General features: G+C 34.2%; 10 protein-coding genes and 2 pseudogenes across 22 annotated transcripts in view; 4 read left to right on the top strand and 8 right to left on the bottom strand.

Moving 5' to 3' along the window:
- Positions 1-43,416: 43,416 nt before the first annotated feature.
- LOC107629958 (homeobox-leucine zipper protein HDG2) lies at positions 43,417-53,520 on the top strand. The gene is made up of 13 exons (XM_016332929.3): positions 43,417-43,773; positions 44,218-44,477; positions 44,983-45,338; positions 45,799-45,916; positions 45,991-46,179; positions 46,284-46,739; positions 47,872-47,973; positions 48,057-48,257; positions 48,359-48,533; positions 49,092-49,363; positions 49,987-50,082; positions 52,055-52,474; positions 53,079-53,520. Exons 3-12 carry the CDS (start codon positions 45,043-45,045, stop codon positions 52,457-52,459), a joined length of 2,310 nt encoding a protein of 769 aa, XP_016188415.1. The 5' UTR covers positions 43,417-43,773; positions 44,218-44,477; positions 44,983-45,042; the 3' UTR covers positions 52,460-52,474; positions 53,079-53,520.
- A 1,360-nt stretch (positions 53,521-54,880) lies between these two features.
- On the bottom strand, positions 54,881-57,838 carry LOC107632699 (APO protein 2, chloroplastic-like; annotated as a pseudogene). The gene is made up of 3 exons (XR_015907601.1): positions 57,620-57,838; positions 56,761-57,111; positions 54,881-55,830 (listed from the first exon to the last, which is right to left on the bottom strand). The product of XR_015907601.1 is annotated as an APO protein 2, chloroplastic-like (transcript).
- Positions 57,839-58,044: 206 nt separating this feature from the next.
- Positions 58,045-61,268, top strand: LOC148569946 (protein FAR1-RELATED SEQUENCE 5-like). 2 transcript variants are annotated; one of them, XM_088509683.1, is made up of 4 exons: positions 58,045-58,148; positions 58,528-59,971; positions 60,110-60,885; positions 60,985-61,268. In XM_088509683.1, exons 1-4 carry the CDS (start codon positions 58,077-58,079, stop codon positions 61,090-61,092), a joined length of 2,400 nt encoding a protein of 799 aa, XP_088365809.1. In that variant the 5' UTR covers positions 58,045-58,076; the 3' UTR covers positions 61,093-61,268. The 2 variants fall into 2 exon arrangements, with proteins under 2 accessions (XP_088365809.1, XP_088365808.1); XM_088509682.1 differs by having other exon boundaries at positions 58,528-60,885.
- Positions 61,269-61,864: 596 nt separating this feature from the next.
- LOC107632701 (uncharacterized) lies at positions 61,865-69,448 on the bottom strand. Of its 5 annotated transcripts, XM_088509736.1 has the most exons (15): positions 69,322-69,448; positions 68,570-68,928; positions 66,834-67,368; positions 65,057-66,718; positions 64,437-64,566; positions 63,856-64,317; positions 63,505-63,726; positions 63,315-63,415; positions 63,153-63,237; positions 62,978-63,055; positions 62,811-62,897; positions 62,568-62,705; positions 62,362-62,483; positions 62,194-62,266; positions 61,865-62,116 (listed from the first exon to the last, which is right to left on the bottom strand). In XM_088509736.1, coding segments are annotated over exons 4-15 (1,614 nt in total). In that variant the 5' UTR covers positions 65,059-66,718; positions 66,834-67,368; positions 68,570-68,928; positions 69,322-69,448; the 3' UTR covers positions 61,865-62,002. The 5 variants fall into 5 exon arrangements, with proteins under 5 accessions (XP_088365862.1, XP_088365865.1, XP_088365864.1 ...); XM_088509739.1 differs by lacking the exon at positions 69,322-69,448 and having other exon boundaries at positions 66,579-66,718; positions 68,570-68,992; XM_088509738.1 differs by lacking the exon at positions 69,322-69,448 and having other exon boundaries at positions 65,081-66,718; positions 68,570-68,991.
- Positions 69,362-71,153, top strand: LOC107629959 (small ribosomal subunit protein mL104 (rPPR9) pseudogene; annotated as a pseudogene).
- Positions 71,154-79,809: 8,656 nt separating this feature from the next.
- On the bottom strand, positions 79,810-82,531 carry LOC107629960 (riboflavin synthase). 2 transcript variants are annotated; one of them, XM_016332930.3, is made up of 3 exons: positions 81,718-82,531; positions 80,935-81,202; positions 79,810-80,136 (listed from the first exon to the last, which is right to left on the bottom strand). In XM_016332930.3, the coding sequence occupies exons 1-2, from the start codon at positions 82,324-82,326 to the stop codon at positions 80,951-80,953; spliced, it is 861 nt and encodes a 286-aa protein (XP_016188416.1). In that variant the 5' UTR covers positions 82,327-82,531; the 3' UTR covers positions 79,810-80,136; positions 80,935-80,950. The 2 variants fall into 2 exon arrangements, with proteins under 2 accessions (XP_016188416.1, XP_016188417.1); XM_016332931.3 differs by lacking the exon at positions 79,810-80,136 and adding an exon at positions 80,174-80,455 and having other exon boundaries at positions 81,718-82,492.
- Positions 82,532-83,610: 1,079 nt separating this feature from the next.
- On the bottom strand, positions 83,611-85,506 carry LOC107634279 (uncharacterized). The gene is made up of 2 exons (XM_016337823.3): positions 85,102-85,506; positions 83,611-84,004 (listed from the first exon to the last, which is right to left on the bottom strand). Exons 1-2 carry the CDS (start codon positions 85,423-85,425, stop codon positions 83,822-83,824), a joined length of 507 nt encoding a protein of 168 aa, XP_016193309.1. The 5' UTR covers positions 85,426-85,506; the 3' UTR covers positions 83,611-83,821.
- A 1,902-nt stretch (positions 85,507-87,408) lies between these two features.
- LOC107629961 (septum-promoting GTP-binding protein 1-like) lies at positions 87,409-91,235 on the bottom strand. Its single transcript, XM_016332932.3, has 6 exons — positions 90,715-91,235; positions 90,401-90,512; positions 90,210-90,306; positions 90,014-90,053; positions 89,809-89,892; positions 87,409-88,127 (listed from the first exon to the last, which is right to left on the bottom strand). The coding sequence occupies exons 1-6, from the start codon at positions 91,030-91,032 to the stop codon at positions 87,963-87,965; spliced, it is 816 nt and encodes a 271-aa protein (XP_016188418.1). The 5' UTR covers positions 91,033-91,235; the 3' UTR covers positions 87,409-87,962.
- An 11,979-nt stretch (positions 91,236-103,214) lies between these two features.
- LOC148569945 (uncharacterized) lies at positions 103,215-104,071 on the top strand. Its single transcript, XM_088506749.1, has 2 exons — positions 103,215-103,847; positions 103,964-104,071. Exons 1-2 carry the CDS (start codon positions 103,215-103,217, stop codon positions 104,069-104,071), a joined length of 741 nt encoding a protein of 246 aa, XP_088362875.1.
- Positions 104,072-112,575: 8,504 nt separating this feature from the next.
- LOC107629962 (glutamate receptor 3.4) lies at positions 112,576-117,533 on the bottom strand. 3 transcript variants are annotated; one of them, XM_088509130.1, is made up of 7 exons: positions 117,207-117,533; positions 116,348-116,758; positions 114,800-116,142; positions 114,374-114,651; positions 114,083-114,114; positions 113,578-113,987; positions 112,576-113,269 (listed from the first exon to the last, which is right to left on the bottom strand). In XM_088509130.1, exons 2-7 carry the CDS (start codon positions 116,655-116,657, stop codon positions 112,823-112,825), a joined length of 2,820 nt encoding a protein of 939 aa, XP_088365256.1. In that variant the 5' UTR covers positions 116,658-116,758; positions 117,207-117,533; the 3' UTR covers positions 112,576-112,822. The 3 variants fall into 3 exon arrangements, with proteins under 3 accessions (XP_088365256.1, XP_088365257.1, XP_088365258.1); XM_088509131.1 differs by having other exon boundaries at positions 116,348-116,815; positions 117,207-117,330; XM_088509132.1 differs by having other exon boundaries at positions 114,800-116,134; positions 117,207-117,309.
- A 923-nt stretch (positions 117,534-118,456) lies between these two features.
- LOC107632702 (uncharacterized) lies at positions 118,457-120,034 on the bottom strand. Its single transcript, XM_016336368.2, has 3 exons — positions 119,933-120,034; positions 118,806-119,802; positions 118,457-118,491 (listed from the first exon to the last, which is right to left on the bottom strand). The coding sequence occupies exons 1-3, from the start codon at positions 120,032-120,034 to the stop codon at positions 118,457-118,459; spliced, it is 1,134 nt and encodes a 377-aa protein (XP_016191854.2).
- A 10,666-nt stretch (positions 120,035-130,700) lies between these two features.
- LOC107632703 (protein DETOXIFICATION 40) overlaps positions 130,701-144,179 on the bottom strand; it is an 18,652-nt gene continuing 5,173 nt past the window's right edge. The window contains exons 1-8 of one of the 4 annotated variants that reach the window (XR_015907405.1): positions 137,020-137,483; positions 135,507-136,138; positions 133,971-134,027; positions 133,635-133,873; positions 132,882-133,000; positions 132,674-132,760; positions 132,176-132,326; positions 130,701-130,796 (exon numbers count right to left, since the gene is read on the bottom strand). Coding sequence is in view for 2 of the 4 variants with exons in the window: in XM_088508969.1 (XP_088365095.1) it covers positions 132,261-132,326; positions 132,674-132,760; positions 132,882-133,000; positions 133,635-133,873; positions 133,971-134,027; positions 135,507-136,138; positions 137,020-137,382 (1,563 nt within the window). In the remaining 2 variants the exon portion in view is untranslated. Of the gene's footprint in view, positions 130,797-132,069; positions 132,327-132,673; positions 132,761-132,881; positions 133,001-133,634; positions 133,874-133,970; positions 134,028-135,506; positions 136,139-137,019; positions 137,518-144,179 lie in introns of those variants that run through there. The other 3 variants (XR_015907406.1, XM_088508969.1, XM_088508970.1) reach the window with 3 other exon arrangements.

The raw sequence follows: 144,179 nt of genomic DNA, 5'->3' as shown, positions 1-144,179 counted from the left end.
CTTTACCGTGTCAGTCAGGCACAATTATCATCATGGGTGAACCCATGTCAGTTAGGATATCTTGACATCACGGTAAGAAACAAGCTATCAGTTAGGTGAACATTTCCGCATTAGCAACCTCAAGCTATCAGTTAGGCGGGCACTTTTGCATTAGCAATTTGGCACAAGACCCATTCAACATACATTATCCTATCAGTTAGGCGGAAATTTCCGCATTAGCAAGCTTAGGCTATCAGTCAGGCGGGCACTTCCACATTAGTGCTTTAGCACAAAGGCCCATTCAACAAACAGTTCTCATGAATCATTATTCATTCATGGTTTCTCATTTTCTTTCTTTTCATTATACCTCCACATCACCAATTACATACACACACCTCCGCATCACCACATTATTAAATGTATCTCCGCATCACTATTTGATTACACATACCTCCGCATCACTATTTAACATTAATTATTTTAGGGATAGTCTATACTTTTTCATTTAACTAAGTTCATGTATTCTTACAAAAAGAAAATTGGGCATAACCTTCCTTAACTAACGCCACCCTTACGAGTTTCTTTAATCTTAACACTTTCAGACCCTCCTTAACAATCTATCACGTAGACATCTTTAATTGGTCATTAGACTCTCTTTAATTCCCTTAGTTATTATAAAATCACTGGTTTAGAAAATAAAACTTGGTTATGGGACAATCCGACAATAATTGAAACTTGTACAAATCTTTCAAAATTCTGCTATTATTGCAGAAAAATAGCAGGGAGTATTAAACTTGATAAATTCATTAAAAATCTGATTTTTACCCATTGCCATTCAAAATTGGTGACATCAAATAAGACTCATTTAGATTTCAAAAAGAAGAAAAAAAACAAATTTTGGATCAATATCATGCTGTATAAAAAAGTTATTCAATCGAGAATGTTGCCCTGTTTTTTTTTTTTAAACGGTTTTCAGAATTCAGGGAGTTAGCCACCTTCCATGCATCATATCTAATTGGATAAATGTGGTATCGATCTGAAATTTAAACTGGAGATTATAGACATACAAAACTTCAAATTGCCACTAGTTTCAACTTAATTCCTTATCAGAATTAAAAGTTAAGTGGGTTGGAAATTAGTGCTTCTGTAGTAAGAGGACAGAATTTTCTGTAGTAACCATCAATCTTCAAAAATTCATTTCTCCTAATCCACTTATCAATTAATTCTGAAATTTTTATGAGACATTGAAAACACATTAAAGTTTCATATAAAAATAATTTCATACAAAATTTTAGTCTGGACTACTCCCAGAAATTCGTTCATTCTGCTGCCAATTATGCAGAAATTGCAGAAATTCTGCACAATGCAATTTCAACAACCTCACATGCCAAATTCCACACCCTATCTTATATCTCCCCTAAAATCACACTTTTAGATTTTCTTTGGTTATCTAAAATTGTTACCAATGTCAACGCAGTCCCATAAACTCAAATTCAGTCATTCACAATTCTTCAAGTACATATATACAATTGAACATATATTTTTCTGCATTATCTTAAACAGAGTTTTTCATAGAGACTCATCATCAAGCATACCCATCATAAACCAGCAAACATCATCGTTCAAACATACATTAATTCATTAAACATACAACAATTCATCAATCCATAACAGCAAGCTCAGTAACAAAAGAAGCATTATATCTATCCTATCCCTTACCTTGTTTGTTGATCAAACGCACAAAGCTTGCCTCTGCTATCTCTTTGCAACTGAACCCCTCTCTCGCTTGTGATGGTGGCTGTTTCAAAAATTAGGCAAGCTAGAGGAATGGAGAAAGGATTTGGTCAGAGGTTCGAATTAGATAAGTAAGGGAAGAAGGTGAAATCGCTGGTTCTCACTTTACAGAGAAGCTCGATGAATCAACTGAGTGAGTAGGATGAAACTCCTGCTTTAGCTTGGCCGTCCTCCTCCTGCTCTCTATTCTTTTCCCGTCGCTGGCCCTTCCTCTCTTTTCTTTTCTTGATGTGTTTTTCGGGGAAGAAGAGAAATTTGAAGCTACCTACCTACATTTATACAGAAGGAAGGATGAGCTGAGCTGTTAAGGGCTTCGTGTCTTCTCCTCCCTCCAACACTACAGCAACGCACTTCTGAGGAGGTGAAACTATGGTTTATGTTGAGTTCCAAGCGGTGTTGAGAGAAGAGATAACTAGGGTTGGGTTTATTTGGATGGGATGTGGTTTGGTTGAACCAAAGGAAAAGAAACCAATCCGGTTCAAGGTTTGAAACATTGAAATAGTTTGGTTCAATGATTCATTTATCAACTCTTTTCAAAAACAACTAAAGAGATGATTAAAATCTTATAAAAGTAATTATTCCATAGAATAATTGAATTGGAAGGGTAATTTCTGATATCACCGAATCTCGTTGCTAATTAAAACAGAGTAAAATAATATTGAAGCTTAGTACACGCATTTATCTCTCACGGTATATCTATTCTTTTCACTTATCAAGTCTAAATCTGCCTTATTATTTTATGACGAGGTAATTCTCAGATATTTATCGAATTTTTTCATCATAGAATTTCTGAGAATAACCCTGTGGAGAATCAGGGTGTTATACTCTGGACACAATATCTCTGTCCATGTCTCATCTACCAAACATGATATTGTGTCTTTGTGTCCCTATCTCAGTGTCCTGTCCTTGTAAACAAACGCATTCTTAGGTATTAATAAAAGAATATAACTCTTTCCTTCTTTTCAAAATAAGTGGTATTTCATATTTTAGCTTTATTAAAAAATTAATGTATTTAGACAAATAAATTATCTATTGTTCCAGACTCGGTCCCCAGGTTTCCTGTCGAAGCAATCATGACCCAGTTATCCGAGCTCAAACCGGTTTGCTAACCATAAATCCTTAACCATCAATCAAATTCAAACACTTCCTCTATCTTAGCCAACAAGATAAGATTAAATAACTACCCTAGACTATATAAAGGGGGCCAAAGGCTCTCTCAGATACGACACTCATTCTTAACCCTCACATATACCTCTCATATCCATTCTGACTTGAGTGTTAGAGTGTCTTTGCAGGTACCACCTTTGCCGCTCCGAAAATCCATTCCCATCATCGCCTTGACTGCTGAATCTTCGGTCCACCTTACAATGCGTACCAGCAACTTTGTGTACATTGGCACCGTCTGTGGGGATTTGCCAAGTCTTGGCAGCATGACGGAGAATTTCGAAGAGCACACCTCAAGCCAGCACCATGTGTCTGACCTAAATAACCTAATGCCCGAACCACGGAGCAATGTTCCCTTGACCCTCGGTAGGATAACCAACGCCGTACACCGCCAGCCAACCTCCGACAGGCAACGGCCAAAAGAAGACGACCACCACCTCAATAAGGCCTAAACCCCTAACGGACTAGGAGAGAAAGCAATCCAGATAATCCAAGAGCTCTACTAAAGAGTACAAACCCTTGAGTGCCGGGTCGCGACCAAAGAGTGATACCAGCCAGAACACGCAAGCCAAGCAACCTCTAAGAGCCGGTCAAAGCGAGAAACCAAGAACAAACGGTCACCCAAACGACAACATGGGAAATAACGAGACTGCAACGTCTCCCTAGACTCAAAGCACCGACGCGACGACGATGACAGAAGACACTGACGGGATTCCAAGCGGAAAAGAATCGAGCACGTGATAATGGGAGCCATCCCGTTCATCGAGAAAATCCTAAAGGCCAAGCTACCAAAGGGTTTCTACAAACCAATTGACATGAAATACGATGGGACGAAGGACCCATAGAAATACCTCATGACCTTCGAGGTCAGGATAAACCTAGAAGTGGTTGCCAATGCAGTTCGATACAAGGTCTTCCCGGTAACCCTAGCCGACTCCGCAATTAAGTGGTTCAATGCCCTCTCCAACGGCTCGATAGCCAATTTTGACACATCTTCAGAAATTTTATGGCACAGTTCACTACTAGAATCACAAAAGTAAATCACCTAATCAGTCTGCTCGGAGTCACGCAAAAGCAAGACGAACCCACAAGGAAATACCTCGACAGCTTCAACGACGAGTGCCTAACGGTCGACGACTCACAGACTCCGTAGCCAGCCTCTGTCTCACCAATAGGCTCATGAATGAAGATTTTCAAAAGCACTTCGCCATCAAACCAATCTGGACCATGCATGAAATTCAGAACGTTGCAAGGAAATACATAAATGACGAAGAGGTAAGTCAAGTCGTAGCAACCAATAAACGGCAGCACGGCAAGACAACACCTCGAAATAATCCACTGCCCAAAGACAACTCAAAGGAGCACTACAAATTCACTGCCCCCAACCGACCACCTAGGATAGAGAAATTCACGAACCACACTCCCTACCGGCTCCAATCACAGAGATCTACTACCAGATAGCGGAATGAGGCATCCTCCGCCCGACAATTGAGAGAACGGGCAGGCGGCAATAAAAGCCTGTACTGCGACTATAATAGAGGATACAGACACAAGACTCAGGACTGCTTTAACCTAAAAGACGCTATCGAATAAGCCATTCGAGACAGCAAACTCCCGGAATTTGCCAAAATCATTCGAGAACCAAAGAAAACTAAAAGAGAGAGATTGCAGGAACGGGAAGGATGCAACCCCAGGATGTTAAGGCAGGCTCAACAAGAAAGCCTGGAAACCGACCTGACGATCATAGTAAATATCATCACTGGGAAAGATGCACCGAAAAGTACAAGTCAGCACTAAAAAAGGACCTTCAGGTGCTGATAGTAACAGATGAACAAAGAACCCCTACCCTCCCAATGAGGATAACATTCTCCCTCGATAACTGCCAGAACAGCATGTCGGAGGAAGACGCCCTTTTTGTCATATCAGACAGAGTTGGAACTGGTCTGGTTAAGCGGATACTCGTGGACACCATAGCCGACTCTAACATCCTCTTCCGAGGAGCTTTCGACAAGCTAGGACTCCGAAGAAAAAACTTACAAAGCCACTGAAACGGGGTATCCGGGCTTAGGAATAATTTTCTCAAACTAGACGGTTTCATAGTACTACCAGTCACAGTTGGATCCGGTAACCAAAAAAGACCATACTCTCTGAATTCATGGTCCTAAAGGATTCCACAGCATATAACATCATCCTAGGAAGAAAAACCATCAACGACCTCTCTGCCGCCATATTACCAAGTTCCTCATCATGAAGTTCCAAGCCGACAACGGAACCATCAGAACAATTTACGGCCACTGAGAAATTGCAGTGAAATGCGATAACACCAGCCTGGCCATACGAAAATAATTCTGAGTTGTAGTAGGTATCTTTCTCGCAGACTTGGATGCACGGCAATACGATCAACCTAGAATGAAACCAGAGGGAGACATGGAAAAGCTACAAATAGGATAAACCAAAAACGAGTTCACTTTCATCAACAAAAATCTGCCCTTTGACCTAAAAACCGACCTCATAGAGCTCCTAAATCAAAATAGAGACTTATTCGCATTCATCCCAGCCGACATGCTGGGAATAGACCCATATCTGATGTTCTATCGGTTAGCTGCGGATCCCAAAGCCAGACCAGTGGCGCAAAAAAGAATAAAAATATCCACAGACCAAGCATCCGAGGTTAAGAGGCAGGACAAAAGCCTGCTTGAAGCCAGATTCATCTGAGAACTCCCTTACACGACATGGCTGTCCAACATCGTGTTGGTCAAGAAACCAAACGGGAAATGGAGAATGTGCGTCAACTACACGGACTTGAACAAAGTTTATCCAAAAGACTCCTTCCTTCTACCAAACATCGATAGTCTAGTAGACGCCGCCTCAGGGTGCCAGTACCTCAGCTTCATGGATGCATACTCCGGGTATAACCAGATACCCATGCACCGACATGAAGAGGAGAAGACCGCGTTCGTAACCCCTGAAGGCACGTACTGCTACATAGTCATGTCCTTCAGATTAAAGAATACCGGGGCCACCTACCAAAGGATCAACATTCCGGGTCCTGGTCCGTATAGGAAATGTAACACCCTACCATACAGAGTCTTATGCTTAAGTCATAATTCAGAGATGGCAAGGTATTACGACCTCTAAAAATTAAAATTTAGTACATATAGTAGTGTGAATAAAGATTATAACTAGGAGCCTTTGAAGAAAAAGGGGTAAAACAAATCGCAACTCGAAGGCGCAACACTCCGATCGAAAATGTGACTAACAAGGATAAACCAATGTGAGGTTATATATATACAAATGAGTATAAAAAACATGAATATCAAAACTCAAAATCCGGTTGCGAAGATAACCGGTCTGAGCATAGCAATATATACAAGTAGATAAAATAGCAAACCCCAAGGAAACCCAAAGGGACATAAATACAAGAAAACCTACTATCCAAAATCTCCTCTAAGATGAGTCATCACATTTTGTATTATTTAGTGGAGATAAAAATATCTAATCAAATATATAAACCAAAACAGAGTCCCAAGAACAAAGGATCTTCGATAATCCAGAAGTCTCCAGCTTGCCTCAGCGAGAAGCCTCACGTCCTGCATCTGAAAACCACAAAATCCGCATGGGTGAGAACCGGAGGTTCCCAGCATGGTAACAGTTTCCACATATTTAACATGTAATATCAGAGGAAAGCCGAAGGCAATCCTAGGACTTCCACCAGATCAATTCAAAGCTTATAAACAAGCTAAACCATAATTGGCAACTGACTAAAGATTCTTCAGTCTAACTAATACTTCCCTTTCCAAATTCTTCAAACCTCCCAACCACCAGCAGGAGTATAATATGGCAAACACAGTTAATCAGACAAGAGATATACAAATAGGAACAGATAAGGCATTTAGACAATTAGCAAGTAATATGCAGTCAATTAGACAATCTCAAACAAATCACATAGTATGCAATATGATGAATGCTTGTCCCTAATGGATGATGATATCATCTGTCAGTTATATAACCAACCCGACAAGTCCTGGTAGCTAACCATCGGACTGTTCCTCTGTCATGCATCCCCAACTCGAGTTATACTCAACATAATCGTGATCATAATCATGATCCATATCCAACACCCTCAATGGTGTATATTCACGGGGGCAAGCTCATCTGGGGCTTTCACAGTGCCCGGCCACCCTTATGACATAGAGTCAACAGAGTCTCGAATCAGCCACGCATATGCGTGGGTGCGTTTGTGCCCCCACGCACAAAACTCGCACAGTGCTCGCGCAACTCTCAGAAAATTTGGCTGGGCAACCATCATTTTAGCACATCGACGCGTACGCATAAGCCACGCGCACGTGTGGATGGCGTTTTTTGAAAAATGACGCACACGCGTCAAGCACTTCTACGCATGGAGGGGTATTCTGCTAAAAATTTTTCTAAGTTAAAAGCTGCAGAATTCACAGATTAAACCCCCAATTTTCCAACGGACATAACTTCATCGTTTTAAAATGTTTTTCGCTCGTTCTTCAAACGGCATAACCACCCCGGATCCAATTTCAGTTTTAAATAAATTTGGCACAAAACGGAGACCCGGATTTCAAGTTACGTCCCATCAAAGTATGCCCAAAAACCACATTTTCATTTAAAACCACAATGTGCAATTTTCAAAACAAGCCATTTGCAACCCTTTTCAAAATCAACCAAAACATGCCAATTTCATCCCTTTTTTAAATCAATCAAAATAAACTAAAATCAACATCAAGTCATCCTCAACTCACACATTAACACTTTACCAAGATTCCCAAAACCACCATCCAACCATTTTAACACTTCTCAACCAAATTGGCTAAAGGGCAAACACAGTAATATGTCATACATCCTTCCTCATCCCAATTTCCAATAATACCATTTCCAATCAACCATCATTATACATAACCAATGTCATGCTCACCATCATCATGGTTCCACCCACAAAATTCAACCTCAATCATTCATCAAGCATATATCACAACATGCATTTCCTCATATATCATACAATCAAGGCATCAATATTCATAATCACATATATGATCACATCATATATCTCAACCATTCAACAATATCAACAATTCAATGCCTATCTTAGAGCCTCTAGCCTAAGTATTTCCTACCACATTACATTTTAGATACGAGAAACCGAGACCATACCTTAGCCGATTTTCCAAGCTCAACCGGAGCACTTCCAAATCACTTGTCCACAAGCTCTCAAGGTCTCAACACCTCCAACACTTCCAAATACATGATCATCAACGTTTATGCCAGTTGTATCAGGTAGATATACTAATGGCACATAACACACACACACAGAGAATGCACAGAAGCATAGTCAGTCCATCCTTCAGGCTCTATAGGAACGAACTGCTCTGATACCATAATGTAACACCCTACCATACAGATTCTTATGCTTAAGTCATAATTCAGAGATGGCAAGGTATTACGACCTCTAAAAATTAAAATTTAGTACATATAGTAGTGTGAATAAAGATTATAACTATGAGCCTTTGAAGAAAAAGGGGTAAAACAAATCGCAACTCGAAAGCGCAACACTCCGATCGAAAACGTGACTAACAAGGATAAACCAACGCGAGGTTATATATATACAAATGAGTGTCAAAAACATGAATATCAAAACTCAAAATCCGGTTATCATAGCAATATATACAAGTAGATAAAATAGGAAACCCCAAGGAAACCCAAAGGGACATAAATACAAGAAAACCTACTCTCCAAAATCCCCTCTAAGAAGAGTCATCATAGTTTGTATTATTCAGTGGAGATAAAAGTATCTAATCAAATATATAAACCAAAATAGCATCCCAAGAACAAAGTTATATCAGAGGGTATAATACGGGAAACACAGTTATATCAGACAAGAGATATACAAATAGGAACAGATAAGGCATTTAGACAATTAGCAAGTAATATGCAGTCAATTGACAATCTCAAACAAATCACGTAGTATGCAATATGATGAATGCTTGTCCCTAATGGCTGATGATATCATCTGTCGGTTATATAACCAACCCGACAAGTCCTGGTAGCTAACCATCAGACTGTCCCTCTATCATGCATCCCCAACTTGAGTTATACTCAATATAATCGTGATCATAATCATGATCCATATCCAACACCCTCAATGGTGTATATTCACGGTGGCGAGATCATCTGGGGATTTCACAGTGCCCGGCCACCCTTATGACATAGGATCAACAGAGTCTCGAGTCTCCACCTGGAGCACGTGGTGGCTAGCCACTGCTTTCTTCCAGGAAAACTCGTATCTCAGATAGTGGAAGTGCAACATTCACATTTCATTCAATAGCATATATGCATTTATACACGGCCATAATCAATAATGGCACCGCCGTAACATGGCCATAATCCAGCCATCCGGCTCACCGTTAAATCCATAACCAGCTAATTCATAACAATTGCAGCCCTTAGGCTCATGGCACATACAGCACTTCCACCGCCATCATCCGCATCTCATATAGTTATCTTTGATCCTCATTGATCATTCATTTTTTCCTTACTTCACTCGCAAGTTACCACATCCCCTAGGTCCTTTTCTCATTGCTAGGCTTATCATAATGATTTAAGACATAAGTGGTGAGGTCGGAGGCTTAGAAGTATGAAATTTGGCTTTTAAAACTCAAAAATTATATTTAGGATGAAAACATGGCCACACACGCGTCCTCCACGCGCACGCGTGGATGGCCAAAATTTTCATCGACGCGTATGCGTTGCTTACGCGCACGCGTGGATGGGAAAACAGTTAAGGGACGCCTACGCGTCAGCCATGCATACGCGTAGGTGCGTTTGTGCCCCACGCACAAAACTCGTACAATGCTCACGGAACTCTCAGAAAATTTGGTTGGGCAACCATTTTAGCACATCGACTCGTACGCGTGAGTCACGCGCACGCGTGGAGGGTTATTCTGCTAAAAAATTTTCTAAGTTAAAAGCTGCAGAATTTACAAATTAAACCCCCAATTTTCCAACGGACATAACTTCATCGTTTTAAAACGTTTTTCGCCCGTTCTTCAAATGGCATAACCATCCCGGATCCAATTTCAATTTTAAATATATTTGGCACAAAATGGAGATCCGGATTTCAAGTTACGTCCCATCAAAGTATGCCCAAAAACCATATTTTCATTCAAAACCACAACGTGCCATTTTCAAAACAAGACATTTGCAACCCTTTTCAAAATCAACCAAAACATGCCAATTTCATCCCTTTTTTAAATCAATCAAAATAAACCAAAATCAACATCAAGCCATCCTCAACTCACACATTAACACTTTACCAAGATTCCCAAAACCACCATCCAACCATTTTAACACTTCTTAACCAAATGGCTAAAGGGCAAACACAGTAATATGTCATACATCCTTCCTCATCCCAATTTCCAATAATACCATTTTCAATCAACCATCATTATACATAACCAATATCATACTCACCGTCATCATGGTTCCACCCACAAAATTCAACCTCAATCATTCATCAAGCATATATCACAACATGCATTTCCTCATATATCACACAATCAAGGCATCAATATTCATAATCACATATATGATCACATCATATATCTCAACCATTCAACAATATCAACAATTCAATGCCTATCTTAGGGCCTCTAGCCTAAGTATTTCCTACCACATTACATTTTAGATACGAGAAACCGAGATCATACCTTAGCCGATTTTCCAAGCTCAACCGGAGCACTTCCAAATCACTTGTCCACAAGCTCTCAAGGTCTCAACACCCTCCAAGAACAGATTTTTATCACCAAAAATCCCTTTTTAAGCTTTTCAAAGCCTCAATCAAGCTCCAATACCCACATATACACAACCTAAGCCACAATCATCATATACACAATATCTCAATACCCAAACATCATAGAAAAATAAATTACACTAGGGTTGAGAGTCTTACCACACCCAAGGTCCAAGGAGACAAGATTAATCTTCTCCTTCAAGAGAGTTGGGTCCTATAACATCAAAGAGCCCAAAATCTTAACATTTTTGCTCATGAAACTCAAAATCAAAGCTGGAAATTCGAAGAGGAAACTGTAGCTTACCTCAAGATTGATTGTATGAATTTTGTAAAGCTCTCCGCGGTGAACGCGTGGCTACAAACGGTGCGATAATCGGAGCTCTAGATCAAAAGTTATGGTGGTTTGAAGATCAACCAAGGGTTAGAACTTGGATAGAGTGTTCTTCCCCATGGCCTCCATTTTCAGCGTGTTTGAGTGATAAATGAGGAAAGAGAGTGCTGAAATGAGGGTTTTAGGGTTTAGTTATGTTGGGCCAAGGGCCCACTTTGGATCCGGTTGGCCCGGTTTGGCCCGTTCGGTCCAATCTTGGTCTGATTTCTATAAAATTCGTACCGAAATTCTCGTCTCAATCTCCTCTATAATATTTAGCCATAAAAATAACATTTTTGGCGTTTTAGAATAAATTATCATTTATGGGTTAATTACCCGTTAATTAACTGGGTTTTACAAAGCCCCTAAACTGGCGCCCAAAACTAGCCTAGTCAACTATATACACCCTACTCTCTCAGTGAGTCTAATCAAAAGTGAGAGACTAATCACAAAATCTAGGCTAGCACAAAAACTCCCATAAGCCACATCCACAGCTCCCAAGCATCAACTATCGTCGTCAGAGAAAATCACAATTACATCTGAACACTCCTCAGGATCCTCGTCCTCATCATCAGAAATCTCAACAATCTCGGGAGGGACCTTAGCACTCATACTACTGGTCTGGCCAATACTCGTCGGTCCACTAATGGAGGTGGTGAGCGGCTCCTCAAATGAAGATACTGAGATCTGCTCTACAAGAATATCCTCCTAAGATATAGGCTCTGGTATATGCTCCTCTATGGGCTCAGGCTCAAGGTCCACTTGATCCTCAGGCTAATCGGGGTGCTGATGAGGTATAGGTCCGTCATGGAATGGGTAAAACGGAGCATCCGGGTGGAGCCAATGCAACGGAAACTTATAAGGCATATCGGGGTTAAAGTGCGGAGTGTTAATCGGATGACGGAAGGGGTGGTCACACAGAATGTACATACGGGTCCTAATCTCTACAGCTTCTACGTAAAACCTATGCTGTACAAGATCCTCATATATATAAGGAGGGTCCATCTGATAAAACATGACTCCGGTCTCCATCTGAAGGGGAGGAAGAAAAGGGGTAAGAACTGGGGGGTTCTTAGTAGGGTCGGGGGTAGTTAGTCAAGTCAGAATTATCATTATTCAATTAATTCACAACCAAATATACAAGTGTCACAGAGAAATATCTAGTCACACAATTCAAAATACCATTAAGGAATGCATAAACACAAGAAGACAATCACAAAGAATTTCACAGTATCAAGTAAAATGCAAATACGCAATAAGGATGATGCATGTCTAGTCCTATCGCAGGTAATGAGCTCATTTGTCGGTTTCGACCTGCTCCCGATGCAATCCAACTCGTAAGTCAAATAAGGCATTTCAGAGACATAACCTCTGCAAGTTTCTACTTCTTGCAGGCGCTGATTCTCCAACTGAAGTATGTCGAACATGACCTCTGCAAGTACTTGCAGTCGCTGATTCTCCAACTGAATCATGTGACCCTTGCTCCTGGAAGTCATTCCATATACACGGGTGTCCCCGCACAATCATTCACATGTAAAGCCAACGACTTAACATTTTCACATTGGCACCATAACTATTTACTTTCCGTTACCCTCTCGTGACCTTTTAATCATTTCATAATCACACGTGTCGTTTTATCTTTTCTCTTTTTTCAGTCTTTTACTTAATTATCCTTGATGGTTCAAACTATCTTCACACTGTTCTCTCATCATCCACTAAGTATTTTATGAAAAGAGAATCATAAGATTCTTTAATTAAGTCGGTGTTCTCTAAAGCTTTTAAGATCATTCTGTTTACTCTCCTATGACTTATAATAATATTAATAATAATATATTTATTAAATAATAATCTTAATAAAATAAGAATAATAATAATATAAATAAGATAATTTAAATGGTAAATAAATAATATTTATATCTCTTCTTAAAAGCTTAGCTTCGTAAAACTTTTATTTTTAAACTCTTATTATCTATGTTTTAAACTTCAAACTTTTAAATATTTAATTTTTAACCCAATATTTTTATAAAATTATATTTGAAATATCCCTTATCTCAATATTTATAAAAGCAACCTTGAACTTTTATAAAATACCCATTTTTACCCCTATACTTTATTTATTATCCAAAATACCAGAAAACTTACATAATTACAAATTTTACCTTGATTTTTATATACAAATACAATGTTACCCTTCAAAATAAATTTTTCCAAACTGATTTCTTGTCCTTCAAAGAAATCGAAACTTCCTCCGTTTTCTATCAAAATATTAACTTGAAATTTTTTTTCGAGCTTTTTCGGTTACCGATTCTTTGTAATTTTTAGTATAATCTCTTGACTATTAAATCTCACCAAATTTATCCAATTATGTACATAATAACAACTCCCAATATTATCATTAAAGACACGGTCTTGGCTACTTCTAGGCTGACCGAAACACAACCTCATCAAAATATCAATTTATCAACAAAATTCAACATGAAAAGCAATCAAATTTTGACAACACTCAATCCAAACATCAGTTCACTTATCAAACACAATTTAATCGATGAGAATTTATCAAAATCTTACCTTCATACGAAATCAAAATACTCGAAGCTCCGAAGAAGCTTTTTGACCGAAAAATTGAAGAAGAATACGTCAAAGATTGATTCCTCCGCCAAGAACACCAAAGGGCCGAACTTCAAGAGGGAGGAGAGCTACGTCACCGTTAACTTCTATCAAACAAAAATGATGTTAACACGTAGAAGAGGAGGATACGAACTCTTTTATCGGATTAGATTTTTTATTAGAGTTACGGAAGAAAGTTTAATGGGTCACGGTTCTTCAATGGAAACTTTTGGTCTCTTTTTCTTTCTTGACATGCAGTTCGGTTATGAATGATGAGAGATAGGAGAAGATGTTTTTATTTTAGTGGGATATGATTTGGCTATTAAAAGGGTTAAGTGTCGTTGCCTAGTATTACTTTGGTTTCATGTTACAAATCTCTCTCTTTTCTTTCTTATATATTCGGCTGATGATGTTACTAAGTGGTTAAGGAAGAGTTTGAATTAGTGGAAGGTAATTTAGCAAGGATAAGGGGTAGGTGTCAAGTTTTGGTGTAACTAAGTTGGCGGTTTAAGTTATAAATATCTTAAACAAATAATTATAAAAAATGAATATATTACTACTCAAGTAATAATATATATATATATTCCCATCAATATATATATGGATAATTATATACGAGTTATTAATATAAATGATATTAGTAATTTTGGAATTAAAAGATATTTGATGAAACATTAAAAATTCTAATCTCGTCAAGAAATACCGATAATTACTTATATCGACAAAAATCGGACTTGATAGTAATAATAATATTATTATCTAGTTTCCACTATAATTAGAGCAAGTAAAATAAATAAATAACATAATAATAAAATTATATTACCATTTATTTTACGTCGGAATTCGAAGTTGACTCGTCAAAATAAAACTAATCGCTTTAAAATATTATTTTAAGAAAAATTAGCGTTAGTGCAAAAATTAGAGTTATTACACAGCGCGGAGTAGAAACGAACTCGAAAAAGTGTAAGGCCATCCTCGAGATGAGTAGCCTCGTAAATCTCAAATATGTCCAAAAGCTAACCGGCCGACTCGCTATACTCTCACGTTTTCTCGGAGCTTCAGCCCAAAAGGCCATCCTTTTCTTCAGACTCGTGAAAAAAGGTATAACTTCAAATGGGAATTCGAGTGCAAAGACGCCTTTCAATACTTTAAAAAAGTGCTAGCAGAACTTGCTATACTCTCAAAGCTCTGAATGGGAGAGATGTTGTACCTCTACTTATCCATAACAGAAGAAGTGCTAGCAGTAGCACTAATCTGGGAAGACAAGCAAAAGACGCAGAGTCCGGTCTACTGCATAAGTAAGGTTCTCCAAAACGTGGAGACGCGCTACTCCAGACTCGAAAATTTCTCCTATGCACTACTGGCAGTGTCTCGATGTGTCCGACAATACTTCTAAAGTGACCTCATTACGGTCCGAACAGACCAGGCTGTCAGGCAAATACTGTAGAAGCCAGGCCTGGTAGGACAGATGCTTGGCTGGTCGGTCGAGCTGTCACAATATGGAATCAGATTCAAATCCAGGAATGCAATCAAGACCCAAGCCATGGCGGGCTTCATTGTTGAAATGACCCCAAGAAATGAGCCCACAGAGTTATGGAAACTCCACGTCGACGACTCATCAAACACCAGCTCCGGGGGAGTGGGCATCATACTGGAAAACGAGAACGGAATCGTTATCGAACAATCCATTTGATACGAGTTTTCGATCTCCAATAATCAAGCAGAATACGAAACCCTCTTAGCTGGACTAATGTTGGCCAAAGAGGTCGGCTCAAGAACACTAGAAGTTTACAGCGACTCCCAAATCGTCAGCTCCCAAATAAACGGGGACTACTAGACACAGGACTCTCTGTTACAACAGTACCTATCCAAAGTCAAAGAGCTAACCGCCAGATTCGACAAAGTGACGGTTACTGGGTCCCCTGTCGAAGCAATCATGACCTGGTTATTCTGGCCCAAACCGGCCCGTTAACCATAAACCCCTAACCATCAATCAAATTCAAACACTTTTCCTATTTTAACCAACAAGATAAGATAATTACCCTAAACTATATAAAAGGGGCCAATGGCTCCCTCAGGTACAACACTCATTTCTAACCCTCGTATATATTTCTCATATCCATTCTGACTTGAACATCAGAATATCTTTTCAGGTACCACTCACGTCGCTCCAAAAATCCAATCTTGTTATTGTCTTAACCGGCGAATCTCCAATCCACCTCACAACCCATACAAGCAACTTCGTATATACATCTATATATATTAACTTTCAATAATAAACCTAAAATTGAAAAGGCACTTATCTATATAATTAATCATGTTACATGTAAAAAAAAAAAGTCTCTCTCTCTCTCTATATATATATATATATATATATATATCCACTTCAACAATCTTACTTTTCTAGCAAGGAATATATTGAAATGATTAAAGAAGGGTTCATAAATTGGAAGATGCTACCACTAATGAGAGTCACAGGCGTTATCATGCTTTCCTTCAATGTTATATTCAATGCCTTTCAACTCTTTCTTTTTTCAATAAATGCAGTCTGTATGTGTATGCGTATTTTCGTATCTATATATATATATATGTTCAACACACTAATGTACATGGGGCTAAATATAATCGGAAAAATTTTCCCCCTCCTATTTATAATTTTGACAATGATATTATTATATCTTGACTGAATCGTAATTTAATACCTAAATCATTACTAAATCAATGCCGTTATTTCGTTCATTTATTCCACCAAATATTTCAATGACATATGTGCTAATTAAAAAATATTTAACTAAAAAACTATTTTTCCTAGTCAAAATATCCATCAATTTTTCTAAAAATAAAGTTTAAATTCTAAATTTTATCATAAATTTTAAATTTTAAATCATAATTTTAAATTTTAAATTCTAATTATAAACCCTAAATCTTCCAAAAAATAAAAGTTAAAATAATTTTACAATAAAAAAATTTGACTAATATTAAGTAATTATTACAAGGTGATTTCGTGTAGTTATTCTATAAAAAAAGTACTTCATGGTCTACAGTATATCTCACAAAATGCATACAATAATATAGAAAAAAGAATCTAATTTTCAACATTTTAATTGGATAAATTATTTTTTTTCATATTTTGCTAACAGTAACTTGCTAAGATTGTTTATTTGAAAACTTTAGATACTTATAATAATTTTCTTATAGAAAAGTATAGGTAAACAATGAAAATATTAAATAATGTAAATAATAGATATATTTGATGTTTATTTTATTAGTGTACAGATAGTTATTTTAATATTAAAATTTAGAAGATTAATTTAGAGGTGTAGTATATTTTTATTTGATTGGTGGTTGTTCATATTATTCAACAAAGTTATTATCCTCTAGTATTCCCCTTTTCTTATACAATAAATATCTTTTAAACTAGAATTTCTGATGTTTTATTTAAATTCTTCTATATTTAATACCCTAAACCCAAAGTCGCTGCTTTTAACAAATGTTTTGAAAATAGTCGTTAGAAAAACCCTTGAAAGAGTAGATACAACAATTTAACATATGGGTTGGCCCACAGTAAGTCACTATCAATGAGTTGCTGCCACCCAGCAAAATTTAAGTAGCTAGTTAGCAATTAAAAATACTGCTTTTTCAATGCTTTGTTTTCATGTTTTGCTCCTTCTTTCTTGGTTCTATTCCCATGATTTGGCAATCCGAATCCTCAAAAATCAACATTGTAATGCACTTTTATTTATGCTTTGTTTGGTTGAGAAAAGAGAATGTATGAAAAGAAAGAAAAAGAAAAGAGAAAATAAGGAAATAAAAACAAGGAACAAAAGTGTATTTTTTTTACGTACTTGGATTAAAAGAAAAGAGAAGAGAAATTGAGAAGAGTGAAAGTGAAAAATAATAAAATGACATATATGACTTTATTATATGATAAAATATAAATATTATATTTATTTACATTTAATTCAATTTCAAAAATTATATAAAATAATTTTATAATAAATACTAATTTTATTATTATTGTTGTTGTTGTATTTAGTTGTCTAATTATTATTTATTTTATTGTTACAACTTATAGTTGTGATGAAAATTATTCTAGAATTATAATTTACAAATTGAAGGATATAAATGGTATTTCAATTACTTTTAGTTTTACAATGTTTTTTTTTTTTTTTGAGGAATGCTAAGGGCTCAACAACTTTTGTGATTTGTAGTCATCAAATAGTCATCAATGATGGTTTTAATGGTGTGAAATTGGTGTGAGATTTCATCCAATGACTCATTTTTCTTTGCTGGTTACATGCTGGCCAAAATTTAACAAAGTTGCTAGCCCTAGACTTTTTTTTTTTTCCGCAAGAGCTAAAAATATTTAGGATGGGTCCTATATGTGCCTTTTTTTTTTTTTCCCTTCACGTTTTCTTTGCATAACCAAATAGCGAAAAAAATTTTCTTTAATTTTTTCTCTATTTTTTTTTATTGAATCCAACATACACTTAAGGAAAAATAATAGGTAAAAAATTGTCACAATAGACAAAAGTCCTTTCAAAGATTTATTAAAATTGTCCTCATGCACCCAAAAGATGAAATCTTTGGTTGCATGTTCATTCGTCAAGTGGCGTTCATTACCAATTTACCATTAAGAGATATATAAGAGAAATATACATATCTCGCTTTATATAGCATTTGAAATATATATCCATTGTATGGCATTTCAAGTTCAACAAAGTAGTTACTCATAAGAACTTGCCATTTTTGTAAGGTTAAAGTAGTATCTTATTAGTCTCTAAAATTTGAATTAAATTATAATTTTTTTTAATATTTGACGTTGTATATGTTTTATTAAATATTTTTATTTTCTAATTTAAAATCATTTTTGTCTTGCAAAATTTTCCTCCTTTTTCTTCTTCTCTTCTTCAATCATCCCACTACCATTTATTATCACAACCACCTCCATGCCACGGCTGCAACGAATTCCTTCTTCTCTTTTTCTCAAAATACTAATTAACACTTCTAGAACAATAGTCATAACAAAATTAATAAATTATTAAAAAGTAATCTATTAGCACCAACATCAACAATTGCAATATAATAGAAACACAACAACTTATACAAAACAATGACAACCAGCAACAACACACCTCTAGCAATAACAGGTTGGCAAGGATAAAATAGGAGAGGCTGAAAGCTGCTTAAAGAGCTCGTACAATATGGCAAGGTGGAGATAAACTATTAGCAAACAAAGCAACATACAATGAGACTTACAATAACTTGGTGAGAATGTAAGTGAGTAATGGTGGAGGAGAAATTAGAAATTGGAGAAGTTAAAGATGCAACAGTACAGTGATTGATAAAGAGGAAATGGATCCTCTCAATTTTTTTTAACAATTGAGGGAGTAAAATGTGATCTCACACCATTAATTTTATTAGTGGGACCAAACATAAATATGAGAGAGAACAATAAAAGGTTAGAAATCACACTTTACACCCTCAATTTTTTTTAACAATTGAGAGGATCCATTCCCTGATAAAGATAGAGAAAGCAAGGGCGAGGAAAGCTTGAGATGGTAGAGAACGTGGAGACGAAAAAGAACAGGTATTACGGAAAAAACAGCACCATAAAAAAATAAGCCTTTTGCCACGTTTTTAAAGCGTGCCAAAAAGTATAAAAAGCGTACCGATAGCTTTTTGTCTCGCTTTTTGAGCTATCGGCACATTTTTGAAAGGGCCACATCCGCAAGTGTGCCGATTGCTCTATCACTACGCTTTTGTCGATCTATCGACACGCTTTCATCTATTGCCACGCTTTAAAAGTGTGGCCATATGTATAATCCTATAGCTATGCTTTAAAAGCATACCGAAAAGTGAAAGATATGACTAAACAGTAAAAGATATGGCTTCGCTTTTGAAGCGTGCCAATAGTCGAAGATACATGGACCTATTGCCATGCTTTTAAAACGTGGCTATGTCTGTATCAAATTAAAAAAAAAATCCGGCATGTGCTTTTACACGTACTCTAATGCATTCCAAAAATAATAAAAAACATTGACAAAAATCTGTGAATATCATTTAAAAAAATTAATTAATGAAATTAGTATTATATTAATAAAATTCAAACCAAATTAGCTATATCAATCTCATATAACTAAAATAGTTATAAAATACATTGGGATAAAAAATATCAATCTCTCCCTTTTCATTGTAGCTTCATGTTGCTTCTTCTCATAACTTAACTGTTTTTGCGGGCCTTTACTCTTGCCTGAACTCAAACCATAGCCAAGGCAGTAAAGGCACGTAACACGCTTCCATTTTTTTCCCTCATAAGTCTATTAAAACTAGCCACGCTTTTAAAGGGTACCTGTTTTTCTATATGGTTATGCTTTTGAAGCGTGGCAAAAAAAAAAGCATGGCTAAATCACAAATCAGTGGCCACCCTCATAAAAGCGTGCCGATTTTTTTTATGGCCACACTTTTTAAGCGTGACAAAAAAAGGCGTGGCCAAATCATAAATCAGTGGTCACCCTCATAAAAGCGTGGCCATTGACCACTTTTGATCACACTTTAAAAGTGTGGTAAGAAAAAAGTGTGCCGACAGGCCTTTTTTCTTGTAGTGCAGAGACGAAGCACCATGAACGGGATAAAAAGGAAGATAGCTCCAACATAGAAAAATGATGGTGACTACGACGACTAGCTACCCATTGCCCACAATGACATTGTGTTGTGAGCTTGGATTTTGGGGAGAAATTTAGAGGATGATATTTTGGGGTGTTAATGCATATTGTGATATTGTTGTTGTTGTTGGAGGTTGATGGTGATGATGAAGAATGGAAGAAGAGAAAGAAGAAGAGAAAGATACGAACAAGTTTAAGATGTTGGTATTTTTTTATGTTAAAAAAATAATAATATACGTGAATTGTGCCATTTAGGCATCATTGGTCTTGTGAAAATGGTCCAAGACATGAAGAGCTAAATACTACTAAGCCAGCAGACTTAAAAGGAAAGTAACTAATGCAATAGAGATTTTTTACAAAGTGTGTAAGAACAATTTTGAATTATGATTCTACCTTACATTGAATGTTGAATGCCAACTTATATATCAATCTATATACATGTTAGTTGGCCTCACTTATACATATCTTGTCTCTACAACCCCTTAAACTAAGGGTCGTATATAGGAACACCCTGAGTTTGGATCAAAACTTGACAATAGATGGTGTTGCCAGAGACTTAGTTAGAATATTAGCTAGTTGTGAGTGGAAATGAATGTGAACAACATGCAGCTGATATTTGAATATCATCATCAAAATGTTTGCTTCAACTAATTATGTAGCACTAGGTTGACAGCTAAAAGAACAACACTCAAATTATCACAAAAGATTGTTGGAGCTATAGGTGAGGTATACTGATTTTACTTAGGAACTTTTGAATCCAAAGTATGTCTCCCTCTGTAAACGTTTCTAATAGAAGAGAGAACTCTACAAAACTAGAGAATAAGGAATATGAAAGTAATGCTTGTATTTTATTATCTTATCACTAACTCATTCTTATATTAGTACATGGATATATATAGGAGCTCTTGTGTACCTGAGTCAATTCCATAACAAATTTGGTAACTAACTTTCCTAACGACTAATAGTATATCGTATACTTACTCTCTATAGCCCCCCACAAACTCATGGTGGCTTCAATGCCAGCTTGAGTTTGTTCAGAAATTTATTGAATGTAGCAACTGATAAAGGCTTCATCAATACATCTGTGACTTGCTCAGTTCTAGGGATATGAGTAACAGCCACTAAGCCTCACGTGACTCTATCTAAACAAAGTAGAGATTGAGTCTGAAGCGTTTGGTCTGATTGTGAAGAATAGGATTATAAACTAACATTATAGCTGACATGTTGTCATAATAAACCATAGGACAAACTGTACAAGGTTGTTTGATCTCTTTAAGCAGTGTCTGAATCCATATAAACTCAGTGAGGACAACAACTACAATGTGAAATTTTGCCTCCGTGGAGCTCTTACTCATAGCATTCTGATTGCTACACTTCCATGATACAAAATTTGTGCCAAAATAGACGCAAAAGCCAGTAGTTGATTTACGATCATCTAAGTTGGATGCCCAGTTCGAATATGCAAATGTAGTCAAATGCAAATCAGTAGATCTATAGAATTGCAAGGTTAAGTTAGATGTACCTGCAAGATTTTGTAGTATCCTTTTAAGAGCTCTCCAGTTTTCTTAAGTAGGTGATGCCATATACTGACTTAATTTATTGACAGAATAGGAGATATCATGCCTAGTAGTGATTACATATTGTAGACCACCTATCGGTGATCTAAACAAGGTTGGGTCTTCAAATTGGGAGCTCTTAAAGGCTGCCAATCTTATGGAGTTGACCATTGGAGTAATCATTGGTCTAGAATATTACATGCCGGATTTGGTGAGTAACTCATGTATGTATTTAGTTTGATTCAAGCACACATGGGACTTTGAATGGTGATTAACTTTGATGCCAAGAAAAAAATTAATGTCACCAAGGTCCTTTAATAAGAAAATAAAGTGCAATTGAATAATACTTTAAGTAATCTCATATTGAGAGCTGCCTGTGAGAAGCATATCAACCAAATATATGAGAATATATGTTACATTGATACCTGAAAACTTAATAAAGAGTAAGGGATTTGAGCAAGTGCAAGAAAAACCAAATTTAGAGAGAGTATCTCGAAGAGTGAGGTATCAAGCCCGAGGGGCTTGCCTTAAGCCATATAATGCCTTAATAAGTTTGCAAACGAGATGTATATTGGTTTGTGTTCATACCCTGGGTCGCGCTACCCGACCTGGGATTATTGGCGACAAAGCGACCGACCTCTTCAGGTCAGGCTATCCGACCTCTTCTCAAAGAGGTCGGCCAAATCGACAAGAAAGCCCAACAAAGGGCCCAAATAGAGGAACACGACCCACATCCAAAGGCAATCCAAGCCTATAAAGATAAAGGCGGTTCCCTTGAAGATAAGCTGACTTCACCCCAAATAAAATAAGATAAGATAAGATAACTAACTTATCTTATCAGAAAGGTCAGCCCACACTACTATAAATACACTGGAGCACCCAGGTATAACTCATACTCTGATTCTACAATAAACCTGCTTAATACCCGTGCTAACTTAAGCATCGGAGTCTCTTGCAGGTACCCCCCACCCTCCGGTGGCCAAGGATCAGCAGTGCAGCAAGTCCAACAAGTCGGACACAATAGCTCCGGCCATCACCAGCCAGCCGGACACGCCATCTCCGACCGGTACAGAAGATCTCATCCGAGATCGACCTCCAGTTTCAGGTAACCCACGAAACATTGGCGCCGTTGCCGGGGACCCTGGAAGTCATCCCAACACCATGGAGGACGGCCATGACAACGACCATGACTCAGATCTAGAAAACAGAACACCGCACAAGAACGCGGACACTGCATTGAAGGATGCTCCAGAATCCAACGGAGACAAAAACTCACCAAATCCGAGAGCAATAGAAGCGTTTCAAGATCGCTTAAAGCAACTTGAGAAAGAAAACCAATAACAACAACGGGAGATCGGAAAGGATCTGCAAAGAGAGGTACGGTGACGTCGAGAATTGGAAGAAAAACTACAGCAATTAGAAGCCGATCTCAAATCAAAAGCTCCTCGGACCACTCCTGAGGAAAATTCACGCAAAGAACAAGATCCATTCACCAGGGAAATCATGAAAACCAAAATTCTAAAAGACTTCAAGCTCCCGGATATGATTTTGTATGATGGCACCACAGATCCCAACCATCATCTCAGCAATTTCAGAAGCAGAATGTACCTTACCGATGCCTCCGATGCCGTTCGCTGCAAAGCTTTTCCAACAACTCTCACGAAGACAGCAATCAGATGGTTCGACAACTTACCTCAAAAGTCCATCTCAAACTTTGACGACCTAGCCAAAAAGTTCCTGGCCAGATTCTCCATCCAGAAAGATAAGGCCAAGCACGCCCCCAGTTTACTAGGGATCAAGCAAGGAGAACGGGAAAGCCTCCACAACTACATGGAGAGATTCAACAAAACATGCATGGACATTCAAAGCTTACCAACAGAGGCCACCATCATGGGACTCATCAACGGCCTACGGAAGGGACCTTTTAGCCAATCTATATCAAAGAAGTACCCTACCTCCTTAGACGAAGTACAGGAGCGAGCAGAAAAATACATCAACATGGAAGAAAACACTCGGTTGGGAGAAACCTCCAAATCCGGGGTCCCCTACCGAGATAAAGACAAGGAATCCAAAAGGAAAGAAGATCGGCAAGGGGAGAAAATCAAAAAATACCACAATTACACTTCTCTCAAGGTATTCCTAGTTGATGTATACAAAGAAGTTTGCCACACGGAGAAAATACCCCCAGCTCGGCCACTCAAAGGCAAAAGAGGGGGAGGAAATCGGAATGAGTATTGTGAATACCATCGAGTGCGAGGTCACTCCACCAATGAGTGCTTCGATTTAAATAACATCATAGAAAAGTTGGTGAGGGAAGGAAAACTAGATCGGTTTCTAGCAACCCGAGATGATGATCAAAGAAAAAGACGAAGGGACGAAGATATCGGACGAACCGCGCGATCACCTTGTACACCAGAAAGACACGTCCACATGATACATGGCGGATTCGCAGGGGGAGGAATCTCCAAATCATCTCGTAAAAGATATCTCAAAGAAGTATATCATGTCGAAGGAAAGGAGGAAGCACCCGACATCCCTGCAATCACGTTCACTAAAGAGGACGCATCTGGAATCATCTCGGGACACGACGACCCCATGGTCATTACCATCATACTGGCAAATGCCAATCTCCATCGCACACTAATAGATCAAGGAAGCTCCGCCGACATCTTATTCAAAACAGCTTTCGACAAACTCGGTTTAGAAGACAAGGAGCTTAAGGCATACCCGAACAGTCTGTTCGGGTTGGGAGATACCCCGGTACAACCATTAGGATACATATCACTACATACAACCTTCGAAAAAGGGAACCAATTCAGGACCCTCAAAATAGACTACATTGTGGTCGACGTAAGTTCAGCCTACAATGCTCTATTAGGTCGGACAACACTCAATCAACTCGGCGCAATAGTCTCGACCCCACATCTATGCATGAAATTCCCAACTACATAAGGGATAGCTACAATAAAAGCAGATCAAAAGATGGCGCGCCGCTGTTATAACGAAAGTCTAAACCTCAGAGGCAGAGGAGAAGAGTTTCATACAATTGAGCTTGACAGAGTGCAGCGACGAGAGGAACTCCGTCCGCAGCCAGAAGGCGAGATAGAGAAGGTTCAGATCGGAGACACCTCGGACAAAACAACTAATACCGGAACAATCCTAAGAGGAGATTCAAAAGAATTACTGATACAATTCTTACGCGATAATATCGATCTATTCGCATGGAAAACCGCAGACATGCCAGGTATAGATCCCAAGCTAATGTGCCACAAGTTAGCGGTCTATCCAGGATCTCGGCTGGTGCAGCAAAGACGAAGAAAACTTGGGCCAGAGCGATCCCAAGCTGTGGAAGAGCAGGTACAGGCACTACTGGAGGCAGGATTCATAAGAGAAGTCAAGTATTCACTATGGTTAGCCAACGTCGTCTTGGTGAAAAAATCAAATGGGAAGTGGCGAATGTGTACTGATTACACCGATCTCAACAAAGCCTGCCCAAAAGATCCTTACCCACTCCCAAGTATTGACGCTCTGGTAGATGCTTCCTCCGGATATAGATACCTCTCGTTTATGGACGCATACTCGGGATACAACCAAATCCCCATGTATCCACCAGATCAAGAAAAGACCTCGTTTTTAACACCAAAAGCAAATTACTGCTATATCGTGATGCCCTTCGGCCTCAAGAACGCATGTGCTACTTATCAAAGGCTGATGAACAAAGTCTTCTCAGACCACATCGGAAAAGTCATGGAAGTCTATGTGGACGACATGTTGATAAAGACACAAAGCAAAGACATATTACTGTCCGACCTGACTCAAGTGTTCGACACTATAAGGAGGCACGACATGCGACTCAATCCTGCAAAATGCACCTTTGCGGTAGAAGCAAGCAAATTCCTAGGTTTCATGCTCACACAAAGAGGAATTGAAGCAAACCCGGATAAATTCCAAGCCATACTCAACATGAAGAGCCCCACCTGTGTCAAAGAAGTGCAACAACTCAACGGGAGATTGGCCGCCCTATCCAGATTCTTAGCAGGGGCAGCGATAAGATCTCTCCCCTTCTATGCTACGTTAAGAAGGGGAAAGTAGTTCGAATGGACGACAGAATGTGAACAAGCCTTCCAAGACTTCAAAGAGTTCTTAGGACGACCGCCAATCTTATCTCAACCACGAGAAGGAGAACCGCTCATATTATATCTCGCAGTAGGAAGCCGGGCAATAGCCTCAGTACTAGTCAGAGAAGACGAAAGTGGGCAACAACCCGTCTACTTCATTAGCAAAGCGCTACAGGGATCCGAGCTGAACTACCAGAAGATAGAAAAGTTTGCCTATGCTCTCATCCTAACATCTCGACGACTTTGCCCGTACTTCCAGGCTCACACTATTAAGGTTCGAACCAATCAGCCCATAAAAGGAATACTGCAAAAAACGGATTTAGCAGGCAGAATTTTACAATGGGCAGTCGAGTTATCAGAATTCGACCTCCAATATAAAGCTCGGACGGCCATTAAATCACAGCATCTGGCCGATTTTATCGCAGAATTCACAGACGCCTTGGAAACCCCTACAGAATGGAATCTCTACGTGGACGGTTCTTCAAATAAGACTGGAAGTGGCGCAGGCGTGATAATAGAAAGCAACCAAGGAACCCAAGTTGAGCTTTTCCCAAGTTCGGGTTCCCGGCCTCAAACAACCAGGCGGAATATGAAGCATTATTAGCCGGTTTAAAGCTGGCTACAGAGGTTGGAGCTAAAAAACTCAACATTTACAGCGATTCACAAGTAGTCACCTCGCAGATAATAGGGAGCTATCAAGCCAAAGATCCCACCATGAAAAAGTATTTGGATAAAACCAAGGAACAGCTCGGACAACTCGGGAAATATAAGATCTGCCACATACCCCGCGAACAAAATGCCCGAGCTGACGCACTCTCAAAACTAGCCAGCACCAAACCAGGGGGCGACAATAAAAGCCTCATCCAGGAAATGCTACAGAACCCATCAATTTTGGAAGAGAAAATCCTAGCCATAACAAGTCAGGACCAATGATGGATGACCCCCATAAGTAACTACCTCAAAGCAGAGACGCTCCCCACGGAGGAAAAAGAGGCGAAAAGATTAAAAAGGGAGGCACAGTACTACACTATTATAAACAACATCCTGTACAAAAGAGGGATCTCAATACCGCTACTAAAATGTGTGCCGACCAACAACACAAAGGAAGTGCTAGAAGAAGTACACAGCGGCGTGTGCGGCAACCATCTCGGAGCACGAGCTCTCGCCAAAAAAGTACTCCAAGTGGGATTTTATTGGCCAACCCTATAGAAAGAAGTTATAGAATTTGTAAAGACATGTCCACCATGTCAGAAACATGCCAACTTCCACATCGCCCCGCCAGAAGAGCTCATCAGTGTAACCTCGCCCTGGCCATTTGCAAAATGGGGACTTGATCTTCTCGGACCCTTTCCCCAGGGATCAGGACAAGTAAAATTCCTCATAGTCGGAGTAGACTATTTTACAAAATGGATTGAGGCAGAGCCCCTAGCCAACGCCACCGCTCAAAGAAGCCGGAAATTTCTATACAGGAATATTGTCACGAGGTTCGGGGTTCCATACTCCATCACCACAGACAATGGCACTCAATTCACAAACGCAGGCTTCAGGAGACTAGTAGCCGACTTGAATATAAAGCACCAGTTCACCTCCGTCGAACACCCTCAAGCCAATAGACAGGCCGAAGCTGCCAACAAAGTCATATTGGCTGGGTTAAAACAGAGACTACAAGATGCAAAGGGAGCTTGGGCCGAAGAACTTCCGCAAGTCCTATGGGAATATCGAACAACGCCACACTCCAAGACAAATGAATCACCCTTTCGACTAGCATACGGAGTGGAGGCAATGATCCCAGTAGAGATCGAGGAAGGGTCACCCAGAGTAGTCCACTACAATGAAGAGGCCAACTCTCAACTTTAGAAGGAAGAACTTGACCTACTACCTGAAATCCAGGAAAGAGCTCGGATCAGGGAAGAAGCACTAAAACGTCGAATGGCTTCCAGATATAATCAAAAGGTAGTGCCAAGAAGTTTCATGGAGAATGATCTCATCCTAATCCGAAATGATATTGGAACAACTCGACCAGGAGAAGGAAAGTTGGCAGCAAACTGGAAAGGACCCTACCGAGTTATAAAAGTACTTGGGAAGGGCTACTACAGACTGTCCGAACTCGATGGATGAGAGCTTCCCAGATCATGGCACGCCTGCAACCTAAGAAGGTACTACAGCTAGAAAAGTAAAAGATCTCACTATTGGATGCACTCTTTTTCCTGAAAAGGTTTTTTAATGAGGCACCAAGTTGAGACTCAAACACTATTCGACATAAAGGGATGAAAAATTCCCACATGTATATATTTGCACTTTCCTTTGAATAAAATATATATTTTAGATATTCTACAAGATTTCAAGACGCATTAATCTGAAGCATTCATCGTCCGATTATAAAGTAACAGATCGGCAGAAAGTGAAAAACAATTTCACTGCATGATCACGATAAAGATAACCGTCCGATAAAGGTGAAAACGCGATTCACCCAAAAGACGATCTAGAGATGACAACCACTTTCTACAAATCGGCAAAGATGAACACAGAATAATGTAAGAAGTTATCGAAAGTGATCTAAAAAAGAACCTGACGAGGTCTTACGGATTGCTAAAATAATAACTTAAAGACTGGCCGACGTTAAGAAGTTGGACCAAGTCAACCCAAGTTATAAGTAAACCCTGGAAAGAGGTCTGGCCAACCCTATTAAAGAGGATTACTTTAACTTAGAAGGGCCCGACATAACAAAGTTAGCCCAAAATGAAAAAGTTATACAAGTAGTCCCTGAAAGAGACCTAACAAAGGTCCAAAAACGAGGACTACAAAAATAACTTAAAGGAGACTGACATAACGAAGTCGGACTCCTACTACTAAGAAGTTATAAAAGTAATCCCTGACAAAGGTCCAAAAAAGAGGACTACATAAATAACTTAAAGGAGACCGACATAACGAAGTCGGACTCCTACTACTAAGAAGTTATAAAAGTAATCCCTGACAAAGGTCCAAAAAAGAGGACTACATAAATAACTTAAAGGAGACCGACATAACGAAGTCGGACTCCTACCACTAAGAAGTTATAAAAGTAATCCCTGAAAGAGATTTGACAAAGATCCAAGAAAGAGGATTACAAAAATAACTTAAAGGAGACCGACATAACGAAGTCGGACTCCTACTACTAAAAAGTTATAAAAGCAATCCCTGAAAGAGATCTGACAAAGATCCAAGAAAGAGGATTACAAAAATAACTTAGAAAAGGACGACGTAAAGAAGTCGCCCTACTACAAAGCAAGTTACAAAGGTAACCCCTGAGAAAGACGGGACAAAGGACTACCAAAACAACTTGGAGGACCAACTTGAAGAAATCGGTTATAAATCGTCAGAAATATAAGCAAGAGCGAGAAAACCGAAAAACAAGTCGGACCCACATAGCCATAACCTCAAAAGATCCAAGTTACAAACAATAAAGCAAATCCGAAGAGGACGAGCGGCAGGGTTCCAACATCCTCAGAAAACAAAAAGATACCAAGTTAAGTGCAAAAGCATGATATATTCTACAAAGTTATAAAGCTTCAGAGGGCACCAAAATCTACCTCAAAAGCTAAAAAGTTACTTTTGTTTGTCAAAACAAAAAGTTGCTAGGCAAGCAACGAGAAAGTACCAGCAGTTAACAAAACATAAAGAGTTTAAAAAGCCCACAAGATGGGCTAACTACGTAAATATCCAGAATAAATGGGCTAAGGGTCAGAAGACTTTTTAGCAGCATCAGTCCGAAGAGACGGAGGGCGAGTCTGGAGAGGAACAGCATCTACAGTACCATCATCCCGGTTTAAGATCTGACAGTCAGGATCAGAAGCGGGAGGGCCGACCTCGGCAGGAACAGCAGGAGTTGACACCTTGGCAGAGGACACAGGGGGAGGTTCAACATCATCATCATCCTCGTCATCAGGGACAATCTTGCCATCCCTGACAACGTTATCTAGGCTAAAGAGGGTCAGGTCGGCCTCGGGAGCAATAACCCGAACTTGTTCCTTCAGGTTCTCATAGGCAGCAGTTACACTACCAACAAGATGACCTTGGAGTTCGGAGTAATTAGCTCGGGCATTCTCCAACTCCTCCCTCAGGCGCAACACCTCCCGGTAAGATGTCATATAACTATCCTTATGTCTCATAGTCGTGTCCTCGGCCAGCCTCACAGAAGCCGCCAGAGAGATGGAACTCGCCTTCTCATTCTCCAAATCTTTTTCCAACTTGGCCACCTTCACTTCAAGCTCCTCCTTCAAGTCTTTCATCCGATCAAACTCCTGTTTGGCCTCCTCCATAAAAGCTTTAGTGGCATGGAGAGGAAGACTTTGAGCAGTTCGATATAAGGCCGCTCCCATGTGTGCCATCTTGATACTACTCCGAGTTATATAATCAAAATGATGAAGAAGCGACACGTCGTCCATAGGGAGGACACCATAAGGGCCGATTTGTTGATCTACAAACTCGACTGCATCAAAGTTAGGAGCATCAAGGTTGAAAGGCTCAATTGTTTTTTGCTTCTTACTAGGAGGGGCACAAGAAGCTGCAGCAGAAGATTGTGGAGGATCGACCAGACGAACCCGAGGAATAGGAATTGCTCTCCTCGGTCCGGGAGAACTCGGCACAGGAGGCATCACTGGAACCTGAGAAAATCCCTCTCCGGCCGCCTTGGCCGAGATGTTTAGAGCAGCAGTTGCCTTCTTCGCCTTCTTGTAGGCCTTCATAGAATCATTATTTTTCGACATCTCTGAAAATACATAATCAACCACAAAAGACAAGTTACAACATAGGAGAAGAAAAGCTCAGAAGCAAGTATAAAAATAAGTCAGACAGTACCCAAAGCAGTTCGAACCAAAGATAGATCACTCAAGAATCTCTTCGTATCCAGATGGGGAGGTTTCCCCCACAAATCTTCAAGAACAACTACAAAGGCCCGCTCAACCTCATTAAGCATCTCCCATGTATAACGTGGCACTTTCACATTCTTTTGCCACTCTAGAGAAAAAGCGGGCTCATCATTTTCATCAAGAAAAAAGGGGCAGACCCCCTCAACAGCACGAACTCGGAAAAAATAGTTCTTAAAATCTTTAAACGACTCATCATACATGGCAAAAACTTTATGCCCCTGGGCCGATCTGAAAGAGACCCAGGAAGCTTTCTTTTTGGAGGAACCTCCGGGCTTGGCCGAGACGAAAAGATAAAGGAAAAGAGTTTCAGAAGGTGTTATGCCTAACTCTTGGCAAAGCAGTTGAAATATTTTGATAAAACCCCAGGAATTCGGGTGAAGCTGGGACGGAGCAATGTTACATGACCACAATAGGTCAGTTTCAAAAGCAGTAAAAGGAAAAGTAACATTTAATTGGCTGAAGAAGTATTCATAAGCATAGAAGAAGGGACGCTCCCCCTCGATGGAAGTCGGAAAACAAACTCTCTCATCAGAATCAGGGGCAACAAGCTCATAATCCCCCTCACGGGCACTGTTACCACAAATTCTATGGCGCTTCCTCAGCTCTGTGCAAAATTCAACATCCACAACAGAAACACACAACAAGACAAGGGAGTCCAGCCAATCAGACATCCCCTCGGAAACTCTGGAAGACATCTCTACAATGTTATTGCGAGAAGACATGAGGCCAGCTAATCCTACAAATAAGAAAAGAAGATGGGATTACTAAAAACATCTCGGACAAGGGAGAAAACAACTCAATACGATACAGGCAAACACATAGAAAAGGAAGACCCCAAGACTCAAACCAAAGTCCTGGGGCATCCTTTGGAGGCAATAATAAAGCAAGGTTCCTAGTAAAAATCTGCTTCTCACACCCCAGCACCTCTCAAAACAAGAAAAGAAGGCTTCAAACAGCAAGCATTTTCCATCAGATTAAAACACAAAAGTCTTCAAAAACGTTACCTTTCAGTCTAAGCCAGCAAAAACCATCCCCAAACATCAAGTACGCCAAACAGAAACCATTAAAGATACAACATTTTTCAGAATCAGACAAAAGCAACCGTCAAATAAAGCAAGGAACAGATACGGATAGCGGTACCAGAACAGAAACAACAAGGAACATGCAAAGCCTTAAAAGCATCAAGCAAAAACAAAAAGGATCATGCAGAAGGTGGAGAAATCCCCAGAACGCACATTTCAACAACAATAAGGCACGATGGAAATAGAAAGATCCAAACTTTCTCTAAAGGAAAATCAAAATCAAAACCTCATCACAAAAACAAAGAGAAAGCACGAAATGGGACTAACTTGGAGACGAAAGAAGCTTCGAGAAAGAAAAATGGAGGCGCAGAAATAAAAGCTGCCCAGAAAATCGCCAAACAAACGCCACAACACAAGAAAGCAGAAAGTGCAAACGAAAAACAGAGAGCGAAGAGAGCGGAAAAAAGTAGTTACGAAAAGGGCGAAGGAGAGAAATCGTTTCTGGGTTTTCAAAATCAAAATAAAGAGCCAAAGGGAAACGAGGCAATTAATGTTAAAATTAATGAAAACATTAAACCCTCGCACATTCCCGAAGCGCCGATATAAAAGCGCACGCATTTAGAGGAAAAACGTTCTACATTCAAAAGCTTCTACAAAGAAAGCGACAAAATGCTTGAGTTCGGCTTCAAAGGACCAAAGTCAAAGACTCGACCTCGACAAAAGACCAAGTTCAAGTAGGGGCACTGTTCATACCCTGGGTCGCGCTACCCGACCTGGGATGATTGGCGACAAAGCGACCGACCTCTTCAGGTCAGGCTATCCGACCTCTTTTCAAAGAGGTCGGCCAAATCGACAAGAAAGCCCAACAAAGCGCCCAAATAGAGGAACACGACCCACATCCAAAGGCAATCCAAGCCTATAAAGATAAAGGCGGTTCCCTTGAAGATAAGCTGACTTCACCCCAAATAAGATAAGATAAGATAAGATAACTAACTTATCTTATCAGAAAGGTCAGCCCACACTACTATAAATACACTAGAGCACCCAGGTATAACTCATACTCTGATTCTACAATAAACCTGCTTAATACCCGTGCTAACTTAAGCATCAGAGTCTCTTGCAGGTACCCCCCACCCTCCGGTGGCCAAGGATCAGCAGTGCAGCAAGTCCAACAAGTCAGACACAACAACTCCGGCTGTCACCAGCCAGCCGGACACGCCATCTCCGACCAATACAGAAGATCTCATCCGAGATCGACCTCCAGTTTCAAGTAACCCACGGAACAGTTTGTTAAAAACCAGGAGGTTGAGACATGTATATAGTTTCATTCAATTTACCAATTAAAAATGCATTATAAAAATCATATTGTTTAATAAACCAATTCTTTGACAAAGCTAGAGTTAGGATGAGTCGAATTGTTACCGCTTTGATTACTGGTGAATACACTTGGTCAAAATCAATGCAATCAAGTTTATTAAACCCTATTTCAACTAAACAAGCCTTATGGTGAATGACTTCACCTTTAAAGTTTTTTTTCACTGTAAAGACCCATTTACACTCAATAATGTTGACATTTGGTGGTGGTTCAATAAGAGTTCAAGTTTTGTGATAAATGAGAGCAATATATTCCAAAAGCGTTGCTTCTTTCCATTGTTTTTATTGTAAAGATGCCTTGACAGATTTGGGTATGAGAGATGTAGTGTCAAAATTTGAATTAGCATGAGTAGTGTGAAAAGTTTTAGGTTTTAAGGAATTGGTTTTGGATCGAGTAAGCATGGGATGATTGTTTGTAGTGTCTGTATTTTTTTAAGTGTTAGGCAAAGTAATTTCCATAGAGGATATAAGAACGGTATTAGGATGGGATTTGTAGTTGGGACAAAATTGGATGGAGGAACCTTAGTAGGTCGTGGAGAAGGGTTAGATTGTGTTTGTTGGGGATAATGTCTCATTAGTGTCATGATGATGAAGAAAATGAGTTGGGTAAGAAGAGGTGGGTAGGGTAGTGTCCTTGAGAGTAGGAGGTGAAAAATCAAGAGAGGGTGGATGGATAGTAGGAAAAATGCATATTCAAGAAAAATGCAAGGATAAGATCTTACTTCAGTTTTTGTGAGTTATATGGTCTTAATAAAGAAAAACAAAGGCAACAAAAAATTTTAAGAAAAGAATAGTTGGGAATCTGATTAATTAAATAGAATTTCATGAGGTAATATATGATGAGTATTGCAAGAAGATATGTGGTTAATGAGATAAACAACAGTGGAAAAAGCTTCATCCTAATAAGTTAAAGCGGTAAATATGTTGTGGCAAGTATAGCCAAACTTATTTCGGCAATGTGTCGATATTTTCGTTTAGCCAATTTATTTTGTTGTGGTGTATGAGGGCAAGAGAGTCTATGAGCAACCCATTCATCCTTGAGAAATTGTTGAAAGGCTTTGGAGAGATATTCACCTCTATTATTCGTTTGTAAAGCTTAGATTGAAAAACCAATTTGCCTTTCCATGAAGGCTTTATATTGCTTGAAAATAGAAAAAACTTGAGCTTTATTTGTAAGAAGATAAACACTAGTATATCTAGAATGAACGTCAGCGAAGGACGCATAATATCTATATCCATCTTTGGAAGAATTGGGGCAGGATCCCACACATCTGATACAATTAAAGCAAGAGGATAACCATAAGAAGTAATAGACTTATGATAAGGTAAGTGATAAGATTTGGCCATACAACAAAATGTGCAAACTGAGTTATCATCGTGAATTTTATCAATCTACAAATTAAGTATGCTAATAATAGATTTTACAATAGAAAGACTAGGATGACCAGATCGTTTGTGATATCAAATGGAACACAAGAAGAAATCAAAGCAATGGCACAAAAGGGTGTAGATACAAATTTTGGGACAACAATTTTATCAAAACTATATAATCCTTTGTTAGCCTTGACTCTGAGAAGAACCTCCTTGGTAGCTTGCAATTTTTCACCAAGAAAAAGTTAGGCCAAAAAGAAAAATAAGCATTGTTGTCCTTAGCAAATCAGAACACACTAATTAGATTTTTGAGTTATCGAAGGAACATAGAGTAAATCATATGATTTGTATCTTTTCTTTGTTACAATATTGTGAATGAAAGAATTACCAACACTATGCATGGGCATCATAGCACCATTACTTATGAAGACATGTTCTTGACCTTGATAATCAAGAGATTGTGTGATATTAGATGGATCATCATGTGTGCAATGATGAGTGGCCCCCGAATCAACATACCAATATGGGTCACTCACAGATGAAGGAGTTACTAGCATAGCCCTTGAGTTGTGGAAAGATGGTGGGAGAGGTAAGGAATGATTCTAAGAACCTTGTTGTTATGGAAAAGATTGGTTGTAGGATTGATCAAAACGAATGTAGCATGTAGGTGCAACATGTCTGATTCACCCACAAATTTGACATTGTGGGCGATTCATAGAGTTCCAAGATGATCTGCCTCCACGAAAGTCTCTACCTCCATGCCCACAACGATCTTGATTTCCTCTACCAAGTCCAAGATTGTTACCTCTGCCAAAATTATTGAAATAAGAAGTTGCAGAGGAATAAGACTCTTAAGAAGGAGCTTGAGCAAGAAGAACCTAAACCAATGATTATTTAGGTTTGTGAAACCGCTCAACAATGTCCTCTTAGGCCATAAGTAGAGCTTCCAAATCTAGGATTGTGTAAGGGGGTTATTTGGTAGTCATATAAGTGATGAAGACATGATAGTCTTCATTCAAGCCATCTAGGATAACATTGGTATATTTAGAATCCGACAATGGAACACCTACAACAGCAAGTGAATCAATAATCTTTTTAATTTTCAAGAGATAATCAGCTATAGATCCATCTTTCTTTACAGTTTTGAGTTGAAGTTGTAGTTGTCTGACTCTGGCTTTAGTTTGTGACACAAAATAAGTGTGTATTCTTGACAAGATTTCACGTGCGAAGATGCACTCAACGACAGAGTGTTTGAAGGCTGTGTCCAAGGAGGCAAACAAACAGCTAGTGAGGTTGTAATCATCAATGCACCATTCTTTGTAGGTTTTAGAATCTGTGTTGTTGGATTCCGGAATTCTCTGAGAATCAAGATGATCTTGTAATTCTTGGCCATGAATTATAAGAGTTGCAAGATAGAACCAAGTTAGAAAGTTATCGTTGTTAAGTTTTTTTGCTAATGAAATCGAAAAGGGCTTAGTGGTGGCAGAAACAATTGTAGCAGCAACATTGTTGGTGATTACTGGTGGCATATTTTTAACTTGTTTCTTTGAGCACTTTGGTATTGATCTGAGCAATGAGACCCAAGAGAATATAATTTCATATCTTGAAGGCGGAGGTACAGTCAAATAGACAAAGAAAAAAGGATCTAAGGTTGCCAAAGATAAGGTTATAGAAGAAGAAGATGATGAAAGTATCCCTCCTCCATCTGTTGTTGGTACATCAACTTCCAACAAGTACTTGGTAAATGGTATTGTTAAAGATGTGTTGCAAGAATTTGTAAACTTTACCAAGCAAATGATCAATTCTAGCCAACAAGCTAGGAGACTTGTAATTCAAAATGAAAATTCATTGAGAAAATCATAAAGCAGAGTTGAAGTACTTCTAAAGTACTTTGAATCATTGGAAGATGATCAAATGATGTCTAAGCATGAAGAAGAGGACATTCTAGGATCCGAGGATGAGGGATCTGATGTCTAGCTCCATGTTGATGCTGCTGCACATGAAAAACTGTCTCTAGTATTTTACTTATGTTACATTGATACTTTTCATTTCATTTAGATGACTGTAATAAAGTAGATCATTAACTCTGAACTGATTGCACTACTGATTTGCATTTGGATACTTAACATATTTTGTGCAGGGTTCACTAACTCTCCTTGATAACAAAAATGGGAGAAAGAAAAATGAATTGTTAAGTTGTTTAATTAATTCATGAACTGATGTGCTACTGTTTTAGTATGGCTTATTTGTGAATCATTGACACTGATTATTTAAGACTTCTATTTTATATTGAAAGAAATTCTTGCAGCTTTGATTGATTGCAACTCTGATTGATATTTTTTTATTACTAATTGAGGTTGAATGATAATTTTGTTTGGATTAATAGCTTTGTACATATTTGCTAGTGATCAGGATGGCTCACTTAGTGTATAAAGCTATTTAAAATAGTTTTTGTATATTTTTGCATTGTTTCTATGTAAATTATGTTGATCACAGGTTGAAAAATGCAAATATTTAAAGGGAACCAAGTGAATAAAGAAAGGGGGAGTTCACATCAAAGATTGTACTATCAAAGATAAGTTTCTTAAAACCCTTCTCATTTCTTTTTATAATTTATTTTATAATATTTGCCATCAAGGAGGAGATTATTGAGTTTGAAGAACTAATAACAAATTAATTGATGATGAACAAACATTATTATAGGGTTAAAAGCCCAATTATATATGTGATTAAGTTTGTTTAATATGCAGAAACTAGTGGCAATCAAAACTGGCTCAATAACAATCGTATGACCCATAAGCTCTCCTCTCATGGATCAACGAAATGGTTGCTAATCACAAATCATACAAACACTTCTCATCAGAATAAAAAACAAGCTTAAGGCCAAGTGATGATACAAGCCCAAGTTCACATCATTTGTTTATGGCCCATGGAATTATTAGCTAACTAAGATTAGTTGCTTCACTTCCATTTGAACTAAACTCAAATCAACCAAACCACTCTTCTCTCTTCCCTCTCATGTGATTACTTCCAAGAGTAAGCAAGAAAAAATAGCTCTGATTAAGACTCATATTAAGAAGGAAAAGTGGTTACCAAAATAAAAAAAAAACAAAGGAAAAGAAGAAAAAAGTCAGAAGCTAAGATACCAAAAAGCAACGATCAAATCTAAAGTTATTCAGAAGATTATTTTCATCTTTGTGCTTCCTAAATTGCTTGTTAAAAATTCTTTCCTCCGTCAAGCACCGAACTGAATAGTTGAAGAAAGTGGAGGTTATGAAGTTCTGCTGTGTATCAAGGGTCAAGAATCAAACTTTGAGCCAAAATTTTGATATACGGCTTAGATCCTTGAAGAAGATTAAAAAATGATGAAAGATAAGAAGCAAGGTTTGTTTGCATGTTTGCTTTAATCAATACTGCTATTTTCTGCGCCGCTGCTGCTGTTGATATTGGGGAAGAAGAAGTCAAAGGTGCTGAAGCCAAGTATCAAGCTTTGGAAGCTTTACTCCTCTATTAAAGGGGTAAACAACCAGAGATTGAGGCAAGAAGTGAGAGCACAAAGTTTGGATTTTCATAGCTTACAAAGCTATACCTTCTTCTCCTTCATGGTTCTCTATTAAATATTCTGCTTTCTAAGTTTTATCTTTCTTTGTTTCAATGGAAAAAGGCATTAAAGTGAGGAATTAAGAAAAAGCCATTGAGAGAAAACGCAAAGAGAGTTAGACATAGAGAAAAGTTAAATGTTTATTTTAGAAATGCTTTGTACATGTTTCTGTTTTGTTTTCAAGAGACAAAATAAAAGTGTCTCCTGCGTTTTTAACAAAAGTAGACTTAACAGATTCTCTAAGTTCCATCCAGTTTGAAGTAAAATCCAACAAAAAAAAGAGGCCTAGATTCAACCTCCTTCTCTAAGCCACTGATAACCATCACAAAGAAAGTTAGACAAACCTCTTTTGTTACTTAAATCTTATTTTTAAAAGCAAAACAAGGAATTTATGTTTTTACTAGCTAGTTTTCCAAATTTAACAAAACACTTACTGATAAGAACCTGTGTTGATACACCTGAATTCAGTGAATTGCCATATTTAAAGTTATAACAATCCAGTGATCCACTTGTTTGATCATGGCTTCTTTGAGTATGCCTTCTGTTTCAGAACATAACAAATATAATAACAACAAGAACAATAGCATAAGCAACAATTTGTTGTTGTCCTTGTTTATCTTTGATACTTTATTATCTTTGATACCTTGGTACAAATCATATTATTTTTGATACTTTGTTTTTAAATTATGACTTTTGATTTTCGATGACAATGTATAAATTAAAAATCATGTTATAATGTTTGGTTTATGCTATGATTTTTGGTTATTACAATATTTTAAAGTTTGAGTTTTGAAAATGCCACTTCAAACGAAAAAATTATTTTAACGGACAAAATGGCAGTTTCAGTGGCCATTTTAAGAGAGTAAAAAACTGACATTTTAAGCAGTAAAAAAGGTAGTTTCAATCCCATTTTAAAAATCATAAAATTATCACCATAATTAAAAAAAATAGCGATTAAATCTGTTATTTTTATTCAAAAAAATGGCAATTTTTTAAACAGAGAAAGCGCATCATATTTGTGTAAAGGCAGCAGTTAGAAATCGCCATTTTAAACAGAAAATGGCTGTTATTCAGCTTAAAAACAGCGGTTTAAAAGTGCCATTTTGTCAAAAAATGCCATTATATTCTAATATAAATGGCAGTTACAACCGTCGTTTTTAAACAATAAAAAAATATTATTTTAACTGTCGCAAAAACTATCGTATTAACCTTACGTAATTGTGGCAGTTTTTTAAAAACCGCCATAATAATCAGAATGGCGTCCAGGATAATGGCATTTTTTGGAGGCACCATTTTTGGTAATAATAGTGGTTAAAACTGCCGTATTTACAAAAAAAAATCGTCATTTTAACCATTTTTTATAATGTTGAGAACGATTGGATAAATTAACATGAATGATTACTCTGTTTAATATAATATTTGTTTATATTTTGACTATTTTCCTTCCTACGAAGACATCTTTTATGAGTAGCCACTATAAATAATGTGTAGTTTGTAATTATTTTAATTTCAAATAACATTTATATAAAATAATAAAATAAAAAAAATAAAATTATAATATTATATTTATTAATCTGATGAAATAATATATTTAACAGGTAAAATAGATATTTTTTAAAAAAGAGTTTTGCTAAAGGGATTTGTCAAAATGATCAATGTAAAATATTTTTATTGAAAAAAATCATTATTAATATTTTTTACCATATATTTAGAATTTGATTTTGATACACTTAATGTTCTTCATAATTTTCGAAGTCTCAAAGGATTCTCTTTGTTCTTGTTGTTACCTTCTCATATTTGCGAGCATTTCGGCCTATACCCATGGTTTCACTATTTCTCGATGCTAATCATTGGTGCTGGGGCATTTTGGATGAACTTTCTGGGACTGCTGCTTTTCTTGCAGCCTCTTTCATCCTGGGCTTTTGATTTTTGTTGAGAGCTCCTGGCCTATTAAGAGTAGTCTGCTTCTTTTTTTAAATTTGCGATTTTTGCCCGCTCCAGGCCCTACGAATTTTTGGGCCACCTGGGGTTTTAGCCCACTTTCCTTTGGAGAATTAAAAATCACTAGTCCACATTGCATGGCCTCTTGATTGTCTTCAACGTAGTGTATAGTATTATCTTGCCCATCAATTTCACCATCTTCATACATGACATTATATCGCGATCCTGTCTCACTTAATTGCACCATCTTAGGATTCCAATTTCCCTAATCGTAAGCGATTATTTACCATTGGCAGTATATTTCTTTCCCATAATTAATCTTTCTGGTTTTTTTTTTCTTATTTGGTGCCTCACCATCATCCATGGTGCAAAATCTGGTAGCTTTTGATTATGTTGTGATTCTTGCATCGTAGCCGGACTTTTCATATTGATTTCTTCCATCATCATTAATGTATTTTTCTCGCCTAAATTATCCCCTTCATCGGAATATTCTTCCGCACGATGGCTATTATCATCAGAGATGTTCTCACTACAATCTTCCGATCTGTGGCCATAGAGGCCACATATGAAACAGATAAGATGAAGGCCTTCATATTCAATATTCAAGGTACTACCCAGCACAGAGATACGAGGAATCAATTTCTTCGTAAGATCGATTTCTACGCAAATTCTCGCGAATCTTCCACGGGAGTGGATGGAAGTTGCTCGATTAATCTTCAGCATCGTTCCTAATGTTAATCCAACTCTCCACAGAAATCGAGGGTTATAAAGTTCAATAGGTAAATTCGGGATCTGAATTCACGCCGCAATCTTCTTTACTGCTCTTTCTGATTTCAGAAAGAAGGGTATCCACCTTTGCACAATCAAATAATGCCCAGCTATCATCTACGGTCCTCATGTGAGCACAAAGGAATAGTCCTTATCCTCTGAAAAGTGAACCAAGAAATAGTCACGATACATATCAATAACATTAATGTTACCTTTCTTTACCTAATCCCTTCCAAGGCATTGCTCCATTAAACCGATATTCACTCGCTTTCCTAGTACTTTGACAATGAGTGAAGCATGTCAGGGCTTGCACCAATAATCGAATTCTTCCTTCGTCACCTTGATCTCAGGACAGGGATCAAAAAGTTTTTCTTCCTTTTGGAGGTTTTCCTTGTCCATATACCAATGATCCTCTGGGTTTGGCTCGCTATGATTAGAGTTCACAAAGCGTGGGTTTGAGTCTTCTTCCATAATCCCTAGCTAGTGTCACCAGTAAGGAGTCTCTATATGAGACTTTTGGCCTTGTAGAGTTAGAAGAATCAATTCCAGTCATGAAATCCATACTATTCTCCGGTTGGTTAAGATCAATTTCTTGAATTTTGACTTTTTTTATACTTTGTTGCATTAAATCATCTTCTTTGGGTGAAACCCTAGTTGAACTCTCATGTGATTCCATTTCCAAAAATCTCTATTTTTACCTTTTTTTTTTATAGTGTTTGAGAACGATTAGATAAATTGATATGAATTATTACTCTGTTTAATTTAATATTTGTTTATATTGGACTATTTTCCTTCCTATGAAAACATCTTTTATGATTAGCCACCATAAATAATGTGTAGTTTGTATTTATTTAAATTTCAAATAACATTTATATGAAATAATAAAAATGAAAAAATATAAAATTAGAACGTTATATATATTTATTAATTTGATGAAATAATATATTAATAGGTAAAATAGAGATTTTTTAAAAAAGAGTTTTGCTAAACGGATTTATTAAAATGATCAATGTAAAATATTTTTATTGAAAAAAAATTATTTATCAATATTTTTACAATATATTTAGAATTTAATTTTGATACACTTATATTTTAATAGTATAAAATATTTTATATAATAATTTTTAGTTATATATGTTCTAAAAATTAAAGGTGTTTGTAGTGCGATTTAGATCGATTCTAAGTAAAAAAAACTCATCCAATATAAATACTAATTTTACTTGCAATGTGATTTTCGATTGGATTAGATTTGCGATTTTGTAAATAAAAAAAAATTAAATATATAATATCAAGTCTTAACATCAAAGTTTAAATAACTAATAATAATATAACAAGTCTCAACAATATTTTATAAAACCAACAATAACATCAAAATAAAATTATAAGTTATTTAAAATAAATAAATAAATAAATCTCATTTTAAATTTATAAAATATTTACTAAATAATAACAAAACATAAATAAGATAAAAATTATAAAAAATTAAACATATTATAAATAAAATTTAAAATATAATAATATTATATTATATTGTATAGTTTGAATATGATTAGATCAATTTTTTTAATTGTCTACAATATTCTCAAATTCAATAGATCAAAAATTAGTTTGTTGTGCATCTAAATTTTATTTAATAATCTACTGTCATTTGATTAATAAATTCCTGTATATATAACATGATTTGAATATACAATATTTATTTAAATGAGCAAATAAATGGATTATTTGATCAATTCAAATTAAATGAGAAATATGTGTAATATATACGACTCTTTTCATATTATATACATAAGCTAATTATATTTTACTATTATGATAATATATACATAAAAATTTTGCTAAAAAGTTTGTTGAGTATATATTAGAGGCCCTTAATAAATTGTGCCGGACATTTTTATTTTAAAAAAAAATTGTTATATTGAGATTCTTAAAACTTTACATATATATATATATATATATATATATATATATATATATATATATATATATATATATATATATATATATATATTCTATGTAGTTAAATACATTATTTTTATTTAAACAAATAAATTCTTAAGAATATTACAAAATAACCTAGCTATATATCTTATGTTTACAAAATTCAAATATTTTTTAACGTAATAATTTTTTTTCAAAACCAATACGCATAACACAAAATTTGTTAAAACTCTATTTAAATATATACTCAAAATTATTTTTCAAAATAACTAAAAAATTATTTTTTTATATTTTCAATACATTAAATATATTAAAATAAAATTTATTATCATACTATGTACCTTTAAAATAAGATTTCTGCTACAAATGACTTTAATAATTATTCAAACAAAATAAATAAAAATAAATGCTCTCCTTCTCTCTCTAGAGCAATTACACCTCCTTCGCCCACCATTAAATGCAATTGCACCCTCTCAACACGCTCTGCAATTACTCTTCGCTGCTTCTGTTCCCTCCCTCCTTCCGTTTCTTTCCTCCTTCAATGCTTTTCCATTTCTCCCTATCTCAATCTCTTTTCCCTTCTTCTCCTTTCTCCTCCTCCTTCCTTCTCACCGTAAATTAACTCTCTTTCTTTTACCATACTAAGATCCAAAACGAAAAAAACTATAACCGTTTCCAAAGTCTCTTCTATTGAACCAAAAAGGTTCCTCTTTTTCTTCAACGAGTTGATTAAATGCTTTTGTTCCCAATACTACAGATCTGCACAAGCACTCTCATCACTGGTAAGTGTGGGGATAGAAAAAAATGGAAAGACTTATTTTGATTATTTCGAATAACGTTCATAAAAAGGTTACGTTCTTTAGGATCGAGATTCTGCTAAACAAAAGAATTAAAAAGAGTAAGGTTTCTAACACGATTTCTTTGAGCTAGTCGAGTTACTCTCCCTTTTGTAAGTGTATATATTATTTTAGCAGTAAAAAGAGAACCTATATATTTTGTAAGAATTTCCGAGATCGTCGTCAGAAGAAAATATTTTATTTTATTTTGTCTATTTTTATGATTCGGTTTGGATTTTGATAATTTTTGTGCGTAAAAAAAAAAAGGCAGCAGTATCAAATAAAATAGTCAATTATTTTTCTTTGCATTTACGTATAATGTTTTTCTTCCCTTTGTCCCTTCTTTTTCTTTCTGCGTTAATGTAATGTTTTGGCTTTAATTCTTTGCAGAAAAGCACATAATCAAAGAGCTAGCTAACTGAAGCTGAACCCTTACCTCCGAAAATCAAATAAGGTTCACTGTGTTCTCTATATATGTGTGTCCACCATAGTAGCGAGTGTTGGTTGTTTTGAGGGTTTGTGAAAAAAGAAAGAATATGATCCCGGCGAGAAACAGAAACATGCGTTCGGTTATTGGAAGGAATTACTACGAAAACGACGTCGTTTCTGCTGCTGGGTTTGGATCCTCATCACCTCTCAGTCTTTCTTAGGTCGGTGCTTATTAACGCCTTTTCCGTTGACTATCCCCCTTTCTTCCGTTTCACTTTCTTTTACTAATACTAATTATTATTTAATATTTATTTATTATAAATAAAATAAAATAAAATATAATGCAAAATTAATTTTCGCTTGTCTACATTATTTTATTAATTAATTTTTCAAGTGAAATTTTTAATTTTGGTGGCACTCTAAACTCTACTATAGATTGATGATTTGTATTTCCAAGCCATGAAGCCGAAGCAAATATCCTTCTCGAGAAAGCCGCGTTGCTTCCTATTCTCTCACTCTATTTTGACATTACTCTCTTTTCCCAACTAAAAAAAAAAAAAGAGAATAACTATAAAACCCTTTATAAAAAAAAATTTGCATAAACTAAGCAATTATTTTTCTTTTGTTTTGTTTTGCTTTGACTTATTTCTACTCCTATGTCTATAACTCTCTGTACAAACGTCAATGGTTATTAATTACTACAAAACTTTTGTGTTTGTTGTTTAGATTGAAGAATTATCATCATAAAGGGTGTTGGTGAGGAATCTTGAAAGATCTGTTAGAAATATGTTCCAACCAAACATGACTGAAGCTGTTGGTGGCCTTCACTATCATCATCAGTATCATCCTTTTGATATGGCTCAGAACACAACAACATCGGAGAGTGATGTACCGAGAATTCGAGAGGACGAGTTATTCGACAGCGCCACCAAGTCCGGCAGTGAGAACCTTGAGGTTGAAGGTGGTGGAGGAAGTGGTGGTGGTGGTGAAGGTGGTTCTGCTGGGGAAGACCAAAACCCTCGCCCTAATAAGAAGAAACGCTATCACCGCCACACCCAACACCAGATCCAAGAGATGGAAGCGTAAGATACATTATTGTTGTTATGCACACACATTTAAATTTCAATTAAATTAAACCACCATTCTTCAAAATTCTGTATAGTACTATCTTTTTATAGCATGCTTTAATTGAGAATTTGAAGTCTCTCTAAAGTTAAAACATTTTAGTACATCACTGACAAGTGGGGTTGAGTATAGTAGGTCTATAATTTAAGTTTAATTCTTGAATTCTCAACTGATTAACAATAATATATAGGTTTTTTTTTTAAATAAACAAACTCCACCCACCTTATAAATTTGGTGTCAATAACATAGGCATTGAATTCACTAGTTCTATGTCTGATTAAAGTACACGAAAAGCTTTTCATTAACATTTTTAATGAGAAGAACAAATGGTAGAATAACATAAAGCAAGAGAACAAAAACCATGAGTGATTCTTGTTGTGTATTTTGAATTATAATTATTTGTTAACTTTTTTGTAGTTTCTTTAAGGAGTGCCCTCACCCAGATGACAAGCAAAGGAAGGAGCTGAGTAGGGAGTTAGGGTTAGAGCCATTGCAAGTGAAGTTCTGGTTCCAGAACAAACGCACTCAAGTGAAGGTAAATTATAATACAAATGGGGGAAAACTAAAAAACAAAGTGTATGTGTATGAATAAGTTAAATTTTGTTGCAGACTCAAACTGAAAGGAGCGAGAACTCACAGCTTAGAGCGGAAAATGAGAAGCTTAGAGCAGATAACATGAGGTATAGGGAAGCACTAAGCAATGCATCGTGCCCTAGTTGTGGTGGCCCAACCGCCATAGGGGAAATGTCATTCGATGAACATCACCTCAGGCTTGAAAATGCACGTCTTAGGGAAGAGGTATAACACAAGTACACTAATCTATCATTTTTATAACACCCACAAAACCACTTAACAAACAAAGTATCTCAATCATTTTCTACTATTTTTATTTTTATTTGCAGATTGATCGAATTTCAGCAATTGCAGCCAAGTACGTAGGCAAGCCTGTGGTGAACTATTCAAACCTCTCCCCTTCCCTCCCACCTCGGCCGCTAGAACTCGGCGTTAGCGGTGGCAGTGGCGGCTTTGGAGGTGGTAGTGACATGTACAGTGGTGGTGCCGGAGACTTCCTGAGGTCGATAAACGGGCCCTCGGAAGCAGACAAGCCGCTGATAATTGAGCTGGCTGTTGCAGCCATGGAGGAGCTAGTTGGGATGGCACAAATGGGTGAGCCACTTTGGTTGACAATGACCTCCATTGACGGTGGCACTTCCACTGTGCTCAACGAGGATGAGTACGTCAGAACCTTCCCTCGTGGAATTGGCCCCAAACCTGCTGGGTTCCGATCCGAAGCTTCTAGAGAAACCGCTGTTGTTATCATGAACCATGTTAACCTCGTCGAAATTCTCATGGATGTGGTAAGTGCCTTTCTAAATCCTTCACTTTTCATTCTCATGCATATCATTATTATTATCGTTATTATTTTCCTAAGCACCATCTTATATATCGTAACCAAGTAAACAAAAAATTGAGTGGTACATAACACTATCTCATCTATGTGTAATCTAAGGTTCAGTATAGGGGTGGCAACATGCACTTTATCTGCAAATATCTAACTTGATAAATTTCTATTATGAGTTGCACTTTATATAGGTATATATTATATACTTATATAAAAATATATTTTAAGTAAATATTAAATCAAAGACATTTTACTAAATATAAAAGATTTTTAATTATTAAAAGAATATTATTAATTAATAATTTAATATTTTTTTTTACATAAAAATCAGTTCTATTTTAAAATTATTATCAAGTTATATAATAATATTGTATCTTTTAGTAATTTGTGGGTAGGATTGAGTACCCACAAATTAAGAATAGGTAAGATTAAGGTTGGATATTCTCAACTCGCGAATAGAATAGAGTTGAGTTTATATAAAAATCTCAACTCGAGTAAAATTAAGATTGGATCCAAACTCTATCCTATCTATTGTTACCTCTAATTTTTTACATTAGTACAAAAATATTTATCGACTTTAATAGGTAGGACACAAAAATGAATAAAAATAGTATTACCTCTCTTTTGTTACTATTTAGGGTTGGAGAAAGTCCATAAAATTAATTTAGTTAATTAATATTAGTTTATTTTTTTATTTTAAAAATTCTCAAGTTCTTTAAAGGATTTTGGTGTAAAGTTTATAAATTTAAAGTTTAGAATGAAATATTTATGATTTAAGATGTAAAATTGAAATAAATAAAATAAAAAAAATTAATTTTTGGCATTATTATTATTATTATTATTAGATTTTTTTAATATGTATAATATTTTAGTTATGTTAAATGTATACTAAAATTATTTATTAGTGTAAAATATGTATTAAAATATAAAATATATGTTATAAATAAATTAAATTATTTATGTATTTATACATAAATATACGATAGATTGTAATTTACATTTAGCATTTCTGATGATATTTATTAGGGCTTGTTTCTTGCTTCCATTGTTTTTGATGTTTGACTCAGACTTTGCACATTTATTTTCAGAACAATTGGTCGACAATGTTCTCTGGTATAGTCTCAAGAGCTATAACTATAGAAGTGCTATCAACAGGAGTTGCTGGGAACTACAATGGTGCCTTACAAGTGGTATGTATGTTAAATAAGTAAGTAACTAAGTTTTGAGTATCTTGTTGAATATGAAATGAATGATGATGCATGTATGGATGCAGATGAGTGCAGAATTACAAGTACCTTCTCCACTTGTGCCAACTCGAGAGAGCTATTTTGTGAGATATTGTAAGCAGCATGTAGATGGGAGTTGGGCAGTGGTGGATGTGTCGTTGGATCATTTGCGCCCTGGTCTTACTCCAAGATCTAGAAGAAGGCCTTCTGGTTGCTTAATCCATGAAATGCCCAATGGTTATTCTAAGGTAATTCAAAAAAAAAATAAATAAATACTATTGGTACACCAAATAATATTCTTGGTATTTGTATAAAAATACAGCTGTTAATAATTAATATTTGACATTAGGTGACATGGGTTGAGCATGTGGAAGTGGATGATAGAGGTGTTCCTAACCTTTACAAGCAGCTTGTAAACTCTGGGCATGCATTTGGTGCAAAACGTTGGGTTGCAACTTTGGATAGACAATGTGAGAGGCTTGCTAGTGCCATGGCAACAAACGTTCCTACCGTAGATGTTGGAGGTATTCATAAAAAAACACTGATTTCCTTACATCCCTACTTTGCTGGATTTTTTTACTTCTTTTTTATATTACTTAACTATGTATATCTATCAAAAGATAAATTGCTATTTTTACCTACGAATATTTAGATTATTTTGACCACTAATAAATTTTTTCACAAAATATAAAACTAATTCTGTCAACGCTCGTTTTATAAAAAAAATCCAGTTTTTTATAAATATAAAATTAATTTTATTTTCTCACAAATACACATATTATTATTCTAAATATTCGTGGATAAAAATAATGATTTATTGCAAAAGAAGATGTTCAAACTTTTTACACTCAGTTATCTCAAAAGTAAAACTGGTATGCAAGTACATATTTGAGATTTATGTTTTGCTTGTGATAACATATTTTCTAACTAATATTCTTAAAAATATAATTATTTATATATTATTTTCAATCAACTTAAATTTAAAAAAAAATTATGCAAAATTGAATACTCATTTTCTGAATATTTTTTTATCAATGGTAATTAAGTTATGGCATGCATGATGTTATGATGTTAATAATTAGTGATAACAAACCAAGAAGGGAGGAAGAGTATGCTGAAGCTGGCAGAGAGAATGGTGATGAGCTTTTGTGGTGGAGTGAGTGCGTCAACAGCACACACGTGGACAACGCTGAATGGGACAGGTGTCGATGATGTCAGAGTCATGACACGAAAGAGCGTTGATGATCCTGGAAGACCACCTGGCATTGTTCTAAGTGCTGCCACTTCCTTTTGGCTTCCAGTTCCTCCCAAAACAGCCTTTGATTTCCTCCGTGATGAGAATTCAAGAAGTGAGGTATGTGATCATATATGTTAATCAACAATTCAAAGTATCAAACTATTTTATTATTATTATTATTTTTCATTAACCTTGTATCCTACCAGCATATCAATAGACACTACTATTAATTTTTACCTTTTTATTTTTTAAATATGTATAAAAATAATAAAAATTGAATTAGTTAAGATGGTAAATAATTCATAATTTAACTAAATATTTTACATTTAAATCTTTAAAATAATATTTTTTATGAATTAGATATAATAAAAGATATTTAAAAAAATAGACACTAATCTTTTTAATATTTCCATTATTTTTTTTTCAAAATAAATAGGTCCTTTTCTAAATAAGATAAATTCCTTTTCTTGGGAAATGCCTATCTGGTTTTTACTTTTTACACAAACCACAAGTGCTTGGGATAGATTTTATTCAGATTACCAAAAATTGAAGTGTACATCAATGCATTGACTAACTTTTTAGTCATGGGTCAAAAGGATCCCATTTTTCACACACAGCCTTGTTATAAATTGATTTTGACAGATAGAGAAATTTTATCTATCTATTTTTATTAAATTATTACTTAAATGTTTATGTTCATGTTTGCGGTTTTAACTTTCTTACCCTGTTGAAAATTACAGTGGGATATTCTTTCAAATGGTGGAGCAGTGCAAGAAATGGCGCACATTGCAAATGGAAGAGATACCGGAAATTGTGTGTCGCTACTTAGAGTCAATGTGAGTTAATCCTATACATTTTTTTTCTTATTTTATGAGTTCTATTTTTCATGCACTATGAATATATAATTTTAATTTGGATTTCATACTGCATTCGATTATAGGGGTATCATCGGGATATATGTAACTTTATTCTCCAAAAGAAATTCAATTAAATAAATATTAATACATACAAAGAATCTTTTCTTTTAAAATAATTGTGTAATTTATGTTGCCAATGAATAATAGCTCAAATGGCATAGTCTTTTCATACTCATTTAAGAGGTTGTGGGTTCGAATCTCCTACAGTTTACCCTCAAACAATATTGGTGTGTTAACTCTCCACCATCATTTTAAAACAAACTACATACTGCATATATTTCTTTTAGTTATTTTTTTATCATTTTACCACTCTATTTTTATTATTAAATTTGTATTTAATTGTGTGCAGTATGAAATCTAAGTTTTAATTTTATTTTTTTCACGTGTGATTTTATTTTTATATAGCTTGTTATTATTTTTATGGTTAGTTATAACAAATTAACAAGTTCTTCATATCACCCCCATAAAGGAGGAGGCTAATAGGAGTAAAAAAATAAAAAAAATAACAACAAAATATACATTGACACACATTTTATATTTATTTTTTATGTTCACCTACCATATCATACACAATAAAATAGCAAATGCTAACTACATAATAATTTTTTTGGCATTGTCATTAAGGTTATTGTGAATTAAAATTTTATTACTATTCACCACATACAAAAATACCGTTATGGGTGAAGGTAAAGTAGAAGAACTAATTTTTAACGATATTACGTGGTAAAAACTAATTGTCTAAAAAATAGAACTAATAAGAAAACAAATAAAGAATCAATTGCCTAAACAATGCTAGGGAGCCAATGGCCTAAGTGTACAATGTGTACAATGTGCTAAATCTTTGGTTTATGAATAAATTGAACATCACCTATACTATGCAGAATAAGATAACCATCTGAAACTCTAATACCATGTCCTGAAACCACTCATCCCAAAAACGTAACCTGACATGACAATGTAACACTAATAATCATATCTCTAATACTTTCTAAACCTTCATTGTACACATTGTACGCTTAGGTCATTGGCTCCCTATACTTTCTTGTAATATTAGTGATTAGGTTATGTAAACATTCAATATTAAAAAGTATTTGTTATCATCGTTATTTTAAAATTTTCTTGTGTAAAAAAATTGTATTTTTTGAGTTCTTTATCCAAACGTTACAACTTTTAAATAAATACTTCTATAACTAAAAATGCAAACACAATAACTTAAAGTTCTTAAAGTATAAACCTTTTTTTTAAAAGAGCTTATTTAAGTTGTTTACCCAAATTGGAGTAGATGATTTAGGATTTAATTTTTTGTGGGTACCAATCTTTTTTTGGCATTGTCATTAAGGTTATTGTGAATTAAAATTTTATTACTATTCACCACATACAAAAATATCGTTATGGGTGAAGGTAAAGTAGAAGAACCAATTTTTAATGATATTACGTGGTAAAAACTAATTGTCTAAAAAATAGAACTAATAAGAAAATAAATAAAGAATCAATTGCCTAAACAATTGTAATATTAGTGATTAGGTTAAGTAAACATTCAATATTGAAAAGTATTTGTTATCATCGTTATTTTAAAATTTTCTTGTGTAAAAAAATTGTATTTTTTGAGTTCTTTATCCAAACGTTACAACTTTTAAATAAATACTTCTATAACTAAAAATCCAAATACAATAACTTAAAGTTCTTAAAGTATAAACTTTTTTTTAAAAGAATTTATTTAAGTTGTTTACCCAAATTGGAGTAGATGATTTAGGATTTAATCTTTTGTGGGTACCAATCTTTTTGAAGACTGTAATTTCAGGAAACATCCTATAATATATAAATCCGTGTGTCTTAGTTAAAGCAAGTGAAGTATGAGTAAATTAAAATATTATTACGATGATGAATGCAGAGTGCAAATTCAAGCCAGAGCAACATGTTGATACTACAAGAGAGTTGCACAGATTCAACAGGCTCCTTTGTAGTTTATGCTCCTGTGGACATTGTTGCCATGAATGTGGTTTTGAATGGAGGGGACCCAGATTATGTGGCACTTCTTCCTTCAGGATTTGCCATCCTCCCCGATGGAAGTTCTGGCGGCTGCGGCACCGGCATTGGTGGTGAAACAAATGGCCCTACTGGCGGAGGCGGTGGTGGCGGAGGTGGTTCTCTATTGACGGTTGCATTCCAAATATTGGTTGATTCAGTTCCAACGGCTAAGCTTTCTCTTGGGTCAGTTGCAACCGTTAATAGTCTTATTTCTTGCACTGTTGAGAGAATCAAGGCTTCTTTATCTGGTGATCCTGCTTCACTATGATTGAATCATCATGTGGTAAGCCTCTACCTCTATCACCTTCATTCCATTACATGCTTTAACATTTTTTTGGATATGGATGTTTGACTTTAGAAATTTTTCTTTTTTTAAATTTAATTTTGATGCATTCTCTGTGAAGAATAGATTTATACATACACCTAATTATATCATGCTACGTCAACAAAAATTAACTATTTTTTGTTTTTACTATGTAAATAGTTATAAAAAAATAAATGTGATTGAAAATTATGTAAAATATTTTACATTATTAGCACATCAAAGTTAAACTATTTTATAAAACGCAAATAAAAGAAAAAAAAGATAACGAAAAAAAAAAGATTTTGTCAATTAACATTTTAGAGGACAAATAATACTTAAATTATTTTCTTGATCCGTAAGATATATTATTACATCATTTTTCATTAAACAAATTTTCGATAGTAAACACACCAAGTATAATTTAACCTTAGGAGTTTCTGTTAAGAATTTAACCTCCTTGAATCTCTAAGTATAATTTATCCTTAGGAGTTTTTTTTTTTCACTAATCAAATTCCCTTCATCCCGTGCATGCTTGTTTCTACAATTTTTATGTTATATTTACTTGGTTAATTTTGTGTTGTAGCTTATACAAGAAGGATATAATGATTGGTATTTTGGAAAACATAAAAGATGAAGTGTTGAGGAAATTGGGATTTATACAGAATGATGTGGAGAAGTCAAGAACGCACCTTGCATGATATTCCTTCTCGGGTTCGGGAATTGACTTCCCTGGACAAAAAAAAGTAAAAACACTACTAAGACCTTAATTAATTAGTGTCCTTCAACATTTCCAAGACTTCTATAATATAGCTTTAGGGAGGATTAACCTTTTGGGTAACTAGCTAGTTCTTAATTATATTCAATTGGTGTTAACTTTTAATTTTGCTGTAGACACTCTAAGCTACCACTAGTTGGTGATGGCAAGTTTGCACCACTAGGCTTCCTCTTTCATCCATTTATGGGTTTTGAAATCGACATTGTGTTCGATTATGCAAAGTAGCTAGAGAGCTTTGACATTCATTTAATTTTTTGTCTCATTTCTGGTCCCCCCCTCTTGAGTACTCGTTATTGATGATGACTTAAATGTGTGCCCAACGGTAGTAAAAAAGAAGTGAAACTAAACTTATTTGAAAAAATATTAGATGATTAATATTTTTTATATTTAAAATAGTAAATAATTTTTATTTTTTTACACTATATAAATATTGACTTTTTAATATTTTTTGTATGCCTTTTTATAACTAAGGTCTCAAGAATTCTTACTAATTTTATTAATCTGTTTAATATTTGGTTTGGTACTTTGGTCAAAGTTGGATTATTATGTTTCTCAATTTAGTTGTATATGTCTAGTCATATTCATCAATATAAAGTTCCAAAACGCCCCTAAATTTTTAATCACACTTGCGCCAGATCCGGAGAAGCTCGATCTTGTGGCTTTGTGAGAAATACGATCTTATTTGCATTGATGATTTTACATTTAGAACTTGTTTTGTCTTACTTGATTCAAGGATATCACTTTTATAGACGTAGGATTTTGTAATTAATTTCTATATTTTGTAATTAATATGATTTTATCACGTATTTTATACTGTCAGCCAATGAAATTTAACAAAAAATTTGCCAAATTAACATGTATAGCTATCTATTATAATAAAACATTATTGTTAGAAGAGTCGGACAATAACACCGCACGAAAGCTCTCCTATGATTTCAACCAAGGAAAGAACCTTATTCAACGGAGCACGAAAAGTCAAAATACGTGATGCCAAATTCCTATCTATTGAGTTGATAAGCGGCCAAAAAGAGTCACCAAAAGCCTCCTATAGAGACTCACTACTGTCCATGCCAAGTTCCTCCAAAGGGGGTGATGCTGATCCGTACGAAAATGTAGGTGAAGAGGTGAAGATGACTCATCCGAAAGATCGATGGGATAAGGAGGTGGATGTTGCAGTCATGAAGGATAAACTCTTTGATTTTTGTCCTAACATCCAATATCAAAAGATAAAAGGTGCAAGCCGTGGCAAGCCACACTCATTGTGAAAGTCTTGGGTAAATGTGTGGGACTAAAATTCTTGGAACATCACCTGACTGGGTTAAGAAATGTAGTATCAATGTCATCGACATAGACCATGATTATTTTCTGGTTCCATTTTTGTTATGAAAGACTATTCTCACGCGTTACTCAGAAGTCCTTGAATGATGGCGAGACACTATCTTATTGTGCAAAAGTGGAGGCCCTTATCGGAAAACGTAGTAAAAAAGATTGCGGTTATAAATAACACCATAAGAAACATAAAATTATTTTGTAAAAATAACAAAATATGAGAAAGAAAAAAAAGAGAAAAAACATCTTCAGAAAAAAAAATTAATTAATAAAAAATGAAGAAAAGCAAAAAACAATTTCGTTATTTTTCTAGACCAATGAGTAACTGGAACAAATTGGTTAAACTTGGTTGATAAAAACACATGTACATATGGCATAATTTATGTAGTGTACACCAAACACCAGTTGTTTGTTTACAAGTATATTTCATTTCAAACTACCATCTCATCTTCTTTCATAGTTGATGGGATCCCAACATCGAGTTGCATGGTTGATTTATATTGTTCCGGTAAATCAGCACCAGCCTGAATGCATAGTTCCACAACAGCAGGAGCTTTCCCATAAAAATCTTTTAGCTCTCGTTCCAAGGGTGGCCCATTTACATCAGGAACATGCCAAACAAATCTTGGTGGGATCAAGTCATCAAGAATTGTAGACTGCCAACCATGCTGCCCATTGCGTTGTTGGTGTTTGTGTGCTCCACTTTGAGCCTTGTGCCCCTGGGGACCAACATGGATTTCCGGGCAATATCCACACACCCTCACAGGATACATCCTCATTAATCTCTTAGCACCTTTCCTCATTCGTTCCCATGCCTGGAGAGTTTCCTCGGCAAGGGCAACGATTTCTTCGTTGCTCGATGGAGCTACTACCTCTGAACGGTTCTGCTGGGGTTTCATTTGGCAGTTCACTTTCATCAGCATCAATATATTCCTTTCTCCCAATCCGAATTATGGGCTATCTTCTTCTTTTGGTGGGAAATTCTGGAATTTCAACACCAGCTTGAATACAAAGTTCAACCATTGCTGGTATTCGAGGGATAGAGAATCTCTCTTCATGAGGAATCCTCTTTCCTAGTCGATCTTCGAGGTGATAGGCTTCAATTGGTATTATCATGTCTTCAACATGTGCCTTCATCCATTCGTGGAGTCCCTTGCGAAGATTGGCTTGTGCACCTTTACACGATGTAAATGGATGTCCAACAGGTCCTACATGGATTTCGCTGCACCACCTGCATCAGTATACAAATTTTCAGATACCTACCACTATAGGACAATCAATCATATTTTCAATACTTTTGCTGTGGCAGACATTAAATCACATTTATTTGTATAAATAATGGACAATAATGCACCAAGTTTTAACAGAGAAAATAAACTTTACAGGAAGATTTGACATTTTTCTCATGTAAATCAGAACGAGTTAGCAACAAGCTAGTTTGTCAGCACAAATACCATATTGCAAGGTTAGCTAGTAACTAGAATTTGTCCTTACTATATCTTATGTGCTCACTTGAAAATGTACATGAATATATTATTTGTGCTCAATATATAACAGAATTTAAATTTCAACTGAAAATCTTACAATGCTACCATAAGTTAACCTACCTACATCAGTGAATTACCTATCCTGGGCTCTGGCAGCATGCTTACCATGAAAGACTTTAAGCAGCAAACAAGTGGAAAACTGGCATTGTTTATATGGGTATCTTTGATTGAGGGGTAAAGTGAGGTAAATTTTACATGAAGTCTATAATATAGCTTTCATTAAGTTATAATAGTTACACCAAACTGTGGGTTGCAAATATCTGGCATTCAAATTTCCTCTGTTGAAAATGGAAGATATAAACTATTTGCTTTTCAAAAAAATAGTATGTGGCATTGCTAGTATGAAATTAGATTCAAATTTCACTAAGGATAAAACAATTAAAAAAGCTAAAATGTGGTGAAGATGAAAAGCTTTGTGACCTATGAAACACTTCAAAGAAATTGTAAAAGAAACCACTAAGCAAACAAAAATGTCACATGACCCCAAACAACAACATCAGTTTGTATTACTATTATCGCATTTATCAATAACAAAGAAAACATATCAAATTGAGGTTATAATCATAGAAACTCCACATTAGCCGAATGTATGATAAGGTACCAAGGATAACTACTCACAAGCATGCACCGGCACTACTTTGAGCAACTTCTTCAAATTGTTAATTAAAGTGATCCTTGCATTATACACATTGTAAGCAGTTGGTATAAGGCTCTTCACAAGCAACCCATTCTTTGGGGTCGAGAAGTGATTTCCTTGGCTGACCTTTCATCATCTTTAGCCTTTCCCTAGCTGCTCGTCGCAGCTCAACAATGGGCGTCGAAAAAGGTTTCTTTTCTTTTCTTGCATATTGCCGGGGAAAATTAGCATTTTGTGGCACTTCATCCCTGACTTTCAATTTACATCGAAAACATTTCTTCAATTGAATTCTAGTCTCCACGGGAAGTCTAATCTTACCGCTACTGTACTGATAAACAAAAACAGGAACACAAATGCATTTTTGTAACATAATTGGCAGTAACCATTGCATTTGTCACAAATAAAAGCTAAGAACAATGTTCAATGAAGTAAATTACTTTAGCCAGAATGGGATATTGCCAGTTTGAAGACGAACCAGTTTAACATTAGATTATAGAAAACTATGAAAAGGAAACAAAAGGAAATTATCCACTTTTTGTTTAGAATCTCAACCAAGAAACGTAAATAAGGCTGACAATTTTGTTATTTTCAGTACACGATCCCGCAATTCAGCAAAAATGCTATTTGTATACCAAAATCAAGCAACAATGTATAAATCCATGTGTTATTTAATTTATTTTCAATGTATATTTGTATTTTGTATTTCATACTAGTGACTTATTTCTTTGTATACCTATTGTAATTCAGTCCAAATAATAACCAATAATAATCGAAAACACAAACACTTGAATCAATAACTCGGAGGTAATACAAAGAAAAATAACTCAAAGTCATACCTGGTAATAATCAAGGGAACTAAGATGCAATAATAGGTTGGGCTTCAACATAAAAACATCTGTCGGGGTGGGAAAAGCAATTCCAGTAGGAAGGGACAGAGTCCCAATAGTCATATTCATCCTGGATTTGCTGCTTGGGAGAGCAGAGTACAGTCACCAATGACGAAGAAGACTACAGTTTCTGCAAAAGGATGAGACAGAAGGCAGCGACCAGATAAGTTATGGCATTTACCTTGGTCCCTCTTAATGTTTGTCTAACACAATTATATTTTTTTTTTTACAAAAACACCCTTAGTCAATTATTATAATATTAGTACTATATCTCTTATTTATTACAAGAATAACCCAATATTAATCATTTACCATCATATTCCTATTTCTTTGTTGGGCCAATTAAAATTATATTAATGACTAATCTAACAAAATACTAGAAACCCTGAAACCTCTTAGGGTTCATATGGAGCACGCACCTGATAATGGAGGCAGCAATGGCAGTTTCAACAGTGGCACAAGAGAAGTGCGACCACCGGTAAGTCCTCTCTATTGCATGAATATTGTATTTTATCACATAGTTTCTTCTTCCTTCCACATTAATGGTTCCCTGTTCATTTTTTCATAAATTTAAATCCGTTTCTTGTACATAGTTGTCGATATTTTCTGCTTGGCCATTAATGTTTTTTCTTCCTTTTGTTTGTTTAATCGATATTGAGTTTAATAGCATAAGGGAGATTGTTTTCTACATTTTCAACGCTTTCTTTTATTTTACTTATTTTAGAATTTAATAAGTTAAAAAAAAATATAGAACCAGAACAGTGCTATTATTTTCATGTTAATGGTCTCTGCACTTTGATTTATTAGAATACTATTTGTTTTATGTTTTTCCGGTTGCAAATAAAATTGCTAAGTAGGATCTTGAAGTGGATGATAAAATGGAAGAAAGAGTATTCTTTGATGAGATGATAGAAGAGTCAGATGATACAGAGGAATTTCAAGGAATGTATCAAGATGAAATTGAGCAGGAAGCTGTGAATTCTGAGGATTTAGGGGAGCAAGAATTTCAAGCAATGTTTGATGGGAATGATTTTTCACATGAGGTGGATGAATTATATCGAATAGAAGATATTGAAAATATTGCCATGGTTGATTTTCTGAACATAAGTGCTCATGAGATGGAATGTTTTCATTTTCCTAATCTTCAGATAGCATTTGATTTCTATAACCATTATGCAAAATCTGTTGGTTTCGGTGCTAGAAAAAGTAAGACTTGGAAAAATAGCAAAGGAGAATATGTGAAGCAATTGTTTGTGTGCTCTCGTGAGGGATTTAGACCAGAGAAATATTATAATATGGAAAACAGAAAAAGGGAGCCAAAATCTGAGACTCGTTGTGGTTGCCTGGCTAGGTTTGTAGTTCGTTTTGTGGCTTACACTGGAAGATGGCATGTGGCTTTGTTTGTTGAATCGCACAATCATGATTGCCTTGATCCTAGGTTAGTTGGTTTCCTTCCTACACATAGAAAAATGGCAGAAGCTGATGCTAGTCAAATGAACAACATGAAGGATGCAGGCATTAGCACACCCCATATATATGCTATGTTAGCTAATCAAGCAGGTGGTTATGAAAATGTTAATTATACCTTAAGGGATATGTATAATGAGATTGCTAGGCGAAGGCGTCATGTCCTGGGTGATGCTAGAGCGGCATTGCGATACCTCAAAAACCAGAAATCTGAAGATACAAACCTCTATTATGAGCACATAGTTGATGCTAAAGGGGTATTGCGAGCTTTATTTTGGTGTGATGGAAGAAGCCAATTAGATTATGAAGTATTTGGAGATGTGCTTGCCTTTGATGCGACATACAAGAAGAACAAGTACTTGTGTCCGGTAGTAGTATTTTCCGGTGTGAATCATCACAACCAAACAGTGGTATTTGGAAGTGCTCTAGTTACCGATGAGAGTAAGGAGGTCTACGTGTGGTTATTACAGCAATTATTGGCAGCCATGAAGGGAAAAGCACCTGTATCTGTGATTACAGATGGTGCTCCATCAATGAGATTTGCAATTGAGACGGTATTCCCAAATGCCCATCATAGATTATGTGCTTGGCACCTCATTCGGAACGCCACAAGTAACGTTGGAAATCCAAAATTTACATCTATGTTTAAGAAGTGCATGCTAGGAGATTATGAAATTAGTGTGTTTGAGCAGAAGTGGTTTGGAATGGTTGAGGAGTTTGGTGTAGCTGAAAAGAATTGGATTATTGACATGTACGAGAAAAGGCATATGTGGGCCACTGCACATATTCGAGGCAAGTTTTTTGCAGGATTTAGGACAACTTCTCGATGCGAAGGTTTGCACTCTATTATTGCAAAATATGTTAAATCTCAATACAATTTGGTTGATTTCATAAAGCATTTTAAGCGGTGTCTTACCTACCTAAGATATAAGGAGGTTGAAGCTGACTATGTTTCCATATCTGGTCTTCCAGTACTTAAAACAGCATTAGAACCTCTGGAAAGGTCTGCATCAAATTTCTATACACGAGAGATATTTTTTATATTTCGAGGCATGCTTGTTAGGGCTGCAAGAATGAAGGTTGTGCAAGATGTGGCATTTGATTCATTTGTACTTTATACAATATCTAAATATGGAAGTCTAAATAGTTCATGGGAGGTGTCTGTAGATAATGAAAGGACGAAATTTAATTGTTCATGCTTAAGGATGGATTCTTTTGGAATTCCGTGTGAGCATATAGTTTGTGTGTTGGTGTTTCTTAACATCCTTGAGCTGCCAAAGTCTCTTGTGTTGACAAGATGGTCGAAGAATGCCAAGACAAGCACTTTCGATTCAAGTGGCGTTACTTGGGAGTCTATAATATTGAGTCAATATGGTTGCTTGATGGATTGGTGTCGGCAGTTGTCCTATGTCGCTAGTCGAAGGCAGGAGAGATTCCACCTTGTTCGAGATACTGTTATGAGCCTAATCGAAGATTTCAAGATTGAAGATGAACAAGAAAAGCAAGTTGGTGCTGAAGCTGATTATTCAGATGGTATTTTTCCTAAGAATCCACAAAATTGTAGGTCTAAGTGTCGTCCTGGTGAGAAGGTAAAACGAAAACCACAACGATGTAGTATTTGTCGCATGGAAGGACACAATAAAAAATCTTGTCCATTGGCAAAGGACATTCAGCAGCAGACCAATGCAACTTCTTATGGTATAAATAGGAACCATGTTGAGGAAGGTTTGGATGCAGATGCAGAAATGGTAATACTTACTTTAATGATTTGCGTACCACAACATATTAATTATATAATTTTCATTAATAAGAGTGGAAATTGATCAATATTTTATTTGATATTGCAGGAATTTTGGGCATCTGATCTTGAAGAAGATTATGAAGAACAAGAGTTTTGGGCAGGAGATTCTGATGCAAGTGCCGACATGGAACTTAGTGAAGAGTTCTCGATGTAGTATTATATAAATTATTATTATGTGATATTTGAATAAAACTTGAGTAATTGAACTTTGTGTATGAATTTTTATGATGAACTTGGTGTTATTTGCTTAATTGCTATGAAAAAAGTGAGATTTGAGACAAGATTGGTATATTTACAATAATGAGTACATTTTGAGTTACGGCTTACAAGAGACGGTTTTGTGATCCTGTAATTGTAAGATTCAGAACTCAGCAAGAAGAGTCTTATTATGATTAGTTAAAGCGTGAAAGATTGTAAAAGAAGTGCAGTTGGGTTAATTGTGAAGAAGGTTCAATACGGTTTGAGGACCCTTCAGAAAGGTTGTTGCTTGCGCTTTTGTATACTGACATTACTCTCTGTTCTTCTTAGCTTTTGTATGAATTTTATTGAGGAATATGTGCATGAAAGTAGATAGCTTATATTTAATGTATGGTTGCAGTAATAGTTAGACCAAGATTTCGGGGGAATATAAGCTTGATGCATGAAAGGCATCCTTTCTATGGCATGATAGTGTGGTTATGTATTTGTTGAGACATGTGTCTGAACCTGGAATAAAAAAAATCATGTGTGAATCTTTAACTAATCATTTTCAATTTGGAATGGCAAAGAACACATGATGAATATAGGTGAGCATAACGTTACAACAAACTCACACACATGTAAAACTCACACACATGTTCCAACAAACTCCTAAATTAAAAATAACAAAATATTATTGATCTTTGTATTTATTATGAATATAATAATGTAACAAAGTTTTCAGACCAGACAAACTTTCTCCTTTAAAATAATAATTCAACAAATAAATTATAAATGTCACTAATCTCGTTCACAATTGAGGATTAAAGCAAATTTTGAAAATAATAACTGAATATGCAAAAATGTTGCTCTCCATGCTGTTCACGCTAAAGCGTAGCCCAGAACTCATTGCTCTTCTTCTGAAACTCGTATTTGTGGTCATTGAACACCCCCAACAAAAGATCTACCACAACAGATGTACGGATATATTGCTCATTTAGCTGCAAATATGGATTAATTAGTTAAATAATATGTTCAGCATGCATATAATTAATCAATATGTCTTTGGCTAACTTACAATGCCCGACACTGTGGGATTAAACTTCTCTCTCATAGATAACCATTGAAGAACCCAGAGACCAGAGTCGCGACTAAAAGTTCAGTGGCAATATTAAAGATGTTAGTGTCAATAAAAGATCGGTTTAATTAAAGATGAATATAAAAGATTCATTGCAATTATCTGTACCTTTGAGGACATTTGGGCACCCCCCTAACCTCTTTCACATCAAAGTTCATGAAATCTTTTCTTTCAGGAATGTCACCTTTTAGGTAATGACCAGAAGTTACCATATCTGATAATTTTAAAGCCTGAAAATTATATTCATGACAAGACTATTAAGGTTCATGTATTATTTTACATGTGTATAAAGAAATGGATTAAGGACACCTCACCAAGGATTTCATAATTTCTTGTCTTGGCTCAACTTGATCATCATTTAGATTAGAATCAAACTGATATAATTTTCCATCCAATAAGCTAATGACCATAAGATACCAGTGGTCACCTTCTTCCTTAATTGGCACATAAATCTACAGCGGATAGTTATGTGTGGGTCATTTCACATTAAACTCGTAAATTTAGATTTAATGAGGTTTTGCATAAATTAATCCATTAAAGAATTCACATGCACTCACAAATTTAAGATCCGGTGCGACAGGCATAAAGCGATATATATAGGTAGCATTCATTTTATCCAGTGAATGTCCCATAAAATGTTCCACCTAAAAGGATTAAAGAGATCTCATTCTAATGAATTACGCATAATTCAAAGAAAAGTAATATAAGTAAACATGATATTTACCGCAAAAGATGGCGGAAGCATCCAAAAAGTCTTATTTGCTTGGTCCCATGTGGCCTTCATTACCACAAGCTTGATAATCTACAAATGAGAGTAAAGCAATTTATGGCTGGAGACAAATATTCATAGCAAAAAAAAAAATACATGCAAAAAACAGCTTGTGTAGCCGTGTAGGTACCTTGTCCGAGATTGGTCTTCCGGGAGCTAGACAAGCAAGTTCTTCCCTAGTTACTATCGTGTCATCCACATTAATCATGGTCTCACTGAAATTCAGATGTTTCATATAAGATAGTTCAACAACACTAATCCTACAAGTGTGAGCTGAAAAAGAGGAACTCACCTTGGATCTTCAATGCTTGCACAAAATGCATATGCTAATCCTTCAAGTTGAACAGACTTTAACTGCATTTTAGCACATGGTCTGAATTTGCACCTAAAAGCCTAAAAAAAAAAGACTTCTCCATTTTAGGGTTTATTAAGTCAAAGTGGCATATTATGACAATTCAAAACCAGTAATCAATGATTGTCACCTTAATCATTGCATTATAGTAACGTGATTTCTCCATTTGGTTAGAGTTAGAGCCTTGTGGCAGTGACCTCTCACCTTGGAGGCAAGGCACACCAGCAGATTGAGCAGGAAGTCGACGTGGAACAGAAAATAATGTGGCATCCCCTGTCTTTGTCATCTTAGCAACTCGCATATTAGGAGAAGGGGAGGTGAGCAATTTTCCTCGAGTCAATGAGGATTCAACCTGTGAAATAACCATTAGAATATGAAATCCATCCAATTTTTAGGTAAAAATAATGCAATGAGGTTTGAGGTTAAGCTGGCAAGTAAAAAATAGTTGAAGACAAAGTTTCAATAACCAAGGTTCCATTACCTTAGTCGGCAATGTCCTGCAGTAATTGCTGGCAAGGAAAGCTGTAGACTTAGCCTTGGTTCTAAGTTGAGGGTTGACAATGCACTTTCCTTTAATGCTGTCAAGTCGTGAAGATTGTGATGCCCGAGACAACCCCGATTCATGCTTATCTGATATAGTGGCATCATCTTCGGCATCAGAGATATCAATGGTGACATCATTGTCGAGTTGTGCGGGGCTGCATCTCAACCTCTTTCTCAATGGTGGATCAGCGACTGGTGTCATCATTGGGTTCTTGTCTACACTTTGCTGAGTAAAATCAACGTTGCTGACTGAATCTTTGGGAGGTAGGTTTTTATCTTCATTATGGTACAGCTTAAACTCCATCACCTTGAGTGATCTCTCTATGTTGCCAGAAGTCTTGGTTAGTTCTTCCATAGACTTCTTTAGCTCTCCTAGCTCCTTCACATCTCTCCTCAAGTCCTGTAAATAAACAGCACCAAGGTCTACGTTAATGGCTAATCAAGTTGGAAGTGGAGACTTATTTAAATGATTTTATTCCTTTGGATTATTGGATTAATATAATCTAATGGCTAACATACTTCAATTGCACGAAATAACTCATCTATAGAAACATTCTGCAGTTGCGGCGATGTCGGATCTTGCATAGGGGTTGTACTTGTTGCAACAAATTCCACACCATTTATACGCATAAAAGGGTCAGCTTCAAACCTGCAACCAAATATTAGAAACATTTACTATCACGTAAATATTGAAATTGATGAAAAGTAAATTTATTTACTTGGAATTTGAGACCGAATCAGGTGCAACTGCAGTGACATTCTCTGCAGTGGCCATTGAAATTGTAAAACGTATTGCCGACAAGGTTAGGTTGGTTGACAACAAATAGGGTTTACAACTGGCTGACCGTTATGGATTTTATAAAGGAACAATTACAGGAAACAAATCGAGTAAAATTAATTGAGATATCCCGAGATTTTATTACATTTAATTCAGAAAACATTTAATTCAATATCAAATACAGAAACTTGCTATCACATTAATGAGCATTCAATTTTTTAAAATACCTGGACGTTACTCTAACTGTTAAAATTTATACTTTAAATTTCAAATTTTAATATGTCCAATTTTAAAATTCAAATTTAGAATACTAAAAAATAAAAAGGGTGGTTACGAAAGTTGCAGTATAAATTCAACTCACATATATAAAAAAAAAAAAGTTTACTTTAATCTCAAGTATAAATTCAACGGTTGTGGCAGCGTTTTCCAAGGTAGGAGAAGAGCAACAGAAGGCAGCAGAAGAAGCTCGAGAGAATCTGAAGAGGCTTGAAATTGGACTTGAGGGAAAACGCTTCTTTGGAAGTGATAACATTGGCTTTGCGGACATTTCTATGGGTGACTTCCATACTGGATTGGAATAGCTGAGGAAGTTGTGGCCATCAACCTTATTGATGCAGAGTCAATGCCTAAGCTTAACTCATGGTTCCATGCTTTTATTGACATCCCAATTATTAAAGAACTCATGCCTCCTCGGCATAAATTGCTCCATCTCACACCAAGGCATCACATATATAAAAAAAAAAATTTCTTTAATCTCAAATATAAATTCAACACAACACACTAAATTTATGAATATTGTAATTTCTTTTTTCTACTTTAAACTCAAGTATAAATTCAACTCACATATGTAAAAAATATTTTACTCTACTATAAAATATAAAACTACTTTAACACATTTATTTTAATAAGTTTGGCTAACTCATAAGTTTAATTTATTGGAACTGCCTCTGTGAGCTCCTTTGAGCTAAACTCATTAATAGTTTAAGAAATTGGATCCATATATTAGTAAGTAAAATTTGAATAAATACTAGTTTAACCGGTTGGATCATAACTTGACTTAATGTATATATGCATGTGTATTACTTATTTGAGCTAATATATGTTATCTTCATCATATTTGAGCCATTTCTTAAGTTTGAACCAACTCTATATTTTTTATAAGCTAAATTTTAAAGCAATCAGGGATATTTCTAGGACTTTTCATGAAGACATGAATTAACTATTAAAATTAACGCAGTTACCATATAAGAAAACACCCTTCACTCATAAATAAGGAGATTTGATTCTTCTCATTAATGAACTCTTTAGAAAGAACTCTGACAGTTTCCTTATTATACAAGCACATGTTATATGTATCACGACTATTTCCAGAGGCATTCAAATTTTTAATACAAATTTTCTCACTCAATTCTAGTAAAATCACTTTTTCTTTATTGTTGTCCTAACCATAGTGCTAACATTATTTTCTATGTGGTATGAACATATTTTAAGCTATAAATAGTCTTCTTAGGATTCTATTTGCATGATTTTTTCCATTAGTTTCACAATCATTTTCTCTGTAAGCATACAAACAATATCTATGAGTGAATACAAGCTATTCGATGCATAAAATAGGACAATATATACCATACTTGACATTAAATTGAGTAAAAATTGACATCATACATATTTATCCTGTTAAATAAGTTCAATTATTATCATTAAGTAACTCTTTTTAGAGAGATATGAGTATTTTCATGAATGTATTTTTAACACCAATTAGCTATTAAAAAAAATTCATCAATAATCCTTCACTCACTCCCTCCAATTAACAAAGTTCAATTATGTCCTGCTCAACCATAAGTTTCAACAACATTAAGAAAAATGCAAGATTATTTACTGACCTTTTTTGTTCTATGGCTAGATTTATTCTATTAGCTTATAGTTGGTCTCATGCATGTCTTTTCATTGATCTTTTGTGCGGTACACCATCAATTTCAGATTTCTAAGCATCTTATGAACCCAAACAGCTACAGCCATAGATCTGTTGATGAAGAAGGTTAAAAAATTAAAGAAATTACAATAAAATATTTTTTTATGTTATTCTAAAAAATATAAAAATAAAAACATTGTAAAAAAAAGAAAAAAAAAATGAAAACCTTATTTGGGGAAGTAAGGAACAACTCTGATGCTTGACAAATGGTTGGAAGTCGTGGGTCTCCTTTGAGGCCATTCTCTTCAGCAAACACTTTTTTCCCTTTTTTTTTCACGTTTCTTCTTTTTTGGGTCTCTGTGTATGTATGTGAGACACCTTCGATAAAAAATACCTCCTCCTCGGAAAACACCATACGAGATGACCATACAGACAAGAAGAACATCACAAATTTTAGTGGCGGGGTGAGCAGGGGTGCGGAATAATGTCGATCCAGGATCTGACACTTGCATGCGTTCATGGGTAGTCTCGATCCAGACCTTGGTAGTTGCTGTTAGTGCCGGGGTTCATTGCAGTGGTGAAGAAGGGTTCATTGCAATGGTGAATAAGAAGAAAAAGAAGAAGAAAATCTGACCCATCTGCAAAACAAATAATAAGAGGAAGACAAATCCAGACCCTGGTAGTTGCTGTTAGTGCTGGGTTCATTGCAGTGGTGAAGAAGAAGAAGAAGAAGAAGAAAATCAGAAGAAGAAGAGACACATCTGCAAAAAAAAAATAAGAGAAAGATGAAAAGGTTTATTTGTAAAAACATTAAATATTAGGGAGTATTTAATAAAATTAAATGTATAAATTTATATTTAATCTACACCATTAGATATAATATTAAAATGATCTAACGGTTTAAATTAAAAATTAGCCTTAAGGACTAACGTTAGTCCTAAAGATGGTTGGGACCAACAAATCAGCCCCCGTTAAGATTAACCAAGTGAACAAGTATAATTCATGATATCTAATTCTTTTAAACATATACAATAATAGCAGCATCACACAACAACTGAAAAAGTAAAATCTTACACTATTTTGGATTTCATATTTCTAGTTTTATATACTCTTCTGGTGGTACTAGGGGTGTGCATGGCCCGGCTCGGCCCGAAGATCCGGCCCGGTTCCGAACACCTTAGGGGCTAATTTGGTGTGATTTCATCGGGTCTAGGGCCGGGTAAAGGTCTCAAAAATAGACCCGATCATTATTTCGGGTCGGGTCCGGGCCATGACTCGGGTCACCCGAAATCGGCCCGGTGGCCCGATCATCATACACAATTAATATTTTGTGTATTAGTGATAGATGATGGCTATTCTTATGTGGAATTTAAATATTGTAAATCTTAATATTTTGTTATTAGTTATTATAAGACTATAAGTTAATGTTTTATGTTTAAAATGCATAAGATTTTAGACTAATTAATGCATAATATTGTATTATTTGTGTTGATTTAAATATTTAGTGTCATTAGACAATATTAATATTAATTATGGTTATACTTTAATTTTAGAGAAGAGTTAGTTCTTATTATATTTTTTTAAGTGAATTTTACCATATCAAATAATGGTTGGAGTCTTGGAAATTTGAATATTTTCACATGCTAGTTTATAAGAAGGTATCAAGATAATGTAATGTTAACGGCTCGGTTATCACCCGCTATAATCTTGACCCGAGAGTGTATAGGTTTTATCGGGTTTAGGGTCGGGTTCGAGTCTAATAAATAGGCCCAGTATATATTTTGGGCCGGATCTGGGTCACATCAAACCCGGTTTCACCCGGCCCATGCACACCCCTAGGTGGCACTGCCACTGACTTAGAAACTGCAAAAAACAATTATTAGTTTATATCCAAAACCAATTCACAATTATTCATAATTCACAGTTCAAATTATCTTCGCAAAATTCAAATGATCTTCGTACAAAAATTGCCTGAAGTCCTGAACAATAAAGCAGAGAACACGCTGATTCGATGAAAGGAGACCGGAGACGCGGCAGGAACCGAGTACGGCAAGGCGGTAACCACCGAGGACGGCAAGCGGCGAGAAATGAGGACCACGGACTGACGGTGGGAACTGAAAGGAGGACGGCGATGGGGCCGTTACTGACGGCGAGAACGCCAAGAAGGTGAGGCGGCGAGAACGACTGAACCACGAAGAGGGAGGGATGAACGCGAGGAACAGCGGCGAGAGAAAGAACGCGACGAAGAGTGGGCGACCTCCGGCAAGTAGTCTCCAGTGGTGGTCAAGGAAGAAGGAGTGGGCAAGTAGTGTCTCTTATCTCTGGGTGGGTGTGGGTGAATGGGAGAGTGCAGCCGAGAAGATGATGAAATGTGAAATAAAAGTTGTTAGGCCGGAATAACATATATATATTTATTATTTATGTAATTATTAATAGGTGGAAATTCAAATCTAATAAACTTATAAATTTTATTGATGCATATTATATTATAGAATAATATTTTTTATAATATAATTATAAAATAGATAATATGATAAAAATTTTAAAAAATCCTAAAATATATTAATAAAATAAAAATTCAGGTGCAGCAAAAAATTTATAATCGAAAATAGTTAAATAATTTGAACGAAAGTTATTCTGTATTTCATTTATTTTTTGTATTTATTCAGATTTGATATAATTTATGAATATTCCTGTTAAAAAAATACACATACACAATACATAATACATAATTAGGCTGAGCCCAATCCAACAATGCCCGTTTCTGGTGCAGGTTTCTTCTCCATCAACATCATCTTCTTCGTCTCACACTCGGGTGGAGCAGCCTCCAAAACCCTAAGAAAAATGCCGCCATTACAGTCTCTGCAACTTCGGAGGCTCTTCCTTGGATGCTTCCGCTCTTATTCACTATCATTCCTTTCATCTTCTTCACTCAAATCTCTTCATTTCCTTCCACAACAACCCTCTTCCAATCTAAATCCACCCAGAAACCCCTTCGATCTACCCTCATTCTTCGCAGCCAGAAACTTCTCCTCAAATGCGACTCAAACAGAACCCAAATACCTGGATCCGATAGCCCAATCCCTCTCGTCAGAGCTCACCAAGGACCCGGACTCGGACCCTCTGTCCTTCTCGCAGCGCCTCCAGCTCAGCTTCTCTCACATCACGCTAACCGGAAATCTCGTCCTCCAAATCCTAAACATCTCCCCCGAAGCCTCACGCGCCACCGTACTAGGGTTCCATCGATGGCTCATCTCAAACCCTAAATTCGACCACACGGACGAAACCGTCTCCTACTTAGTTGACTTTCTCGGCCGCAGGAAGGATTTCAAGGCAACGCACTACTTTCTCTCTGCTGCCCTCGAAGGCAGCACCCTTTTGGGGTCTAAAACCCTAACTTCCGTGCAGGCAGGGCCACCCATGCGATCCAATTCTTCGACCGGATGGAAAAGGACTACGGATTAAATCGCGACCGCGAATCCCTAAACTTCGTGGTTTCGAAGCTGTGCCAAAATGGTTTCGCGAGCTACGCAGAGAAGATGGTGAAGAATCTGGCTAAGGAGTTCTTCCCCGACGAAAGCACCTGTGATATGCTGATTCGAGGTTGGTGCGTGAAGGGGAAGCTCGATGAAGCTGAGAGGCTCGCCGGAGAGATGTACAGAGGAGGGTTCGAGCTTGGCGTGGCTGCCTTCAACGCAATGCTTGACTGCGTATGCAAGCTGTGCCGTGAGAAAGATCCCTTTCGCTTTCACTCTGAAGCAGAGAGGATTCTGGCGGAGATGGAGTCCCGTGGTGTTCCAAGGAATGTGGAAACATTCAATGTGTTGATCAGTAGCCTTTGTAAGATGAGGAAAACAGAGGAGGCTGTTCAATTGTTCAATAGCATGGGATCGTACTGGTGTTCCCTGAACAAGACGACGTTTCTTGTGCTGATCCGAAGTCTGTACCAGGCTGCAAGGGGTGATGAGATGATTGATAGGATGAAATCTTCGGGGTTTGGTGATGCGCTCGATAAGAAGGCATACTATGGGTTCTTGAAGATATTGTGTGGGATTGAAAGGGTTGATCATGCTTTGAGTGTGTTTGGGATGATGAAGGCTGATGGGTGTGAACCAGGGGTTAAGACTTACGACTTGTTGATGGGGAAATTGGGTTCCATGAACCGTGTCAATAAGGCAAATACTCTGTTCAACGAGGCCAAGAAGAGGGGTATGGCTGTGGTGGCTAAGGAGTATGTTGTTGATCCATGGTATGCGAAGAAGGCGAAGGCATCGAAGGAGAAGAAGAGGGAGACTCTGCCTGAGAAGATGGCTAGGAAGAGGAGAACGCTGAAACATATAAGGTTGAGTTTTGTGAAGCCGCCTATGGGTAGAGCTTAAAACATCTTTTTACTTTTTGGTCCTTTTGTATTCTTAGTACAACACTTTGGATTCTCCAAATATTTTAGAATAGATTTTCCCAATTGTAACCATTGTTTTTCATTGTCTCATGCTTAGTTTTTATACTCTGTTAACATGTTATGAAAATAAATGCTAATTGACCCTAATATATATGGGAATGGATTTTTTCAATTATTAAAAAAAAATTAAGAGTATAAAGTATAATTTTTAATTTTTTATTATTTTTTTTATATTTATTTTTTATTCTATTTACAAAATTAATAATAAGAGATTACATTTTATTTCTTTAATTGTTAAAAAAAAATGAGCCATTCCTAATATATACTGACCGAAGGAATCTGATGGTAGAATGAAGGCTGCGGATAAATGGAGAGTTGTAGAGAGTTGTGAGGGATTAAGGGACAAGGGGGCAAATGCAATTGACTGGTGAACGAAGCTGGATACTGAAAAAAGCTTCCTTAAAAAATTATCAAAATATATTTTTATTTATTAAATTATTTTTGTTTTTCTTCCATAATAAAATTCTACTAATCATGAACTAAACTATTTAAGGCTTAAGCGCATTGGAATTTAAGTAGAAAGTCACAAATGTTTTTTAAGGAAATAACATCTCAACATAAAAAATAATTCTTAAATACATTTTATTAAAACATTAAAAGGATTATGATCAATCAATAAATAAAAATAAAAGAAATAGAGTAAAGTATTATTTTTGTTCCCAACATTTGGGGTAAGTCTCAAAGTTGTTCTTAACGTTTTAATCATCCTATTTAAGTCCTTAACGTTTTAAAATTAGCTCAATGTTGTCCTGTCATTAGGGATCCGTTAACAGAATTGACAGCGGGACAAAATTGAGACGATTTTGAAACGTTAGAGACTTAAATAGGACGAAAACGTTAGGGGAAAAAACGATACATAGAAATAAATTTTAGTTTTATCCTTCAATAATATCAATTTTTTACTATACATGGTATTCAATTAGTTTTTATAAATTTAGAAACCTTTCTCGGCCTCAGGCCCAAAATCCACGGCCTCCGGCCCAAATTTCATTAATCTATAAATTTATAAACTCATAAATCATAAACGATAAATCAACAATTCACCAATTCATCATTCTCAATCACCAAGCTCATATCACCTTCTCATACAGTTATAGTCACATATCACACACAATTCCATCAACCAAAACATGTAATTCAATCCTATCCTAAGGGCAACTAGCCTAAGTTTTCACACAACATTATTATATATTAACTACAAAAAACTGAAACTATATCTTGGCCGATTTCTCCCCAAGCTTAGAATACCATAAAAACTCTTCTTTTACAAGCTTTCAGACCCCCAAACCAAGAAATTCAACAAGTTCTGGCCAGCAAAGCTGAGTCCCAAACGCTCCAATTCACCGATTTAACTCCAACTCCACATAAATTCAATCTAATTCATACAATTCCATCTTATTAATGCTAGGGTTTACCAATTCATCAATTCATAAGGGTTTAGTGATTCCTTACCTTACCTACCAATGATTGAGGCAAAACCCAACAATAACCCAATGCGAGATTACACCTAAACCACCAAAATCATGAAAATCACTCAATAACTATAACCAAAATGCAAATTCAGAATGGAAGAGGGAACTGGGCATGAAATACAAAGTTTATTACCACTTTGTTCAAATAGAACTGAAAAAGATTCCGAGACAAACACGTAGCCATAAATAGCTCGTCAATCAGAGCTCTAGATTGAAAGTTATGTGAAAATGAAATTGGAGGTAAAAAGGAGTTAGGTTATTGCTCTTCTCTTATATATGGAGTTAGGTAAGTGCGCTTGGGCCCACTTGGGCCCGGTTCATTCGGTTTGACCCATTAACCTAACTTTTGGCCAAAACCTTTAAAATTTAGCGTTTTAATTCGCATTCTAAATATTTTTACTTCTCTAAATAATAAAATTTAATTTTCTAATTCCCTTGGCTCATAATTAATTTATTAGTTAATTATTTACTAATTTACAGGGTTTTACACCCACCACCCAATACAGGTTCATTAGTGTATATAGGAGCTAAGGCTTCTCCCAGAGGGTCAAATTGCGCCTGCAGCTGCTCGGCTAGTGAAAGAGGTGCCGGAGGTATAATGATGTCTGGAGGTAGATCTAGAATGTACCCGTCGCCTGCATCAGGCCCAAGGGCCACCTAATGCAGAGGCTGAGCTTGGACCGAAGGACCGAAAAAAGGATATCAATGGCCGTCAGGATGTAACCAAGAAAGAGAAAAACGATATGGCATGTTTGGGTTAAAGTCCGACTATCTAGTGGGAGTAAGAAGGGTCTATCGCGTAGTACGTATAACCGAACACGAGGTTTCCCGCCAAAAACATAATAACTCTCGAACATCGGGTCCTCGTAGATGAACGAAGGCTCCAGCTCATAGAAAAGCACTTCCGTTTCCATCTAAAAGGGAGAATGGGGGGTCAGATCTTGGGGATTCTTAGTAATGTCGGAGTTATTGATGAACCCAATTTTAAGATTTATCTTGTGTTAAATTTGGTGGGTTTTATCAACTTTTCTTACATTTATCCTCTAAAATTACATGCTTTTATAATTTCTTCCTAATTATGCTTTATAGTTAAAAACATGCTTCCTGGGTCTTAAAGATGTTAATTTTTAATTCTCTTTTATTACCATTCGATGTTGTGATGCGTTTGTTAAGTGATTTCAGGATCTATAGGGTAAGAATGGTTTAGAAGATGGAATGAAAGCATGCAAAAGAGGAAGGAACATGAAGAATTGAAGTTTTGAAGATCTGGCACTCGCGTGTACGCTTGACTCACGCATATGCATGACCTGTGCATAGTTCAACTTGCGCATACGCATGACATGAAGCGCGTGATTTCTTTAAAATTGCACATTCCAGCTATTTCTGGACCTTTCTTGGGCCCAAATCAAAACTTAATTCTGAATGGAAAAAAGCCAAGAATTGAAGGGGAATGGGAGGTAATCAAGCATACACACATTACACTTAATTTTTGTAGATAATTTTTTGTTCCTAAACTTCTAGAGAGAGAAACTCTTCCTTCTCTTTAGGATTAGTGTCCTTGATTACATTTTGTCCCAATTCATCACTTGATCTTGTTGAATTTTTATTTTGTTGCTTTAATTGTAGTGTTGCTAGTTCATCACTTATAGTAGATTTAAATTCATACATTGCTTGTTAGATTCATAATTACTTAGATAGTATTTGATTACTAGATTTAATTTCTTGTCCATTAAGTTTCTTGCATGTTAAGTTTGTTAGTTTAATTTCTTGCTTATATCTTTCAACCCTGAACTTCTAACCAACTTTGATACACACACTTGCCCATCCTTGTGAAGACGATCTGAGAGTAATACTCTCGGTTATTTTTAATGGGTTGAATTTTTGACAACCAAATTAAACTTTGATTGGAGAGTTATTTGTCGGTTTGGACTATACGAGCAACGAAATTAATTTGTGAAAATTTTGAACCGACATTAATCCCCCATCAGTTATTAGTTAAGTTTATTAATTTTTTGTTGTTTAGCAGACCAGCAGTGTATAAACAGAGAATACAAAGAACAGCAAACAAATATAAAATACAAAAAACATTATATAGAAAATAATACAGAAATCACACACACATTCAAACAGAATACATAATAGAAAAGAATTCGCAACAAGTATGATGCATGTCATAACCTCTGTAAGTGATCTTGCCTTACAAGAACAGCACTTCTAGGGCTGATGTATGTCTGGAAAGAAAATTCAGTCTACAAGCATCCCCATCTTTTATATTCGGCCCAAAGGCCCAATCAACAATCATCGATCTCTGTAAACAACTTTTAGCTTATAGATTTCGCTTTTCTCCGTCATTTAGGGCCAACCCACTTTGATCAATCTCATATCTCTTCTCTTCCTTATTAATACTTTTCTCAATGTTCCTAGTCTCTTTTTAGTGCCATAATTAATTATAATCCTCTTCTCGTACCTATCCCTAGGTATTTTATGAAGAAATCCCTAGATTCTAGATTTTTTACTTATCTTTCTACGTCTTTTACTATAATTACCATCATATTCCTTAAATTTTTATGTTATTTACCTTTATGTCCTCATCTTTTACTTTAATTCTTTTTTATATCCGTTAAACTTTGAATATTATACTTTAACCCCAAGACTTCAGTTATGTATAATTTAACCCCTAAATTTTAGTTAATTATATTTTAACCCCTCAGCTTTTGAGTAATTATACTTTTACCTCTGAATTTTCACTAAATTATATTTTTCCCTAGTTATTCTCGAAATTCCATTTTCTTGTGCGCTGGCGCCTAGCACCACAAGTCATAATGGATGGCACTTAACGCCTATAACTAGCATTTAGTGCCTTCCAAGGGAATTAAATGGTAAAGCGCCCAACGCCCATGATATTTTAAGAGGAGGGAGCCCAACACCCATAAGGTTCCAAGGGGGTTCCCAGCGCCTATGGAGTTTCAGAAAGAGGGCACCTAGCGCCCATGGAATTTCAAGAGGAGGGCGCCCAACGCTTAGCATTCCAGCCATCAAATATACATCAAAACATAACGTAACACTTAATTTCAAGTATCAAACAATCAACCATCAACCAGGCATCAAAAACACAATCAACTCACAATTAATTTGCTAAATCTTACCTCTTTATTTCAGCTCACAGATACCGGTTTCTTCTAGGTGATTTATAGCTCGCTTCCTTCCTAGTTTTCAATCAAAATCAACTTTTAAACCAAGATATACATGGTGACCGAATCTTCATCACAAGTTCAGGAAGGAATTTCTCACCTGTCTCAAGTCAGAATTGATGGATTCTTACTCCTTTAGACTAGTAAGCAAGAGTTCCTAAGCAAGAACATCAACGGTATCAAGTTCTTCCATAGGTTTAGCATGGCCGAACCATCAAGAGGAGATTACAACAAAAATACTTCAACTCACCTTAACAAATCTGATATGGTTGTGAAAAAGAAAAAGAGATGAATACTTTAATTGGTTTAGAATTTTTGTGGGAGTTTTAGAATCAAAAGAGCTGAATCTTAGAAGCTTGACGGATATGGAGTTTTCAACTTCTCTCTCTCTTATTCTTTTCTCTCAAAGTCACGTATGGAAAAAAAAGGAAGTAGGAGGTGGCTCTCAAGGTCATGTATGAGAAGAGAAAAGAAGCAGGAGGTGGCTAGAATCGAAGCTGGCCAAATCTTGAGGGTGGTTAGTCACCAGAATTAATTAATACAATATCATTAATTAAAGAGATAATTACTAAAGTTAGATGTATTAGATCACTAGTAATTATACTCTTAAAGTGAATATATGAACTACTAGTATAAATGATGCTAGTAACATGATTATCTCAGAAATAAAATATCTATGATGATACATTAGAATAATTAAGTCCATCGGAGAGTGCCGACATTAATCCGTGCCGGTAAATTTTGTACCCGATTATTATATTATTAAACTTATCTTCGGTTTAACTAAAGCGAGTAAAATAATATATTATATTATATTATTATTATTATTATTCTCTCGAGATTCGGGTCTGACTCGTCAAAACGAGTCAAACCACGGAAATCACAATTTCGAAATTTCTAATCGAAGTGGCTCAAAAACGCAATCTTCTGCTAGTTTAGTAACTGGTGACGTGGTGAGGTGCTTGTTTTACTGGATTTTTAGAAAAAAATTCTATTTTGAAAAAAATTAGGCCTTTACACTTGGAGTAGTGATAAACCTAGAAAAATTTATCAGTGGGAGAAAAAATATGCAAAGTAAAATTTAGGTATAGATATACTTTTTTGTTTCCCATAGTACCCTACAGGTCAAGCATTAATCCATCGTTGATTTGAGCTCCATTTAAGAGTCTATCATTGGCTAATAAGTTGCTACATGCACGAGATAAAATCCAAACTCCTAACACTTATTTAAGTGGATGACTGAGCTAATCACTCGACCAACCCAAATTTGTTTAAATATATTTAAAATTTTAAATTAAAACTATTTATATGTATTAAAAAACTAGAACTACACACGCAGACGTCTGTATACACACTTACTTATTATAGTATTTAAAATAATAAAAAGATAATTTCACACACATTACAGTATTCAAAATAATGAAAAAAATCATTTATAACGTTTTTTTCTTTATTTTTAACATGATTAAATATTATATTTCTAAATGTTCCTAAAAAATTATTTAATTATTTATTATCTCCTATTCAATTGAGAAATTCACTTATTATAGTATTCGTGGTATAAATAATTATTTTAACTAAAATAGTTACTATTCAAGACCATTTTAATAAAAAATATTAATACAGTATATTAATATATAGATAATATATTTTTTTATCTTAAATAACTTTTAAAAAATTACTAATAATTTAAGTTTTATTTAATTAAAAAAATTAAGTTTCAATTTAAATTTCAACTAATTAGTTAGTATCATAAAGTTAAGTATCACTATTTTTATAAGTTGATTTATTTATTTATTTATTTTTAATTTTTATACTAAATCAAATTTAACAAAATAATTATCATTGTATGTTAAATTTAACAAAATATTTTTTAATATAAAACACAAAAAAATAATTTATATTTTATGTTGAGAGAAAACATAATATAACAAAGAGGCAAGCATATACATTTATATATAATTATTACTATTTGTTTCAAATATATACATTTATTTATATATAATCATTAGTATTTAGCGAACTATCTAGTATCTATTTCATTCGTATTATATAGTAATACAAGTCTCTATAAAGTTCCTCTTCTTTATACTTGGGTCCGTCCCTGACTTGGAGAAGATGTGGGTGCTAGCATGATGTTGTTGTAGGCCATGACACTATTGTAATCTAAGAAAGCGTTTGGTTACTATCCATGTCTCTTAAAAACATGGACACGGTAACACACGTCCTTTGTTTAGTTTGGTGAGACACAAAATTTAATCACGAGAAGACATAGATGGACATAAATACACAAAATTTATGTACCATCTATAAGTTAAGACACTAAGACACTAATTTTTTTTCCTTTAAATTCCAATTTTAACCTTAAACCCTAATACGTTTTTTCCTCCCTCTCCTTCCCTCTTCCCTCTTCTTCTGCCTCTATCTATCCTCTTCCCCTCAATCACTTCTCCCTCTGCCACCATCACCGTTGTCACTCAAGATCTGTTGCCCACCACTGAATCAGTCGCAACGTCGTCACCGTCCACCCCCTCACAGCCCAGCATCGCAGATCGTGTCGCCCCACCATCGCGGATCATCACTAATTCACCATCACAGGTCTCATGGCGGTGATGGGTCTCACTGCTTCACTGCCACGATCTCACGGCTTCACCACCATCATTTTCCATATTTATTCCAGCTCTTTCTGTTTTTTTTTTTTTTGTTAGATCTGTACTTTCTTCAACCCTCATTACGTCCCTCTCATCCTCATTTCTTTTTTTTTTTTTTTGTGGACTAGTGTTTGATTTTTAAAAAATAATTGCTAATATTTTCATTATGTTTCAATTTTTAATTTAAATTGTTGAAGTAGTGATTAAATTTTGTTAATGATATTGATTTGGGATGAAGTTGAAAAATTAGCATTGGTAGTAAAAATAACTGATAATAATGGTAACAGTGATGATCATGTTTAAGATAAAATAAACATTTGAATTAGAGAATTGTGTTCTAAATATCATTACCAAACATGATAAAAAAAAATTGTATATATATGTATCTATGTCTACTTGTGTATCTATATTTGTGTCTCTGTGTCTAAAAGACACTAACCAAACACAGCCTAATACATAGGAGGCTGGGAGATGAAATCGTGGAATGTGGCAGCTGCCTGGCTGGAAGGGGAAGGCGTTGAGGGTTTTAGACTTTTAGGTTATGGTGGATCTTTTTAGGATTTTGGATTTGGAAAGGTTTGACTATAATAATTTTAAAAAGCAAAAAAGAGAGAAGGGGGTTTTAAATGGGATGAGCTAGGACAATAAAAAGAAAAAGAAAGAAGTGGTCGCGTGATGGGTTTGTCCCGACTTGCCAAACCTCGCGGGATAAATGGTGCAAATTAGGTGACTCAATCGTTTAATCCGGCCCGCCTCTTTTGGTGGGTTAAGCGGGCCAAGCTGGCAGGCTGCAGCACATTTGTCACTCCCACTGATAATTTACCTTGTCATCCTCTACCCAGACCCCACAGTGACCCAAATGCAGAAATAAAATGGGCTTTAGGATTAGGGCCCATTGCATATTGGACTAACATGATAAGCCCCACTAATATTAACCACTTTTCCTGGATTAAAAACACCCAAAGCGCCAATGTAGCTTTGGCTCTAATGGCATTTCTCCCCCCTCCCCACCTCAAGGTCTAGGGTTCAAATATAGAGAATGCAATTGAGGAAAAATGTGATAAAATGTGTGAGGAATGTGTGAGTGTGTTAAAAAGAAACACCCAAAGCCAATGAGTCTAAGGTTCAAATCCTAGAGATTGCAATTGAAGAAAAATGTGATAAAAAGTGTAAGGAGTGTGTGGGTGTGTTGTGTACCTAGGATTGGGGGTTGTCCAATCCACCGACCAAAAAAAAAAAAAAGAAACACCCAAAGCCAATGAGTCTAAGGTTCAAATCCTAGAGATTGCAATTGAGGAAAAATGTGATAAAAAGTGTGAGGAGTGTGTGGGTGTATTGTGTACCTAGGATTGGGGGTTGTCCAATCCAATGACAAAAAAAAAAGAAACCAGAAAATTTGTACAACTCCCAAGCCATGAAAACCAGAAAATCATAAAAGACCGTCGTCATAAGTCATAACTCTTAAAATTGAAGTTTAATCATGAAGAATTTTTATCTCTCAGCATCTCAATCAATAAATAATGCAAATTATACAGTTGAATCTGAAAAAAAATTCCAGAGTAAAACATGAGATAATCAACCAAGAACCCAGTGATACTATGAGCAGAGACAACAGTAAACTTGACCGCAAATGTACCATGGCTCGGTAATTTGAGCGGCAACAAATTACTATTACCCTCAGCAGAATCAGTAGGATATACAAACTTGATGGTCGCATGTGCCCTCCACATTGTTTTTGGCAAGGCAATTATGTAGGCTGGTCAAATTTTAGAAATTAGTCACAAAGATGAAAAGAAAACCACAATCAATAATCATATATCATAATCGTGTATCAATTCAGTTCAACTGCGAGATCTTTTACTGCCTTTATATATATTAATAGCCCAAGCATAAGTTCATTTTTTTAAGCTTAACTACAAACACTTTGCAACTGAAGCTTGTACAAATAATTTGCTTATTCTAAAATCAAATTTACGTCAACAATTTATCAGAGTACAGAGAGAAGACCATAGACTATAGTCTATAGAAATACGTCATAAGCTCCGATAATTCATGTCTAGCATTGCACACGGACTCTACAAAAAATAACAGAAATAGCATACAACATTATTTCCAGTTTGATGCTTATTTATGCATCGATGCATCCCTGACTTTGCCAGAACAACCGAACGAAAATATTCAGCATTCAACAACAAACAAAATAATTTCATTTCCTTCCAACACAATAGCGCAAACAATCACACTAAGAACTAAAGAAAACATCGTTTCACTAAAAGAAATTTTTAGATGCCCTCCCTTGCTCTTTAGCACTAAAAGTGTACCAACATCAATAGCAATTAGGAAATAGAAAGTGCGAATGACTTACAAAGCTGAATTGGTAGTGCAAAAATACTCCTTTTGTCTTTAGAGTATTATAGAAAGGGGAAAATTTTTTTCCAAGCATACTCTTTTAGGGTCTAACGTTTTTTCCACCAATGCATCCAAATTTCTTAGCTATTCATTATGGAAAAACAAGACAGTCCAGCACATAGCAGAGCGGCATTAGCATTGTTACCTTTTCAGGAGTTGCATCAAGAGCTCCTAATGTTAATGTATCCACTAAGTAGCCTCTCCACTTGCTTCCCAAGAATGTCAGCCTCCAGGTTCACCTTCTGGCCAACTTCCTTCAATGGAATAACCACCTTCTGCTGCGTGTACGCCACAAGCATGAAATTGAACCATCCTTCTCCATCATTCACATCCACCACCGTCAAACTCGTCCCGTCCACTGCAATAAATCCTTTTGGCACCACATACTTCAGCAACTCCTTCTCGGCCTTTACCTACTATCAGTACCAGTATATATTTTTTAAAATCATCCCATCACTCTCGCTACCATGTTTATATATGTGAAATTGGATAAAACTGCAAACCATTACAACACAACGAAGAAGCAAAACTGCTCAATAATTCGTTAATATAACACATGAAAATTTTAAACACTGATAATTGCCATTTTTACTTCTACACATGATGATGAGCTCTATGATTAATAATGCATTCCTAACTATTCGAGTAAGGTTTCTTTGTGCCACAAAACACTTCGCGTAAAAAATATACAGACAGAACAGAATGCATCTTTCAATATTTCAATATTTGGAGTATGAGACAGAATTCTTGCCAACAGAAAGTCAAGCCATATAAACGGTAGATTCATGCTCCTTGAGTACATTTAACCCATACTAAATCACAATCACAGGTTCTTTATTTTTATAGAATATTTCAAAACTATAAATTGAAGTGAATAATTATGATTACATGCTTTCAATATAGTATAACTGCCTAACTAACTTTTTACCTTGATCCAAAGCGAATCACCTTCAGGAACTTTCGAGAGTATGATACCCGTGCCATCCACATGACCTTGGACGAAGTGCCCGCCCATGCGGCTCGTAGGGGTCAACGCCCGCTCCAGGTTTACCAGCGATCCGCCCTGCAGCTCCTCCAGCGAGGTCTTCCTCAGAGTCTCCGGCGACAATCCAACGGTGAACGTGTTGGCGTCGAACTCCGTTACGGTGAGGCAGGTTCCGTTAACGGCGATGCTATCGCCGAGGTTAACGCCCTCAAGAACGGTCTTGGCCGCAATTACCATGTCGAAGCCACCGTGTGGGGCCTTGCCGAGTTGCTTGACGGTTCCCAATTCTTCAACGATGCCGGTGAAGAGGCATCGAGTTTGAGGTGTGGTGGCATTGGTGCGGCGGAGGAGAAGGGTGGATCTGGGTTTATTGGGGAAGAACGTGAGGCGGAGTGGAGAGGATTTTAAGATTGGATTGAACGCGAGGCGGCGACAGTGATGGGCTTTGGAAAGGAGGAGAGAGGTGTATGTTGATGGTGTGATTTCGGGGGTTGTGGATGTGGAGACAATAGAAGATGGAACTACTGCTGCTGCCGCCATTTGCGATGCCATGTTCTGTTGGCTCAAGTGTGCTGCTTTATTTGTTTGGTTCTTTATTTCCTACTGGAGGCAAGGGAAAACAAACAGCAAGAACAACACACACCGGGGGCGGATAAATAGAGAGTTGTGAAAACAGGGTAGGAATGAGGGATTAAGGGACAAGGGGGCAAATGCAATTGGCTGGTGAATGAAGCTGGATAGTGAAAAAAGCTTCCTTAAAACATTATCAAAATATATTTTTATTTATTAAATTATTTTTGTTTTTCTTCCATAATAAAATTCTACTAATCATGAACTAAACTATTTAAGTGCATTGGAATTGAAGTAGAAAGTCACAAATGTTTTTTAAGGAAATAACATCTCAACATAAAAAATAATTCTTAAATACATTTTATTAAAACATTAAAAGGATTATGATCAATCAATAAATAAAAATAGAAGAAATAAAAAGGCATCTAGAGAGCATATTATGATTATTATATGTTTCTTTATACAACAACGTAGAATTTGCTGATAAAAACTATGAATTAGAAATTATGCAATTCTAGAAAAATGAGTTTATTAAACAAGAATACAAGCATGGCAAATTAGAGACTAGAATCTAAATATTCATAATGAAGTAACAATATACTTGTTTAACATCTTTTTATTTTTGTTAATATTAATATAGTTTATGAAATTGAAATAATAAAATTATAAGAATAATATAATTCTATAATTAAAAAATAAGTAAAGAATATAATTTGAAGATAGAAAATTAGATTTTTCATGTTTATTTGAAATTACTTCTCTAAGTAGATACATCCAACTTTTGGAATATCTTAACCCCTATTTTCAATCCTTCTCCTCTCCTGGTACTCCCCCTCTGTATAAAATGATGGGTTAGGTTTCAAGTTAAATCATGTTATATTTAAATCGCTTTATCATAGTTATATCATGCAATGTTAGGTAAGTCACTACTTTATAATGATATTTTTTCATGTTTTTCTGTATTTTAGTATATCACATACTTTTTATAATAATATTAGTAAAATATATTTAGGTTTTGAAAATTGACCCATAATTAAAAAAAATGGTTTAAAAATTAAATAATTATCAACAAAAAATTTGGATAATTCGAATGGTCATCCCATTCGTCCTCTTAAGCAGATGTCCGAAATTTGAAGTTCACCGTACATGAAAAAATTCCGTGGGCAACCAAAATTAAAGCTAGACATCCTCATCAACTGCAAATCTATATTTTAAATAATCAAAGTTTGTAATTATTTAACATTGGAGCAATCACAGGTACCATTATCCAACATTAACATTTTATTTCTTCTCATGGCAAATTATGCAACACGATGGAATTTGAAGTTTGCCTAATACAAAATCTTTTTCTCAGTTACAAAATTGATAGGAACCCAAAGAATTAAATACAAAGTCAACATCCCAAACAAGTTCTGGAATTTGGTTATAGGGAAAGAGGGGATTATGATTTCTCGTGTTCGACTCAACAGCTGTCACTTCAAGCACGTTTTTTCCTCAGTGCGAACGCAGGTCTCCGGCCACTGCTTGAAGATGACCTCGAAGAATTTGACATCAACCCTCGCAAGAGAGCTAAGACACCAAAACCCATGAAAGGGAAGTACATTTTCAATAGCTTCTCGGATGCCTTGTTGGAAAGCATCATTTCTGATAACACAGCAACCTGAAATCCACACACAGCTAAAAGATGTAAACTAAAAAAATGCAAGACACAGATTATTATCCAAATCCAACTGTGATAGCTGATAGAACTGGTTTAGATTTTCCTTGAATGTGAAAGTATGAGAGAAAATTGTTTATTGATCCTAGATCACTGAGACCAAAGAACTAAAAAGGTACAGTGTTCTTGTCCGCAATGCTAATCAAATACCTATGATCTTTTCCCTTCCTCTGTTTTCTGCTTTCTATATGTAGCTAACTTTCAATCGAAATGCAGATGCCCCCTATATCGGCATTCATTACTCGACCACCTAACCATGTAAAATTTGGCCTACTTGCTATTTGATCATCCCTAAACATCAGAACGCATCTATTTGATGATCAGTCAACCATGACTGGGATAGAACCCATTACGACGCAATGCGCGGACATTGCAACGTAGTAGTGTAGGGTAACGACTGGAAAGTACCTAATTGTTAGAAAGGCCATGTGATAGAACATCTTTTTCTTCTTTGGATAAAAGAAGACTTCTATAATTCTATTAAGATAAAGACCATTTGATATAAGTTGATCATAGGTTTTGCTAAAATTTAATCCAAATAACATTCAAAGTTGCATAACTGCAATATTTTTTCTTTTTATATACATATTTAAGAGTTTAATTTTTACATATGCATTGTAAGTGTAAAGCAGTTTTACATACATTTAATTACTTAAAGTTTTACATTGATCGCATGAATGATCATCTAGAAAAATAAATATGATTGGATGATTGTATAAAATGTTTTATATCATAAGTACATCAAAATTAAACTCTGTATTTGAATAACAAAGTTGATCATCATTAACATAACCTATATCTGACATTGCAAGCTTAACAAAAAGGGAAGACAACATAGCAAAAATGTATGAACGAGGTGAATCCAATGAAAGCCAAAAGACAAATTTATGATGTAACTAACTAAATCTCGTTAGAGCAAACTCAGAGAATCCTAAGAATTCATATTAATATAGGATCCATATAAGCCTGTGATTCTAACACAAGTCACCAATGAATCTTGTCACATAGCATTGAGAAATAATTAAAAAGAAAAAAATTACCATGGAAGTGGAGAGGGATGCACCATAGATCAAGCAAGTGGTGTTGAACCAAGGCTTGGAAGCGAAGAGGGCATAGAGATTAAGAAGAGAAAGGGGCCATAGAAACAGAAGCTCGAGCCAAACCAAGCCAACAAAGAAGTGAGGTTTCTCAGAAACAAGGTAATCACCGTATTCATGGGTGTACCATTGCTTAAGCTCAACGAGAAATTCAGGGAAGTAAGTGAGAGGAAGACATGTTTGTCCATCAATGAGGGGTGCAGCGAATGCTATTAACAGGAAGAACAGGAACAGAACAAAGTCTATCAGATTCAATGCAAACCCCATTTTCTTTCTTTCTTTCTTTTAGGTTTTCTTTGATAGGAAGGGGATCTTGGAATGGAGCCCTTTCAAACTTTAACTACAGTGGACATTTTCATGCTTCAGTTTTCACTTTCTTTTTTTTTTTTAAATATAAGAAATAAATTTATATTTTTTTTTTTACAAAAATACTATCTGTACATCAAAATCAGCCATCAATATATTTATATATAAATACATGTGTGGTTTAATTTTAGTGGCTGATGTTAGTGTTCATGTACCATAACTCTTTTTTAGTTGTTAGTTTTGAGGTTTTTTAGTTGTGTGGAACAAAATATATAAAATAATAATAATCATAGTATAGTTATACTGTTATATTAAATTTCATTATTTTAGTAACTAAAAGAAAAATTTGAAATAGCCAATGAGTTATAGTTCAAATGGCATAGTCTTCCTATATTCACTTAAGAAGTTGCGAGTTCGAGTTTCTTTATCTTTAATAAAAAGAATTGAAATAACATGAATAAAGCATATATAAATATATGGTAGTTTTTTTTTCTAGAACATTCTTTTTATAAAATTTAGAATAAATAATATGAATTAAATTTTATGGTTTCTCAAACTAGCACTTTCTAGTTCCTACTATTCTTAAGCTAAAATACTATTTCATCCTATGAAAGTTAACCCTTTTTTTTTACAAACTTTATATATTTAAGATAAATTTAAACTAAATATAAAAAAAGAAGAAAATAACACAATCATTCTTATGTTACATAATCTTATTCTTCTATCACCACTTTTATTCTTCCTAATATAATATATGAATTTTGTTGGTAAAACACATCTATGCAATCTATTTATAGAGTAAATCTCCTTTGGCAGCAAGAACCTTGAAACCAAAATATTTTAACAAGAAACATTTGTTGAGATCAGATATTAGTATGTCTTACATCATTATGATTTAATTCTGGTTCAGGGGATATATAAAGCTAATTCGGGAAATATAGCAGCAAACTCATAGTGGGGCAAATGATATCAAGTTTGATGATTTTGTTGTAGCTTGTGGCAGGTGCTGCTCCACTTGATCAGTTTATCTTTTCCCAAGTTATTTACCATATATTTCTTCTCAATAAGATTCTCTTCTAGATAACTTTATTACTTGTTAGCATATTCTAGTATGCTTATTGCAACCAAGTGAAATCAAATATCTTTCTGAAAAAGAAGTATTATCTGTTCATTGTACATTTTATAAGAGAGGTATCATCAATGGTTATTTAAGTAATCATGTATGTTGGATGTGTAATATGTTGGATTTACTGGATCATCGTTATTTATTAGGTATATTATGTTGTATTTAACATTTTTTTAGTTATTTAAAAAATTATAAATCCAATTCAATCTAATCTATTTTCTTTGGTAGTGAAACATTATATGTTTATTATTTATGTGTATTTTAATTTTTTTTTTGTCATAAACTTTGATGTTTGAATTTGTTTGTAAATTTTTAATAATAAATTATAGACAAATTATGATGTGAAATTATAAAATTTTAAATTTTTAATAATTTTATTTTATATTTAATTAAATTCGTTCAACTACGGTCCAATTTCAATTAAACTATTGAATTAGTCACTTAACTGATTTACTAACTGATTTAGTTCTGGCAACTTGGTCATGAAAAATTAGTTCTAACCAACTAGATTAACTACATACTCAATTGTTGTCTTCTTATTTATCTTTCGCTTCGTATCAAGATTGATCCAATTCAAGGCAAAAAATTAATTGCAAGCAGGTCAAAAATCGAAAAAGAATCAATAAAAAATAGGTAAATCGGTCGAAGCAATCCGTTTTTAGGAATTAACTAGTTTAGAATAATAAAATACAAATTTGTTTTATATATTCATATATAAACATATTATTTTATTATATTTGATTGATCATCGATTCAATTTTTAAACCTTTAAGCTTTTATTATTTTACTAGTTTAACGAATAACCTTCCAAATCATATGCATTGAAGTTGCTCTTATAACACATGACGATCCACATAAACATAGGAAACTAGGAAACTATTTATTGAGGAATTTTTGTAACTACCAGAACATCAAACACAGGGTGAGAAATATAATAGGAAACAAAGGGAGTTTGGAACATGGCTAACTCTCTACTACTGTTAAAGATGTCCTTATCTCCTTCTTAAGCCTAAATACAAAATTGGTATCACATTTTCTTTCTTCCTTTGATATCTGATAGGACAATTCCTTCAAGTTGAGACCTTATTAGTCCTCTTCTCCTGTTTCCATTTCTTCTTTCTTTCTCATTTTCCCTTTTATTCCTTCCATTGTGAAACCAAGCCTCATTGCTGATGATGATTGAGGAATGAGGAGTCTCCTTTGTTTTGAAAAGCTACATGCTTTTGCTTTGACTAAACCTAACAACTCGTTTGCCCCGAGATGCGAATGACAAGGCATCTCTGGTTGGCCGGTTGCTCCTGAACTTTTTTTGTTTTAGTTACTGGTTTTTTAAGCTTCAACATTCTGTGCATGCTGTTATTATGTACAGTTCTTAGAAATCAATGATAGGCTCCCCAACATTTAGATTTCTCTCCACTGTCCATGGTAGGTCAAAGAGTTTGGCAGTGATGAACTTGAAGATCTTGTTCACATTGATGTTGTAGGTTGCACTTGAAAAGAACAAGGGGGCATTGAGGGCCTTAGCATATGCTCTTGCCTGTTGCAATTTCCTCAATATAACAGCACATCACATACATTATTCATAACTTTAATAATATTCATATTTGGCTCTATTTGAAAAAGGCTTATAGCATTGCAACATGTGTTGCTTATCTTGCTTTGTAAATAAATAGAGGCATGGGGGTGTGTATGTCCTTGTCTACCTAAGGTTTAATCATCATCAAACATGCACTATCAAAGATGGGGTCCAATTTTACCAAAACTAAAATAGATAGGGACCATACCTATTGAAGATCCACAAATCTGAACAATTATGCAGGTGATTCTATTAATGTTTTCAAGAAGAGAAAAAGTTTATGACCGCATAAAATTTGTGTAAAGCTACACTCCTGTAGCTGAAAATTTTGTACTCTAATATTTCTAACAGTTCATTAAAAATCAAATCATAACATTTTAATCCTCAAGATATATATTTCAATTTCCAACAGCTTAAACCACCGTTCATAATTTATGTTTTGAAGTTATTAGGAGTGATGATATTTATTATTAATTACCATACTTCATCCTATTTTTTTACATCACATAAACACATGCTATTTTGACTCAAATGAAGTCCTAACATTGCTTCTTCATGATTCAAGGATTAGGATAACTCAAAGTTTGAATCTAAAGGTGCATGTGAGAGATTGCTAAGCAGTGGACTAGATTGCTACAATTTCCAATCTTTAGAAGACTAAAGTGTTATGATTTGATTTTTTGAGAGAGACTGAAGTATATTCTACCCAAAATCATAAGTTTCGTGACTAAGCATAGAAACTGTGCAATTAAAATTATCTTTTATGTGCCTATACCCTACAAAGATACTGATAATGTGTCTGCATGTAACATGTTAGGAGCTATTAAAGGTTTCTTTTAATATTGTCTGCAGTAAGCCCTATTAGTCCCTTTCACTTGAGTTGATGTTTTAACCGAAAACAACAATTTAAATCATAAGAGCTAAGAAACAAGGAAGAGAGGCTTCATATTGAAGCATTGACTAAAAGGTTTCTTAGTCCTTATTCAACTTCATCAAGAAATCATGTACAAAATTGATTCCTCTTCCTCTTGTGTGGATCATTCCGTAGACTTCCATAACTTTCTTTTGATTATTAGATTCTTAAACTGGTTAAATTGAAGGAAAACGTGGTTATTGATAAGTTTTAACTAATTATATTTTTTATTTTAAATTTAAAGTGTGATTAGGAATAAAATTGAATGTGACAGCCAATAAGGAAAATCATTTTCAGTTCTCTGCTGGTTTAAGAAACATCCACCAACATGTTTTTTATTGCAATATAATTTTACTATTTTTTTTTAGGATAAAAATTTTTAATATCATATTGAATCCTTCTTTAGAACCTGAAGTTTTGTCTTACTTGATTCAAGAATATCACTTTTTTAGGCGTAGCATTTTGGAATTAATTTCTATTTACCAACAGTATTTTATACTGTCAGCCAATGAAATTTAGCAAGAAAATGTGCCAAATTAACATATTTAGCTATCTATTGTAATAGCTACTCACTATGATTTTTCACTTGAACTTCTTGGCTAACAGTCTAAACCTTATTTTATACTATGGATAGAAATTAACCTCTTATCAATGTTTTCAGAAATTCATCTTTAGTGGTAGATAAAATAAAATAAAATAAAATAAAATGGTGAAATTGAAAATATTTACCTCACTAGCAATGGTCCATTGCATATCAATAGGGAGCTGAATGAAATCATCAAACTTGGTTCCTATCAACACTGGAATTGCAGTCTACCAAAAATTGAGCAACAACAACATCATCAACACTTAAAATTCTTAAATTCCTCTGTTATCAATCAATCAACATTGCATAACAATTAACTAAAGATAAGCAAAAGGATTAATTATATACCTGGTTCCATTTCCTGGCTTCTGTGTACCATCCTAGAACACTGAATCCAAAACACCCACCACACCATAAAAAAATAAAATAAAAAAAAAGAAAAGTAGCAGAAAATTTTTCTGAGATTAGCAAAGATTATTTAGCTACCCAAAAACTAGTCTCTTCCCTGATTTAATTTATGAGTTACTAATATAAAGAAAAACACCTGTTTAATGTGAATCTGCTTGTTAGATCAAACATGATTAAGATTGCCACAGAGTCCGTACATGCCACTGGAATTTGATCTATTGATTTTGAATCACCTGCACAAATATACAGATTATTAATAATTAATTAATCATAAATTACAATGATTAACAAACGAATCATCTTTTTTTTTAATAATCACTACTTAACCTTGAACTTCCCAGATTGAATACGAAATACGTGCCCCTCTAACATCCAAAGTTTTGTCCATCGGATTCAACCCTTTACCCTGTTGCCCATTCTCATCCCCAACATATTTCACCTTACAAAACCAACAAATTAATTAATAATTAATAATAATTACTTAAGTTGTGGTTTGCAATTGCAACGTTGCTGATGCAGAATTGTTCCTCATTAGTCACATTATTATTTTCACGAGTTTTAATTTCGAAAAATTCGTAAAAATCATAATTTAAAACAGAGCAATAATAAGGAAACCTAATCAATCAACAAATAAGACTCACCAAGAAGCTGGTTTTTCCAATTTGAGAATCACCTAACAAAGTGATCTTCAAAGAAACCAAATCGGGATCCAACTCATGAGCATGAAACTTTGGTGGCGAAGCCGCTTCATCCAACAGCCGAGGAGACGGCAATGCCGCCGCATCGGCCGGAAGTACGTGGTACGTGGCGGCATTGGCTGGCTTCGTGTTCTTTCCGCCGGAGCACGTGATGAAGTGGTGGAGCACACGGAGGAAGCACCGCCGTAGAACCACAACGCGCTTCTCGATCCGCCGCCGCAGCGTCGTAGATTGCTCAATTTTCCGGCGTAACTGTGGCATGCTAACAAAAAACGAAAAACACTTCTCTGATCTTTTTCCTTTTTAGTTTCTCTGTTCTGTAATTTTTGGATTTTTCAGAGAAATTAAGAAAAAGTTGGAAGTGTTTGAATGTGTTTTTGTTTATATTATATTTTTTTTAAATTTATTTTCTGTTGTTGATGATGGCCTCAAACTCAAGTGCAAGAAGTGAGCCTCTCAGCCATGAAAATGAAAGACGAGGTTGTGTGTTGTTTCATATTTTGAAAGCCCCAGGGGCATTTCGGGAAATAAATCCCTAATTTTTCTGATTTGATTAAATAATAATAATAATAATTATTATATAATTATTATTATTATTATTATTATTATTATTATGAAGTGTTTATTAGTGTTTTCACTTTTCGGTTACAACTTACAACGACTTTTTTGCTATGAGACGTTACTAGTCTCACTACTTTAACGCTACCGTTGACCGTTAAAGTATGGACACTATGCTTTTCCTCCTTTTTTTTTTTAAATCATTTTTAGTGGTTATGAATTTTTCTTCTTTCGGTTTACTCTAGAACACATGCTTCAAAGGAATTTATATTCGGAAAAAAAAAAGGGTTTGTTGTGAAATTTGAAAAAGTTGTCTTAAAAGTGTATGCAGTATGCTTAAATAGATCCGTGAGAGTGGCTACTGAAGAAAAGAAAAACTGAGATAAAGAGGAGTTTTCCGGAAAGGAGTGACATCAAAAAAGTTATACTAAAATAAAAAAGAGAAAAATTATAACTTCAATAGGGTATGTTTATTATTTACCTCTCATAGTGTTTTCACTCTGCAATTTGTTTACAACTTTAGTTTAGATGAGTGTCAAAAAAAAAAATTCAGGTTACATGTAAGACTAGAAATGAATTAAGTCAATTTGAATTTGATTGTTAACGATTTGATAAGTTGAATTTATCAATTTGTGAGCCAAACTTTAATTTAGATAAATTCAATTAATTAATTTATGAACTTACTCAATTAATCAATTATTATATATATTATAATTATAATATACAATTTTATGTATAGATAGAAACAGATTTATGTTCATAATTACGGGAGCAAGTATTCCAGGGGATTAAAATTTTTTTTCAACTAATATATAATAATAAAATTTATTTGTTCTTACTATATAATTAAATTTGACTCCAAAATGTTATTGAACATCACTCATCAATTTTAATTATGTAAAAATAAATAATAATTCAAAATTCAAATGAATTTGTTATAAACTTATAATAATAATCTTTAAAAAAGAGTGAAATAATTATAAATTTATTATTTTACAATTGTAACTAATAAATAAATTTAAAGCTTGAAAAACCTAATTATATACTTAGTGAATATTACTATTAGTATACATATATTTGATTATTTATTTAAAATAGAATTAATTATTAATTTAGTACCCGAAAAATTTAGATGTTTGACAAAAAGGTCCTGACAAAAGTTATTAACAAAATACAGTTATTGAATAATTTGAAAGAATTATTTTTCACATACAAGTTATTTATACATACAAGTCATTTATACTGTATTATTTAAAATTTTTTTGTGTATGTGTATTGATAAATTTTGTATAATTCAAACTCTTCTTTTTTTTTTTTGCATTATAAAAGTGAATTTTATTGAGTTAGGATTAACTTGTATAAACTTGTATGCCAAAAAGACTTGTATGTGTAGCAGGTCTCTAATTTAAAAATACGATAAAAACAACTAATAAATATTATATTTATTATAAGTGATAAAAAAAAACTTTTGTATTTAACAAACGATTTATTCATTTAATTTAAATTTCGTGCCAACGTTTGAATAAATATTTAAAAGATGTACACAAAAAATTTAGACCAAAATTTAATCTCTAGATTTTTTTATTTTTCAAAAAAGTTTAGTTATTCACAATTAAAAAATTTCACTTGACATAAAATTATAAAATTTTGAGAATAGAAAAATCATTTTTTAATGATAATTACAAAAAATGACATCAAAATATGATTTTTAAAATCTTTTTTTAGAATATATATTTAAGATATATCTAGTTCTTTTTACTGTATTTTTAAATATTTCAGAGGCTTATTTGTTATTAATATCTTTTAAGGGTTATTTTTGTCAGCAAGATATAAATTTTCGAATATTATTTTAATAATTTATTCGTTTAAAATAATATGTTTCAAAATATCATTCTCTCTTCTATAAATTATCGCTAGGTTAACATCTTAATTTTAAAATAACAAAAATATTTAGTAGTCAATAAAATTTAACCCAATATTTTACTAGATCTTACTATAAATATATAAAATTGTTGTGTTAACTTAATTTCAAATTAAATAAAATAATCTTATTAAAATAATTTTAATATTAAATTAAAAATGACTAATAAAAATATCAATTCTATATTTTATAATAACAAAATATAATTATAAAATTATTATTATGTTATATATATTTTATCTCCACTTACAAAATTTTTTAAATTTATCACCGTGTATAGACGTATATAATATATAATTTTGTATATACATACGTAATTTTTTATATATAATTATGATAGCGTAAAAAATTATAATTAATAATAGACAATATATATAATTTATAATTTTTTATATATAAATTATAATTTATTTATATAAAATTATAAATTATATTTATACTATTTGAAATAACTTATAAATTCGAGTCAATTTGTGAATTTTTAGTAAGTAAAACTTGAACTTTAGAATTTTTAATTTTTTATATTAAATTCACTTTTGTTCATAGTTATGTATATATATAGTATATGTAAATAAAAAATATATGAATATTCGGGTTATTATTTGACTTAATGCATCATTTAATTGTAAATATTTGATTGATGTGACATCAATACTAACCATTTAAACCCTAATAAATAATAATGGAGGGAAAAAAATGTGTGGTTCTTACTAGCTGTGCTGGACTGCTGGTTGTTGCTTGTTATTAGTTCTATATAACTGTATCTCCTCCCCAACAAAAATATCTTGCTAGCAAACTTACAAGACGGAAGCGGCATTATTTTGTAGGCGAATATTCTAATAAAAAATTTATAATTATCTCTATGCGAAAATGCATTTTTTAATTATAAATAATAAATTGTAGACTTTAATTTTAATATATATAAAAATATAACTAAATAAATAAATCATATTTAATAAAAAATATTTTTAGTATCTTTATTGAAATAGATACCTGTTTTAAAATACAAGTTTAATCCATTCAATTATTTGAAATTAATTATGTCCTTCATCTCAAAGTAATAAAGATAGAATAAAAAAAAAATTAAAATTTAAAATTTTTTCATAAAAGTTTTAAACTGTTAAACAAAAACAATCATAAATAATTATAGAATTAACCTACTAAAAAATAAAAATTTATATATAATTATTTTATATAAAATTAATAATTAAAAATTATTAATAATTTAATATAACTTTTACATAAAAATAATTAGACGTGAATTTTCACCGAACTATTATTACGAAGAGATTTAATAACATGAATGGTTTTGTGATTGCCGGGCTATTAGTTGAATTTTGAGTGATTTTGATAGTGACGGTTGAATTACCGTTGCCAAGTGGCATTAGCATGTACATAGATGCATATATTCTTTCCACAAAAACAGTAATTGTGTTTGTGCCACACATGTAACTTATCTTGATTCCTTAACACATGTCCATTAGAGAAAGCTTTTCATTTCTCCGAGAACTCTTGGTTGCAATTTCAGTTGACTAAAGCCAAGTTTTAAATTCAAGAAAACAAAACAAACAAAATAGTGAGTGAAATAATCCTGAGATACAAGCAGTAAAATAATCCTGAGATACAAGACATGAACATGCATAATGCTCACATATGAACACGTGTTGCCATGGATAACATGCTCAATGGTCCTATATTATTGAGCGGAGCCGCAATGAAACATTTTCAATTTTATTGGTTTATGAAAATATTTTATTGAGATTTGTAGTTATCGCAGATTCATAATGCAATAATGCATAATTATAGATGGGAAAGTATAAAGAATCAATGGAATATTTAGAGAGTATTAAAGATATAACTATTAGTGTTATCTTTTTCTATGAGTTGAATTTTTTGGGATGAGTGGTATCATGACATGGTGTTAGAGCGCTAGATCTAAAAGATCAAGAGTTCGATCTTTGGTGAACTCCAAAATTAGTTTAAACTTTTGGAAAGATGTTTATTATCTCTAATACTCGGATGGTTATTCTAGATAGTATAAAAGATATTTATTTTATAATTCAATAGCCTATTATACAAATATTCCATTGTCTCCCTAGCGGGACAGAATCAAAATATAGCAGGTTAAAATGGTAACAAATTTCTTGCTTCTTCTTTTTTTTTTTTTTAAATTTGAGATATTAGGTTAATTTTGATTTTAACTATGACATTGGAAAAGAGTTATACCCTTTATAAAACTTTAACATGACAATATATAGAATTATCTCTAATAAGGTATATTTATATTCTATAAAATAAATTTTTATTTTGATACATATCAACAAAAAATAAATTTTTATATTTATCCAATTAAGTAGTATCAGATCAGTAAAAATAATTATTTTTATATTAAATATATAAATAATTATCTAAAAAATAAATATAATTAATGACGGTATAAACTATTTATTTTGATAATGTATTAAAAATAAATTCTAAAATAAAAATATATGAAAAGAAGTTACACAAGAAAATGATTGAAATACGTTTACTTAAGCCAAGTTAAAATCTATATTAGTAGATCATTTTGGTGTATTATGATGCACAATTTATTTTAGTGTATAATATAATAATTATGTAGCAAGGGTGGCAATATGTATTATATATGTGGATACTCAATTCAATCTGGTTTAGATAAGGTTGTCAATTCGATCCGTAATGGGTAGGATTTTCGTGCGGGTCGAATATGGTGCGGGTTGAGCCTCAATTCCACTCGACCAATTCACACTCTATATATGTATATGTTATATATTTATATAAAATATGTTTCAAGTAGATATTGAACAAAAAATTTTTTATTAAATACAAAAAATTCTTAGCTACTAAGAGAATAATATTAATTGATAATTTAATACGTTTTCTTTTTACATAAAAGTCAATTCTATTTTAATTTTTTTTAAATTATATAATAATGTTACATTTTTTTATAATTTGTGAGTAGAATCAGGTATCTGTAGGTTAAAAACGAATAAGATTAAAGTTGAGATATTCTCAACCTACGAATAAAGTAATAAAATTGAATTTATATAAAAATTTCAACTGTTAGAATTGGATCCAAAATCTACCTTACTCTATCCATAGTCACTCCTAAGTAGGCTAACTTTTTTTTTTATATTTAAAAAAAAATAACAAAAAAGGGAGTTGTATACTTGTGAATTGTGATGGCTGGCTGGCTGCATAGGATCACATCACCAGATAATGAAGCTTGAAATTGCCGCATTCTTTTCATTCTTTTAAAACACAGAACAGTTTGTTTATTCATATAATAAGGCCGCTACAAACCATCTTCCTCGGAGTGGCATGCATCAGTGGCGGAGCTTAGTTCAGACAAGGAGGGGCCATGGCCCCCCCAAACTTTTTATAAAAAAATTAGTAGTACTTTTTTAAAAAATAAAAAATAATTCAATTGGTTTAAATACTTTATTATGACTTAAAATATCCAATAAGTTCAATAAGCCACACTCTTTTTACTTTTAAGTTCAAATATAAAAAAATAAATATTTTTTATTTATTTAATTTAATATTATTTTATATTTTACTATTTATTTAATTTAATTTTTTATATGATAAAAAATAATAAAATATTCAATAAGTATTAATATTATTGTATTTGTATAAATTGATAAAAAAATTTCAATAAATATTATAAATTTTAATGTTTGTCCTTCTAACTTCTTCTTTACATATTCTACAGCATATATATTCAAATTTTTATATAAAATAATAATAAAAAATCAAAGAATTGATGCATTTTTTAAGAGGAATGCTAATATTTAAGAAGGAGAACATATAATTTTTATAATATTAACAATTGTAGTTCTTCTACTTTAATGAATCACGAAAAAAGTAAGATAAAACCTTCAAAAGTTTAAACAATTACATCTGATGAGTTTGACCTTAATTTTTTGGAACGAGACCCTAAAAAACGGCTTTAAATTTGGCAATATCACAAACTAGAGAGATGAGATTAGACGAACTTATCTTAAATGGGTCTATATCAAAAGTATTTTGACAATTATCTTCTATGTGGCCCCCAAAATTTTGTTTCAAATTCCGCCACTGGCATGCATCATCGTATTACTCTTTTCTTAAATAAGCACAAATAATAGTTTAATGACATGTTTAGTGATCAAGAGTTGTTTGGGTAAGCTTTTACAAAAATAATTTATATTTAAATATTTTATGTAAAAATATTTTTTATTTATTAATTATATTTAGATATAATAATATAAAGTATTTTTATTTATTTATTATATAAAAAAATATTTTTAATTTTTTTAAAAATATGTAAATTGAAGTTTTTAAATTTTTTTATTTTTTACTATTTTTATTTTTACTATTAAAAATTTTTTAAATTCGCTAAAACTAAAAAAAAAATATATAATTTTTTAACAGCTTAATAACACTTAACCAAACTCGTAAATCTTGTAATATTTTTATTTCTATTATTAAAATTTTGTCAAACATACTGAAAAATTAAAAAAAAAATTTCTAATAACACCTACACAAGTTCTTAACCATGTTACAAATATAATAAAAAATGTTTAATCATGTCATTATCATGATACTTAGTACTTATTATTGTCGTAGATACTTATCTCTCGCATCACAGCTAAATTTATGATAGCGCGTTACATCAACACTTAAATATTTTATATTAAAAAATATTGTTTATACAGCACATATTCCTAACACTTGTATAAAAATACAATTATTATTAATTAATTAATTGTGTATCTAAAATATTTTTAATTAACAAAATAAGTATTAACTGTTAAGTAAATATGGATATTAAAATAGTATATATTATTAAGAGCGTAATCATACTATAATGATTTATTTATATTTGTATTTACAGGTCTGTTACATATATAAGTCTTTTTGGCTTACAAATTATACAAGTTGGGTAAGTCCAACAAAAGCCACGTGCACCACACTCCCCACACTCGAACGTAAATACACGCGCGTTACTCAACCGTTTCCTTTTTTCAAAGCGCGCTCATTATGAAAGATTCTTTCTATTCTTCCTCAATCAAAACCCAAACCCTTAAAATTTAAGCCACATTCGAAACCAAACAAAGTTCTGAAGAAACCGTCCAACTCATCGCGAAAAGTAAAAGAAACCAAGAAGAAAACATACAAATTTCTATAAAAAAATACTAAAAAGAAGGAACAAACATTATTCAAGGTACTGTTTCATTTTTCTTCTAGGTTTTTCACATTTCTGTTTCTGATTTCGAAATCGAAGCACTATATCGTCGTATTTCTCTCTCTGTTTCACTGTTCTTGGTTTAGATCTCATATTACTATTCTGATGAAACTGTTTAAGTCGTTTACGCTGTTCTAGGTTTTTCTTTATCGTTTACTAGTGAATGGTTTAACGTGTGTTTTGATCTATTTTTGTGCATGTTTTGTGCATGTTTGCATATTTTTTAAGTAGATTTGTATACATATAAACTCTGTATTGAATTTTAAGTGAAATGATTTTTGGGTGTATATGAAGGATTTTTGGGTGGTATTTTGAACTTAAAAGTAGAGGTGTATGAGACTGATATATATATATATATATATATATATATATATATATATATATATTAAGAGTATTTAAGTGTAACTGGTGATGTTCTAATTGTCCTTGACATTGTAGTGTCATTGTATGCATGCTTGGTTGAGTTGAATATGATTTTAAACTCATTTAGTTTTGTTTAATCGAAAAAACAAAAAATGTGTATAGGACTGTATTTGGGTGTATGCGGCTGGTATTTGGGTGTACGTGACTGGTATTTGGGTGTATTTTTTATCTATTGACAGTATTTCTTTTTCTTGCAGAAAAAATGACAACCAAGAACCAATGCAAAAAAAATACAATGCGAAAAAAACAAAAGACTTGAAGTGTGCCACTAGATTATTGAGTGAAAAATTTGAAAAGATGAGCGAGCCAAAGAAAGCGATCGTTCGTGAATTAGGTTTTGGTGGACTCATGCACATCCCACCAATGAATGTGCCTCACAAACTATTAAAAGAGTTGGCTAACTCCTTTAAATTGGGCAAAAACACACTGAAAACAAGCTATAGTTCCTTTAAAGTTAAACCCAAAATAATAAGGGCTGCCCTAGGTCTCAATGCATCAGGTAACTGATTACAGAAAATCTCTATACTTTCATTCTTTGTAATATATTTTTCGTAATATCTTATTCTGATCTCATGTAATCAAGTAATAAATTTAGGTGTATATGAGTGATATTTGGGTGTATTTCAAGTGATTTGGAGTGTAAATTGTTTTCTTTTTTATAGGAGATCTATTTCCTGATAAAGTGAGTTATAAGAAACTTTCTGAAGAGAACAAACTGATTTTTAGAAGGTTCCAGGGGAACACTCTAAAGAATATGACCGATGACATGATGAGTATCGGTGTTGAAAACGAACAAGATCGCCTGAGCCCTGATGTTCAAGAGGATTTTCATCCTCTATATTCAGATGGCGTTCTTGTTGCCAACAACAATAAACAAAGTATCTCCTGTGCACCTAGCTCCAATTTTTGAGATGGACAAAATAACGGAGGGCAACTGGGGAGCCTATGTGCTGAATTTCATCATCAAAGACATAACAAATTACCGTCTGAAAAAGAAAAAATAATCGACGGCTGCCTCTTTGCCTTGATGATAATTTATTTTTATCTGGCAAAAAACACAGACAAAAAAGGAGAAAAAAATCTTGGACTACCCTGGATTAGCAACTAGAATAAAGAGCTGATGGTTGCAAGGATGAGAGCAGAGATAGATGGTCATATGGTAAGTAGTGATCAGAATACATTCTCTAATTTGGGTGTATTTTATTTACGTAGATGTTGTAAACTAACATTTCTACTGTTTTAGGGTATCGTCAAGAAGGTAGAAACAAAAAAGAAAGAAAAAAAAAAAAAAAGAAAGAAGAAAAAAAAAGAAGGCATGGTCATCATCTGAGAGTGATCCATCAGAGACTAAAGTTAATTTTTTCTCTGAGTCAGAGGAACCTAGAAGGAAACAACCCAAAAAGACGGCAAAAAAGTAAGTAACATTTTTTGGTGTATTTTATCAGTTTTAGGATATTTTTTCCTAATGATTGTTTGCTTTCCAGAAAGGAATCCAGAAAGAGGAAGTAGATTTTAGAGGATTCCAATTCAGAAAGCAAAAGTGAATCCAATGGTGAGTAAGATTCTGAAATTATTATCACTTTCTTTCTTGTTTCTATCAAAATTTAATGTATTAACAGAGAGTTTCTCATTTAATTTCAAGAGTAAGGAATCGTTGCCAATTAAAAAGCAAAAATCAAAGAAAAAATTCAAACTCCTGCCAAAAAATATGCACTGCTTTCGAGAGTATTTCATCATTAATATTGTTGTATTTGTCTGATTCATAATTTTTTTATTTTCAGGATGCAATCCAAAAAAAGAAAGCAAATAATTGAGGATTCGTCTTTTGAAGAAGAAATTCATTCCTATGATGTGTAAGATACTTTCTAAAGCTATCTTACACTTTATCATCAAAATTATATTTTGTTAACATGTACTTTTGAATGTACTGTCAGAACTGAAATTGGAAGTGAAATAATAGAAGAATTTTCAAGACAATAAAAAAGAAAAAAACAAACGAAGAGGCTGCTGCATAGGGATATGTTGAATTTGGGTGTATATTACCATTTTTAAGATGTTTTGGTTGCTGATTATTATTCTTGCTTTATTTGATAGAATTTTGATATCATAATTTAACTAAATAGTATTTTTTTTGAATGATGTTTATTCTATACTTAAAATGCTGGAGGTGAACTTAGCAAACGAGACTAATCCTTTGTTTTAAGGACAAACGGATCAAAGCAGTGTAAACATACTTTTGGATAGCATATAATTTTTTTCTTATACCATTTTTTAAATTCTTTTTTTACCATATTCTTCTAATTCTGTATACATTTATTTTAGAACAAAGAGCCCTTTAATGTTTTATTCAAGAAAAAAAAACAGAAAAAAAAATCTGCAACTACGTAAGTTCTTTAAAAAAAAGAGCCTTTTCGGGTGTATTTGGTTATTATTTGGGTGGATTTCAGGTTGAGTCGGGAAGAAGAATCGGTCAATGACCCAGCTCAACAACAGATGGTCGTTTTTCAACCGCCCTCTGAACCGCTTAATATGTAAGTTTTACAACTAAATTTCAACCTTCTAATAATATATTTTAAAGGCCTTTCTTAACGTTTTATTTTTGTCTTGTTTAGAGTTCTAATTCAACTATGCCTGCCGTCATCCCAGACAACATCAGCAAGTCCTGTGCCACCATTTGAACCATTCCCCCAACAGAGAGGTGAGGAATAATATTCGGGTGTATTTAGTTATTGTTTGGGTGTATTATTTTCTTATTTGGGTGTATATCTTGAAAATTGAGCTGTAATTAATTCTTGGTTAAATTACACAGTTAGTCCCTATACTTTCAGTGAAATTGTAAATTGGTCCCTACAGTTTAAAAGTTTGTAATTGGGTCCTTGAAGTAAATTAAAATTTGTAATTGGGTCCCTACCGTCAAACTCCGTTTGATTTAACGGAATATTCGACAGCATATTCGCCCCTTGAGCATGTGAGTTGCACGTGCAGAAGCTGGACTGACAAAAGGCTCGTTATTTCTTAGTTCCAAATTTTTGTAATGACCAAAAACCCCACTGAGACCCTTCATTATCCTCGCGCTTCATCTCCAATAGAATATGTCTCTGCTCATGCTTCCCTTCTATCGTTGAAATTGATCATCGAGTGTGGTTCGGACTGTATAGAGTTGCTTTCTGATTGACATTGTTGGCAGCTGAAGAGTGAAATGTGCAATAGAGAAACACTAAAACAGGTAAGAGTTCATAACCCCCAGTCCGTTCACAGCTGTGAGTTGAATGTTATGGTTTGATTCCGGTTTTTTTTTTCCAGTGGAGGTTAGAGTATCTACTGTAGTTAGGGTTTCTTTGATAAATTTGTTTTTTCTAGTAGTGATGGGAGATTCTGTGTTTACCCTTGATCTCTACCATGGTGGTCAGATGGTTAGCAGGAAAGGAGGGAAAGAATACCTTGGTGGAATGGTAGTGGAAGGGTTGCAGTTTGAGTTAGATGAGTGGTCGTTACAAGAAATTGTTGCAGCGCTAAAAGAAATTGGATACACAGGCAATGCTAAAATTTGGTGGAACGAACCTGTAGTTGCATTGAAGGATGGTCTTAGGGAGTTGAAGTCTGATGGAGATGCAACGAGAATGGGTAAGTTTGTAGTGGAACAAGAGACTAAACACTGCCATGTGTATGCGGTTAATGGATGTAGACAAGGAAATGGGGGTTGAGATAACCTCAAATGATGAGGACTATATACCCTCTGATGGTGAGTACAGTGGTAATGATTTAGTTGAAGTAGAAGTGGTAAGTCAATCAGACTCTTCAAGTGAAGATAACAGATTTGATGACAGTGCTGACGATGGTGATCATGAGGATCATTTTGTCTTTAATGTTGAAGAAGAAAACCAACAAGGTCAGCATCCAAATTCCTTCGGTGGTAACAGTGGCTCATTAGGAACAGATGATAATAATGTTGATGTGGGAGTTGGTGTTGAAAATAACACAGAAGGGGTGACTAAAGATGGAGCAGAAATTGATGTTGGAGATATTTCTTCGGATTATGATACAGAGTCATTGGACAGCTCTGATGGAGATTCTGATGAGCCCGTAAGAAGAAAGAGGTATCCTAGATATAATGAAGCTGACATGAGTGTTGATTATGATTTTCGGTTGGGGACTGAGTTTAAATCTATTGCTGAGTTTAAGGAGGCTATTAAGGAACATGCATTATTGAATGGGAGGGACATCAGATATGTCAAGAATAATTAGGTTAGATGCAGAGTCAAATGCAAGGGTTTAGGCGGAGAGTGTCCATGGATGGCATTTGCAGGTAAAGTAGAAAAATCTGGCTATGTTAGGCTGAAGACATTGAAAAGCAAACACACTTGTGGGAGGAACTACAGTGGCCGTATTGCATCCAGCAATTGGATTGCTAAGAAAATCACCAATAACTTAAGTAGAGGAGAAGATATGAAGCTGGGGACTGTAATTCAAACAATTCAAGAAAAATACATGGCAAATATATCTGTGTGGAAGGCTTACTGGGCAAGAAGAAAGGCAAGGGAAGTTGTGCATGGGAAGGCAGTGCAGCAATATGGGAGGATTAGAGACTACTGTGCAAAGGTCTTTAGAGCAAACCCTGGATCGACATTGAAGCTGAAGTTGGATAGACCCTGTCCAACAATCCAACCAAGGTTTGTACGAATGTACATGTATCTCGATGCTGTGAAGAAAGGGTTCCTGGCTGCTTGTAGGCCTATTATAGGATTCGATGGTTGCCATCTGAAGAGTGATCATGGACAACAATTGTTGGTTGCTGTGGGCAGAGATCCTAATGATAACTACTTTCCCCTAGCAGTTACAGCAGTAGAGGCAGAGACTAAGGATTCATGGGCCTGGTTCTTAGAGTTGCTACTTCAGGACATTGGGGACTTCACAAATAAGAAATGGGTCTTTATATCAAACCAGTAAAACAAAAGATATTAATTTTAGTTTTCTATGAACTCATTTTTATAATTTTCTATGAATTTCATTCTTACTTCAGCTGACCATTGATCACTTGGCAGGGGCTACTTCAAGTATTTCATGAAATGCTTCTGGGAGTGGAGCATCGATTTTGCCTTCGACATCTCTATGCCAACTGTAAGAAGGCTTTTGGTGGGGTACAGTTTTAAGGGACTTAATACTTTCTACTGTTAAAGCAACTTATGTGGAGGAGTGGAATAGAAAGATGGATCGTTTGAAAGAGGTAAATAAAGAATGTTATGACAAGTTGGCAGCCCTGGATCCTAAGGTATGGACTAAATCTCACTTCACTCCATATGCCAAGAGTGATATGCTAATGAACAACATATCCGAGACTTTTAATGGACAAATTTTAGAAGCTCGTGATAAGCCCATTTTGACCATGTTTGAGTGGATTATATGTTATTGGATGGGGAGGTTTGCTGAGAAGAAGAAAAAGGGGGCTAAGTTCATGGGAAAAATACTGCCCAAGCCTAGAAAGAGGTTAGACATTATATGTAGAAGGTCCATGGAATGGCAACCTAGGTGGGCTGGAGATTTAAAGTATGAGGTTTCACATAAAAATAAGATGATTCAAGAGAGGTTTGTTGTAGATTTGCTAGCCGGTTCATGTAGTTGTAGGTTCTGGGGACTGGCTGGCATGCCTTGTCAGCATGCTTGTTCTGCAATCTTCATGAAAGGAGACAACCCTGAGGACTACTGCAGTAACTATTACACACCAGCAGCATATCTGGCATGCTATGAGACAACACTCAATCCAATTAATGGTGAAAATATGTGGCCAAAGGTCGAACTTGAGACAATTAGACCTCCAATTTTTAGGGTCAAGCCTGGAAGACCTAGGAGAGTAAGGATTAGAGAGCACGATGAGGATAGATCACAAACAAAACTGAGGAGGAGTGGAACATCAGTTACCTGCAGCAACTGTGACTAATATATGGACACAATAGGAGACATTGTCCCAATCCAGACATAACAGGTATCTGCGTTTATATCTTGACTCCTCATAGTTTGGTATTTTTGTACTCTATCACTAAGCCTGTGTGTTCTTTGTTTTCAGGAAACAACCCTGGATCTGAAACTGTTGCTCCTCAGGGTAGTGCTCCTGCACCTGCTCCTCATGGTAGTGCCCCTGCTCCTACTCCTGCTGAAACTTCCACTACTAGATCTGCCATTGTTAGCCAAAGAGGAAGGGGAAGGAGAAGGGGACATGGCAGAGGAAGATCCAGACCTGGAAAGGCTAGATCTGCTACTCCTGCTGTTGCTGTTTCTCAGCCTGCACCTGCACCACCTGCATCAGCTACAACTACTCCACCAATGACTGCACCAGCTCCACCACTGCCTCCACCAGATTCAAGAAGTTCCACAGTTCTACCACTGCCTCTTCCAGCAAATCCACCACAACCTAGACCAGTTCCAACAAGGTCCATAGCTCCACCACTGCCTAAGACAAAAAATTTTTGTGTAAGACGCAGTGGAAGACTTAAGATAGGTGTGAGGAAGGCAAAAGTTGGACCAAGTGAAACCGTAGACCTCACAGCAGATTAGTTTTTTTAAGTAATTATGACTGAGTAGTATTAGTTTTTTGGCTGTGGCTGTGAACTTTATTATATCCTATGTCCATGTACTGTTAGTGGCTTATGAAACACTTTTGTCGAACACTATTTAGGATGCTTGTTTTGTTTTGTCGCTTTTGTTATATTGGGCATATGGCTAGCTGTTTTGGAGGGACCACTTTGACTATTATTTAATATGAATGTTAATTACTTTACTCTATATTATGTCTACTAGAGCTTTCTGCAAAGGGACGAAATGAATGTAAATAATTTTTCAGAATCACCTGTCATTGATAAAAAAAGATGATTACATTCAGCAGTAAACACTATTCAAATACACTGTAGATACACTTTTTCTCCTAACTCATCAAACTTAGTTAAACCAATACACTGTAAATATTACCACCAACACACAACTCAATATCATCTTCTGCAATTGTTTCTGCTTCTTTATGTCACTCTCCACTCTGCCAATTTGTTGTTAGAGCAATGTAAAATCAGAATGCAATCTTCCTACACTTGCTTCCATGCGTCCTATCTCTATATTTAATCTATCTTTCTTTCTTTCTTGTGCCTTTAGTAGTGCAGCATTCATAGATTCATCCAACCTTACAAAATCTCCACCATGTTTTGAGCATCCTTCCGTTTGATTTCTGTGTTGGGTGCATTGAGATTGAGCCCCATCCATGTCTTCTTCATCAATCCATTCAAAAAACTTGCATCTTCTACTGGGACAGGATATAAATCTTCTATTTGGGTTCATCACAGTACTGGAGGTTCGGAGTGTCAGTAGATCTCCACAAAAGCAGTGAGTCATTCTCCCCTTTCCCATCACCTCTTCCTCTCTATCAATCCACTCAAAATAATTACACTTTGGTAATTTACAACAAGCAATAAATCTCCTACCTAGGCTGTTCATAGACGACGACGAGAGCACCACCATCTCTTCCTCACAGAAGCATTGATGTCTTCTCTTGTTCATACTCCTGGATGTTGAGCTTCCTTAGGACAATTGGTTTGGGTCCATCACAGCTTGAAAAAAACCTTCAACCCTAACAAAGGGACACAGATACTGGAGGAACGTTATGAGAGATAAGGGCATTCTGGTAAAATAACAACATTTAACGTCTCTACTCACGCTAAACGTTAGTAGGGACCCAATTACAAATTTTAATTTACTTCAGGGACTCAATTACAAACTTTTAAACTGTAGAGACCAATTTGTAATTTCACTGAAAGGGTAGGGACTAACTGTGTAATTTAACCTTAATTTTTTTATAATTTGATTCATTTTCTCTAACCCTGCAACACTCCACAACCCCAGAAAGTTGATGAAAGCACACCGACGGTGCCACTAGCTCCATCTAAAATGTAAGTTCAGCACAATATAACTTAGTTTTCGATATCATTCATCTATTCTTATTCTTATAGTACGATATATGTCAACACGCAATGATCCAGCCCCTGAAACCACTGCTGCTGCACTATTGATGATAGTCCGGACAACATTCTACGTACCTAGAGAATTTCCGTTGCCATCATTCAGCCTTGGCTTCACTGATTCAAGCCAAGAAAAAATACAGACCCAAGAGGGACAAGGGAAACCAGAACCTCAGGTGGAAAAAAGTATGAAAACCAGAGTACTAATAGAAGGATTAAATAAGCTGGTGGAAAAAATTGCAAAGAGTGAAGTAAAGACAGCACTGAATTTTACAGAGGGAAAAAGTCCCCCAATTAAAAAGCAGACTGTGGGCCAGATTTTTGACAAGTTTGAAACTCCTGGAATGAGCAATTTAATGTCGAACAAAATGAAAGAAAAATGCTACCTCTGGGCCACACGTATAAGGACATACGGGGACAAAAGTACTGATGAGTATGATCTAGTTTGCACACTCAATGCCCAACAATTATTGGTGTTGTCAAGAGTCCACTTTGCATCTTTAAAAGCTACTTCATATATCAAAGCTGACATAATATTAGAATAAGATTAATGATTATATTACGACATGTGATTGCAATATTAATTGATGTAATTAATTTGGGTATTTTATTTTTCTAGATTGTCATTGCTATGTGCCTGATCCTAAACCAAAAAAATATAAAAAAATTTTAAGAAAAAATTTACTGTCTCCCACCTAATATTGTGGTAAGGTGTAATGTAATAAAATTTGGGTGTATTTGTGTAATCTTTTGGGTGTATTAAAAGATTTCTTTTGGTGTTTCACAAATGCTGCAGAACATGACCATTGGAAATTATGCAGGTGGGGAGTTCTTACAGCCGAAATCCAAAAAGCTATTTATGATCAAAGACTACCCAATGTTTATACCCTTTTTGGACCTGAAAAAATTAGCATCACATCCATATGTAAGTTTTCGTTTCTAAAACTTCTTATCACAATTCTTTGATTATGTGCGAATTAAACTAAAACACTGTTCAATGTATACATGCTTCAGATTTTTGCACCTGTTTTCTATTCATAGCATTGGTGGATATGGATGGCTGACGTAAGAAAGAAAAAATTTATATACTTGACTCGTATCACAAGGAGTGTCCCTCCAAAACCAGAATGAATCTAAATAAATTTGTTGTAAGTTGATTATGTTTTTTGCGTTTTAAAATTTGGGTATATTTCAATTCAAACTAAGGTGTACAGTGTGATCCTTTGGGTGTATTCATTTATTAGATTTATTTTTTCTTATATTTTGCTTTGTTTTTTGTTTTTAGGGGTACGTGATTTCGAGAATTAGGATATATGCCAGGGGCACCTCTCAAGAAAAAAGATCGTGAAATTGAACCTCCATACATTGACATTTCAGGCCAACAAACATCGTATAAATCTTTCACTCCAAAAATTGTGTTTTCTCTTGTTGTCCTATTTTAATTTGCTAAATTATTTTTTGTTTTCAACTATGATTGTGCTGTTTATGTAATTAAATGACTTGAAATAATCCAGCCTCAAAACGTTAAAAAGGGAAAGTATGAGTAGGACAATTAGACTCAGGTAATTGTGTTTAAAACTATATAACTCTCTATTACTTTTCTAAATTAACAGAGTTGATTAAAAGAATATTCTTTTAAACTGTAGGTGGAGGTGGACCACTTTAGAGTTGAATTTGCTTCCCGAATTCTTTTTCATGAGATGAATCATGATAGAGATACAGCGATCAGGGAAAGTGAAGCAATGAGATTGTCCAAGCCATCTGCAGTGTTGTTGAATCCATATTGTTAAGTATATTCATATGATATTGACAGTGACAGTAATTAATTTCAGTGTTATTTAGTCTTGAAATAGTTTGAACACTTCTTGTAAATTTTGTGAATATTTAATCCAGTTGTATTATAAATTTTTTTGCATAAATGAACTATCTGTGCTATATTCAAAAGCTGTAAATTACAGGTTCAAAAAAAATAAAGGAAAACAATACCAAACCAACTAATACGCCCAATTACTTTAATAATACACCCAAATATAACCCGTATACACCCAAATATATACTCTAAAATCCTATACCCTAAAACCCTAAACCCTAAACCCTAAAACCTAAACCTTAAACCCCTAAACTCCTAAACCCCTAAACCCTAAACTTCTAAACCCTAAACCCTAAACCCTAAAACCCTAAACTCTAAAAACTAAACAAGACACTAATTTCTAACATAAAATGCAGCATCTGAAAAATATAAAATTAAAATATCAAACAAAAGAGAATTCAGAAATACACCCAAAAAACTGAGCGGATACATCAATATCCTGTAATTATACACCCAAAAACCTATCCCCTGCTGCTGGATCTCTGAACTGATAATTCATAACATGTCCGTGATATTTGCTGGAATTTGGTTGCACCACTGATGCAGCATCAAAAAGGTTTAACTGAAAATAATAAACTCACATATTAGAAAAACTATTAACAAAATAATTTAACTCAATTACCACCTATTTAAAGAACATCACTTTTACCTCGCTTAGAGCTTTCGTTTTCTTCTTCTTTGAGGCATTTGCAATCTGTTTGTCCAACTTTGAACCTAGCCTATTTTTTGGACGTCCTCTTATTCGAACCCTTGGAAGGCTTTGAAGCTCGTTAACGGATTCCAAGTTGGCATCTTCGTGAGATAATGAACATGTCCCCTTCCTTTTGGCTTTCAGTTCTTCCATCTCAACCATGACATTATCGTAGGCACGGTGCAGAATGGCAGTCAGCTCCTCAGATTCTGATGTAAATTCGCATATATTTTGCAAATGAAACACCAATTCATCAAACCTCTTGATTCTTGGCTCCAACAGTGGCTCGTCGTGGCTGCTCTTGATGTGTGTGTGTCGCCTCTTTACCTTCTTGCTTCATCGTTCCAATATATATCTCGGTGACACTTGGGTTACTCGTTCAAAGCTTAACACGCTTAGGGCGTGACGGCACAATATCCCTCTTGACTCGAATAATAAGCACTGGCATTTCACTTGGGCTGCTATTGAGTCGTAAGTAACCACAAACTTGTTGAATGTTGAGCTGGAAACTTATTCTCCAACTTCGTATACCGAATAGCCTAGAGCGGAGTTCATAATCTTGTGATGCAATTCACCTTCCCTCTGAATTGTGCTTGGACTTCCCTAAACTTTTGATAAGTGTACATATGTTGAAACTGAGCTTCTATGGAGGATTTTTTTGCACACGGTATGACCGTGTGAAAATCTGCAGCATCAAATTCTCTCTCTTTTTGCTCCCTGCTTCCGAGGCAATTATCGTATTGTTTGACGAATTGAATAAGTGAGCTATTCCGGGTAATGAACTTCTTAAAAAATGAATGCATGCTCTCGTTCCTTTGTATGCTTCTCATCCCGGCACAAAAGTGGTGATCCAGATAAATTGGAATCCATATATGACGGCCTTCATAAAGCTCTGCACAATACACCTAAATCAGACTATAATACCCAAAAATATTAATTTTACACCTCTGCTGCAGATTTTAAACATCATTACCTGAAAGCCACTTGTTGTCCACAAGACCATACTTCAACAAAAAATCATTCCAATTCCTATCAAATGATTATTTGGTATGAGAGTTCCAAACTTCATGGCTAATTTCTTGTTCGATTTTCATGTATCCCTTGTATCCGTTTAATTTGCTTGGAATCTTCTTCATGATGAGTCAAATACACCAATGGTGAATTGTTTTGAACATACAAGCCTCGATAGCCCTTTGCATCGATGCACATTGATCCGTGAGAATCCCTTTCGGAGCCTTTCCTCCCATGCAATGAAGCCACATTGAAATAACCATTTGAATGATTGAATATCTTCATTTTTCATCAAAGTGCATTCAAGAAGTGTTGACTGACCGTGGTAATTCACCCCGACAAAAGAACCACAAACCATATTATACCTGAAATAGATTCCGACAAAACAGAATTAAAATCAATACATACACCCAAATAATGATCTTATACACCCAAAAACCTCCAATATACACCTCTGCAGCAGATTCATAAAACAACATTAATTCAGCATCATAAACCAGAACAGCATATTACCTGTTTGTATTGTAGGTGGTGTCAAATGAAATAACATCTCCGAAATACTCACAGGCAGCTCTGTTCCTTGCATCTGCCCAAAAAGCAAGCTTAATGGACTGATCGTCCTCGAGTTCGAGCTCGAACAAGAAATTCTGATTCTTATCTTTCATTCTTAATAAGTATTTCCCGAATTCTTTTGCATTCTCTTGTTCCGAAACATTCCGCACTTCTCTAGTGATGTAATTTCTCACGTCTTTTTCGATAAAATTTAACTCGCGGTGACTCCCGGCTGCTGCAACAAATGATTGGTAAGTTTTGCTAGGTCTGATACTGGCTTCCTCGTTATTCTCTATTGTACGACGCACGGACATACTTAGTTCCCTGTGCTGTTTGAGCATCTGTGCTTGATCTGGACAGCAAGGATGTGAATGATGCAACACGACCTTTGAAATGATCCAAATACCAACATCCTTCAATACGTGTATATAAATTCTTGCAGGACAATTTAAACTAGTTGAGGGATTTGTCTTCTTGGTCGGAGATATTTTCGATTTCCATTTCCCCTCTCTGCTACATGTAATCAATTGATTCTTAATTTCGTTTCTCTTCTTATTTGTGCTTCAAACTCTTGTAGAAAAACCTGCAACCTTCGAATAATCCTTGTAGAATTTTGCAGCATCTTCAAGTGTGTTAAAAGTCATCCCAACCTTGGGGACAAACTGGTAATCAACACCACAGAAGGTCTGCAAAATACACTCAAAATACACCATATTAAAACAAGCATAAACTATAGAATGCAAATACAACTATAAAACCATCATCAAAAATAAGAAAAACCAGATTCATGAATCATAGCTAAACAGAAACTAAAACAATTCAACTAAAATAATAAGACAATTCACCCTCCGTCAGATGAAAAGTCATAAACTGTAAATACACCCAAACTTTCCTGAAATACACCCAAATATTCCTGATCTACACCCGAATGTCTGATATAAAATGGACAAAATTATTTTAATTCTAATGAGAACTAGTGCATTAGATTCAATTCAAACAAGGAAGAATAAACAGTAAATATCACAGGCAATGTTCACGCATTATTCAGCTACACAATCAAAAACTACTAACTAGATTCAAATTCAGATTCTCAGGAACTTCATTGGATTCAGTTTCAAAATCCACTTCGCTCTAGTTCAGCTGACAATCTGAAGTTGAATCATCCATTATCTTCAAAAACAATTTCAGAGCTTGATGTCAAAAAATAATGGAAATCGAGAATAACAAAGAAAGAGAACAGAGAGAGAAAAGCACGTAAATGAAGAAGGAGAAAGCAGAGAGAAAAGCACGTAAAAGACGAAGGAGAAGGCAGAGAGAAACGCACAAAAGAAATCGAGGAGAGAAGACAAAAAATTCGAAAAAGGAAACAAAATCCTTTCAAAAAAGGAAGTTATATATTCGCGCGTTTGATTGAGTAACATCAATTAGAGAACTTGTAAGACTTGTAGAGTAAAATCATTTGTATGTAGAGATTAATTCTTGTGTCTAAAGTCTAAACTAGTGCATATTGACATCACAGATTCACAGTCATGAACCATAGTTGATCAAATGTTTATGCAAATTTTTTATTTATTAAATACATATAGTATATTTAGTTCGAAAATAAAACTGAGATTTTTGTTGTTTCTTTAAACTGTGTTAGTTACAATCTTACTACAGTTATAGAAAATTTTCACTCTGGCGTATAGACTAATAATCTGTGTGTGTGAGACAATATTCTAATAATATGAACATGGTAGCAAAATAAAGACATAAAATTTCACCAACCAAAATGGTTTACTTAGATTGGTGAATTTGAGTTATCATCTAAACTTTTGCTGCGCTGCCTCTTTCTACTCTTCTGTCTCAGTATCTCTTTAATTTCTGCTTCTCTTTTATCTACAAAAACAATCAATTCCTTGAAGCTAGGAGTTTTGGTTGCCCTTCTACGCCGCCGGACTGGTTGTTGACTCTCCTCGTCGGCTTCTTCGTGCTCTGGGATGAACTTTGTGTATTGACAGAACACTCTAACAAAGAATACAATCAGTGCAAGGAAACAAGTAATGCCACACACAAGGAAGAGGCCCCAGAAGCTTTTCAAAGATAGTTTGTTTGAATCAGCATCATTGCTTGCACACTCCTTCTTATTAAGCCATTTGTCATGGATCCTTTGCAGGTCCCCATTCTCCGAGAGTTCAAGAATCGCCGTTGACATGTCAACGGCGAGGGGAGAGTCCCTCTGGAATGCCTGTAACCAAATGAAACAAAAATGAGTACACAATTTCCACCAATCCCCAACCATATTGACGTCTAAATACAGAAGTAAATTACCATTTCTACCTATGAACATTTTAGAATGCTAACAAATTTAACCATAAATGAACGAAACTAGTTTTGTATCCACGAAAGATGATTTATGTGTAACAAAGTAGCCAAACATTAATTTAATTCATGGTTAGATTTGTCAGCGTGGTACAAAGTTAGTTTTATTTATTCGTGGATAGATAACTTGTATAGATAGTAATGGTAGTTTACTCTAAATTCGGAAATACTTACAAATCCCCAGCCACTTTTAGTGAACTCCTGGCCAACAGTTGTAAATTTGCACTCAGTATTGGCCATCAAGATCTCAATATAAGGAAGTTCATCAACAACCGCCACAACCCCTCCATTGCTCGGCCCACGCTGAAGAGCATCGATATAAGCCTCCATGTTTTTCAATGTAACTATCCTAGATTCTGCTATGTGGAGTTCATCTGTCAGATACTTCTTCACAAATGACCCGTCTTGAATTCCAATTGGTTGACTACTAGAGATCAAGCTATCAATTCCTTCGATCTGTGTCGATAACTGCTGCACGGTTAGGATTGATGTCAAGCTAGCTGTGTAGCTTGAATTGATAATCAACACCACAAATAGCCATATGATTAGCACCAGTCTCCCGAGAGCACTCACAGTGTTCTCTCCTGTGACAAGTCAAAGAAGCAAACATGAAAGAATTTTAAGGATTGTCATACTTAAAACTATAAAAAGGGAGTAAATGAGAATCTGAGGTACATACTGTGTGAGAAAAACATTGTTGACAAACTAAACCTGCAAAAAGAGATTTTCATTTGACCAAAATATGTGAGGTACCGTTGAAGTAAGCCATGCAACAACTAAAGCTTAAAAAAGGAGAATACGGCATAGTTCTATGAGTTCAATTTTGATTCATAATAGTGTAAAAAGTCTTGCATTCTCTCCAATTAAATTCTTTCTTTTGAACAACCATAAGTAGAGAGTGTGCAAAGTAATTACTTTTGCTGATGTGACAATACATAGGAAGGATTTCAAATGGCGAAAAGGTACTAACCAAAAGACTGTTATTAGTTGCTTCCTTGGTGGACCGCGGAACTCGTGATTGAGCCGGTGCTCGAGGATCCACACAACGGTTCCCACGAAAAGAAAGAAAGCACCAGTAACACACCACATTTGAGCTGTGAATGGCTTAAGGAAAGACCAGGGGCTTGACTTCTCCTCCTTGACAGGAACAACAACAACAAGCCCTGATTCCATAAAAGGTTGAGTAAAATCCACAAACCTTGTTCTGTTCATGACAATTGTAACATCTCCAACAGCTGCATCAAAGTTCTGAACATGGAAATCGCCAAAATAAACTATCACAATTTAAACATGTAGCAGGGTCCCAAATGTCCTTGATCTACTTAAGGAAATCAAATTTTATATTTAAGTTGATCTTCCAGATACTAACATTCATAATTAAGATTTAGAGACTCACATTTTGTGCAACTTGATCTACAAGATCATTGTAGCTAGGATTCCTTTCACCATTTCCATACAATATATATTGTCGTGGGACGGGATAAGCCAACAAGTTCAACGCCGCTTCAAAGACATCAATGCAATAGCCTTGTACTCCTGTAGGACTCTTGTCTTTGGCAACGAGCTCCTTGTAGCTTACTCGATTCGGCACTGCTATCCGCAATGGCTTTCCATTGTTGGGGAATACCCATCCTTTTGGTGTAGTTTTAGCATCTCCCGGCCATATCACACTATAAAGCTGTTGAGTGCTTTTAGAAGAATGGTTGGATGATTTTGCATATGAAATATCAGGAGCTACAACTGACAAACTAGAGTGATTAGACCAGTAACCAATTCTACGCAATCCAGATCCGACAATATTCAGAATATCATATGCCGGACGGATTAAATTCCTATCTGTATCAAACCCAATTCGACCACTCGAACCAGTGAAGTTTGTTCTTAAAATAGTTTGCAGATACTGAGGGCCGCTATCAAAAGTGCGAAGTGATTCTAAATGCAAGGTGCTTCCATTATTGTCATGCAATCTAGGGTCACTGGAGAAAGATATATTCCCACCTTCATTGAGAAAAATGTCAAGGGCATAAGCTGCTAACCAGACAGAATCATATGCATAGAATGCATAGGAATTGAAGCTTGAAGTCTGCTTGTCCTTTCGACGTTTCAATTTAGTGATCAAACTCTTCTTCATATCAGTATCAGGAATGTGATTGCGAAAAGCCACAACACCTTCTAGAACATTCATTGTGTCAGTGTCTGGTGTCTCGGATGAATCCAGAACCGAAGGAAGCCAATCTGTTGCAATCCAAACATAGCCATTGCTCATCATTCCTAGCTGCTTCGCAACACGAAAGATTGACAAACCAGAACCAGGATTAACATGTAGAACATAGATTCTTGATTCCATTAAGTTCACTTCACTCAACAAGTCACTGACATCACTTCTGTTGGCCCCAAGAGGGAGTGCAGCCTTATAAGAGATCTTGGCACGCTTCGTTGACAATGCATCACCCAACACAGAAATTCCATTCTTTCCATTATCATCATCTACAAAAATGGCAACTACCTCCCTCCATCTGAAATATTCGACAAAGTCAGCGATTGCATACATCTGATAGTAGTCACTGTGAGTGGTTCGGACAAAATATGGATACTGAAGTGCAGATAGAGTAGGATCAGTTGCAGCAAATGATAGAAGAGGTACATGAAGTTCATTAGCCACATGAGAGACGACATGAGCTATTGAAGAAGACTGTGGTCCAATTGTGGCGACGACATCATTCTCCATCAACTGCAGAGCTACATGATCAGCCAGATTAATCAAGCAATAATCGGAGATTAATTACTAATGAAGCAAAATGTTGTTGGCTCACTAAAAGTATTAACAAGATTGAGCTACATGGTTTTTGCATACTAATTGAAGAACTAAAATCAATAATTTATTACAAAATTGTTTTGAAAAATACCATTATTCAGTAACTAAGTATTGAACCAGAGGGAGTACCTTCCATTGTTCCAAGAAACCCATTGCAATTTGTGTCGTGAAAAATAACCTGAAGCTCAATGCCAGGGAGAATGCTTCTATTGGAGTTAATATCTTCTATGGCAGCCATAACAGCAGGTTTAGCAGATCTTCCAATGATGGAATCCAAAGTAAACAAGACTCCAATCTTCACAACCTTTGGTCTTGAAGAAGAAACAGTGGAATTCACAGTGGTATTAGGTGAAGGTCCTGTTATTCCCACTCCTTCATTGCGGAAAATCCACAAACACAAAGCAAGCATAGACAAAAACCACCTTGTTCCAATAACCATGTCTCCAAGAACAGAACCTTCCTTTTTAAGAAAACCTTGAAAATCCTTCCAAGTTCTTCAGCTTACACCAACATCATCAAAACACAAGAACTAAGAACCTTCTGTGAAATGCCAAAATAATCCACTCCAAGAATTCAGCTCAACCTCAGAAAACTGAACTGAGCACTCAACATAAAGAAATCTTACAACCAATTGTGGCTACAAAATCTGATTCTAAGATTAGATACCCACTCTTAAGTCTTACCCATATGGAAATAAAACAAAAAATACATTCTTTTTCACATGAGAGTATCCATACTTTTGTCTAAATATGTTCCAATCAAGGTAAGCAGCAACAAAAAGAAGCCACTGAATTTATTTAAATAAGGGTTGGTAGGTTTTTACTTTCTAGTTGAAACTGAAACCCACATGACTAATTTATTAATACATATTAGTTATGAAAATTGAAAACACAAACAATATTATAATATCAATAATCTTATAATCTAATCTAACAAAATCCTAAGAACAAATTATGAGGGGTTAAGAAGAGGATGTCTAAGATTTTACCTCAAGACCAGGTTTTGTTGCCAAAAAGCTAGGAACAATTCTGGTCTGGAACAAAGTGGCACCTAGTTACTGTTTCTTAACTTGAAGAAAAGAATCACTTACTCTAACATTTGAGACACATTCATTATAATATTAATAAATTTGAGCCATGTGCCAAGACAATATTTTTTAATTATTGTTTTTGGTTTCAATTGTGGAATCATTGGAGAAATGATGCTAGTTTAGTGGAAATTACCATAATGTGCATATGATGGTAGTTTCAATTGTGCATTGCCCCTCATATTTTGTATGATTGTTTTTGTCACATTGTACGGTTGAATTCAAGCCACCAGAAGAAGAAAGGTAGATAGTGTTTTGTAATGTTCCCGGGATTGGCTTGGATTTGCCATCTTTTAGAACTATGCAGATGTCAGACAGAAATAACTTAAGTGGGACCCATAAAGAGTGTTCAAAACTTAAAACACGTGGATTTTGTTTTCTTGTTTTATTTTGTCTTTTCTCTTTAAAATTATTAAGTATAAATTTTACACTTTATTTAGATAGATGATAGAAAATATTCCTTTTGAGTTATAGAAGGAGTTCATTTTAAATTCCATCCCATTATCTGTTCTAATTTGTTTCACAACTTTATGAAATTGAGTTTGTACCAGGGGCGGAGTTAGGAATTTTTTTGGGAGGGGCGAACATAAAAAATATAAGTTAAGAAGAGAGAAAAATTAAAAATTAAAAGGGAACTAAACTGAAAATTTAGAGGTTTGGGAGGGGCCATTGTCCCCCTTCCCACAAGTGTGGCTCCGCCACTGGTTTGTACCATTTGAACAAAATTTTCTACTAACACTCTAGTTTCGGATTTTAGTTTCATGCAATAAATCCAAGTAAACCTCGTTTTATCTTCCACAATTGTAAGAAAATATTTATGGCCAGCAGTAGATAAAAGTGAGAGTGGTCCCCAAATATCTATATGTAACAAATCAAAAATATATTCTGATTGTGTATTACTAATGGGAAAAGACAGTTTCTTTTGTCTAGCCAAGTGGCAAGAATCACAAACATGAGATGATGAAATGCATTCAATAAATGGAAATGTATTTTTCATGATTGACATTTTTTTGGATGGTAAATGACCTAGTCTAGCATGCCATAGAGTTCCTAAATCTTGCTGCACTGTGACATTTACAGAATGTGTGTTAACTTCTGGTGTAGTTAGTTTCCAAGGTTGAGCATCCATCACATAAAGATCACCAATGACTTTAGCTTGCCCAATCATCTTCAATGATGGGAGTACCTGTATCTCACAAAAAGAATCAGTAAATTTTAATTCACAATGTAATGACTTTGTGAGTTTAGACACTGAAATCAAATTATATTTAAAGTGAGGTATGAATAAAACATTGGTAAGAATCAAATGTTTAGAGAGTTGCACAGTGCCACAAATATTTGTTGTAGTGGTAGAACCATCAGGTAGATTTACCAAAACTGGTCTCATATAATGAAAAGTTTTGAAAGACTCTTGAATATAGGATGCATGATCAGTAGCTCCACTGTCAAGTATCCAAGAAGTTTTAGTAAAATTTGATGATACACTCAAGCAATGCCTACCTTTTGGTTGAGTAAGGGTGGCGGAAGAAGTAATGTGGTTTACACTATTTGAAGTTGGCATGCGTGGTTGTTGAAGGAGTGCTAGTAAGGTTTTCTTCTGATCTGGAGTCAACACAAGTACTGTATCATCGCTCTTTTTATCCTGGTTAGAATCAGCAATCTCAGCACTAGAATTCTCAACTATCTCGTCAGTGCTAAGTTGATTGGCTACTCGCTGCTTTTGGTGAGTAGGAAAGCCATTTTTCTTATAGCATGTCTCTGCTAAATGACCAATTCGATTACAGTAGCTACAAAACTTTGAAGTGTAGCCTCGACTATAAGATTTTTGATTTCCTCCTCTGCCTGAATTTCGTCCACGGCCTCTGCCTCTTCCAGAAAATGAACCGCCTCCAGTTGAGGTTTGCACCTCTAAAGAATTAGTCACTATGTTGCTATTTGACGGGTCACAATTCAATTCTTGCTCTTGTTGGGTTAACATAGATAGTACTGTGTTGATTTCAGGTAACGGCTTCATTAGCATGATTTGTGATTTAACATTTGAATATTGCTCATTCAATCCTTTTAAGAATTTGACAACATATTCCTCAGAAGCATAGTCTCGAACAATTCGTAATCCACATGGACATCCATTAACACAAGCAACACAACTAGGAATAGCACGTGAATTTTCTAATTCTTCCCAAATAGCTTTCAACATAGCAAAGTAAGAGGTAACAGTAAGATCACCTTGTTTGAGTGCATAAAATTCTTCTTTTAACGCACCAACTCGAAAGTAACGACGTTTTAAATCATTCCACAAGTCTAGAGTTGAGCTAATCCACATCACGCTCTTAGCGATTTCAGGGCTGAGAGAGAGGTTGATCCAGGAGAGGAGAAAATTGTTACACCTATCCCATGCTTCAAAATTAGGATCACCTTCACCTGGTTTTTGAATGGATCCATCGAGAAATTTTACCTTGTTCTTCGATCTGAGTGCTCTCCACATATCGTGCGACCACTGATAATAATTTTGAGGTGTCAATTTAAGCGGAATTAGAGCCAAACCAGGACTTTTCTCCTGGATGAAGAAAATAAGGGCTAATCGGATCAGAAATTGCAGAAGAGAAACTAGATCTGCCAAGATGTGCCTGGAACTGAGAGAATTGACGCATGAAAGCGGTGAAATTCTCAAAATCTGCAGCGGAATTTGATGAAGGGCTTGCATTCGGATTAGCTAAATTATCTGCCATAGTTGGATAATACCATGTAAAATGATACCAAGCTTAAAATTCAAGTGAATTACAAAAATAATTATAAGAAAATAAGAAGGTTGGTGATGTACTCTCATGTCATTGAAATTTAAAGTAATGAAAGAAGAATTAAAAAAAAGTGAAAAGAGAGAATAATTGATTAAAAGAACTACCACAGAGTACTGAGTACCAATTACAATATATATATAGCAAAAGAGAAAATAAATTACTAACTAATAGTGCTATAATTATGTCTAACAAACTAATCAACTTGACAGCTATACAAAAAACAAACTCTATTATGTTACAAAAAAAAGTTCATATTTTTATTTATTTTCTTTTTTTATATTTTCTTTTTTTTTCATATTTTCTTAATTCAAACAATGTGTTAAAGAATGAAAGACACTAGACATCGAAAATATTTTAATATGAAAAGGTAGCCCCAAAATTAAAGAAATAAATTTATAATACTCAAAAAGATGTACGGATGGTTTGACTCGTCGATGTTGTTAATAACTTAATATAGTTGCAATATTATCAAAGTGTATTCTGTATGATTTGTATGGTTAATGCGGTGGTTGTGGTATTTAAAGAATTTTAACATTTAAAATCATAACGAGGATAATTTACATGAATAAAAGATTGGGGACATATATTATATAATTGTCTTATTTGGAATTTGCATACATATATGTCCTTTTCATTTTATGTAATTTGTTGCAACTAAAATCGATTTTCCAATTTACACCTATATCGTTTAAGGCACATTGTGTGAAAATTTTGCAAACACTTAATTTGTGCTTTATCACAATGATTTGTGGAGGAGAGAGCGCAATTCGGTTTGAATTCTAGGATTTTGTATCCTAGTAATTCGATGTAAGTAAAATTAAAATAAGAAAAGTATAGGTAGATAATAAAAATATTAAATAATATGAATAATAGATATATTAGATGTTTAATTTATTAGGTGTGTAGATGTTTATTCTAATATTAAGATTTAGGTAGATAATTTGAGAGTATACTATATTTTTACTTTATTAGGTCAATTTTATAGTTCATCGTTCACATTGTTCACAACAATTATTATCTACCTAGTAAAGTCTCTTAAAATAATATAAATTAGAGACAATGACGTTAATGACAACGATAAAATAATTATATTTGATATATTTTATTATCAATAAAGATTTTTTATATTTCAAAAATCACAACTTTTTCTTTAATTTAAGTGTTATTTTGATGGATACAAATTTTTTTTATACTAAGAGTCCATTATATTTCTCAATTTAATAATTTAATAACTGATTCGTCATAAATTTGAGTTCTATTATAATCATTTATTTGGTTAGATAACTAACTATACCAAATTATACCAAAGTTAAGAGAAAAAATATTATACCAATATATTTAGGTCCATTTTGAAGCTTTAAAAGTTATTTTTTTTGAATTTTTGATTTATTAAAAATAATAGTATTAATATTGGGTACAATTTTTAAAATCAAATTGTAGCTTTTTAAAAAGTTATTTAAGTATTTATAGAGAAATTAAAAAAAATTTACTTCTCTCGTAATAAAAAACTTTGTTAAGTTTAAAGAACTAAATATAATTTAAAGATGATTACTAAAACATTATAAATTGAATTAATAGCAAAATTATTTGTGTGATTTGTTGTGTTTAGTGTGCAGAAAATAAATTAATCACACTTGACCCAAAAAGTATGAAAAACAAGTTCATATTGCATCTGCTCCAATATTAATTTAAGGTGAGTTCTATGGTAGTTTTTACTATGGTACCTAAATTGCCTAACTTGCTTTTAAAAGTAAAAAATAAAATATTTAAAGTAAGAAATAAAATATTTAAAATTTATTAAATATTATCTATTTGCCTTTTTTAGTAAGTTAGATACAATTTCAAAGGTATCATAGCATTCACCTTAATTTAAACAAAGCACTCATATCATATGATGAATGGCAATAAAAGCAAGCAACCTGAACAATAAAAAAAATGAAAGAAATCTAGTCCAAAATCAAACCTAAACTCAATCAATGGTCCTTACTCAAATCCATTCACTCCACTTAGCTACTAACTCGGTAATTCAATTTCATTTAAAACACATCACACCTCACCCACCAAACCAAACTCTTTTTTCTCTCTTTTTTTCTTTCATATCACACCACCTAGACTCTGAAGCAAAAGAAAGAAAAAGGAAGTTTTGAGTTTGGACACAATTGAAAAAAAAAAAGAAAATTTTCAAAACCAAGCAAAGAAGAGAAGGTCAAAGGGACTATAGCAAAAGAAAATATCACATCAAAAAAGTAAATCAGAAAAGGAGGTTTCTACATTTGTGCTTCATTGAAGATTGCTGAAAAAATTCTCTTTGTTACGAGCACCAATTTAAAAAATGAAGAAAGTAAATATGATGATGCTCTGCTATGTATCAATGCTAAAAAATTAAACTTGGGGCCAAAGTAAGAAGAAACGGTCCAGATTCAAGAGGCAAGATAAAAAAAGTTGAAAGAGAAGATTGAAGGTATAGTTGCATGTCTGATTCAGTCACTACTTCTACTCTCTCTCTCTCCTCTGTGAACGCCGTTGCTACATCTGATTTTGGAGAAGAAGTCAAATAAGGTGCTGAAGCAAGTTTTAAGTCCAGAAAGCTTCATTCCTCTATTAAAGAGATGAATGACCAAGAATTGAAGTAAGGAGTGAGAGTACAACATTTGAGTTCCCATAGCTCACTGAGCTGTTTATTCTTCTTCTCCTTCATGATTTTCATTGGGTATCTTTTTTTTTCAATTTAGTCTTTATGTGTTTCAATGGTGAGGTTCGTATGAAAAATTCATGGAGTGGAAAAAGGCAAAGGGCTAGACTTGGAGAAAAAAATTATAGTTATTCTAGAAATTCTTTGTAAGTTTTTCTGTTTTGTTGTCATGATCGCTATCTTGAGGGGATTTTCTTACAAGTTGGGTTAGTATTTTGCGGTTAAAAAGTTAGGGTGAGTTCCTAGTAAAGTCTAGTTTGGGTTAGAAACTGGATTTGTCCCATATAGGATTGGTTAGAATCCTAGGGAGAATTGGTGACTGTAATCTATTGAAAGATAGTGAAATTCCATCACAATTGTAATAGAGACTGGATGTAGGCTACATTGCACTGAGTAGCTGAAATCAGGATACATTTGTGTGTTATTATCCTTTCTCTTTTCTGTTTCTAGTTCTGCATTAACGAAAACAAAACAAAAGTATTTTTTGATTCTATTATCATACAACTCTTTTTTATTACTTTCTTGTACGTTACTCAATTTGGCTTTTATCCGTCAAAAGACAAAACCACGATCTTTCTAGTTTTCACTTTATTATATCTCAACTAAATTTAAGGTTGAAAACAAAATTAAAAAGAGGCTAAGATTCAACTCTCCTTTTTCTGCCTTTGATAACTAACAAATTTTTATCATATTTTTTTTAAAATAAATATTTTTAAAATTAAAAAATTAAATACAGATATAACTTATTTATAATATATTTTTAGTATAAATATTTATTATTTAAATTATTTAAAAAAACTTAATTAAACTGTCTACTCGAGTTGCCCTTAGAATTTGAAAATAGAGTTCAACTTTAATTGAGATATGTCATACAAAGTTTTTTAATTTTTATTGGCACATATTGGAATTATTGTTAGTAAAATATTTAAACTTTTTTAATGAACTTATAGCATATAAATTAAAATTTTATATTTTATATTTTTATAGATTTTTTATTAATAATGTTAACTTATGTATTTAGTTAATCCATTTTTTAACAGCTGAATTGACATGAAAAGCTTTAATTTCTCATCGATCTCGATGGACAATAATGGTTGAGTGTAGCAAGTAGGAACACTGGTGGAATGCATAGACATAGTGCTCCTAGTCTACTACTATAGTAGTTTCTTCCACATGATTAGTTTGGGATATTTTGCATAGTTGAGGCCATTTTCGCACAAATTCTGTTCTTTGGCACCAAAGTCTTCACTCTGAAACTCGTAATTAATAATGGAGCACATGTCCGTAGGACCCTCCTCCAGCTGATTTAGGATCATCACTTGAGCGTTAATTATTATAATTATAATAAAATAATAATGAGATATTTATGAACTTATGAAAAAATATTTACTTAAAATTTTACTTTTAATATTTTAGAACAAAATCACAAATAAATCTTTAAGAAGGTATACTTCGAATAGATTAGTTCTTATAAAAAAGTAAAATAACAAATATAAATATACTATCTTTAAATTAGTTTTTATAATTAGAATAAAAAATTTTAATTTAAATTAATTTGTCTACATTTATTATTTTAAAAAAATTTATTAATATTTTTTTAAAGATTAATATATCCGAAATATAAATTTTTAAGAATTTATTTGTTATTTTACTCCATATTTTATTAATGCAATCACTTATTATTGTTTTTTAGACTAATATTTGTTTAGAAAATTTATCTATTTATACCATTCTACTAATCAAGCTTACACTATTGCTTGTTGCTGTAAGAATAAAATTTCCTCGAACCATAATTCTTTTTTATTCCAATTTAACTAGATGGCCCGAACTAAGCCAAGTAAACCTTAACTAAATTTGATTGGTTTGGTTTGAATTTGTTCAGAAAAAAATTGTACAGTGTAAAAGATATAACTTAAAATAAAAAGTTAGCTCAATATATAGACGGATTAGAACGAATCGAAATCATCTTGTTGATCTGTTAAATACTTAAATCAATCAAAATAGATAGATTAAACTTAAATTTTAAACTTGTAAAATGATACCAAGCTTAAAATTAAGGTAAATTATAAAAATAATTATAAGAAAATAAGAAGGTTGGTGATGTACTCTCAGGTCATTGAAATTTAAAGTAATGGAAGAAGAATTAAAAAAAAGTAAAAAGAGAGAATAATTGATTAAAAGAACTACCACAGAGTACTGAGTACCAATTACAATATATATAGCAAAAGGGAAAATAAATTACTAACTAATAGTGCTATAATTATGTCTAACAAACTAACCAACTTGACAGCTATACAAAAAACAAACTCTATTATGTTACATCCCCCGCAAGCTGGTATTACGTGGTTTGTGCAAATCAAGTAATCCCAGCTTGGAAAGTAAATGAGAGAATGGTCCTGGAGGAAGGGATTTAGTGAATAGATCAGCCGGTTGTTCACTGGAGACAACGTGCCTAAGATTAGAAACCCCTTCTTTGAACTTGTTTCGAGCCACATGACAATCAACCTCAACATGCTTGGTTCTTTCATGAAAGACAGGATTTGAAGCAATATAGATAGCAGATTTATTATCACAGAAGATATCAACCGGAAGAGGAGGAAGAATGTTGAATTCCTTTAGTAGTTTGAGTAACCAAACGAGTTCACAAGTGCCATTAGCAAGGGCGCGATATTCTGCTTCTGAGGACGACCTTGAAACTGTAGCCTGCTTCTTACTCTTCCAAGAAATAAGAGTTTGGTCAAGGAAGAAACAATAACCACTAATGGATTTTCGGGTGTCTTTACAAGCCCCCCAATCAGAATCAGTGTAACCAGATAGTGTGAAAGAATTGTTGACAGAGAAAAATAAGCCAGTTGCTGGTGATTGTTTTAGATACCGGATGATCCTATAGGCAGCCTTCAAGTGGGCATCAGTTGGTGAATCCATGAACTGAGATAGGCATCCAACAGAGTAGCTGAGATCTGGTCTTGTGTTAGTAAGGTACAGAAGTCTGCCCACCAATCTACGATAGATGGTTGCATCAGGAAGAGGGGAGCCTGAAGCCTTAGACAGAGAAGTAGTGTACTCCATAGGAGTAGATGCTGGTTTTGCACCAAGCAAACCGCAGTCTGTGATCAAATCCAATGCATACTTTCTTTGATACAGTGCAATACCAGCATTGCTTCGTGCTACCTCCATCCCAATAAAGAACTTAAGAAGGCCAAGGTCTTTAATTTTGAACTTATCATCCAAAAACATTTTGACAGCTTGAATTTCACTCAAATCATCTCCAGCTAACACAAGATCATCAACATAAACAAGAATAGCTGTGAAAGTTGTACCTGTGGATTTGGTAAAAAGCGAGTGATCACTTTCAGATGGAGTAAACCTCAGATCAGCAAGTGCAGCAGACAACTTGATGTTCCATTGGCGACTAGCTTGTTTCAAACCGTACAAAGATTTTGTCAACTTGCAGACTAAGTTTGGATTGGAACACTGCAACCCCTTTGGAAGTTTCATATAAACGTCCTCATGTAGGTCTCCATGGAGAAAAGCTGTATTCACATCAAGTTGATGAAGATGCCAATTCTTTGCTGCTGCAACGGTAAGAAGAACACGCACAGTGCTCATTTTCACAACGGGACTAAAGGTGTCAATATAATCGACTCCAGGAATTTGAGTGAAACTTTGGGCAACAAGACGTGCCTTATGCCTCTCGATAGTGCCATCTGGGTGAAATTTTGTGCGAAAAATCCACTTACAACCAACTGCATTCTTTTCAGGAGGAAGAGAAGTGATGATCCAGATTTTGTTTTGCTCAAGAGCAGTGAGTTCTGCCTCAATAGCCTTCCTCCAACAATCATGCATAACAGCCTCAGAATAGTGTTTGGGGTCCGAGTTATTTACGAGAGCAAAAGTGAAGGCCTGGTGCTTGGGAGTAAACAATGAATATGACAAATGGTGAGAAAGGGGATACTTACATGTTGAAGGTAATTGGGCCGCATTGATTGGATCTCTATGTGATGAAATATGGAAACAATGAAAATCTTTAAGATAAGAGGGTGTTTTTCTTTCTCGTTCAGACCTTCTCAAAAATGGTGCAGCAGATTGTGACTCAATATGAATGGATGAATGTTCCAATGGTGCCAATGCAGATGCTGATTCTAAGGTGGCGGGTGATGCAGAATCTGTTATATCATGAAGAGATGCCATAGGTGATGTAGAAGTGGCAGATAAATCAGGTGTAGTGTGTATGGTGTGAGGTGCAATTATACCATGAGTATGCTCATATGAAGAAGTATGTGCAGAGTTATTATAAAAGAATGCAAAAGGGTCAAAATTGGATTATTCAATTGAAGGCTGATCTATAGAAAAATCAGTGCTTGGTATTTGTTTGAATGGGAAATAGTGTTCATAAAATTCAGTGTTTCTTGATATAAAAATTTCTTTGGATTTTAAATCAAACAAAATGGATCCTTTTGTTCCTGATTGATAACCAAGAAAAACACATTTTCTAGCTCTAGGATCTAATTTTCTTCTATTAGTACTCAAAGTGGTAGCAAAAACAAGACAACCAAACACCTTGAGATGAGTCAAATCTGGTATATTCTTGAAAAGTGCCTCATAAGGCGTTTGATGATTCAAGAAGGTGCTTGGTAGTCTATTTATTAAATGTACTGAATGTTGCATAGCATAGTGCTAAAAACATTTTGGCACATTAGAATGAAACAAAAGTGCTCTTGCAATATTCAGTATATGTTGATGCTTCCTCTCAACAATTCCATTTTGTTGAGGAGTTTCAACACAAGATGTTTGATGTAATATTCCTTTTGAGTTATAGAAGGAGTTCATTTTAAATTCCATCCCATTATCTGTTCTAATTTGTTTCACAACTTTATGAAATTGAGTTTGCACCATTTGAACAAAATTTTCTACTAACACTCTAGTTTCGGATTTTAGTTTCATGCAATAAATCCAAGTAAACCTCGTTTTATCTTCCACAATTGTAAGAAAATATTTATGGCCAGCAGTAGATAAAAGTGAGAGTGGTCCCCAAATATCTATATGTAACAAATCAAAAATATATTATGATTGTGTATTACTAATGCGAAAAGACAATTTCTTTTGTCTAGCCAAGTGGCAAGAATCACAAACATGAGATGATGAAATGCATTCAATAAATGGAAATGTATTTTTCATGATTGACATTCTTTTGGATGGTAAATGACCTAGTCTAGCATGCCATAGAGTTCCTAAATCTTGCTGCACTGTGACATTTACAAAATGTGTGTTAACTTCTGGTTTAGTTAGTTTCCAAGGTTGAGCATCCATCACATAAAGATCACCAATGACTTTAGCTTGCCCAATCATCTTCAATGATGGGAGTACCTGTATCTTACAAAAAGAATCAGCAAATTTTAATTCACAATGTAATGACTTTGTGAGTTTAGACACTGAAATCAAATTATATTTAAAGTGAGGTATGAATAAAACATTGGTAAGAATCAAATGTTTAGAGAGTTGCATAGTGCCACAAATGTTTGTTGTAGTGGTAGAACCATCAGGTAGATTTACCAAAACTGATCTCATATAATGAAAAGTTTTGAAAGACTCTTGAATATAGGATGCATGATCAGTAGCTCCACTGTCAAGTATCCAAGAAGTTTTAGTAAAATTTGATGATACACTCAAGCAATGCCTACCTTTTAGTTGAGTAAGGGTGGCGGAAGAAGTAATGTGGTTTACACTATTTGAAGTTGGCATGCGTGGTTGTTGAAGGAGTGCTAGTAAGGTTTCCTTCTGATCTGGAGTCAACACAAGTACTGTATCATCGCTCTTTTTATCCTGGTTAGAATAAGCAATCTCAGCACTAGAATTCTCAACTATCTCGTCAGTGCTAAGTTGATTGGCTACTCGCTGCTTTTGGTGAGTAGGAAAGCCATTTTTCTTATAGCATATCTCTGCTAAATGACCAATTCGATTACAGTAGCTACAAAACTTTGAAGTGTAGCCTCGACTATAAGATTTTTGATTTCCTCCTCTGCCTGAATTTCGTCCACGGCCTCTGCCTCTTCCAGAAAATGAACCGCCTCCAGTTGAGGTTTGCACCTCTAAAGAGTTAGTCACTATGTTGCTATTTGACGGGTCACAATTCAATTCTTGCTCTTGTTGGGTTAACATAGATAGTACTGTGTTGATTTCAGGTAACGGCTTCATTAGCATGATTTGTGATTTAACATTTACCACCCCTAATTTTACAGAGAGGATTGGGATTTAGGAAAATAACAATCATGAATGAAGCGTTTCTCATGAAATTATTATAGAGGATCATCACCTAGCCAGATGCACTATGGGCCCAAGTTCTCAAAAGCAAGTATGGAAGAGGTAGAATCTCATCTTTGGAATGACAACCAAAAGCACGAATTTGAGGCTCTGAAAAAGTATCGCAGCTATTATAGAAATAGTGCAGCAGAATCTCACAGTTTCGGTGGACAATGGTAAAAATACTTCATTCTGGTTCCATAAGTGGATGAAGAATGAACCCCTTCTTTTCACTAGTGGGACGCAGAACATAAACCCGAGCATTTTAGAGTGAAAAGTTGCTGATCTCACACTTGGAGAAGGGAGCTGGAACTTGAATAGACTCCAAAACTACTTGAAAGAAGTCAAAATCAGGAAGATAACAACCATTCATCCCCCTAATGAGGAGCTTGGTGAAGATCGTCTACTCTGAAGACTGACGCATGATGGTAATTTCTCCATATCCAGTGCGTACAAGTTGTTGGCAAATCAAGACCAAATTAGCGATGAAATCTGGGAAATCATTTGGAAATGGAAAGGAACATAAAAGATTAAAATCTTTATGTCGCTAGTTGTTCACAAAAGGCTCCTGACATCAGATTGAAGAAATTGAACATTTAGAGCCAACCCAAACTGTCATATGTGTGCCCAATTCATCGAAACAATCCTTCATACCTTTAGGGATTGCCTAGCTGCCTCCAGGATATAGTCACAACTCATAAACTCGGTACACATACTAGAGTTCTTCAGAGCTCCCTTCGAGACCTGGATCCGCTGGAATCTAACCGTGGAAGCAGGTTCAAATTCCAAAACCCAATGAAAAATCATCTTTTTGGTTACTTACTAGTGGATATGGTTCTGGAAAAATAAGAAAATTTTTGCCTCGTCCTTTTAAAAGGCCACCCAAAGTAGAACGCATCATCATGGATTACATCTAAAACTTGGATAAAGTATTTAAGAAAGAAAATCTCATCCAAAACGTAAGAAAGAGGGAGATTCTAATAGGCTGGTCTCCTCCCCTAAACCCTGGATATAAAATTAATGTAGATGGCGCTGCCTGCGTAACCACTCGAAGGATCGGCTGTGGACGTATTATTCGAAATCATCAAGGAAGATGACTAGTAGCACACATGATTAATATTGGAACCTGTTCAGCTTTTAAAGCAGAACTTTAGGACGTGCTCCAGGGATTTAAAATGGCATCGGACCTGGAATTAAAAAAAGCTATTCTAGAGACAGATTTTAGAGCAGTGCTGCAAATTTTGCAGAAAAATAAAGAAACCTAGAATCATCCAGAGACTTTGATCAGAAGTATTAGTCAGATCGTGAAGAGAGATTAGCAGTTGAACATAAAAAATGTCTATAGAAAAGTCAATAGAAGTGCAAATTAACTTGCTAAGAACAACCTAAAAACTTTTTTGAAATTTCACTTCGTTGATCTTCTCCCACCTGAGTTAAGGCACATTATTGATGATGATAGTAGAGAGATTTTATTACCCCATATGATCTCTATTCTCTAGTTGGAAGTTTTTGTTTTCTTGTTTTTTGTTGGGTTCTAAATTCTCTTGTAAACCAAAAAAAAGGACGTTGACCCATAAAAAGAAATTAGAGTCAGAGTAGATTCTACCAAACACTATTCATCTTTTACGAATATTATTGCACGCTTGATTCTCTAATGAATTGATGTTTGGCTTTCAATACAAAAAATAAAAATAAAAATTAGTATTTTTATTTGTAATAACATTATGGAAATACAAATTTTTTAAAATTACGGTCTATTTTGTTATGACAGTATAGATTATACATAACACAAAAGATTTATAAAATCAAACTATTTTTACAAAAAAAGTCGTAGGTTAATAAAAATCTCTGATTAGCTGTTAAGTTTATTGCACAAATAGAAATAATTAATTTTTATACTTGCTATCTAAAAATAATATTTTTTCTTTATATATATAAAAATATAATTAGATATTAGTATAAAAAAATTATACTGATAGTTATAAAATTAACTCAAAATTAATTTTTTTTAAAATAATTAAATCTTGATTCTAACTTTTAATTATAACATTAGTATTCTCTCAAAATTATATATGTAATAAATATTTGAAAAAAGAGAAATAAAAATATAGATTAGAAAGATAAGCGGTAAAAATTTAACACTAAAGAAAAAACTAAAAACTATGTATATAATAACAATAATAATATTTTTTATTAAATTATATTATTTTGTTAATTTTATTTTCTGTAGAAGAGAAAGATAGAAAAATAGAAAATGAGAGAAAAGAGAGAGAAAGATAAAGATGAAGAATGAGAGTGAGAGTGAGAGTTTGTTAATTTTGGAAGAAAAAATTTTATTATAATTGTAAAAAAATATCGGATGACATATTTTGATTTGTCAAATTACTAATATAAAATATAAATTATATATAAAGTAAAAATAGTAGAGAGAAATAGAAAATTGGAGAGAGGTAGATGAGAGAATTTAGGAAGGAAGTTTATTAATTTTGAAAAAAAAAATATTTTCTCTCAATTTTAATAAGAGAGTGTCATGTGACACATTTGATTATTAAATTAGATAGTAATATATGATATATAATACATAATATAGATATATTTCAATTTCAATTTTAATATTTCAATTTTAATTTTAATGCAATTAAAGAATGTCATATTTCACATTTTGATTGTCAAATTAGTAATTAATAATTGATATTGATAATGATATATAAAATAGATAGAGTGGCTGAAAGAATGAGAGAAATAGAAAAAGGAAGAGGGAGGAGGAGAGAACTCTTTAATTTTGGAGGGAAAGATTTGATTTTAATTGTAATAAGAGAGTAACATGCGGTATATTTTGGTTGTAAAATTAGTAAGGAGGAGAGAAGAATTCTTTAATTTTGAAGGGAAGGATTTAATTTTAATTACAATGAGAGAGTGACATGTGATACATTTTGATTGTAAAATTAGTAAGGAAGAGATGATAATTCTTTAATTTTGGAGGGAAAGATTTGATTCTAATTTCAATAAAAAAAGTGACATATAGTACATTTTGTCTTTAAAATTAGAGAGATATAATAGAGAATAGATAATAGATAAATAATTAGAAGGTCTCCTCCAGCTTCACTTATATGGAGCTATGGACCAACCACAATATTAAAAGTTTAAAACTACTATATATGCCATTCAGTTCTTCAGAAGTGGCTCCTTATTTTCGTCCCACTTATTCAACCTCTTTGATGCTTCTTCAACCTTCAATCAATAAAGTTTCCATCATTAACTAGAAATAAATTTTTCATTTATATATTAGGTGTAAACCTATTTCTCATACTTATATCTTAAAATAATTTTGTATAGATATACATATCAATTTAACCATTGGATTTAAAGTATAATAATATAATACAAAATAAAGTAATAACATTAGATAACATTTAATGATATCTTAATTTTCTAAAATGTACTAAATTTGGCTATCAAAGTAATATGAAATGTAATTAAATAGTTGAAAAAATTGACGAAATAATTCATTATAATATTCATTATAATTATTTAAAAGCATTAAATAATCATTGCATTAGGCATTTTAATTATTTTACCTCTTTAGTCCAATCCGTTCGAAATGTGACCCACATCAAAATAAGTGTTTGCAAAACCGTGCCACCGAGCATTCCAATCCATATTCCCTACACACATATACACATTCAATATCAATATACAGAATATAACCATGCAAAAATTTCTAATTAAGGGCAACATCTTTGGGTGAGAATACAAATAATTGACCTCATTAGTGGAATTATTTACCTTGGCACTGAGCTTAAAATAGAAACCAAGAACCGAGCCCAATGGTATGCCAACTCCATAGTAGCAACCAACGTTTACATATGCAACGAAAGTTTGCCATCCACATCCAACGGCCACCCCTAAAGTTATAATTAATTCAAATATTTTCAGTCACAATAAAGTATATTTTTTGTTTTTAATATTTAATTTTATTTTAAATATTTTTTATTTATGTCAATTATTTTTGAATATTTTAATTTTATTTATAAAATTTTAGATAAAGTTAACGTTTAGAGGTAATTTTAGTATAAATAAAAAATATTAAAAATAAAATTAAATGATAAAAATATTTTTTATAAAAAGAGTAAAGTATATACTGTTGGAAAAAAAATTTTTTAAAATATTTTTAATGTTTTGTTGCATTATTCAATTTTATTCCTAATATTTTTTATTTTTATCAAAATTATTCCTGAACGTTAACTCCATATAAAATATCAGGGACAAAATAAAAAATTTTAGAGATAGTTTTGACATAAAGAATAAAATATTAGAGACAAAATTAAATAAATTGAAAACGTTAAAGACAAAACTAAATAAAATTAAACGTTTGAGATATTTTTAAAAAAATTTATTTTTAAAAAAATTACAAACGTTAAAGGACAAAAATATATTTTATTCTTACAAAAATCACAAACATGGAGAAGAAAAAGCATATATCGTTTGAATTAGTAGAATATTTGAAAAAGTTAGTTTGAAAGACATAAATATGAGTACCGGATAAGACGGGCTGAATGCCGTTGAGGACAATGGAAAGAGCGAGGAGAGGGCAGAGATCAGAGACAGCAGCAGCAACCTCTTCTCCTTCGGTGAAGACATAGCTTATGACATCCCTCAATAATAGAACCACTATTGCTATTATCACTGATAACACGAATGATATCACTGTCACTACCACCACTGAGAATGATGCTGATCTTGGATTCCTAGCTCCTAGCTCGTTGCTCACTCTCACACTGCATCCATCATATCATATATCTATGTCAATAATATTAAATCATTATGGAATAATTTCCATAATGCCAAAGGGTATGAAAAACAAGTTAGTCTAACCTTGCAGCAGCGTTAAATCCTACTGAGATCATGAACACCCATCCAGACACCGTGGTACTGCAATAAAATAAACAAGGCTTTTTAAATAAGGAGTAGTTTTGTTTTTTGGTTCATATATTCAATGCTTTATTTTTGTTATTTAATTTTGATCCTGTACAATTTTAGCATACTATTTATTTTTTATGAACAATATTACATTTTTAGCCAATGTTTAACTAATAAAAAGATTTTTATGTTAAATTTTAAATCATAAATTCTAAATTTTAATAGTACAAAAATAAAATATTAGCCTAAAGTATTGATTAATACTAATAAAAAGTATTCATCCATTAATATTTATCTTTTTTTTAATATGATATTCATCATTTATGATTATTATTTGAGCAAAAATATTTGACTCAACTATCGCACATATTTTGTATTTAAGTGACTGTAGTTCCATACAAACATATGGAATTATTAGTTTCTCATTTTTGTTATGTAATACTTAATGATTTTTTTCCCTCCATAGATAACAAAGTAGTTTTAAAGCCACACGAAAAGACGCATAATAAAAAACATATGAAAATGTTGGACCATATTAAACATATATAAAATAAAAGCTAGTTTAATGAAACAGCATAGGATAAGACTGGATTAATTAATATGAAAAGAAATTGCTATGCTCGTTGCATTACAAAAGTTAGAAGTAGGCTTCTACAATTCGATTTTGACATAAAGGTTAGGAATTGAATAACTATATAAGAATACAAAAATGCTATGTAAGCTACAGAATAGTATATATACTGTTTATAAAGCAGGCCTAACTTTAGTGAACGCAATTGTTAAGAACAAAATTTTGTAAAGACCCACAACTTGTTTCTAGAATCTATATGTTGAAGTTTATTTAAAAATATGGTAATTTTCATGACAAAAAAAATATGGTAATTTGATTTTGAAACGCAACATTGGCATTTAGGAGAGGAAGACAGAGAAAAACAATAGACAATTAGATATTATGATACACATCAATTTTGTTTTGGTTATCTATCGTTGAGTAACTTTATTTGAATGTTGCCTATACCCTTTAAAGAATTCAGAACTTATCTTAATCGTTGAAATTCGAAGTCCGTGCTTGAACAATACTCTTTAAACATTATTGATGATGATTCACTGATATGAGGGAATGAAGAATTGGATCTATATGCTTTATAACGACAGGTATATATAATGGATCACTGTTCTTTTCCATCAGCACCGTAAATGCCAAAATTATGCCATCATGTGTATTATGTGACATCAATAGAAAAAAAAGAGAGTACATTATTCTTTAGCATGTAGCTTTCTCTGAAAATGACCACTACTTTTTTTCTAGGTTACTGTTATATTTCAATATGATGTTGAGATAGCGAGTAATTATAAAGAATATTTTATTAATATTATATTAATAAAAATAATTATTTTTTATATTTAAAAAAATATATATAATTATACGACTATATAAAAATATGGGTGCATACAAATTAAAGTTGAAGAAATTAGAGAGTAAAGAGTTACCAAATAGAAAGTGAATCAAGGGCCAACTCAGGGTGAGGCAACAAGCCAGCAAGCAGAACAAGAATCTGAAAGTACCACGTCTCAAGACACAGCATCACAGCCGAAGCAGCAGACAGCTTAAAAAACTCCGGCAGCCCGGAAAACGCTTGAACGCTAAACCCCCGCCACGTGTCCTTACACCTCTCACTCTTCACAATGTACACAAACTGCGCCACCACTATCACCCACCACGAAAAGCTCAACACCAACGACGCTCCTAACAAACCCAACCCCACCTTGTACACCACCAACCAACTCAACAGCACGTGAATCGCCAACGTCGCGGTTGAGATGTACGCGCTCGGTGCCACTATGCTTTGTGCCTGTAGAAACTTCTGGATTGGGAAGTTTACGGCGTACGCAAATATTTGTGGGATTAGGCCGTACACGAAAAGTGCTGCTGCCGATGCGATTCTTGGGGATTCTCCTAAAAAGACCAAAATGGGCTCCGAGAATATGTAGATGAATGTTAGGACTATACCTGCTATTGATAAAAGGATTGTTGATCTTTGTAGATATACTCCAAGCATTTCGAATTTTTGTGCCCCGTATGCTTGTCCACATAATGTCTCTACAGCACTACCCATCCCCAACTGTTCATCACACATCAAAGTTCAATTGAATTAAAATATCTTAAAATTATTTCATTTTCCTATATAATCACAACAAATATTGTATTTTTTTACTGTCTGAATTGTATTTTTTTTCTGTTATTTATTTCACTATATCATTATCAAATACATTTGTTTCACTATATAAATGGAACTTGAACACTAGATTCAATTTTAGTGATTGAATACTTGGACTAATATAACTCTGCATATTAGCTTTGAGTGGCACACTTGCAAACAGAAGCAATAAGGCAGAGTAGTGGTCATATACTCATATGTGCCCAAACAAAAATGCGATTTGCTTATAAAAAATCAGTTATCAAATTAGTTATTATATATTTGTATATAAATATATATATTAATATTTTTAAATGTATATTTTGTATTATAATGTATTTTTTATATGATCTACTGATTTAATAACTTTATTTTTTATGTAAAACTAGCATGACTCGTAAATGACTCGTCAGAGGGCAAGACGAAAATGATTCATTCACACACTTATACAGACAATACACCGCTATAAAAGAAGAAAGCAGTTATAACTGCCAAAACAGAAGACTAGTTCTCAAGTAACTAACTCTACCAATCTGTTACTGTTACTCTTATCAGTGGCAAACTACCGTTGGAATTTCAACAGAAAGATATATCCGTATTTACTGATATATATATCAAAAAGAATTATCTCCCATGGATGTTCTTTTCAAAAAAATTTCAAAAAGGGAAAGGAAAGAAAAATAGAAGCATGGCATACTAAGAAGGTTTTCAAATCTTGAACAAAATTGTCTCTAACAAAAAATATTTAGGATTGAATTCGAAAAAAAAAAAAGATAAAAAAGGGGGGGGGGCAGAATTGTAAATACCATGAGGCCGTAGGCAAAGACTTGGATGCCAGTGTTTCCAAGGGAAGCAGCAGCAAGCTCAAGATTACCAAGATGACCAGAGAATATTTGTGTGGACATGGACATAACATAGTTAATGAGATACACTATAACTGCAGGGGCAGCAAGGTAAAATAGTAACTTTAACTCAATCCATGTTGCTGCTCCAACTCTCTTTGAAAGAGGAACACTTGTGTCTGACAGTATCCTCTCAAGTTCACCAGTATTTGATGATTCATCGTGCTTCGAACTAAATGATAAATTTTGCAGAGGTTGTGGTGGTGTTGAAGGTGTTAGCAAAGGTTCATCAACATCATAGACATGGTTTGAAGGAGGAGAACCCATGTTACTTGTGTTATACTGTTATGCTAATCGAACCTTTGCTTGAGGCTGATGGGGGGTACAGGGTAGCATCTCTCTATATATATATATGCAGGGGAACAAATACGACTTGGCTACTAGGACTATAGAATATAGACTAAATAGTAAATTTGCTTCAATTTCGTAATCTATGTACAATGTTGGAGGCTGGTGACAATGACCTTTTTAGTTGAAAAATATTTGAGAAAGTATAGGGGATAAAAACGGAATGTTTAATTAATTTTAAAAATTATACTTTTAATAATTATAATCAAAACTTAATTTTATTTTCACTCCCACTCACCCCACAAATTCTAATTTCTCTTAGCTTGTTGCGCCTCCACCCAAATTTTTTTCTTCTTCTTTTTCTTCCCTCTTCAATGCTGGCGTTCCTTCTTGCTCCCTCATGTTGCCGTCCTCCATTGCAAAAAAAAAAAAAAAACATCCACCTAAAATAAAAGAAACATCCAAGCCATCATTAAAAAAATATTCAAAAACATGAAAAGAAACAACCATTATCGCTACGGGACAGACGAGCGGTTGCGTTGATTCTTCAGATGACGTAATGTAGGGAGAGTTCAGGATGATCGGCAGCGTTGCGAACGCAGGGGGGAGAAGAAGACCAGCTTATTCGTTCGAAACGCGTGGTGCGACGCATGGGAGAAGAAGGTGCAGCGGCGGCGACGAGAGCAGGGGTGACGCGGCGCAAAGAAGAAGGTACAGCGGCGGCATCAGTTGTAGAGAGCACATGGGAGGTACGACGCATGGGAGAAGAAGGTGAAGTGGCTGCGGCGCGTTGCTTTTTCAGACGGTGGCGGTGGCGGTGAGGTGTATTAGTGACAGCGCAACAGAAAAGGAGAAGTAAAGCGGCTGTGCTAAAAGGAAAGAAATGTGGAACCATGAAAAGTGAGAGGTTAGGATTGTGGTGGGTGTAAATAGGTAAGATATTTTTTGATTCAATGGGTCCGAGGTGCAGCCTGTTGTTTAAGTTGTTTACACCCCATTTTCTACCTAGTAGTACTATCCAATTTATGTGCAAATTCTCTTGTGACTATTAGGAGTTTAGAAAATGTTAAGTGTTTTTTGTTTTTTGTATAGAATGAATCTCTTGTTCTAATTTATTTATTGTTTTAATTTTGTTGTTTAAATGAATGTAGGTCATTATTAAACAAAAATAGATTACACTAAGGTCTTTTTTTTTGCCATAACACTACAAAAAACTTTGGTTAAAATGGTTGTTTCTTTGGATAATTATGGCGATTTTAATCGTCAAGATTATCAAGAATCACATTTAAAAAAAAACGACATAATTTTAAGTTCTATTTTAGAAGTTTAACCGGATAAAATGATTCTATTATTACTCTTTTTTTTTATAATAACACAACAACGAACATGTGCCCAAAAAACCATCTTTTTGAAAATCGAACTGGACCGGTCGATTCGATCAAATTAATCAAAAGTCGGTCATCTAACTGATTTGGTTGACGTTGAGAACTACCTGGCAAAAAATCAGTTTGAAAATCGGCCGAACTGGCAGTTAACTGATGAATCAATAGAACCGGTCAGATTTTTTTAGGATTACCAGTTCGGTGGTATGCCCTCGAAATAGTGTCGTTTTGATTTAAAATAAAAACAAATATGATTTTAGAGGACCGAGATACACCAATGCCCACTCTTTTCTCTCTCTGACTCAAACCCAACCCTAAACCTTGTTGGAACCCAACCATCATCCCTCTTTAAAGTCATCGCCGAACTCTTATCCTTCGGTAGAGGGTGTTGTCGCTGGACAGACCGTGGGTGTTGTTGTCATCTGTGGAAGGTTTGCTTAGCCCTCTTCTCATCGTTCTTTCTCTCCTCGCTGTCACATGAAGGTCTGCATAGAGCTTGTGGCGTCACCGTCGCGAAGGGATGCTCGGTCATCGTCTCTTTGAGAGCTCTCTCTGTCTTTGTTCGAGCTCAATGTCCCTCTTCGAGCTCTCTGTCGCTCTCTGTCCAAACTCACTTTCCTTCCTCCGTTGTCGTCGCTTCCCATTCCTCTGTTGCCATCACTTCCCTTCCTCCTTTGCCACCGGTAAGCATTATTGTTTCAATTTATTTTTGTTTGTTTTGTACTTTTGTTAATAATACTAATTCTAAGTTGCTGGATTTACTGATTCTGAGTTGCTGAGGTAATAATATTGATGTTATTAATTTTTTTTTATTCTGAGTTGTTGAATTTCTGAAATAATGGTTGAATTGAATGATTCCATTAATTTTTTTTGCTGAGTTAATTTTGTTGATGGTTAATTTTTTTTAGTTGTATGTTGAAGATAGAACAATATTGTCCAACTGCCACAAGACAGTTTTGTTCAAGAATCCCAAAGGGTTCTTCTCAAAGAAAATTTGATCCAACTTGGTAATATTTTGCTGTGAAGTATAACAAAAATCACAAGGCACAATATACATGTATCTTTTGTTTGAATACTTACAATAGAGGGAAGATACATAGAATGAAATATCACTTTACAAAAATTCTTGGACAAATTAAAGTTTGTAACAAAGTGATTGAAGATGTTGAACTTCAATCAAAAGGCTTTTGGAGAAAAATAAAAAAAAAAGATGAAAAAATTTTGCTGAAGATTGTTATGATGTGAAAATACAAGAACAAAAAAGTGTGAATCCCCTAACTTTGTACAATCTCCAGTTTCTATAACAATGAAAGACAAAGGAAAGAGAAGAGCTATTGTTGTTACACCAATTGATAGGTATTTTAAGAAAATAACTACTCCAGGGTCTCAATCGACCTTGAAAAGTGTCTTGGCCAGTAAACAGATTGTGCACAAGGCTAAGTTGAGGCTTGCAAAATGGATCATTGATGCACGTATTTCATTCAATGTAATTCAATCACCTTACTTTTAACCTACCTAGATGGTATTATTGTTGCAATTGGACCTGGTTTTAAGGGACCGCCATATGTTGAAATGAGAGTTAAAAAGTCTCAGTTGCTTGTTGAAAGCTATAGGAACTCATGAAAAAATACCGGATGTACACTAATGGCAGATGGTTGAACTGATCAAAGGCAACAAACCTTAATTAACATTTTAGTTTATTGTCCTGCTGGTATGTCATATGTTAAGTCTGTTGATGTTTCTAATATGATAAAAACTATTGATACCTTGTTTAATTTATTTGCTGATGTTATTGAGTGGGTTGGGCCTAGTAACATTGTGCATGTAGTTACTGATAATGCTGCGAATTATGTATATGCTGAAGAATTCATTTATAAAAAAGTATCCAAATATTTTTTAGTCTCCTTGTGCTGTCTATTGTGTCAATCTTAATTTAAAAGATATAACAAGTATTCTTCACATAGTTGACCTTGTCTCCCGTCCTTCAAAGGTAACTGTGTTTGTTTACAATCATATGATCTTCTTGTCTTGGATTAAAAAAATATAAAGTTGGAAAAAAATTGTTCGACCAGGAGTCACACATTTTGCCACTATGTTCATTACTTTGAAAAGTATATATGATCATAAAGAAGATTCGCAAATTATTGATGGTGGACAAATTTTTCGCTTCTCATAAATTAGCCAAAAGTGCTAATAGGAAGATTATTAGTTTAATTGCCTTGGATAATAAATTTTGGCAAGATTGTGTTATTACTGTGAAATTTGTTGATCCTCCTATTAAGTTGTTGAAGATTGTTGATGCTGATGAGAAACCCTCTTTGAGATACGCGTGTATGAAGGCATGCAAAGAGCCAAAAATGCTATCAAGACAATGTTTAGAAATCAAAAAGTTGTACACACACGTTATAAGTATCTTGAAAATGCGGTGAGATAAGCATTTGAAGTGTTATCTCCATGCAGTGGCTTACTTTTTGAATCCAACTTTTTTTTTATAGTGAAGGTTTTGTTGAGAATGTAAATATTTTGAGGCCTTTACTTGATTTAGTTGATGTTGATAACTTTGCGATGACTCAGTTGTTGCAATGCAAGAGATACAATTGTATATTGATATCGTAAAAAGAGTTTTAAGAGGGAAAGTGCTTTGAGAGCACAAAGGGACTCGAACATGGTAAGTAATTTTATTTCTAGTTTCAATTTACTTTGAATGTTTTTTAAATATTGTGTGATAAACGATATTTGATTTTTATATCGGTGTAGGTGAATGGTGGAGGCTACACAGTTGGAGTGCTCCTAATTTACAAAAAATGACGATTCGTCTTTTTCATTAAACATCTTCATTTGGATGTGAAAGGAACTGGAGCCTTTTTGAACAAATCCATTCAATCTATAATCTAAGCCTAAGTGACATTATTTATGTGACCCATAATCTAAGCCTTCAATCTAGGTTGCATTGAAAGAAGAGAAAATTTTGATCAAATTGACATTCAAAATATTGATACGACAGATTTTTGGGTAATGGCATATGAAGATGGTCCTGAGTTTACCGTGTTAATTTTGAATTCTTCTTGACTTTTTATTCTATTTTATTAGATGGAGTAAATATGAAAGTTGATGTAGATATGCCATATGTTGAAATTGATTTCTCAAATGCGACTTATTTTGGTGGTACTTCTAAAGATGTGGCTTTGGATTACCTACTTATGATGGAGATATTAGAACACTTAATGATGATTATGATTTGTGATGATGAGTAATGCCTTTGATTAGTTAAAAATTTATTTGTTAATGTTGTTTCTTTTGGTAATAGAACATTATGTATTTGCCATTTATGTGCGTTTTAATTTTTTTTTTTAGTTATAAACTTTGATATTTAAAATTGTTTTGTGAACTTTTAATATTAAATTATGGATAATTTATTATATGAAAATATAAAATTTTAAATTTTATTAGTTTAAAAATTATTAAATTTAAATATTTAAAATTATATATAAAATTTTTAATATTTTTATTTTATATTTAATTAAACTGGTTAAACTTTGATCGAACCCATCAATTACTTGACTGGTTCGGTTTTTGTAACCTTGCATAAAACCTCAATTCATGACCTAAAAATAAATTGAAGTAGTGGCAATTACCATAGAATTAAACAAAAGTAGTAATAATTAGCATAGAACAATTACCGTAATGAACGAATATTATGACAGTTTTATAAAGGTGCCGTAACGTTGATGTCATTTTTATAAATTTTGTTTTGTAGTGTAAAATTGCGTACGTAAGATTTTTTTTATGTCATTGTCAAATAAAATTATGTTATTTAAGTGTATATATAGACATTTGTAAAACAACATCGTTTGTATGAAGGGGTTTTCTCCATTTAATTGGTAGTATTTATGTATTTGTTAATATAAAATTATTTATTCATATTTAATCAATTGTTATCGTATATATATATAGATACAGGTCACTAACTTTCATATTTATTATCTCAAAATGAAATCACTTTTTATGAAGTTACGCGTTTAAACTGCAGAATAAGTTGTTACTTTACTTGATTATTTGCAATATGTTAGATTATGTATATTGCATCATTAGAGTACTAGTGGCACAACCATAATTCTAACACTAAGAGGGTTAAGATTAAAAATAGTATAATTAATCTTATTTTTTTTCAAAATCTAATAATATTTTAAACTTTATCTTTACTATAATTAATTTATTGGTATTTATAATTTTTTTTGTTTGAAAAATAAATTCACATAAAAAAATTGTTTAAAAAATACTTACCTAAAAAAAATCTCAAAATAAATTAATCTAAATTTTAAATATAAAAGTATATAACATAATTTATAGGACCATTATGGCCGAGTAGTGTTAGGGAGCCAATGGCCTAAGTGTACAATGTGTACAATGGGCTAAATATTTGGTTTATAAATCAAATGAACATACTAGGGATAATAAACATCTCATGTTATAAAAAGTTAATTTTGGGTTCACCAAGGTTCGAACTCCTAACTTTCTGGATCTGGAACTCTTATACCATGTCTTGAAACTACTCATCCCAAAAGCGTAACCTGACAGGACAATGTAACACTAATAATAATATCTCTAATACTTTTTAAACCTTCATTGTACACATTGTACGCTTAGGTCATTGACTCCCTATACTTTCTCTTATGGCCCTAGCTCTTTTAGACATTGGTCCAAAGAAAAGTCAAGATACGTTTTCAAAAACGTGCTAATGTTGAGGTATTGGAAACATGAAAAGTAGTTTTTACTATTCTTTTACTCCTTGCCTCTTTGGGTACGACTATATTTTGAAAAGATTAAGTATTGGAAGAATTAATAAATCATGAAATTTTGCCAGAATTTTGTTATGCAAAACAAGGGTAAAAATTAGATGTATAGTAAATGATATGAGCTCTTTATCCCAGTGAAGCAAGGATATTATATTTGACACTTTTTTTTACACGATAGCAAATTCTATTAAGAAAGGAAAAATTATATTTATATTTTTTTTTTACCTTTTTTTATTGTATCCTGGACCTTTTGTTAATTATATATATATATATATATATATATATATATATATATATATATATATATATATATATATATATTGCAAACTTAAAATGTATCAAGTGAGTAAATATACATATTACATTATAGTAATATAAGGTTAAGGTCATCACTCTTTTTAATTAACATCAGCTAACTTATTTAGAATTATTTTATTTATTTTAAATTTAAATTTTAAATCATAAATTTTTAATCTTAAATTATAAATTTAAATTTTAAAATTAACTAACTAAAAATTGATTCTCTATACTTTTTTATTACATTATTGCATTAAAAATAATAATTGTTTTTGAAACAACCAATAATTTCGCTAAGATC

The sequence above is a fragment of the Arachis ipaensis genome, chromosome B3 (assembly GCF_059453495.1).
Source record: "Arachis ipaensis isolate K30076 ecotype BB chromosome B3, ASM5945349v1, whole genome shotgun sequence".
Taxonomy (NCBI): Eukaryota; Viridiplantae; Streptophyta; class Magnoliopsida; order Fabales; family Fabaceae; genus Arachis; species Arachis ipaensis.
Note: the sequence above shows the minus strand (reverse complement) of the source record. Positions and strands in the feature narration are given on the sequence as shown.

Coding starts and splice junctions, on each gene's coding strand:
- LOC107629958 (XM_016332929.3), top strand. CDS start 45,043: ATGTTCCAACCAAACATGACTGAAGCTGTTGGTGGCCTTCACTATCAT. Junction 45,339..45,798: donor CAGATCCAAGAGATGGAAGC/GTAAGATACATT, acceptor ACTTTTTTGTAG/TTTCTTTAAGGAGTGCCCTC. Junction 50,083..52,054: donor TGTCGCTACTTAGAGTCAAT/GTGAGTTAATCC, acceptor TGATGAATGCAG/AGTGCAAATTCAAGCCAGAG.
- LOC148569946 (XM_088509682.1), top strand. CDS start 58,077: ATGGAGCACGCACCTGATAATGGAGGCAGCAATGGCAGTTTCAACAGT. Junction 58,149..58,527: donor CAAGAGAAGTGCGACCACCG/GTAAGTCCTCTC, acceptor ATTGCTAAGTAG/GATCTTGAAGTGGATGATAA. Junction 60,886..60,984: donor TGGATGCAGATGCAGAAATG/GTAATACTTACT, acceptor TTGATATTGCAG/GAATTTTGGGCATCTGATCT.
- LOC107632701 (XM_088509736.1), bottom strand. Junction 62,898..62,977: donor TGCTTCCGCCATCTTTTGCG/GTAAATATCATG, acceptor TAATCCTTTTAG/GTGGAACATTTTATGGGACA. Junction 62,117..62,193: donor ATCCCACAGTGTCGGGCATT/GTAAGTTAGCCA, acceptor CCATATTTGCAG/CTAAATGAGCAATATATCCG.
- LOC107629960 (XM_016332930.3), bottom strand. CDS start 82,326: ATGGCATCGCAAATGGCGGCAGCAGCAGTAGTTCCATCTTCTATTGTC. Junction 81,203..81,717: donor GTGATTCGCTTTGGATCAAG/GTAAAAAGTTAG, acceptor TACTGATAGTAG/GTAAAGGCCGAGAAGGAGTT.
- LOC107634279 (XM_016337823.3), bottom strand. CDS start 85,425: ATGGGGTTTGCATTGAATCTGATAGACTTTGTTCTGTTCCTGTTCTTC. Junction 84,005..85,101: donor CATCCCTCTCCACTTCCATG/GTAATTTTTTTC, acceptor TGTGGATTTCAG/GTTGCTGTGTTATCAGAAAT.
- LOC107629961 (XM_016332932.3), bottom strand. CDS start 91,032: ATGCCACAGTTACGCCGGAAAATTGAGCAATCTACGACGCTGCGGCGG. Junction 90,307..90,400: donor TTCAATCTGGGAAGTTCAAG/GTTAAGTAGTGA, acceptor ATATTTGTGCAG/GTGATTCAAAATCAATAGAT. Junction 88,128..89,808: donor AATGGACCATTGCTAGTGAG/GTAAATATTTTC, acceptor AAATTGCAACAG/GCAAGAGCATATGCTAAGGC.
- LOC148569945 (XM_088506749.1), top strand. CDS start 103,215: ATGGCATTTGCAGGTAAAGTAGAAAAATCTGGCTATGTTAGGCTGAAG. Junction 103,848..103,963: donor ACTTCACAAATAAGAAATGG/GTCTTTATATCA, acceptor ATCACTTGGCAG/GGGCTACTTCAAGTATTTCA.
- LOC107629962 (XM_088509130.1), bottom strand. CDS start 116,657: ATGGTTATTGGAACAAGGTGGTTTTTGTCTATGCTTGCTTTGTGTTTG. Junction 116,143..116,347: donor GTTTCTTGGAACAATGGAAG/GTACTCCCTCTG, acceptor CTGATCATGTAG/CTCTGCAGTTGATGGAGAAT. Junction 114,115..114,373: donor CAACTAATAACAGTCTTTTG/GTTAGTACCTTT, acceptor CTCTTTTTGCAG/GTTTAGTTTGTCAACAATGT.
- LOC107632702 (XM_016336368.2), bottom strand. CDS start 120,034: ATGGCAGATAATTTAGCTAATCCGAATGCAAGCCCTTCATCAAATTCC. Junction 119,803..119,932: donor GTCAATTCTCTCAGTTCCAG/GCACATCTTGGC, acceptor AATTATTATCAG/TGGTCGCACGATATGTGGAG. Junction 118,492..118,805: donor CACCCTTACTCAACCAAAAG/GTAGGCATTGCT, acceptor TGTGAGATACAG/GTACTCCCATCATTGAAGAT.